At 38.3% G+C, this 144,179-nt stretch overlaps 1 protein-coding gene across 1 annotated transcript; it reads left to right on the top strand.

The window, feature by feature from the left end:
- Positions 1-25,734: 25,734 nt before the first annotated feature.
- Positions 25,735-83,560, top strand: LCA5 (lebercilin LCA5). The gene is given in 8 exon segments (XM_060114706.1): positions 25,735-26,121; positions 30,336-30,865; positions 74,001-74,138; positions 75,527-75,623; positions 76,327-76,469; positions 79,005-79,137; positions 81,271-82,009; positions 82,011-83,560. Coding segments are annotated over 8 exon segments (2,103 nt in total). The 5' UTR covers positions 25,735-25,922; the 3' UTR covers positions 82,135-83,560.
- The last annotated feature ends 60,619 nt before the right edge of the window (positions 83,561-144,179 follow it).

The raw sequence follows: 144,179 nt of genomic DNA, 5'->3' as shown, positions 1-144,179 counted from the left end.
GGGGAAAATCCAGGAGTGGCTCAGGAAACCCATGGCTGGTCAAACCCTCCATTTTGTGTACATGCAGAAATCATTCCTTTCTGAAACCAGTGCCAGCCTCCTCTCTTCAGGTCCAGCGTTTGCCTCTTCCAGCTACCAGTAGTTGCAAAGTCCAGCCTTCCCTCTTGGCCTCCTCCCTTCAGATACATGTTATTTTAAATTCTTTATCTGCATGTATAATACCTTACAGCAAGCCCATGGTCATCACTTTGTGTGTGTGTGTTTTGAGAGCCTATTTTTTTCTTATCTTTAAAATTTTTTTTTAATTTATTTTTAATTAAAAATTTTATTTAAAAAAATTTTTAATTTTATTTTTTATTGAAGTATAGTTGATTTACAATGTTGTATTAGTTTCAGGTGTGCAGCAAAGTGATTCAGTTATATGTATATATATCTCTGTTCTTTTTCAGATTCTTTTTCCTTGTAGGTTATTATAAAATATTGAGTATAGTTCCCTGTGCTATACGGTAGACGTGACATTTTCTTAATAATGATTTTTTTCCATGACAGAAGAAATCGAGATAGGAAGCTTGGGAAATGTAGAATTGTAGAAAATCCAAAATTGTCCATAATTCTTATCATTCAAAAACAAACACTATTAACATTTTAGTGTATTTTTTCTGTTTTCCTCCTACTAAGCATTTAAACATTTGTTTTTATTAAAGCAATATAAAAACTTAGAAAACCTTTTAAATTATACAAGCTTCTCTGAGACTCCTTGCCACTCCCCCCACCTCCTATGCCAAGTGTCACTTCCTGGGGATAATCATTTTCATCAGTAGTCCACTCACTGTTTGTAAGGGATTTTTGTTTGTTTGTGGTGGTTACTCCTTAACCTCAAATAATACATTTCACTTCTATTTCTTTTATTTATTTTTTTATTTAAAAATTAAAAAAATTTTTTTAATTGAAGTATCGTTGATTTACAATGTTGTGTTAGTTCCAGGTGTACAGCATCACTTGTATTTCTTCTTTTATTTTATTTTATTTTTTTCGGTACGCAGGCCTCTCACTGCCGTGGCCTCTCCCGTTGCAGAGCACAGGCTCTGGGCGCGCAGGCTCAGCGGCCATGGCTCACGGGCCCAGCCGCTCCACGGCATGCGGGATCTTCCCGGACCGGGGCACGAACCCGTGTCCCCGGCATCGGCAGGCGGACTCTCAACCACTGCGCCCCCAGGGAAGCCCGATATATTATGTTTTTAATCTTCAAAAATATTTTTAAACCATCTATGTGATGGCTCTTCTGTTATTTCCCTGGGACTTCAGGGAGCAGGGGGTTCGATGTGTATGTTCCTTCCACCACTTGGCAACACTAGGAATAACTTCCCCTGTATGGCACTGGGTGGTTTCAGCCATATTATGATAAGCCTAATATTTTACTAATTGGATTAACTTAATTTAGATCTTACTATGAGCAAGATCACATCACGTAGGATCATGTCGATGTTTCTTCAGATGCCAGGACCCAAAGCTCCCTCTTCCCTTCGTCTCTGTCTTCCACTAGTGGCTCTGCCTCCTCTCGTTTTCTCCTGTTAGATCCAGTCTCATCCTAACCGCCTCCTATGTGGTTCCCATAAATGCACCCTGCAAAAACTGAAGGGAAATTGAGGAGGAATTATGTCCCATTCCTACTTAAAACTACATTAATTTACTTTTAAGTACTTATTTAACGCCTTCCCTTATTGGGCCCTGTTCAAGGTACAAGGCATACGACAGAGGATGAAACAGTGACAAACACCCACCCTTGTGGTGCTTATATTCTAAAAGGCAGAGCCATGTTATATCCTGTAGGACTGCAGCCATCAGCTCCACACAAATTGGCAAACACTAGAAGGATAAAACGTGTAACGCTGCCAGCTCAGTAAACACATCATCGAAACTCCTGGCTGGCTTACTGATACCCCAGACTGTTCTAGTGAATTACTAGGTAGTCAGTGGATATTTAATAATGATAAAAATAATCACATTAAAAGAACAAATAAATATTATAATTCAATTCTTCAAATTTGAAAGCAACATCTATGTCCTACAACAGAGTAATGGTTAAAAACTTGTGACATATCTGTAAAATGGAAATATGCAGCTATTATAAAAAATATTTATAAAGTTTTTTTTTGTTTTTTTTTTTTTTGTAGTACGCGGGCCTCTCACTGTTGTGGCCTCTCCTGTTGAAGAGCACAGGCTCCAGACGCGCAGGCTCAGCAGCCATGGCTCACGGGCCCAGCCGCTCCGTGGCATGTGGGATCTTCCCGGACAGGGGCACGAACCCGCATCCCCCGCATCGGCAGGCGGACTCTCAACCACTGTGCCACCAGGGAAGCCTGCCACTATGCCTTTGACAAGAAGAAATAGAGTTCAAGGTTGCCAAACAGGACAAGTGGGATCTTGCTCCCTGCTGTCTGATTTCTTACCTGAGCTTTCACAGCCAGGTCCCTCGTTCTTATCTCAGGATCCAGTATGGTGAATTGCATTGTTACTGATGTTCATCCACCGCCCGGACTTGCCCTGGGTGTCCTGCTTTGTCTCTGAATTTTCAGGAAGGGCATCCTGTGCACGTCAGCTTCCCTAAACTCTAATGCTAGATTGTGACCTATCACTAGCTTCTGCCCAGGTCAGTTCACTAAAACTTCTTTCACCAAGCATAAGAACAGCCATGAATTGCAATATTTTTAAAAATTGTAGCAAAATACACATAAATATATATAAAATTTACCATTTTAAGTGTACAGTTCAGTGGCACTAAGTAAATTCAAATGTATAACCATTACCATTGTCTATTTCCAGAAGGTTTTCATCATCTTAAACAAAAATTCTGTATCCATTAGACAGTAACTCCCATTCTCTCCCTGCCCTTTTGCTGCTAGTTACCTCGGTTCCACTATCTGTCTCTCTGAGCTTGCCTATTCTGGATATTTCATATGATATTAATGTTTTCCCCAAGGCTTACTCACCTCTGGTTACACTGATCATTGAGTGCCAGATTTTTGTGGGGGTTTTTTGTTTGTTTTCTGTTCTTTTTTTCTTTTTTTTTTAATTGAAGTATAGTTGGTGTACAGTATTATATGTTACAGGTATACAATATAGTGACTTATGATATTTAAAGGTTATACTCCATTTATAGTTGTTATAAAATATTGGCTATATTCCTTGAGTTGTACAATATATCCCTATAGCTTATTTTATACCTAATCATTTGTACCTCTTAATCCCCTACCCCTATCTTGCCCCACCCCCTTTCCCTCTCCCAACTGGAAACCACTAGTTTGTTCTCTATATCTGTGAGTCTTTCCTTTTTCTTATATTCACTAGTTTATATTTTTAGATTCCACATATAAGTGATATCATACAGTTTTTGTCTTTCTCTGTCTGACTTATTTCTCTTAACATAATGCCCTCCAAGTCCATCCATGTTGCTGCAAATGGCAAAATTTCATTCTTTTTTATGGGTGAGGGGATTCCGTTGTACATACATACCATATCTTCTTTATCCATTCATTTGTTGATGAACACTTAGGTTGCTTCCTTATCTTGGCAATTGCAAATAATGGTGCTATGAACATTGGGGTGCATGTATCTTTTCAAATTAGTGTTTTTGTTTTCTTTGGATATATACCCAGGAGTGGAATTGCTGACTCATAAGGTAGTTCTGTTTTTAGTTTTTTGAGAAACCTGCATACTGTTTTCCACAGTGGCTACACCAATTTACATTCCTACCAACAGTGTACGAGGGTTCCCTTTTCTTCACATCCTCGCCAACATTTGCTGTTTTTTTAAAAATGATCAGCAAGTATTAGCAAAGTGCTAAAAACTGCCACCAGGCTGAGATTTTCTGTTTCCTTAATTCAGAAAGATTGGAAGCCAGTTATGTAATACTATACCTGTAGACCACTGATGTGATTTCATGTGCCACTAGAATTAAGAGGCCAACATTTTGGCCAGTACTACTTTGTAAATGTTTTGCAGTTTGCTCATGTTTTCCCTAGTGTTATGTAGGCTCTCCAAACTTCACTTAACCTAGTATAAGTTCCTTATATACATGTAGTGAGGAGAAACTTTAAATATCTTTTGTAATTCCTTTTCCTTTGGAATCATATTTTTGAAATTATTTTCCTATTGATTTAATTATCAAGAAAAAATTGCAGTTGCTGAGATCAAAAAGATTATTAGAATTTACCGAGGGAAAAAAGGTTAAAAAAAAAAAAGGTAAGAAAGAAAAGAGAAAGCATGTTAATTCTTCTTTAATAATTCAAGATTTCAGTGATCCAAAAGTATTGGGGAAAAAAAAATCACCTGAGTAATAAAGCATGCATCATTTGAATGGATTAAAGTTCAAATCACTGCAAAGCAGCTTATTTTTCATCCATCACCATGGATACAAAAGGACAGCTCAAGTGCAGGCATCTGACATCACAAGCATGTCCAAACAAGCCAGGGAGGAGAGCGGAGCCACAAAGGACTGGAAGAAAAGCCACGAAGGGAGGGGAGGAAGAGGCAGGGGGAGTGGGTTATTGTTAAAATGATAAATCAGAAGTTCGGTTGGGAGGATTAAATAGGTGGAGGCACGAGGCCAGCTGAGAAGCTTGGAGACCAGCGGTTGTTTACAATGACCTTTAAATACCTTCTTAGCCAGAAATAGAACCAGAGGGAGACTGAGAGGAGATACATCAGATCATTCGCTACTCAAACGGCAATTGGCAATTTCGATAGTTTCATTTGTTCTGCTTATTTTATTTTTAGACTTTAATCTTAACTAATGTTCTAAAGCTTTCACTTGCCTGGCCAGTTGTTAAGACTCCGCAGAGGCTCGGGTTTGATCCCTGGTCGGGGAAGTAAGATCCTGCATGCCGCGCGGCTCTGTCAAAACAAACAAACAAAAACCAAAAAAAACCTCAATCCCCAAAGCAGCTGAAATCTCCAAATAACAGCTGAAAAGACTCAATGGGACCCGTACCCACAGGACAATACAAAGCGGTAAATATTGAGACAACTTGCTAGGTATTAAGTTCATCTTCATGAACAGACACAGTTTTTACTATTTAAAATTTTTTATTAACTTAAAATTTTGTTTCCTATAAAGCGACAATGAGTGCGTCTTCTTCTCAGGTTGCTGCCTAACGTATGAAGACCTGGACTTGGAAACTCTGTGTTGGGAGGTGTGCTGGTCAAGGTATAACAACCGGTTCTCTGGGGAAGGTCCTGATGTGTAGCGTTTGCTGATTTCCGGGGTTTAAATATTTTCGCCATGCCTGATTTCCAGCTACTGTCCTGATGTCAGCTGGCTTACACACTTTCTGAAAATGTGAACAGTTGGTTCTTGGGAGCCAGTACCAGCGAGCTCTCGCAGGTCATGGATTGGTTTCTGTAGCAGCTCTGACACCAGCTTGCCCTGGGACTCCAGGCATCTCTCAAGACCTCAGTTTCCTCATAGGATGAAGGGGTTGGAACTGGACTTAAACTTTGGTTGTTAAAATTCTGTGTTGGTTTGCCCTGGTGATTTGAGAGAGGATTCTTGGGGGCCTGCTTCTGGGAGGGGTTTGGGAGATCCTCACATGCGCTTCCCCTTTGCACAGCTATCCTGACTCTATCATAGAGTATATATATATATTTTTCCTTTATTGAAAATTGAAGTATAGTTGATTTACAATGTCATGTTAGTTTCAGGTATACAGCACGCTGATTCAGTTATATATACATATATTCTTTTTCAGATTCTTTCCCCTGATAGATTATTATATAACATTGAGTAGAGTTCCCTGTGCTATACAGTAGGTCCTTGTTGATTATCTATTTTATGTATAGTAGTGTATATATGTAAATCCCATCCTCCTAATTTATCCACCCCCCCTTCCCTTTTGGTAACCATAAGTTTATTTTCTATGTTTGTGGGTCTCTTTCTGTTTTGTAAATAAGCTCATTTGTATTTTTTTTTTTAGATTCCACATATAAATGGTATCATATGATATTTGTCTTTGTCTGGCTTACTTCATTTAGTCTGATAATCTCTAGGTGCATCCATATTGCTGCAAATGGCATTATTTCACTCTTTTTTATGGCTGAGTACTATTCCATTGTATATATGTACCACATCTTCTTTAATCATTCATCTGTCAATGGACACTTGGGTTGTTTCCATGTCTTGGCTATTGTAAATAGTACTGCCATGAACATTGGGGTGCATGTACCTTTTCAAATTATAGTTTTCTCTGGATATATGCCCAGGAGTGGGATTGCTGGATCATATGATAACTCTATTTTTAGTTTTATAAGGAAGCTCCATACTGTTTTCCATAGTGGCTATACCAATTTACATTCCCGTCAACAGCGTAGAAGGGTTCCTTTTTCTCATAGAGTATATTTTAGATTTCTGTGTAACCTACTGTTTGAAAAGAAGCTTCTATTACTACGGGGAAAAAATCAGAAAGCCACTTGAATAGTTGATCTTAAAGACCCCCTTCCATTTATGAAAATTGACAATTCTATGAAACTAAAAATGTGAGTCAGGGCTTCCCTGGTGGCGTAGTGGTTGAGAGTCTGCCTGCCAATGCAGGGGACACGGGTTCGTGCCCCGGGCCGGGAAGATCCCACATGCCACGGAGCGGCTGGGCCCGTGAGCCATGACCGCTGAGCCTGCGTGTCCAGAGCCTGTGCTCCACAACGGGAGAGGCCACAACAGTGAGAGGCCCGCGTACCGCAAAAACAAACAAACAAACAAAAAAATGTGAGTCAAACACAAATATAATGATGTCTGTGGATTGTACTGTACTCACAATAGTACTTTCTTTTTCTTGGTTAAATCTTAAACTAAACAGTGGCTGAAAGAGTCAACTATACCTGAGTGGAGTTGTACCCATGGAATCATAGACTTTACAATGAGAAGAACTTAGAGGTGATTTCCTCCAAGGGTTTCAAATATGCCCAAGGGGTTCATCCAAGTCCCCTCAGAAGATGCTCTGTGTATGTGCACGTGTGTTTGCACAAACACGTGTGTATGCTAGACAGGTTGTGAGCCACTTGCGCCCCTCCCTCCCCATCGGCATTCCTCCTTCAACAGAGAAGCACATCTTGTGTTTTAAATATTGGCTTTCCATTCAAGATTTCCCTTGAGGAAAGCGTTCTGATGTGTGTATGGGGGAAAGAGGGAGACTGGGAACAAAGTAAAGACAAGTGATTAATGCCATTTGCTTTGTTTTAAAGAAGAATTCCTTGTCCTCTATCCCACAACCAGTAAGAGGCTGAGTCATGTCTAAAATTCAGGTCTTTAAATTTTCAGACTATTATTTCCCTTTTCAGAAGCTGACTACCTTCCTTATTACATGCCTTTGGGTAAATAGTCTAACCCTATATTGCCCAATAGGGTAGCCACAACCCACTGTTGAGTACTTGAAGTGTGGCTGGTCTGAGATGTGTTGTAACTGTAAAATAGACACTTAAGTGTCCAAGTCTTAGTAGAAAAAAATGTGAAATATCTCATTGATAATTTTAAAATATCAATTGCGTGTTGAAAATGATACTACTTTGGATATATTATGTTAAATGAGATATATTGTAAAAATTAATTCCATTGTCTAAAACTTATTTTAGCCTGAGTACTAGACAGTTTAAAATTAAACATGTGGCTCACATTATGGGTCTATGAGACAAATCTGACTTAACCTTGGGGTCAGTTTCCTCATCTATTGAAAGTGGAAAGTATCTGCCCTTTCTATTTCTCAGGATGGTTTTAAAATCAAATGAGGTAATCTTTGTGAAAGTGCTATGCAAAATGCTACACAAATCTAAGATCCTAAACCAAGGCACTGTAATGCTTGTTGGGTCAACCATTGTGTTAGTTGCTCCTTGGAAAGTTTTGTGGAGTTTTTTCTTTGTTATTGTTTATATGTTTTTGGAGGGTGGGGCAGGGCCAGGTAAAGTAATAGTGTAGGCTACAAACATAATAATGAGCACATTCACTCAGTCTTCTCTTTTATATTCTGTATGTGCACTGAGTCTGTTAACTCAGCCTCAGTACTGAGCCGTAAAAATGGTAGATGCTATACTTACATGCTGTGAGGATCTCAGCTTGAGTCATAGACCTCAGAATTCTCCTGGGAAAGAACTTTTCCAAGGGGAAAAGGGTAAAGTACAGCTACCTTGATCAAGAGCTGTCAGAGAAGGTAGTGTCTGACTACAGCACTCAAATCCATGCCAGTCCAGCTCCCTACTGTGTTTGTATGATAAGGCAAGAGAAATGAAAGCACTGTTTCACTAAATTATGTAAAACATCTGGGCATAATGAGTGTCTTAGCCAGTGTGGGCTGCTATAACAAAAATACTGTACCATAGACTGGGTGGCTTAAACAACATTAATTCATTTCTCACAGTTCTGGAAGCTAAGAAGTCAAGATCAAGATGGCAGCAGATCTGGTGTCTGGTGAGAACCCACTTCCTGGTTTGCAGGTAGCTGTCTCATTGTATCCTCACATGGCAGAGTCCTAGCTTTCTGGCCTCTTCTTATAAGGGCACTAATCCCATTTGTGAGAGATCCACCCTCATGACCTGATCACCTCCTAAAGACCCCATTTCCTAAAACCATCACATTGGGGATTAGGTTTCAACATATGAATTCTCAGGGAGACACAAACATTCAGTCTATAACGGCAAGAAACACTTAACTGGGATCCATGTAACAGAGAGTGACACATAGGGAAGGGGGCATATCACTTTCACCTCCAAAACTTGGCTCTAGAACACTAGGTCAGGATGCTGTTGGGAAAATAGAAACTGCACTAGGTTTAAATAGAGGGCATTTGGGAATTCCCTGGCAGTCCAGTGGCTGGGACTTCATGTTCTCACTGCCGAGGGCGTGGGTTCAATCCCTGGTCGGGGAACTAAGATCCCTCAAGCTGTGCTGTGTGGAAATAAATAAATAAATAAATAAATAAATAAATAAATAAATAAATGAGAGTATTTAATACAGGGAACTGGTACACAGGTGTTGAAAGGCTGAAAGATCACAAAGGATCACCAAGATAACCCAGATATTTGTAACTGCAAAAAGCAATTACCTGTATGGATTAAAGGAATAAACAAAGAGAGGTGGGGTCACTAGAACCTAGGGACTCAGAGAAAAGGCCCCACAGGTCTGGTATCTACACCCAGAGGAGAGAGCTCTAGGTATCTAGTCCTAGGAGCAGCAAAAGACATGTCAGACTAGAGCCAACTGCTTCTGCTGCTGGAGCAATACTGATAGGAACAGGGACATGAAGAAGGAATGTGTCTCTCCTCACCACCTGCCTTCTAAACTTTCCCCAGTGCTTTCTGCTATCAGAACCTGACAGTGAGCCAACTCACAAGGGAGTCTGGGAAATGCAGTTAGCCAAGTCCTAGTCCCAGCATCACATAATAGAATACAGAAAGGCAGGCTAGGAACTGAGAAACAATAGGCATGTAACTGGCACTATTCCAGTTCAACTTTGGCACTGACATAGTGGTGGTACTTAGTGAATCAGTAACAGCCACCAGTGGAAACTGCCGGGTTCTGGAGAGAAAGGGGATAGACTAACCATGATAGGGCAGTGGTCCTATTGTCTTTCCTAAGAAGGATTACCATTGAAGGTAATGATGTTTGTAAGTATGAGACACTCTCTGGAAAGTCCCATAAATTACCGGGGAAGTCTTTTGACAGTGGAGGGTCAACTGTAAATCAGAAGGGGTCAAAGGACAACAAAATTTGGCTGATCTGTATTTACAGACTGGGGCTCTTAGAATTACATGTGCTTTTCTAAAAAGAACTTTAAAAAACAGCAGACCATCTGAACCTATTTGAATAAAATTATTATCACTTTTGGGGACATCTATTGGTTTTGTCCCATATTCCTTCTTCTAGTAACAGCATTCCAGTTTTCCTTTGGAGAAGCCCCTCTCTCAGCTCTTCTGGGTGAACATAAAAATACAGGTGACTTGATCATACCCTTTCCACCTCCCCACACCAAGGAGCCACTTGGCCACAGTAATTAGTTCATGTTCAGGTACGAGCAGAGTTAATACCAGGATTTCTGCTGGACCAATCAGAAAAGAGGTGTTCTTTTTCCTATGGGGCTGCTAGATGAATAGAATGTAAGTTTGGCGCTTTGGTGGTCAAACTTGTCAGGGAGAGCCTGCCTGACATAAAACCAACACATAAAAAAGTACATGCAAGAGACAAAGAGAAAACAAAATTTTAATATCAATAACATTGAGCACTTGGATCCAACCATATTTGGAGCTGGGTTTACTTCTAGATTTTTCTATCATATAAAACAATCTATTCTTCTTTGTTTCTTACTAAGCCATTTTAAAAAATTGAGGTAAAGTTCACATACAGTGAAAAACACCTATCTTAATTATAAATTTTGATGAGTTTTGATAAAGGAAACACTCTTAACTACCTCCTCAGTCAAGATATAGTATATTCACATCACTCTTTCACTCCTTTCCAGTCTGTCCCTACCCCACCCCCATAGTCTACTGTTCTGATTTTCACCAGTTAAGATGAACTTCACCTGTTTTTTAACTGATTGTTAATGGAAATATACAGAATATATGCTATGCCCAGGGCCAGGAATAGAAGATACTCACTTGATATTGGTCAATATTGCTCCCTTGATCAATATTAGTTGATTCAGGTCCTCCTCATTTCTTGCCTATGTTACTAGCCCCTTCCTGAAGTTTTAAAGGTCTTACCTGACCTTTCTGCTTCTAGTCTCACCCTGCATGATGCCACTGGGATAATCTTTCTAAAGTGCAGATCAAATCATATCAGTCCAAAAATTCATCAGTCACTACCTATGGTGCTTGGGATTAAATACAAGCTTAAAAAAGCATTTAAACATCTCTAGCCTTTGCCTCCTATCCAACCATACACTGGAGAGAGAAGGGGCTACTCCCTCTCTCAGTGTATGCTCTACCTTTCCCCATGCCCTCCCCCATGATGTTTACTAAACGATTGGCCCTGCCTCTGGGCATATACTGCCCTGCCTGGGTATATACTGATTTATTTCTGCCTTATTTATCTTCCCATTTCTGGTTAGCTTTATGTGACATAAGCTCTAATTCAAGAGTTATTTCCTCTGGGAATCATATCTGGGCCACCAGGCTGAGTTAAGAGTCCCTTCTCCAAGTCCCTTTAGCACCTTAGGTATATCTTTATAATTGCCCTTATTACATAGATGACCTGCAATCAGAAAAACTTATCTTTCTTGTTCATTAGACAGCAGGCAGCTGGAAGACAAGGACTTCATTTTTCATCTCTGTATTCCCCAAGTACTCAATATGTATTTAATGAATGAACGAAGTTTTCTACCTCAAAAATTTCCCATTGCAGTTCTGCTATGCCATTTTCCTGTTTTCACTGGAGAAATACCTGTCTATTATGCTAGAACTCCGAAGTAGTAAAAACTTTTTTCTTTACCTAGGATATTTACTGTCAATTAAAAAGACAGTCACTGATTTTAATAGAATCTCCTGTGGATTATTTTCAGTTGAGAACAGGCAATTATCTACTAAGAAAGCTATACTAACATTCTCCCTTTCAAATCTAACGATGTGAATACAAATAGAATTACATTTTCCTTCAATGTTAGTCCTACTGCTTTGGAGACAGCATTTGATCTGTAGGTCAATTTACTTAAAGTTGTAATTGTGGAGTAACAAAATATGAAAACATGTATTAAAAACTAGCTTAAACCAGCTTTTGATTTAGTTCTTTCTATGCAAAACAAAAGCAAAAGCCCCCCAAATTCAAATAAACTCTAAGAAATTGAGAAACTATTAATGATTTACTCACCAATTATGAAAGAAAAATACTAGTAAACATCTCAATAGCTTTCTTTCTTTCTCCACTAACAAAATAATTAACTTGTAAATTTCAAGTGATCAAATAAGATTTATCCTTTAAAGAAAGTAATAGTCAAAGAGTATCAGCTTTCTGTACTGCAAAGGCAAATAATAACAAAAATCAATTAGACTAAATTTGTTTTTATAAGAGCAGACTACTTTCTGTGTCCCCAGTTTTACTGTTCTTTATACCCTACTCAAGTTTTCCTAAGCCATTCCATTTTTTTAAACATCTGGTGTATTAGATAATGTTTAAAAGTTAATATTATGTGTTGGCAACCCACTATTTACCTGGAATTTATAAATAAATTAAAAATTTTCTAGCAATATGGACACCAAAAAGTTAGATTTAGAATTTTTGAATTTTGTATTACTTATCACAAAAGGTAAAATATATAAGTATATATTCTTATATATATATTCTTGTTTTTAACAATTGTATTAAATGGACAACTGAACTTTAGCTAAGAATAATTATATGCTGGTGTACTTTCTCAGTTGTGATTATTTCTAGTATGCCCATTTTAAATTATAGTCATTGTAATTTCTGGATTGTCTACAGTTGGAAAGTCTATTTACTAGTCTATTAATTTTATGAAGCTTCTAACAAATTGTTCAAACACTTAAGTTTCCCCATATGCAAAATGGGAATAAGTCTACTGGTAAGCATTTCTAGGAAGATTTTAATTGATATCATCTGTATCATTGCCACATAGTATTAAACAAGGCAATCAGAGTCCTGCAAAAAGTTAACATTCAGTTAAATCTGGAGATATTGCAATAATAAGCCCAAAAACATTAAAAATAAAACTCCAAAGTGCTTAATAATTATTAACATAATTTTTTTCATAAACATAATCTTTAAAAATAATGTCTGGTTCCTGTTGCTTATAATTTCAAGTGGCAGAAATGTAAAGATGTAATTTTGTTGGCTTTGTTTCCCTTTTTTTTTTTGAAAAGCAGAACTCTATGTAGTATATAGTGAAATGAAGTGGCAAATGGTATAATCTTAGGAAATTCCAGCCCTATCAAAATCATATCAAAACCATGTAAAATCACATAAAAACATTTGAAATTATCTCCTATTTTGGGATAACCTTTTAAAAAATTAGTTCAATAAACTGATTCTTAACTTATGTAGGTTTATAAATTCTTTTGGTCTTTTTCCTAGGTCCAATAAATTGATAGTCACTGTTATTCCAAATATGATAGAGTGAATAAAACTGTACATTGTAAAGACCTTGAAAATGTGTTACACACAATTAGACAATGTTGTGGAGACTCCTGAACTTTTAAATTCTTTCTTGCTTGCCAGCAACTCTATTAACCTGTAGGTGAAACACATTAAAGGCCTTAAATTTGAAACCTGGAATTTAGCTGACCTTGGCTTGAATCCTGACCCCACCACTTACTACTTTAGTATCTAGTGGTAGATCCTTTAACCTTTCAGAATCTGTTTCCTCAGGTTGAACGATGAATAACAATACCAGTCTAGAACCTGAATGAAGCCAGAATATTACACTGACTAGCACATTGTTAGTGCTGAATAAATATTTCATTCTCAGCTCTCCTTGAGTGCTAGCAAACCCCAGTTTGACTATTTGGGGAGAGACTCTTTTTGTTTTTGTTTTTTAATCTAGTCACAGGATGTTTTTTGACTCTTTATAGTAACTTCCTTTAAAAGTAATCCATCAATGCGTTTACTGAGCTACATACTATTAACTTTAACGGAGTAATAACCAGTGAACTAGTTTAATGAAGAGTATTAGCAGATTTAAACAAATTAATGAAAAGCTATTTCCGTGCAGTTTCTGGTATTACTCATCTTAATTTTTTTACTAACAGATGATTACTATCTTCTCCCGATTATTGCACATAGAGACGATTGTATTTAATTATGGTATTGTTTAGGTGGGTTAATCTTTAACTTGAAGTAAAATATATTGACAGGGTAAAATGAAAGGTTTGAAACAGTGCAAGTCGAAAACAAGGCCAAGCAAGAAACGGAATTACCGTAATTCATGGTCAGAAGATTGATTAGAACGCCTTTGCCTTCAAGAATGAGATTCCCTGCAGAATGAAGGTGCTAGAGAAATTAACAAAGGCGAGAACAGCGGACTATGGTGTTAAACCATCTTGATCATCAGAAGGCTCAGAAAGGCTTGAAAGAAACTTCATCGCAGAGGACTTTCTTTTACCTTCCCTGCCTCCCGCAATTAATGCCGTTTAATATACACTGTCAATTATTTTTGAAGGGAAAATATGCCTTAAAGCAGCTCTCGATAGGTTACTGACATGCGCCACAAATGTCATTCCACCTCAAACCCTTTCCAAAACCTAACAATCACTTTTAAGCCTAATTCGGGGCGCTTTCGTGCTTCACTAAAGCCAGGTCTTCGAGGCAGGAGCATCAGTACACTTACTCCACATCCTCCTGAAAATCAGCAATTTCAGTGCTAAGACAGAGAAGCGACTAGCTATTTGTTTCTAATTTCTAATTTAAAACCAAGCGATTTCCAAAAACGATTCGAGACAATTTTCAATGCTTTCAATTACGCAGTCGCTCATTTCTACAAGTCACGTCAAGTAACCCCTCTCCTCTCCGTCCGCGCCCTTCACCTCCCACCACCCAGGGCCCTAGACCCTCTGCAGCCGCCCCTGGCTTCGCGCAGCTTAAAGGGCCGCGCGCGCTTCTACGAGCTTCGGTGCGCACGACTTCGCCACTCTCCGTAGCCTTTACAGCCAGAGCGGTCAACCAATGGCCGCCTACTCTCGTACTCATCGTCCCGCCTTCCGGTTCCACTGAAGCCAATAGAAAGAGCCCTCTAACAACAGAAGCCAATGGGAGGTCGGGGGCGGGCTTATCATTGGCTGCAGGCGTCCCGCAGTGCAGTCTGGGCCTCCCCTTCCGTTACCCCGGAGCCGAGGTCGCTGCGCCGTTGCAACCCAGGAGATGACGTCCCCGCCCCTACCTCAGCCCCGTGTTCAAACTTCCCGCACCCCAGCTCCCTGAGCGCCCGCTCCGCAGACAAGTCTGGCACCCCCGCTTTGGCGACCCGACGCCGAGGCCCCGCGGACAGAAGGCAAGTAGGCGGGCGCCGCGTCGGCGTTGAGGAGGGGCGGGAGCGGTTTGGAGGTGGGCTTTGGGGTGGGCGTGGGGATAGGGGGGACTTGAGGGTGCGAGGTGAGGCCGGGCTGTGCGGGACCCGCCGAGCAGATGGGGGCGTGCGAGTGGAGTTGTTCAAGGATTAGGGATGGAGGAGGATTGGGGGACGCGGGGAGAAGAAAAGTCCTAGGAAAACAAATCTGGAGCCCGGCGGCTGGGAGGGGGTTGGGCGGAGGGGAGGTTGACCGAAAGGTGGGGGATTGGGAAGTTAGGATGAGAACGAGTTCGGGAGGGGTTGCTTTGGGAGATCAGGAAAAGGAGGAAGGGAGCGCCTTGCAGGAGGATCTAGAGAAGGGGTTCGGAGTTATTAGAAAGCCCTAGGGGCCTGCAGACACTGAAGATGGGAAAGGAGGAACGGGGCAAGAAGGCGAAGGAGGCTGTGAGGCTCTTGGTAGCCCTGGAATTAATAAATGATAGGAAGTTAAGACTGTGATTAGAGTGGCTCTTTGGTGCAGGCTGTGAAATTTTTACACATCCTTCAGAGATGGGATGAGAGGAGGGGAGGGTTGGCCAAAAAAAAAAAAAAAAAAAAAGTGCCTTCTTGGCATCGGTGAATCGGAGTGGGTGCTCAGATACTTGGCGTTTTAAGTCGGCAGGACCACGGGGCAGTGTTTAACAGTGGTGAAGGGCACGGGTCCAGTTCACCTGAGCTTAATCCCCTCTCACTGACTTCCACCTGAGCTTAACCCCCTCTCACTGACTTCCACCTGAGCTTAACCCCCTCTCACTGACTTCCACCTGAGCTTAAACCCCTCTCATTGATTTTCACCTGAGTTTAAACCCCTCTCATTCACTTTGTGGCCTCGGACAAACCACAGCTATCAATTAGTAACAAATTGGGTATTAAGCAGGAGAGTCGTGCTGTCTGATCTCTGTGTCAAGTTTCAATAGCTTTCTCTAACTGGGGCAACAAAAATGAAAGCAGGATATATCCGTTAGGAGGCTGTTGTAGAAGTTCAAGTGAGAAAAGATGGTGGCTTGGACCAGGGCAGTCACAGTGGAGATGGTAAGAAATCATCAAATCTGGAATATATTTTGGAGATAAAACAGCCTGGTTTTACAGATGGTTTGGTTGTGGGATGTGAGAGTAAGAAGGAATCCAGGATGATCCTTAGATTTGTGAAATGGATAATTTAGTAGATGGAAACGCCATTTAATGTGATCAGAAAAAATAGGAAAGAGTGGGTAGGAGTAGAAAGGGGATAGATCATGATTCTGTACTGGCGTGTAGGGTTGAAATGATGTTTAGCTACCCAGCTGGAGTTGTCAAATAGGAAGATGAATATATGAATCCGAAAGGCAGGGTAAATGAAGTCTAGGTGAGACCACCTAAGGAGAGAGTGTAGATAAAAGACAAGAGGGCCAAATATGTGGGGCCTTGTGTACTCCAACCTTTAGAGGTCAGGAAGAGGAGGCAGATTCCACAAAGAAGACTGGGAAGAGACAGCCAAGGAGGTAATGAGAAAACCAGGAAGGCAGGTGGCTATGGAAATTAAGTAAGAAAAGAGAGTGTTGTAGGCAGGAGGGACTGGTCAGTCTTGTCCAGTCTTGTCCAATGCTGCTGTGGGGTCAGGGATGAAGAGGACAGAAAATTGGTTCTTGGATTTCACCAGGTTGAATGTCATTGTCTCTTTTGACAAAAGCTATTTCAGTGGAATGGTCGGGATGAAAACTTGACTAGTGTGGATTCAGAAAAACATTGTTGGAAAGAAAGTAGAGATGACATGCTAGATTATAAATTACTCTTCGAAAACTTTTACTGGAAAATTGGAGCGGAGAACTTGGGTTGTAGATGCAATAGGCCATGGAGTCAAGCAACAGCTTTACTAGAACCTCTTCGTTGTTCGGAATGATCCTGTAGAGAGTGCAGAATTGCGAGAGCACAGTCCTTGAGATGGAGAGGAGTGGGAAAGAAGACAGGTGAAAAGTTTAGCTCTAACAAGGAGCAGAAATGCTGCTTCGGTTTTAGTAGGGGGAGCGCCACACTATGGAATAGATGCACGTGGAGGGGGCTTTAAAGATGAGGTCGTTCTCATCGATGGTTGGTATTGAAATATTCAATAGGTCCTTCAACCAAGAGTCAGAAAACTTGTAGTCCATTTCCAGTTTTACTAACTTAGGTCTGTGACCTTAGATAAATTGTGATCTTGGGTACGTCACTTTGCTTTTCTGGGTCTTAGTTTCCTTAATCTATGCAAAGAAAGGAGTGATTTCCCAGGGTTCCTTCCAGTGCTAAATTGTTCTGTAATCTTATTAAACTATACTAGTTCATTTGTTTTTGTTTGTACTTCATAAAAAAATTATTAGTTATTATTCTAATAATTGTCTTACCTTATCTTTATCCATTTCTTCCTTTCATATTTTGGTCTAATATTTCATGCATTTTCTTTTTTCTTTAACTTTTGTTTTCCTGTTTGCTTGTTTGAACTGTTTTTCTGGCAGCCACTGACAGCCAGGCAACAGTGTTCTTACCAGGACTAAGGACTAATTTTATAAAAGAAAATTTTCACGAGTGTCTAAATTTCCATTTTCTAGGAAGGCTTAGATCTTTGGGTTGCTATATTTTCTAAGGAATGCTTGTTTGTTGTCATGAAGGTTTGTAACATAATATGGGATACATAGTTTAGAAATACCTGCCTTATTTCAGCATAGATCCTAAGTAATCAGAAGTTTGGCAAAGGTAACAAAATGTTCTTTAGCATTCCTGGGGCTATTCTTCCCTTTTTTTTTAATTTAATTTTTTATTTTATATTGGAGTATAGTTGATTTACAATGTAGTGTTAGTTTCAGGTGTACAGCAAAGTGATTCAGTCATACATATATCCATTCTTTTTCAGGTTCTTTTCCCACATAGGTTATTACAGAATATTGAGTAGAGTTCCCTGTGCTGTACACTAGGTCCTTGTGGATTATCTGTTTTATATATGATAGTGTGTGTCTGTTAATCCCAAACTCCTAATTTATCCCTCCCCCACACAGTGTTTCCCCTTTGGTAACCGTAAGTTTATTTTCTATTTTCGAAGCCTATGAGTCTGTTTCTGTTTTGTAAATAAGTTCATGTGTATCATTTTTTTAAGATTCCACATATAAATGATGTCATATGATACTTGTCTTTCTCTGTCTGACTTATTTCACTTAGTATGATAATCTCTAGGTCTATCCATGTTGCTGCAAATGGCATTATTTCCTTCTTTTTATGGCTGAGTAATATTCCATTGTATATATGTACCATATCTTCTTTATCCATTCCTCTGCTGATGGACATTTAGGTTGCTTCCATGTCCTGGCTGTTGTAAATAGTGCTTCAGTGAACATCGGGGTGCCTGTATCTTTCTGAATTACGGTTTTCTCCACATATATGTCCTGGGGGGGGTTGTTCTTGAATTTATCACTTTTAAAGTTTTCTCATGTAATTAACATGTAATATTTTCAGGGAATATATAAAGGATACGTACATAATTTATTGTGAATGTTTTTTTCTAACCGTCTCTCTTTGATGGAAGAGCCAGACGCTGCCCTAAAAGAACTCATAGTGTATTTTTGCTCATTTTAGTTTCCTCATTGTCTAAAGTGGCATCTGTGTCATCAGTAATTTTTATTGCCTGAATAGTGTATGAATTGAATAGTAGTTTCATGAATTTTGGAAAAGTGATTGCTTATATCAGGTTGTCTTGAAAGGTCGAGAATAATTGTTATAAATAATTAGCCTAAAGATGACTTGTATTTGCTGTTAAAGGTGTAGATCTGACCATATGTATTTGTCTCTTCTTCTACTTGGAGACAACATTAAAATCATATTAAAGAAAAAAGAGAATAAACCGATAACATTGTAAGAATGATAGAATACTCTCAGTAGACGAGAGATTACGACACATTTCTGAAACATGAAAGAAATGACAGGTGGAACAGATTAGAATAGAGAGAACTATGTCCCAAGATATTCAAGAGGGAAATGCAGCAAAGAAATATTCTGATATATCCAACAGAGTCCCAGAGTATCTTGGGATTTAAAAAGTCAGAAAGGAAAATTGGAAATGGGGAGGAAGAATAATTGAAAACTATAAATGGAATAATTGTGCCTCCTTTTCCACCCAAGCTCATGCACAGCGACTGTCAGTGTAATACTCTCTGCCCTTCACCCCTCACTCCCTTTCCCATCAAAAAATGCAGAAGTAATTTCTTCTGGAAATAAAAACAAGGATGACACTAAAGAAGAAGTAGAGTTGCCATGGTGGACATTTGTGTTTGGAGATAATCCCTCCTCGTTGCTAACTTTTAGGGAGTCCCCAGCATAATGGCTGATTCTTTGCTGTTCATCCCTAAGCAACGTGTGCCTGTCAGGAGGCCCTGCTCACATGTGCATGGTTTCCATTCATTCTTTCTTTTTCTTCTTTCCTAAATACCAGTGGGTGACCAAAAATTATCTTCAAAGAAATAAAATCAGCAGTGTATAAAAAAACCTCGGATGAACAAACTGAAAAACTGTAACTATGTGAAGCGAAGATAATTTCTGGATCAGAAGAGACCTTAAAACAAACAAAATGTCTATTTAGTGTTCTCAGGGGAAAGAGAATGTATTGCCTCATTAAAGCAAGAACAGAATAATTATTTTAAAAAATCAGAAGAAGAAAGAGTTCTTGGAAATTAAGATGTTTGCACAAATTAAAAAAAAAAAAGTCCTGGATGATTTAGAAGATAAATTGAGTAAATATCTTTGAAAATAGTCCAAAAAGACAAAGAGAGCAATTCTGTTATTTAACCAGTAGAAGTTTCAAAAAGAGTAAAGGAAGAGTCAATTATCAAAAAAGAAACCTAAGAACATTTCTTGTGCTTAAAGACACAAGTTTCCAGATTAAAAGGAAGAGGAGAAGAAAAGGGCAACACAATGCAAAAAGAACCACACCTACGTACATCATTGTGACATTTCAATATAGCAAGAGGGAAAATCCTAAAAGTTCCTAGGGAGTTAAAAAAAAAAAAACAAGATTACCTATGAAGAATGAGAATCAGATGAACATAACTAGAGTGTGAACTCCATAAGGGCAGGGATTTTTCGTTGTTGTTTTTCATTACTGTTGCATAGTGAGAGCTCAAGAAAAGTATATGTTGAGTAAAAGAATGATTGTCACATCTCATAAGCAGCTCTGAGGGTTTAGAAGACAGTGGAGCCGTGTCTCCAAAGTTCTGAGAGAGAGTGACTTAGAATTTGGAACCTATGAAAACTATCAAGTATGAGGCAAAATAAAGACATTCTCAGGCATGCAAAGACTCAGAACTTTTACCTCAGATAACCCTTTCTGAAGAAGTTACTTGAGGATATGGAGCAGTAAAATACAATGAAAACTAATAAAGATGATGACATGGGCCACTAGAAATGGTAGATTAACTCAGAAGTACAGTAAAAGTAATTCCAGAATGACAGTGGTGCAGCGGGTAGAAAGTAATTGGTTTACATTAGAATAGGAAATTACTGGTCTCCAAGAAAAATGTCTTTTAAGAGGAAGAATAATGGATTTCAGGCTATAGATAGAATGACTAAGAAACTGATAGATATCAGTGATGTGATAAGAAGGATGCTTTTTCCTCTCAAGAAAAAAGGACAATTAGGAATTCTAGAGAAAAAACTCTGCATAACCAACATGTAGTTGCATGTTGCAGCCATTTAAAATGAGGTGTGAGTTAAATCCTCATCTTTCATAGTCTAAAATTGCTAATTCAAGAAATAGTATAAGCACAGTACTATATATAAAATAGACTAGCAACAAGGACCTACTGTATAGCACAGGAAACTACACTAAATTTTTGTAATAACCTATAAGGGAAAAGAGTATGAAAAGGAATATATATATGTAGATACACACACATAATTGAATCACTGTGCTGTACATCTGAAACTAGCACAATATTATAAATCAACTATACTTCAATAAAAAAATAGTATAAGCAAAAAAGTGTAAGCCATTAAAATAGTTTTCCCAGGAAACAAGATTTGGATAATGGGGCAATGGATATTTCCTTTTTTTTTTTTAAGTATGTATTTATTTGGGGCAGGGGTTGGGGAGAGAGCTAGTGTTGGTGTATATGAGATGAATGGCAGGTAATGTTTTTGTGGATTCTTACCCTTTGCAAGAAAAAGTTAGGTGGGACCCCTGACTTACATGGGATAGGTCATAGGGAGCTACTGCTGCTATGTGCATATAAACAGAAATAATCTTCATCCATATCATATAATCAACTTTTAATTATACTGTTAAAACTGAAAGTCTTTGACAAAGAGTATTAATCAGAATTTACTGAGCATCTTGTATGTTTGAATTTTAATATATAATTATTGATATTTACCAAGTGCTTATTGTGTGATAGTGAATTATCCCATTTAATTGTCACAGTTCTTTAAGGAAGTTACCATTATTGTTTCCACTTTACAGATGAGAAAATTGAGATTTAGATTTAGATTGAGAAGTTAGGTGGCTTCTCCAGGTTTGCACAGCTAATAAGTGATGGAGCCACTTAATTGCTTTAATCCATCATCCTTTTTTCCTGGACAGTTTTTTAAATGTGTAAATATTTTCTGTCATGATTGCAAAGTGAAAGATTCAGACTGATTTATATATTTTTTAATATTAGTACTTGTTGCTGATTTCAGATCAGATAGCTAATTGTAACAGAGACTGAGATTGCCAGGCGCTAATCATCTACTAGGAAGTAAAACAAAGTTCTAAGTTTGTTTGCTTGATTTTAAAAAAATCTTTTTTGTTAAGGAAAATTTGAAACAATATGAAAGCAGAGGTAGAAGAGTGAAGCTGCAAGTCTCCACAGTTTTTACATAGTTTTATTAACTCATGGCCAGTCTTATTTAATCTCTCTTTTTACCTCCTTCCCCCTGGATTATTTTGAAGCAAACCCCAGACATTATTTAATTTTACCTATAAATATCTCAACATCTACCTCTGAAATATAAGGACTCTTTTAAAAAAGTAACCACAATATCATGATCTCACCTAAAGCAATAGCAATTCCTTAATGTCATTAAATATCCAGTCAATGTTTAAATTATCTTATAATTTTCTTTTATATAATTTGTTTGAATCAAGATTGAAGCAAGGCTCATAGATTCCAATTGTTTGTTTTCCTTAAGACTTTTAAAAAATATAGACACCCTCTCGCCATCTCTTCTTTTCCTGCTTGCAATTTATGCGTTGAAGAAGCCAGTTTGTCCTATAGGATTTGCCACAGTGTGGATTTTGCTAATTGCTTCCTTGTACCTCTGTCCCTGTGTTTTCTATAAATTGTCATTTCAGTTTAGAAGTTTGACCAAAATCACATTTTATTTTTCCTGTAGGAGGAGCAGATTACTTCAGAGGTATCCTTGTGTCGTATCTGGAAGGCACACAGTGTCTGATTATTTCTTTTCTGTGGTGTTAGCAGCCATTAGTGAGCACTGTCTTTCATTATTTCATTAGTGGCTACAAAGTGGCAATATTCTAATTCTGTCGTTCTGATATTCCCTTTTTAATTTATTAGCTAGAATAATTCTGTAAAGAAACAAACTTTTTGGCCAACTCAATACTTCCTCTTATCTACTGTTTTGTTATTTTAAGATACAGCTTGTAACAGTATAGGTAGGACACATGTTTGATTTTTTTCTCTTTATGTATCAATTTCAGATGAATGAGTTGGTTGCCTAGTGTCTTTCAGAGGTGACTAATTAGTTTTTTAAAATAACATATGAACTCATGAATTTAAACATATTTGATGTGTCTTAATCCTTTGCTGATATAATTCTTATTGATGATGCAGTTGTCCCACTGTTGGCTAGTTGGAGCTTCTTGGAGTGCGCTCCTGAGCCCTTCTGATGCTCCATCAGGGGTGCCTCACAGCTTTCTTGCTCTCTAGTTTGACCAGATTTCTAGATTCTTAGGTTCATCTTGTATGTTTCCTCTCTTAGATGTGGAATAAGACGTTTTACAAGGAGTTCTAGTTTCTTTTAAGGGAAATGGTATTTAGACACTGCATTTGAGTGCTGGGAATGTTTGTTGCTATTAGTTTGTTTCTTGCTTCTAGGGTTTTTCAGGGGACAGAGCTAGGAAACTGTTTTTTTTTTTTTTTAATGTAAAACCCATTATAAATTCATACTGATACTCCAAATTCACATTTTGGGCTCCAGAATTTTAAAACTCATATTGGCTTATACTTGTTTGTTTTAGAAAATTCTAATACCGAACTGAACCAGTGTAATTACTTTTTTGCTTTATCTCACAGTGCACATGTAGTAGCCTGAGAATAACAATGCCGACAATGCGATTATTGAAAGTAGTTTTTAGAAAAATTTTGTACCTTTTTTGTCAGTAACATATATCTCATTAGGGATTGTGTTTTAAAGTCATTAGAACTGGTTAATCTGTGTGGTTTTGCCATCAACTATATATATAGTTACATTTATTTCTTTCATTTTCTTTTGATTCATAGGAAATGCTTTTTAAAAATCTAATTTCTAAAAATTATTATTCCCAAAGTTGAGTCTACAAAAGTTATAGATAAAGAAGTCTAACTCCTATCCCTGTCCCTGAACTCTGCTTCCTGCTTTCCTCTACAGCTGTACTGTCCAATCAGCTAACCACCAGTGCATGTGGCTTTTAACATTTAAATTAATTAAAATTCAGCATAATTAAAAATTAGTTCTTCATTCACACTTGCCACATTTCAGGTGTTCAGTAGCTACATGTGGCTAGCTATCATACTGAACAGATTTTAGAACATTTCCATTCTTGCTGAATGTTCTGTTGGACAGCCCTGCCCTAGAGAATCCATTGTTTTTTCATTAAGTATTTGTTCTACTTTTTTTTTTTTTTTTTTTTTTTTTTTTGCGGTACGCGGGCCTCTCACTGTTGTGGCCTCTCCCGCTGCGGAGCACAGGCTCCAGACGCGCAGGCTCAGCGGCCATGGCTCACGGGCCCAGCCGCTCCACGGCATGTGGGATCCTCCCGGACCGGGGCATGAACCCGTGTCCCCTGCATCGGCAGGCGGACTCTCAACCACTGCGCCACCAGGGAAGCCCTGTTCTTCTACTTTTTAAAAATATAAAAAGTTGTGTATATAAATTTATAACCCTCCTTCCTCATTAAATGGTAGCGTGCTATACATGCTTTTCTCCCTCTTCCTTTTCTTAATATATTCTGGAGATCACTTCAAACTGCAGAGAATACACAGAGGTAATCCGCGTTCCTTTAATAGTTTCCTAGTACTGTACTTCACTGTGTGGAGGTTTACAGTGTATGCAGCCAGTTCCCCACTGATGGTCATTGTGATTGTTTTAGTCCTTTGCCACTACAAAAGTGCTACATGAATAGTAGTAGTGCTGCCTTGTGCATGTGTCATTTTCATTTATTACTAGTATATACTTTTAACACTGATTTCATCAATGGGCTTTTCATTTCTTGTAAATATTAAGAACAGTTATAAAAGTAATCCGATTCCAGTTGTTATTTTGGTATATTATGTATACCTTGGTTTGCAGTTTTTTTTTCAGTTCCTGAGTTCAGTTAAAAAGAATACTCAGTGTTTTCAGTATTTTTCAATGACTGTGTGTAGTTGAGATCATATTGTATACACCAGTTTGAATTTTTCTTTTTACTCTAATAGTATAAGCATCTTCCTCGTTAACACAAACTTTCTGTAAACATTTCTAACATTTGCGTGATACTATATGCTATATTGATTTTTTCAATACTTTCCTTAATTTTGTTAGTTATTTTGCAGTGGTTAGATTAGGTTGCTTCCTTTTTTGGTTTTGTTTTTTGTTTTTTTAATTGTACTGCATTAAACATTTGTGCATAAACTTTCCCTCTATTTTTAGGGTAATTTTCTTGGTATCCGGCAATGGAATTATCAGATCAAAGGTTAAAAGCATAATTAAAGTTTTAATATATTTTGCCAACTTTTTTCCCAGTATTTTCTTGACAGCCATTCTGGAAGCATTGAGTGTTGAGAAATCTGTAATAATTTGATAGGTTTAAAAATGGTATCTGAGGTTGAATGTTATTACGTGCCTATAGTTTGTATTGCTTGCTGTGGGTCTTAACATGTATTTTCCCATTTATCTTTGGACTTCATATTTTTCTTATGGCATGATATGAGGTATTTATTGTTAAGGGTGGTAATCATTTTTCTGTTATATTGCAAATGTTTTTTCATCAAGTGCTTTAATTTGATTAATTTTTTTACATACTTTCAGTTTTACATTTTTATGCAATTTTAGATATTTTTCTTTGGTTTTGTTAGCAGTCTTGTCCTTTACCACCATCCCCCCACACCCCACCCCACCCCCCAAAAAAGAAAGAAATTGGTGATTTGATCATAATTCACCTGTTAAAAATCAGCACTTGTGTTTATTTTAAATCTTAAGATTCAAGGGAGTCAAATGCAGTTAACATTTATTCAGAAGCAAGTATATGCCAGGTACTTTACATGTTCTCTATCTAGGCTATGACAGTTTGTCTTTTCTCCAAATACTGTAAACAACTGTGTGAAAATATAGATGAATTAAATTACAGCCTCTTTTAAAAATTATAAGCAGTATATTATTTTGCTTTTAGTATATTTCATTGTAATTAACTGTAGAAATCTATTTCATGAAATATGATGAGTTTCCTTCCCCCTTCCTTAATTGTAGGGGAAAAAGTGTATTTTCTGGTCCCTCCTGTGAATTGTGGACCACAGATAACAGAGAGAAAACAAATTGCACATACATGAATATTATCCCCAGGATCTGAAGACTCTAAAAAATGCTCTTCAGGATTGCCATGGATTTTTCTGAAGAAAAGAATCCGTGAAATTATGTGAGTAGAGGCCATTTTTCAAAGCCATGGGGGAAAGAGAAAGAAGTCCAGATACTGGTGAAGAAAGTAAGGCAGGCAGACAATATTACTCTTACTCTTCATCTGACTTTGGAGCTACACCACAGTCTTCTGGCCTGTCATCGCCGGTCCATCCCTCCTCACCTGCAAGTATTAAGGGAAAAAATCCTAAAAATCAAATTTCAGACAGCCAAGTGCATCATCAAGGTAAGCATCCTTTAAAAAAGTCCAGTAGATCTAGAATATTCATTTTGAATGCTTAAGGAAAACATGTATGAATGAAACTCTTCTATTAATATGTATATGGATATGTGCATGGAAATGGGATGATTTACATTTAGAATAGGATATATTTTTATAAATGTTGCTTATGGTACTGTGTATTATCCTTTGTTATATTCAAAGTCATACGGTATACCAAAGAAAGAACCATAACTGAGGCATCTCATTTTGTTTTCTCTTGTTCCTAAATAAATGATTATCTTGGAGTTTGTGAGGTACTGTAAAGGCAAAAAAAAAAAAAAAAAAAAAAAATCACAAAACATGTGGACCTTCCTTTATCTTCAATTTCAAAAAGTAGTGAAAAGCATTGATATAAAGTGGTTAAGGGGCATTTTTATAGATTGAGTAAAATTACTTTCCCTACTTATTACAAAAGTTCAAATTCAGCCTAGAATTGGAATTTGGGACTTGGGTCCACCAGTCTGTTTTCTGTTAAGCTGTGTTATAATGGAAACAACATAAATCATTAGAAATAATTTTTCTTATTAAAATGTTAGTAGTCTGGAACTAGTTATTATATATTTGACTAGATAATGTTCTAGAAATCTCTTCTTCATCTTAATAAATCGCTGGTCAAGAAAACCCTGATGTACTTAGTAACAAAATATGTAAGGACTATGAGTATATCATAGAAAAGTAAGCTAAGGTAAATGAGGTTTTATAATATACATTAATAAATACAGCACAATATAACAGCAGTAGCTTAGGATGGTAAGACTGCAAGGCAGGGAGTGGTAAGTTTGGGAGATGAAAAGGAAAACAGGGGCAAGACAATGAAACACCTGGAATCTTGTGTTAAGATATTGACTGTTTCTGTACAGGAGAATAGTTAGCTATTGAAAAGTTTTAATCAGGAGTTTGATTAAATTTGCCTTTACAGATTTTTACTTTGAAAAGTAACATTTGCTTTTTTAAAATCTGCAAAGAATGTATGTTCCTTTTGAAAGCAGCCCTCTCATGGATCCCTGATCTAGCTTCCCAGGGATGTTGATACTTTTAACAATTTGGGTGCATTTTCTTCTTCTGTTTGTCTGTTTGTTTGTCCTGCAAGTACAATGCTGCAGGTTTCTTAGTCTCTTCCTCCAAATCTGTCTCAGTGCAGTTTTCTTGTTTTGATTTTGTGGCTGAGAGCATGATCTGATATTAAACTTTTGCTATATAATTAAGAACAAACAGACCTTAGGTTTGAACCTTAGAAAATGACTATTTATTCCCAAGAAATCATTTACATACCTCGGGAATTACTGGCAAGAATACTTTAATTTTTCACTCATTACCCAGAAGCAGTTTAGGAGACTACCCAATTAAGGAGTCAGAACTTCTTACGCCTTATCTTATTTAAGAAGATAATTGAGAAAAAGCTATGAGAAACAGTTCTAATATCACCCAGAAAAATTTCAGTTATTGTCTTCAATCTGACTTATACTGTTTTTTGCTTTGCATTATCTTTTGAATTAAAATCTGTGGTAATTTGTCTACCTTAGATCAAACGACATAACCAGACTGATAACTTTCCTTGAACACTAAGTTAATTCCTTTTGGTTTAAGTCACAATCATCAGTGTAGACTAAATTAAGGAAAGAACAAATGTGATTTAAAAAGCATCTTTAACACTTGAATTTGTGGAATTTCATGTTTGATAACATACTCTTCCTTCCTCCTTTTAAATTTTCAGCATGCTTTATTATTTTTAAAAGTAAAATTTGTGCTCTATCAGAAGTTATATGATAATAAAATTTAATAATTAGTTTATACATCTTTGTGTATTACATATTACATACTTATTCTATTTCTTGTTTTATCAGTAATATAAACACTGAGTTTTTGGTAGATGCATAGTTTATCTTTGTTACATGTTTTTTAAATGAGTCATACCGTAATTTTAACACGGAAGGAAAAAAAGCAGTTATTTGCCCACCCTCTTTTTGGTGGTGACTTAACAAGGGGGAGATGAAGAATGATATACACAATAATAAGTCATCTTTGTTCTGACTCTTATTAGTCCTGTATTTCATCTTGATAGTTTTAAAAATGAAAGCAGTAGATGAACACTGAGAAATATTTTTGAGTTCTGGTTAAGTGTACTTTGTAGATGTACTAATAGAATATGCTAAAAATCAATGTTCAGGTTTTTAGGAGGTCAAAAGTTGGTTGTGGAAGCCCTTTCTGTCTGGCTAAATTGTTGAATAAAATATTAGTGGAAAATTTTTATCCTGATTCATATAATATCTAGGCTTTAACTTTTCAAATTAAGTTTCCATTTGTATGAAGTCTTGTTTGCTGAGCAATATAATTTTATACATAAAAATCAGAGATTTGGAATGATTAACATTTATCCTTATGTACAGTCATTTTTATGTATACAGTTTCTGTCACTCCAAGAGCTGAATACATATTCTATAATAGCATATAGATACTAAAACTCTGTTAATTCAGTATGTTAGGAAAGAAAGAGAATTGAAATGATGGGTGCTCCAATTTAAAATTGGAGCAATCTCTCCAATGGAAATATAATGCAAGTCACAAATGAAAGCCACATATGCAATTTTTTACTGCCACATTTAAAAAGAAAAGCAGGTGGAATTAATTTTAATAATATATTTTATTTATTCCAACATATCCAAAATATTATCATTTCTAAATATAGTTAATATAAAACATAGTGTGTGGAATATTTTGCATTCCTTTTTTTTTTAAACTAAGTGTTTGAAATCTGGTATGTATTTCACACTTAACGGGGTATCTCAGTTTGGACCACCCACATTTCAAGTTTCTTAGTAGGCACATGTGGCTAGTGACTACTATATTGGATAGCATAGTTTCAGAGTTACTAGTAGGTTTTCCCTCATTTCTTTTTATTACCACTTCCTTTCATATATTCAAGCATTTATAGAGCTGGAATCCCAAATCAGTTACACATTCAAAATAGCTTCTATAAAACTTCCATCTCTTTAATGAAACTTTATAGTGTTAAATTGTAAATATTACTCTTACCCTTGTTTACATAATGAAATCAGGATATCCATGGCTGGTAAAATGGGTAGGGAAACATTGGATTTTCTAGTTTTTCTTCATTTTTTTTCCCTCTGGAATGCATTTCCTTCTTGAAAAAACGCAGTCACCTTGGAGGTTAAAGTTCGTTATTCTCAAGTGAGGCAGACTTCCAGATGCCTCTTTAAAGGGCAGGTGATCAGTATATTGAGGCTTAAGTTTAATGAATTTATAGTAAAAAAAAAATAATAACATTCCAAATTTTTGTGAAATATTGTGATTAATGTGTATCAATTAACTTTAAAGATTTCACATGCTCGTGTTTTTTAGGGTGGAGTTTTTTTGTTTATCTTGTTCTTAAATTATGCCAGATGTTTTTGATTCGAACATCACACAAAAGAAAGCCTCTGAGAAAGCATTTAGAATCACACCTGTGCTGCTAAAGTGTTTTCTGTTTCCAATCACTGATACCTGGGATTAAGTTTTTGTCACTGACAGAGAATATTTGTGGAGAACTCTCTGTTTTACATGCAAACTTCTGTTAATCCTCACAACAACAAATGAGTTGTTACCTTCATTCTGTGGGTAGGGAAAATAGACCTGGAAAAGGTTTAAGTTGAATTGCTCAAGGATTTATTAAGTGGTAAACCTGAGTCCCAAATCTTCTTGCTGTCATCCTCTTTCCCCAAATAAAGATTTCTAACTAATTTTTAAAAACTCATACATTTCCACATTTTAAATAATGATCCCAAATATCTTGGCACAAACGACTTGAATATCACAGTATTTTGTACAGTATTTATTAGGCACCATGCTAGTGCTGATGGTGCCTGTGTTCAAATGCTGGCTGGCTATCTTATCTGTAAAGTTAAAAATGGTAAAATAATTCCCTATAAACTATGGGGATATTATTTGGCTGGATCAGAATATGATTCTTGAACTTTCTTAAAAGATTTCAAACCTTTCTTAATAAAACCATTATATTAAGAGCTCTAAGTAAAACCTGATATTTAATTAAATGTTGTAAAATCATTTTTTAAGGAAACAAAATAACAAAAGAATGTTGTGGATCCACTTGTGTTAGGATGAGTAAATAATACTACATCTGGTACAGCTTTCACTTTACATTATTACTGTTTCTTTTTTAGTCCCTAGGAAACCAAGCCCTAAGGGTCTACCAAACAGAAGGGGAGTCCGAGTGGGATTTCGCTCCCAGAGCCTCAGTAGGGTGCCACTTCGGAAAGATACTGATCTTGTTACAAAACGGGTTCTTTCTGCAAGACTGCTAAAAATCAATGAATTGCAGAATGAAGTAACTGAACTCCAGGTCAAGTTAGCTGAGCTGCTGAAAGAAAATAAGGCTTTGAAAAGTCTTCAGTATAGGCAGGAGAAAGCCCTGAATAAGTTTGAAGATACAGAGAATGAAATCTCACAACTTATTGCTCGTCATAACAATGAGATTACAGCGCTCAAAGAACACTTAAGAAAATCTCAAGAGAAAGAACGGGCAACTGAGAAAAAGGTGAAAGATGCAGAAGGTGAACTCTTTAGGACAAAATTTTCCTTACAGAAGCTGAAAAAGATCTCTGAAGCTAGACACCTACCTGAACGAAATGATTTAGCAAAGAAACTCGTTTCAGCAGAGTTAAAATTAGATGACACCGAGAGAAGAATTAAGGTAAAATTTCTACAGTTTCTAATTGTGCTGTTTTGTGTTATTCTTCCTTGGGCATTTAATGTGCTCTTTTAAGACTGCTTATTGCAGTTCCACATTGCTTGGAAATGAAAACTATTTTTTTGGTATTATCTTTCTGAGTAAGAGATTAGGAGAAACTTAAGATTTTATCTTTAAGAGCAAGATGTAAAAGATTGTATGCATTAATGGGCCACATGTTAATGGATATTTAATTCCATGGATCTTAGCCATTTGGGGGACATATACTATTTGATTATGTGATTGTTTCTCTAAAATTGAAAATGATACTATAAGAGCTGTAGTGTAGAAAACTTGACATTTTGGGGCCATTGTGTAAGAAATGCCACATGAATAATACTTTCTGTTTTTATTTCTTTGAACATTTGTGAAAGATATATTTTGGGACAGGGTGTGCCTCTACTTCCCCAAAAAACTGATGTGAGAGGTGGGTGGAATGACGTTGAGGTAATAGTCTGAGAATACAGCAGATCGTATAAAAGTATTTTTTTCTTATAATTAGAGAGGAAAAGAGTACTACCCCATGACTGTTATATGGAAAACTTATGTTAGATGCTACCTGTGAGATATATACACACACACACACACCGCACCACATTTCAGTGGATGTTTAATTCCATGGATCTTAGTCACTTGCGGAAAATACACTATTTGATTTGATGTGTGTGTGTGTGTGTGTGTGTGTGTGTGTGTGTGTGTGTGTATGTATCAAACAGAAGCCCTGAGTCAGGGCTTAGAATTACTTAGACTTGACAAAGTAGTTTGGAAAGCAAAGGTAGGGAAAAAGTATGAGAATAATGCCTGCTGTGAGAGCTCTCTGAGCAAGGGCAAGTCAGAACTATAAATAAACTAGCTTTCTGCAGTGTATTAATTAGATGTTTTTAGTACATGGTATGATAATAGTACTTCTTAGTCTGTATAATATGCCAGGCTCAACCTACCAATGCCATGCCCAGAGACAGTGGCTTATTAAATGGAGTGTATATCAGTGACCAGAAGAAGTGCCTAGCTTATTCTCCAAAATTAGCAATCATTAACTTCTGTTTCAGTGCACAGAAGATATCTTATTGTATAGTTTCCACCAGTGATCAACTCGAACTTCAGAACAACATATGAAAACTTTTTTTTTAAGGACCATTTACCTATGTAGTGGGGTGGGGGTAGGGTTGGAAGCAGCTAGTGTCATAAACAAATAGCTGACACTTTAATTATTTTTAAAGGGAAGTATAAAATGTGCCACATAATGGATTTTAAAATTAGGAACCAAGAGCACAGAATGCTAATTAATAAGTATGGTTGAAAACAACCCACACCTCTGTGCGTGTTTGTATAAAACTAGAGAGAACACGGAGTTGCAGTACACACACGCGCACACACACACACATATACACATACTGCAGTTCTCTCTTATAGCCAGTTATGAAGGGGGTTGATGGAGTGGTAGAGGAGGGAAGAGAAAGAAGGAAGAGAGGAAAAATGGAATAAGTCTGTGGTTTCTGAGTTGTAGATGGAGTTGAATTATGTGGCTCCCCACTTGAGAGCATGAAAATCAGTCATCTGTGACGATAAGTCTTTGAAATACTTGTTAACTGTATAGTGTCCTTAATTCTTACTTTTTTTTCTTAGTGGAGTTAAGAAATTTTAAAAAACTTTATTTTTGGTTAATTGTAGGTTGACATGAAGTTTTAACAACATTATGTAGAGAGATCGCATATACTCTTCATCCAGTTTCCCCAGTGGTAACATATAGCATACCTAGAATATAATATTGCAGTTAGGAAATTGGTAGTAATACATTGATACAACTCATCAACCTTATTCAGATTTCACCAGTTTTACCTGGACTTGTTTGTGTGTGTGTGTGTGTGTGTGTGTGTGTGTATTTAGTTCTATGCAATTTTATCACGTGTAGATTCATGTGACCATCACCGTGGTCAAGATGCAGAACAGTTCCATCACAGGGAACTTGTGTTACCAACTTACAGGCACAGTTACCTTCCTGCCTTCCCCAGCTCTCTGATCTGTGGCATCCACTGATCTGTTCACCATTTCTATAATTTCATCATTTTAAGAATGTAATATAAATACTGGAATCATACAGTATTTAACCTTTTGTGGTTGGCAGATTTCACTTTTTCCCTTGAGCTCCATCCAAGTTGTTGCATATATCTATAACTTGTTCCTTTTTTTATTCCCAAGTAGTATTCCATGGCATGGATATACAACAGAGTGTTATGGTATATCCTGTTGAAGGGCATCTGGATTGTTTGCAGTTTTTAGCTATTACCTAATAAAGCTGTTATGACCATTCATGTACAGATTTTTGAGTGAACATAAATTTTCATTTCTCTGGAATATATGCGTGAAAGTATACTTGATGGATTGTACGATAAGCACAGGTTTTGTAAGAAACCGCCTTTCTCTTCTGTAGAGCAGCAGTACCATTTTACATTTTTACCAGCGATGTATAAGTGATCCACTTTCTCCACATCCTTGCCAGCATTTGGTGTTATCACTTTTTAAAATTTTAGCCATTCTTACAGGTTTTTAGCACTATCTCTTGGCTTTAACTTGCATTATTCCTAATGGCTAATGATGTTAAACATCTTTTTATATGCTTATTTGCCATCAGAAGATCCTATTCATTTTGTTTGTTTTTTGCCTATATTTCTAATTGGATTGTTTGTGCTTTTACTGTTGATTTTTGATAGTTCTTTATATATATACTAAATGCAGGTTCTTTGTCAGATACGTGGTTTGCAAATATTTTCTCCCAGTTTGTAGCTTGTCTTTTCATCCTCTTCACAGGGTCTTTCAGAAGAAAGGTTTTAAATTTTGATGTGGTCCAGTTTATCAGATTTTTCTTCCATGGATTGTGCTTTTTAGTGTCAAGTTAAGAATTCTTTGCTATCCCTGGCACCCTTTGTAGCTCCAAAGATTTTCTACTGTATTTTTATCCAAAAGCTTTATGGTTTTATGTTTTATTTTAAAGTCCGTGATTCATTTTGAGTTAATTTTTGTGTAAGTTGTGAGGTTTAGGTCGAGGTTCTTTTTTTTTTTTTTTTTTTTCCACCTTTTAGTGCCCAGTTGCTCTAGTACCATTTGTTGAAAAGGCTGTTCTTCCTCCACTGAATCTGGCACCTTTGTCAAAAATCAGTTGGGCATATTTTTGTGGGTCTATTTCTGGATTCTTTATTCTACTGATGTATGTGCCTATCCCTCTGCCGATACCACACTCTCCTCATTACAGGCTACATAGTAAACCGTATATATATGATTATGATAGAGGGATTCATCTCATGTTATGCTTTGTCTTTAAAATTTTACCTATTTTAGCTACTCTGGGTCCTCTGCCTTTCCAAGTGAACTTTAGAATAAACTTGTCTCTGTCTACCAACACCTTCCTGAGATTTTGGTAAGAATTGCATTAAACATGGATCAATTTGTAGAGAATTGACATCCTTATTATGTTGAATCTTTCTATTCTTGAACACAGTATATTTCTCAATTTACTTAGGTCATCTTTGATTTCTTTCATCATCATTTTTTAATTTTCCGGATTCAGATCTAAACAGGTTTTGTTAGATTTATACCTAAATATTTCATCTTGTTTGGAGCAACTGTAAATAGTCTCAGTTCTTTCTGGATGAGAAGATTACTTTTGAACTTTTATTTTCAAATATCAAACTAATTTTTATTGCAAAAATCATTTTCACAAGGGGTTATGACTATTTAATGTACATAAAGGAATGGCTTAGCTTTAGAAGTTTACTCCCAAGTTTCAGGAATGTTGAGTTTATTAGCTCCAAGCCTCAAAGTTTGTTTGGGAGATGTAAACTGCTTCATTTCTGTTGTAAATTATATTGGAATCAACATTTAATATGTTATTATGAGCCTACTCTCAAATCAATCTCAAGTCAGCTGTCATATCAAACTAGCTCTCTTATGAATGGAGGAGCCTCTGCAACCCACCTGAGGGTAATTATTCTCTACTTTTTAGCTTACCTTTTCATACTTCCTAAAGTTTTCATACTTCCTAAAGTTTTCTTTTTGAAAGAAAATTATCTTTCATAATCTCAGTAATCAATCCAGAATTCGAAATATTTACTGAGTGTCTTAATTTAGTGTGAAATTTAACTTTTGTTTTCATGCCTCATTCAGTTTTTCAAATTTTATTTAACACTCAGTTAATCTTTTTTCTTCAGACTCAGTACCACTGACTTTAAGGGTAAGGGAGGAATCTAGGAGCTCAATTGTGGTGTTTCACTTTGCAAATTAACTAAAACCTGAGAAAGCCCCGAGTGTCCCTTGAAATTGCAGTAAAATCCCAGTATTGCTGTCTTTAAGTTTTGTGCTATTCTTTACTAAGGATGACTGTCTGTACAGTGATTTTTGTTTTTGCGTGGTGTAGCTTTTTATTTTAGGAATATGTCCTTAAGCTGGAGTTTGTGACAGGCAACTTCGTTTGTTTATAGATTGCCTTATCCCAGAAAGGATTTCAGGCCACAATTCTTATTCCCCTTGTGTTACATTTTCTTCCTATGGGAGGGAAAAAAAAGCACTCTTCAAGGTTACCTCTAAATAGTTGAGCTGTGAAAAACTTCCCTCGTACCCTCTGTAAGTTGGATACAAGTTTATTTTGTTATAGTTGATGGAAGTGACAGAATGCATAGTCTGAATAATTTAAGCGTACAGTGGTTTAGAAGGGGACACATGGTTAGACAAACAACCTTTTAAAATACGAGTAGGAACAATCATTCACCCACAGCAGTTGTTTTTCACCAACCTTGTGCCACGTGGTCTGCCGGATCCTGGGCCATATACCGGGAATGAAGAGCTGCTTGGTAGGGTGAAATTTGTTGAGCTCTGTACAAAGGTACAGACAGCTAAATCAGACTACATGTTTATTTCTTTATTTAGCGTTGGCTTTATACCTTCATTTAGGCTTTTACTTCAATAACTTTATTGAGTAGGGTCCTATCAAAGTAGCAGCCCCAGTTAAATATGTTTATTTTAATATTAATAGCTATATATATTAATATTTAAATAAAACTGCAACAAATTGTAAAAAAGCTGCAAAAAACTTAAAGAGCTAACATTTGCAGCAGTAAAATATTGTTAGTTATATAATGCAGCGATTCTCAAATTTTTTGGTCTGAAGACCCTTTTATACTCATAAAAATTATTGCAGATCTCCCCCACCATTACCACAGGAGCTTTTGTTTATATGGCTATACCTATTGATATTTACCATATTAGAAATTAAAATTGAGAACATTCAAAAATATTTCTTTATTTAAAATAAATAATAAACAACTCACTAAATGGTATCATGAAATCTTTTAATGAAAAATATCTATTTTCTAAACCCAAAATAAATTGCGACAAGAGTGGCATCATTTTATTGATATATATTTGCAAGTTTCTTCAGTGTCATACTTAATAGAGGACAGCTGGGTCCTCATAGCTGCTTCTGCATTCAATCTGTTGCAATATGTTGTTACGGTTGATAAATAAAAGAAAATTCAGCCTCACACAGATGTCTATAGGAGTTAGAAAATGGAGGAATATTTAAAAGCTTTTCAGATAACTGGATATTCTTTGATACTACATGAAAACTTAGTAAGTGGTGTTGTCAAAGGTTTGTTGCAATGTGGAATCTAAAACCATATCGAAGAATTTTTTGCACTCTGTCGCCTTAAAATCCATCGGTCTCCTTTGAATGAATGTTTTACCCATGAATGATTTTGTAATATCATGGATTAGTCATTTGGAAAATGTTCATTATTTGGAAAATGTTCGTTCATTGCATTAGGCACACTTTCCAAATATTGACATGTTTCGTTATATAATATCACATGTTATATAGCCTTTGGAAAGCTCCATCGTACATTCATGACAGTGAGTGAAAATAACAAATAATATTGTATTATAAAGTAGTTCTGACCTTGCAAACTCCCGAAAGTGTCTCAGAGACCTTTAGGGGTCCCTGCACCACTCTTGAGGATCACTGATTGAATATCAGTGGTTCTTTGTTAGCAACTTCATTAGCGATTCCCCCAGTTTGCAGTTTCTGTTAATGACTGCCAAACTGCACCATTGTTTACTGGGCCTGGAACTGTCCTCCAGTAGCAGCTGAAGGTAAAGGCACCGATTCTGTCCTGTCCCTCATAAGAAAGCCTTACAGCTGGGGTTGCATTCCTGATCTCAGGATGCAGTAGCAGATTAGTCAGAGATATGGTCAACAGTCTGTCATAAAGCAAATATCATGAATTGCTAACTATCATAAGAATCCTTAATCACTAAATGGGAAGTTATCTATTAAGTTTTATGAAAAGATCATAAATGTAATAGCATACACATAATTATTAAAAATACTCCAGTAAGCTGTAGGGCACACATTTAATATGTTAAAAAATCCAACTCTGTTTTAACATTAAATTGGCACAGAGTGAATTACCTTGTCAGAAAAATAAAATGAAACTGTTAATAAGGCTTTCTCTCCCTTTTTAGAAATTTCTGAGGATTTGGGGGAATGATTTGAGTAGCCTGAATATCATAGAGCTCTAAAAGGAAGCTTGAATAGACTTCTTTTTCTTTTGATAGTTTTTCTTGTAACAGATTGGCATTCAAATTCCCTTGGCCCTAGAGCTGCCCTCAAGTAGGTATTGTTTCTTGTTGATAAAAAAATAATATTGTCTTCCACTGTAAATCATTTTCAAAAGTAAGAATTGATTCAGCTTTGTCTTCCCTTACCCTTCCTAGTTTATTCAGAATGAGAATTGAGCTGTGTAGTGTTGGCCAGGTAGATTCTTTTTCCTGTTTCTTTCCTTGCCATACCTTACTCTAGTGGCTAGGTCTCTGCTCTAAATGTTTTTTTGCCCTTTCACCCTCCAGAAACCCAAATCCAGAAGGCCTACCTTTGCCTCACCTACCTGCTTTGTTTCTTAAAAAAAAAAAAAAAAAAGCTAATGAGGACAGAGTAATGGAGGTCAGAGCAGGAGCTCAGCTCGGCTTTTGCCCTGTTCTGATGTTGTGCAGCCCTCTTAATGCCCAGATTTTGTTTGCTTTGTTTGCAGAATTAAATGATTCTGAGGCCCCTCTCAGTTCTGAAATCTGAATCAGAGTCTAAATCATGTTTTTAAACCTTTCATGTGTCAAAAGTATTTTTAGCATGGTAAACCATATTTATTAAAAATATTAAGTCCTTATTAGGCTTATTATTGAAGTTGGAGAAATGAAAGATTTCTAATGTTGAAAAAAGGAACTGATTGTGAAATAAAATAGCATTCATTGAGATCCTTAATTGGCTAGATTTTATTATATTATTTACAAAATTTTTATAATTTTTGGTGGAAGAAGATTTACAATGAAATTATGAGATCTATGATTGAAGGGTAAAGTTAAAAACCATTGCAGAGAATAAATTTGATAGGGTCCTTAGAAACTACCCATTTAGGTAGAACAATTATTACAGCAAATTTGTGTTAATATTTAAAGTAAAAACCTTCTATCGAAAAAGTAATAGAAGTACTAAAAAAAGTGCCTAAAAATTCAAATAATACAGAGAGGTATACAGTGAAACATCAGTACCCCTCTATGCTATCCTTTGTAGGCCTCTTCTCAAGAAGTAATCACTGTTAAGAAATCGTCTTTACATGCAAAGTTCATACATGTATATGTATGTCCCTTTTTTTACTCTCTAACTACAAATGAAAGTGTACCATACACATTGCTTAATATGTGTTTTTTTCACTGAAAGTATATTTTGGTGTTCTTTACATATCATTGTGGATGTATATGTAATATATATGCATGTACACTCACATACACATATATTAAATCTGCCTCCTTTTTATTTTTCAGGTTTTATTGAGATATAATTGACATGTATTACTGTATACATTTAATATGTACAGCAAAATAGTTTGACTTACATATATTGTGAAATGATTATTGCAACAAGTTTAGTTAGCCTCCATCATCTCATAGATACAATAAAAAGAAAAAAAGGTTTTTTTGTTTGTTTGTTTTGCTTTTGGTAATGAGTACCCTTTGGATTTGCTCTCTTAAACAACTTTCATATATATTCTACAGCAGTGTTACCTATAGTCATCACGCTATACATGCATCATATGCCTAGTACTTACTTTGTAACTGGGAGTTTGTACCTTTTGACTGCCTTCATCCAATTCTGCCACTGCCCCCCGCCCCACCTCCACTTCTGGTAACCACAAATCCGATCTCTTTTTCTGTGAGTTTTTTTTTTTTTTTTTTTAAGATCATTTATACACACACATACACACACCCCACAACTTCTTTATCCATTGATGAATAATGGACATCAGTGGATACTAAGGTTGTTTTCATGTCTTGGGTATTATAAATATATGCCACTATGAACATGGGGTGCAGATATCGTTCTGAGTTAGTGTTTTCACTTCCTTAGGATATATTCCTAGAAATAGAATTGCTGTATCATATAGTAGCTCTATTTTTAATTTTTTGAGGATCTTCCATGCTGTTTCCCATAGTGGCTGTACCAGTTTACAGTCCTACTAACAGTGCACAGGGGTTCCCTTTTCTCCACATCCTCACTAACGTGTTGTCTCAATTTTTGATGATGGTCATTCTAACAGATGTGAGGTGATAACTCGTTGCGGTTTTGATTTGCATTTCTCTAATGACTAGTGATGTTGAGCATCTTTTCATGTACCTGTTTGCCTTTCATTTATCTTCTTTGGAAAAAAGTGTATTAATGTCTTTTGCCTGTTTATTTATTTTTATTATTTTTTTTTTGCGGTACGCGGGCCTCTCACTGTTGTGACCTCTCCCGTTGTGGAGCACACTCTTCAGTCTTCAGACACGCAGGCTCAGCGGCCATGGCTCATGGGCCTAGCCGCTCCGCGGCATGTGGGATCTTCCTGGACCGGGGCACAAACCCGTGTCCCCTGCATTGGCAGGCGGACTGTCAACCACTGTGCCACCAGGGAAGCCCCTGCCTGTTTTTTTAATTGGATTATTTGTGTTTTTTGCTATTGAGTTGAATGAGTTCTTTATATATTTTGGATATTATTCTCTTATTGCATATATTTTTTTCCCATTCCATAGGTTGTCTTTTCACTTGGTTGTTTCCTTTGCTGTGCAGAAGCTTTTTAGTTTGATGTAGTGTCACTTGTTTATTTTTTACTTTGTTGCTGTGCTTTAGGTGTCATATCCAAAGAATTATTGCCAACACCCATATCAAGGAGCTTATTTTCAATGTTTTCTTCTAGGGGTTTCATGGTTTCGGGTCTTACATTTAAGTCTTTAATCCATTTCAAGTTAATTTTGGTGAGTGCTGTAATATAGGGGTCTAGTTTCTTTCTTTTATATGTGAATATCTAGTTATCTCAGCGCCATTTGTTGGAGAGACTGTCTTTCCTCCACTGAGTATTTTTGACTCCCTTGTCAAATATTAGTTTTGACTGTGTGTGCTTGGGTTTACTTCTGGGCTGTCAATACTGTTCCATTGATCTCTTTGTTTTTATGTCACTACTGTACTGTTTTAATTACTATAGCTTTATAGTATTAGCGGGAAGTCAGGATGTGTGTGATGCCTCCTGCTTTTTGTCCTTCTTCTTGAGGATTGCTTTGGCTATTTGGGGTCTTTTGCCATTCATTATAAATTTTAGGATTTTTTTTCTGCTTCTGTAAAAAAAAATAATGCCACTGGAATCTTGATAGGCATTGCATTGAATCAGTAGATGGCTTTGGGTAAGTGTGGACAATTTTAACATATTAATTCATCCAATCCATGAACACTGGATACCTTTCCATTTACTTATATCTTCTTTGATTTCTTTATCAGTATCTTGTAGCTTTCGGGGAAGAGATGTTTCACTTCTTTGGTTAAGTTTATTCCTAAGTATTTTATTGTTTTGATGCTATTGTAAATGGGATTATTTTCTATCTTTTTCAGCTAATTTGTTAGTGTATAGAAATGCTACTGATTTTTTGTATGTTAATTTTGTATCCTGTAACTTTGCTGAATTCAGTGAATAGATCTAACGGTTTTTTGGCTGAAGTCTTTAGGATTTTCTATATATAAAATCATGTCATCAGCAAATAGAGACAGTTTTACTTCTTCCTTTCTAATTTGGATGCTTTTTTTTTTTAAAGAAGATGTTGGGGTAGGAGTTTATTAATTAATTAATTTATTTTTGCTGTTCTGGGTCTTCGTTTCTGTGCGAGGGCTATCTCTAGTTGTGGCAGGCGGGGGCCACTCTTCATCACGGTGTGCGGGCCTCTCACTATCGTGGCCTCTCTTGTTGTGGAGCACAGGCTCCAGACGCACAGGCTCAGTAGTTGTGGCTCATGGGCCTAGTTGCTCCACGGCATGTGGGATCCTCCCAGACCAGGGCTCGAACCCGTGTCCCCTGCATTAGCAGGCAGATTCTCAACCACTGTGCCACCAGGGAAGCCCTTGGATGCCTTTTATTTTTTTCTTGCCTGATTGCTCCAGCTAGGACTTGCAGTACTATATGGAATAGGAGTGGTGAGAGCGAGCATCCTTGTCTTATTCCTGATCTTAGAGAAAAAGTTTCAAGCTTTCACCATTGAGTATCATGTTAGTAGTGGGCTTGTCATACATGGCCTTTATTATGTTGAGGAATAATTCTTCTAATTTGTTAAGAGTTTTTATCAAGAAAAAATGTTGAATTTTCTCAATTCCTTTTTTTGCATCTATTGAGATGAACATATGATTTTTTCTTTCCTTCTATTAATGTGGTATATCACATTTATTGATTTGCATGTATTGAACCATCTTTGCATCCCAGCTATAAATCTCACCTAATCATGGTGAATGTTCCTTTTAATATGGGGCTGATTTTGTTCTACGTCTACTAGTATTTCACTGAGAATTTTTGCATCTGTGTTCACAAGGGATATTGATCTATAGTTTTATTTTCTGGTACTGTTCTTTTCTGTCTTTAGTATTAGGGTGATGCTGGCCTTGTAAGATGAGCTGGGGAGTGTTCCCTCTGCTTTGATTTTTTGAAAGAGTTTGTTGTTTGGCAAACTTCACTGGTGAAGCCATCTGGGTTGTGTGCTTTTCTTCATTGGAAGTTTGGTTACTGATTCAATCTCCTTACTAGTAATCGGTCTATTCAGACTTGTCTCTTCTTCAATCAGTCTTGGTAGTTTTTTGTTTTTGTTTTTGTTTTTTATAATTGGAGTATAGTTGCTGTACAGTATAAGTTACAGGTGTACAATATAGTGATTCAAAAATTTTAAAGGTTATTCTCCATTTATAGTTATTATAAAATATTGGCTATATATCCCCTACTGGATTGTAGCCTCTGGTTTTACCAGCTGCATACTCTAGGACTATTATATAAGTAAAAATCTCTCTTGTGATACTGGAAAGTGATTAGAATGTGCAAACTGATGTAGTTTTTTTTTTTTCACCATTTTAATTTAAAGGCTATTTTGTCTGATATAAGTATAGCTCTCCTTGTTTTTTTTTTATATCTTTATTGGAGTATAATTGCTTTACAGTGGTGTGTTAGTTTCTGTTTTATAACAAAGTGAATCAGTTATACATATACATATGTTTCCATATCTCTTCCCTCTTGCGTTTCCCACCCCTCTAGGTGGTCACAAAGCACCGAGCTGATCTCCCTGTGCTATGTGGCTGCTTCCCACTACCTATCTATTTTACCTTTTGTAGTGTATATATGTCCATGCCACTCTCTTACTTTGTCACAGCTTACCCTTCCCCCTCCCCATATCCTCAAGTCCATTCTCTAGTAGGTCTGTGTCTTTATTCCTGTCTTACCCCTAGGTTCTTCATAATGTTTTTTTTTTCTTAAATTCCATATAGATGTGTTAGCATACGGTATTTGTCTTTCTATTTCTGACTTACTTCACTCTGTATGACAGACTCCAGGTCCATCCACCTCACTACAAATAACTCCATGTCATTTCTTTCTACAGCTGAGTAATATTCCATTGTATATATGTGCCACATCTTCTTTATCCATTCATCCGATGATGGACACTTAGGTTGCTTCCATGTCCTGGCTATTGTAAATAGAGCTGCTATGAACATTTTGGTACACGACTCTTTTTGAATTATGGTTTTCTCAGGGTATATGCCCAGTAGTGGGATTGCTGGGTTGTATGGTAGTTCTATTTTTACTTTTTAAGGAACCTCCATACTGTTCTCCATAGTGGCTGTATCAATTTACATTCCCACCAGCAGTGCAAGAGGGTTCCCTTTTCTACACACCCTCTCCAGCATTTATTGTTTGTAGATTTTTTTGATGATGGCCATTCTGACTGGTGTGAGATGATATCTCATTGTAGTTTTGATTTGCATTTCTCTAATGATTAATGATGTTGAGCATTCTTTCATGTGTTTGTTTGCAATCTGTATATCTTCTTTGGAGAAATGTCTATTTAGGTCTTCTGCCCATTTTTGGATTGGGTTGTTTGTTTTTTTGTTATTGAGCTGCATGAGCTGCTTGTAAATTTTGGAGATTAATCCTTTGTCAGTTGCTTCATTTGCAAATATTTTCTCCCATTCTGAGGGTTGCCTTTTGGTCTTGTTTATGGTTTCCTTTGCTGTGCAAAAGCTTTTAAGTTTCATTAGGTCCCATTTGTTTATTTTTATTTCCATTTCTCTAGGAGGTGGGTCAAAAAGGATCTTGCTGTGATTTATGTCATAGAGTGTTCTGCCTATGTTTTCCTCTAAGAGTTTGATAGTTTCTGGCCTTACATTTAGGTCTTTAATCCATTTTGAGCTTATTTTTGTGTATGGTGTTAGGGAGTGTTTTAATCTTATACTTTTACATGTACCTGTCCAGTTTTCCCAGCACCACTTATTGAAGAGGCTGTCCTTTCTCCACTGTACATTCCTGCCTCCTTTATCAAAGATAAGTTGACCATATGTGCGTGGGTTTATCTCTGGGCTTTCTATCCTCTTCCATTGATCTATCTTTCTGTTTCTGTGCCAGTACCACACTGTCTTGATTACTGTAGCTTTGTAGTATAGTCTGAAGTCAGGGAGCCTGATTCCTCCGCTCTGTTTTTCATTCTCAAGATTGCTTTGGCTATTCGGAGTCTTTTCTGTTTTCATACAAATTGTGAAATTTTTTGTTCTAGTTGTGTGAAAAATGGCATTGGTAGTTTGATAGGGATTGCATTGAATCTGTAGATTGCTTTGGGTAGTAGAGTCATTTTCACAGTGTTGATTCTTCCAATCCAAGAAAGTGGTATATCTCTCCATCTATTTGTATCTTTAATTTCTTTCATCAGTGTCTTATAATTTTCTGCATACAGGTCTTTTGTCTCCTTAGGTAGGTTTATTCCTAGGTATTTTATTCTTTTTGTTGCAGTGGTAAATGGGAGTGTTTTCTTAATTTCACTTTCAGATTTTTCATCATTAGTGTATAGGAATGCAAGAGATTTCTGTGCATTAATTTTCTATCCTGCTACTTTACCAAATTCATTGATTAGCTCTAGTAGTTTTCTGGTGGCAACTTTAGGATTCTCTATGTATAGTATCATGCCATCTGCAAACAGTGACAGCTTTACTTCTTCTTTTCTGATTTGGATTCCTTTTACTTCCTTTTACTCCCTGGTTGCTGTGGCTAACACTTCCAAAACTGTTGAATAGGAGTGGTGAGAGTGGGCAACCTTGTCTTGTTCCTGATCTTAGTGGAAATGGTTTCCGTTTTTCACCATTGTGGACGATGCTGGCTGTGGGTTTGTCATATATGGCCTTTATTATGTTGAGGAAATTTCCCTCTATGCCTACTTTCTGCAGGGATTTTATCATAAATGGGTGTTGAATTTTGTCGAAAGCTTTCTCTGCATCTATTGAGATGATCATATGGTTTTTCTCTTTCAATTTGTTAATGTGGTGTATCACGTTGATTGATTTGCGTATATTGAAGAATCCTTGCATTCCTGGAATAAACCCCACTTGATCATGGTGTATGATCCTTTTAATGTGCTGTTGGATTCTGTTTGCTAGTATTTTGTTGAGGATTTTTGCATCTATGTTCATCAGTGATATTGGCCTGTAGTTTTCTTTCTTTGTGACATCCTTGTCTGGTTTTGGTATCAAGGTGATGGTGGCCTCGTAGAATGAGTTTGGGAGTGTTCCTCCCTCTTTTATATTTTGGAAGAGTTTGAGAAGGGTAGGTGTTAGCTCTTCTCTAAATGTTTGATAGAATTCGCCTGTGAAGCCATCTGGTCCTGGGCTTTTGTTTGTTGGAAGATTTTTAATCACAGTTTCAATTTTAGTGCTTGTGATTGGTCTATTCATATTTTCTATTTCTTCCTGATTCAGTCTAGGCAGGTTGTGCATTTCTAAGAATTTGTCCATTTCTTCCAGGTTGTCCATTTTATTGGCATAGAGTTGCTTGTAGTAATCTCTCATGATCTTTTGTATTTCTGCAGTGTCAGTTGTTACTTCTCCTTTTTCATCTAATTCTATTGATTTGAGTCTTCTCCCTTTTTTTCTTGATGAGTCTTGCTAATGGTTTATCAATTTTGTTTATCTTCTCAAAGAACCAGCCTTTAGTTTTATTGATCTTTGCTGTCGTTTCTTTCATTTCTTTTTCATTTATTTCTGATCTGATCTTTATGATTCCTTTCCTTCTGCTAACTTTGGGGTTTTTTTTGTTCTTCTTTCTCTAATTGCTTTAGGTGCAATGTTAGCTTGTTTATTCGAGATGTTTCCTGTTTCTTAAGGTAGGATTATATTGTTACAAACTTCCCTCTTAGAACTGCTTTTGCTGCATCCCATATGTTTTGGTTTGTCAAGTCTCCATTGTCATTTTTTTCTAGGTATTTTTTTGATTTCCTCTTTGATTTCTTCAGTGATCACTTCGTTATTAAGTAGTGTATTGTTTAGCCTCCATGTGTTTGTATTTTTTACAGATCTTTTCCTGTAATTGATGTCTAGTCTCATAGCATTGTGGTCGGAAAAGATACTTGATACAATTTCAATTTTCTTAAATTTACCAAGGCTTGATTTGTGACCCAAGATATGATCTATCCTGGAGAGTGTTCCATGAGCACTTGAGAAACATTTGTATTCTGTTGTTTTTGGATGAATTGTCCTATAAATATCAATTAAGTCCATGTTGTTTAGTGTATCATTTAAAGCTTCTGTTTCCTTATTTATTTTCATTTTGGATGATCTGTCCATTGGTGAAAATGGGGTGTTAAAGTCTCCTACTATGAATGTGTTACTGTCGATTTCCCCTTTTATGGCTGTTAGTATTTGCCTTATGTATTGAGGTGCTCCTATGTTGGGTGCGCAAATATTTACAGTTGTTACATCTTCTTGGATTAATCCTTTGATCATTATTTAGTGTCCTTCATTGTCTCTTCTAATAGTCTTTTTTTTTTTTTTTTTTTTTTTTGCGGTACGTGGGCCTCTCACTGCTGTGGCCTCTCCCATTGCGGAGCGCAGGCCCAGCGCCCATGGCTCACGGGCCCAGCCGCTCCGCGGCATGTGGGATCTTCCCCAACCGGGGCACGAACCCACGTCCCCTGCATCGGCAGGCGGACTCACAACCACTGCGCCACCAGGGAAGCCCCTAATAGTCTTTATTTTAAAGTCTATTTTTTCTGATATGAGAATTGCTATTCCACCTTTCTTTTGATTTCCTTTTTCATGGAATATCTTTCTCCATCCCCTCACTTTCAATCTGTATGTGTCTCTAGGTCTGAAGTGGGTCTCTTGTAGACAGCACATATATGGGTCTTGTTTTTGTATTCAGTCAGCCAGTCTGTGTCTTTTGGTGGGAGCATTTAATCCATTTACATTTAAGGTAATTATCGATATGTATGTTCCTATTCCCATTTTCTTAATTGTTTTGAGTTTGTTTTTGTAGGTCTTTTCCTTCTCTTGTGTTTCCTCCCTAGAGAAGTTCCTTTGGCATTTGTTGTACAGGTGATTTGGTGGTGCTGAACTCTCTTAGCTTTTGCTTGTCTGTAAAGGTTTTAATTTCTCCATCAAATCTGAATGAGATCCTTGCTGGGTAGAGTAATCTTGGTTGTAGGTTTTTCTCCTTCATCACTTTAAATACGTCTTGCCAGTCCCTTCTGGCTTGCAGAGTTTCTGCTGAAAGATCAGCTGTTAACCTTATGGGGATTCCCTTGTGTGTTATTTGTTGTTTTTCCCTTGCTGATTTTAATATGTTTTCTTTGTACTTAATTTTTGACAGTTTGATTAATATGTGTCTTGGCATGTTTCTCCTTGGATTTATCCTGTATGGGACTCTCTGTGCTTCCTGGACTTGATTAACTATTTCCTTTCTCATAGTAGGGAAGATTTTAACTATAATCTCTTCAAATATTTTCTCAGTCCCTTTCTTTTTCTCTTCTTCTTCTGGGACCCCTATAATTCGAATGTTGGTGTGTCTAATGTTGTCCCAGAGGACTCTGAGATGGTCCTCAGTTCTTTTCATTCTTTTTTCTTTATTCTGCTCTGCAGTAGTTATTTCCACTATTTTATCTTCCAGGTCACTTATCCGTTCTTCTGCCTCAGTTATTCTGCTATTGATCCCTTCTAGAGTATTTTTAATTTCATTTATTGTGTTGTTCATCATTGCTTGTTTCCTCTTTAATTCTTTTAGGTCCTTGTTAAATATTTCTTGCATTTCCTCTATTCTATTTCCAAGATTTTGGATCATCTTTACTATCCTTATTCTGAATTCTTTTTCAGGTAGACTGCCTATTTCCTCTTCATTTGTTAGGTCTGGTGGGTTATTATCTTGCTCCTTCATCTGCTCTGTGTTTTTCTGTCTTCTCATTTTGCTTATCTTACTGTGGGGGGTCTCCTTTTTGCAGGCTACAGGTTCATAGTTCCCGTTGTTTTTGGTGTCTGTCCCCAGTGGCTAAAGTTGGTTCAGTGGGTTGTGTAGGCTTCCTGGTGGAGGGGACTAGTGCCTGTGTTCTGGTGGATGAGGCTGGCTCTTGTCTTTCTGGTGGGCAGGTCCACGTCTGGTGGTGTGTTTTGGGGTGTCTGTGGCCTTATGATTTTAGGCAGCCTCTCTGTTAATGGGTGGCGTTGTGTTCCTGTCTTGCTAGTTGTTTGGCATAGGTTGTCCAGCAATGACCAGCACTTGCTGGTCATTGAGTGAAGCTGAGTGTTGGTGTTGAGATGGAGATCTCTGGGAGATTTTCGCCATTTGATATCACGGGGAGCTGGGAGGTTTCTTGTGGACCAGTGTCCTGAAGTTGGCTTTCCCACCTCAGAGGCACAGCACTGACTCCTGGCTGCAGCACCAAGAGCCTTTCATCCACATGGCTCAGAATAAAAGGGAGAGAAAATAGAAAGACAGAAAGGGGGGGGGGGAGGGAGGAAGGAAAGAAAGAGAAAGGAAGAAAGAAAGAAGGAAAGGAAGGAAGGAGATAAAATAAAATAAAGTTATTAAAATGGAAAATAAAAAATAAGTATTAAGAAAACAAAATTTTTTAAGTATAAAAAATAAAAAGGACGGACAGAACCCTAGGACAAATGGTGAAAGCAAAGCTATACAGACAAAATCTCACACAGAAGCATACACATACACACTCACAAAAAGAGGAAAAGGGTCAAAAAATAATAAATCAGGCTTCCCTGGTGGCGCAGTGGTTGAGAGTCCGCCTGCCGACGCAGGGGACGCGGGTTCATGTCCTGGTCCGGGAGGATCCCACATGCTGCGGAGCGGCTTGGCCCGTGGGCCTTGGCCGCTGGGCCTGCGTGTCTGGAGCCTGTGCTCCGCAATGGGAGAGGCCGCAGCAGTGAGAGGCTTGCGTACCGCAAAAAAAAAAAAAAAAAAAAAAAAAAAAAATCTTGCTCTCTGAGTCCACCTCCACAATTTGAGATGATTCGTTGCCTATTCAGGTATTCCACCGATGCAGGGTACATCAAGTTGATTGTGGAGATTTAATCTGCTGTTCCTGAGGCTGCTGGGAGAGATTTCCCTTTCTCTTCTTTGTTCGCACAGCTCCCGGAAAGTTGTCCCTGGATCCCGGTACCCTGTCAGTGGCGGGCTGCATAGGCTTCCAGGAGGGGAGGTGTGGATAGTGACTTGTGCTCGCACACAGCCTTCTTGGTGGCGGCAGCAGCAGCCTTAGCATCTCACATCCGTCTCTGGGGTCCACGCTGTTAGCCGTGGCTCGCGTCCGTCTCTGGAGCTCCTTTAAGCAGCGCTCTGAATCCCCTCTCCTCGCGCAGCAGGAAACAGAGGGAAGAAAAAGTCTCTTGCCTCTTTGGCAGCTCCAGACTTTTCCCCGGACTCCCTCCCGGCCAGCCGTGGCGCACTAGCCCCTTCAGGCTGTGTTCACGCCGCCAGCCCCAGTCCTCTCCCTGTGTTCCGACTGAAGCCTGAGCCTCAGCTCCCAGCCCCGCCCGCCCCAGCAGGCGAGCAGACAAGCCTCTCGGGCTGGTGAGTGCTGGTCGGCCCCGATCCTCTGTGCGGGAATCTCTCCGCTTTGCCCTCTGCACCCCTGTTGCTGTGCTCTCCTCTGCGGCTCCGAAGCTTTCCCCCTCCGCCACCCACAGTCTCCGCCCGGGAAGGGTCTCCTAGTGTGTGGAAACCTTTCCTCCTTCACGGCTCCCTCCCACTGGTGCAGGTCCCGTCTTTATCCTTTTGTCTCTGTTTATTCTTTTTTCTTTTGCCCTACCCAGGTACGTGGGGACTTTCTTGCCTTTTGGGAGTTCTGAGGTCTTCTGCCAGCGTTCAGTAGGTGTTCTGTAGGAGTTGTTCCACATGTAGATGTATTTCTGATGTATCTGTGGGGAGGAAGGTGTTCTCCACATCTTACTCTTCCGCCATCTTCCCCCTGTCCCCTGCTTTGTTGTTTTTTTTGTGTTTTTTTTTTTTTGCAGTACGCGGGCCTCTCACTGTTGTGGCCTCTCCCGTTGTTGGGCACAGGCTCCGAAAACGCAGGCTCAGCGGCCATGGCTTACGGGCCTAGCTGCTCCGCGGCATGTGGGGTCTTCCCGGACCAGGGCATGAACCCGTGTCCCCTGCATCGGCAGGCAGATTCTCAACCACTGCGCCACCAGGGAAGCCCCCTGCTTTGTTTTTGATTACTGTTTGCTTGAGATATTTTTTTCCATCCCTTTACTCTCAGTCTATGTGTGTCTTTTAAGGCTAATGACTTCTTGTAGGTGGCATATTGTTGAATTTTGTTTTTAATTTTTCAGCCATTCTGTGTCTTTTGATTGGAGAATTTAATTTGTTTATATTTAAAGTAATTATTAATAAGTTAGGACTTACTATTGCCATTTTGTTAACTGTTTTCTGGTTGTTTTGTAGATCCACTGTTCCTTGTTTCTTATCCTCCTGTCTTTTTTTTGTGTGTGTATTGATGTCTTGAGGTATCATTATGCTTTGACTTTATCATATTCTCTGAGGTAATAACTGTAGAGTTTTCTCTTGTGTTTACCACTAGGCTACATAAAATTTCTTTAAGTTATAACATTGTATTTTAAACTAGTAACAACTTGACTTCAGTAAAATTCCTAAAATTTACACTTTCACTTCTCCCTTACCTCCCATTTTAGGTTATTCATGTTACAGTTTGCATGTTTTTTATAGTGTGTAACTAATAACAGATTATTGTAGTAATGGTTATTTTTACTGAGTTTGTTTCCTTAACTTTAAACTAGAACTGTAAGTGAATTATGCACTACCATTACCATATTACAGAATCCAAATTTGACTATATATTTACCATTACCAGTGAGTTTTACAATGCTTCATTCTGTTTTTATGACATTAATTACCATCTTTTTACTTCTAGTCAAAGAACTTCTGTAGTCATTTCTTGTAAGGCAAGTCTACTGGTGATGAATTTCCTCAGTTTTTAAAAAAATTTATTTTACTGAAGTATAATTGTTTAACAATGTTGTGTTAATTTCTGCTGTACAGCAAAGTGATTCAGGTATACATATATTCCCTCAGCTTTCATTTGTTTGGGAAAGTGTTTTTCCCTCCTTCATTTCTGAAGGATAACTTCGCCAGATATTGTATCCTTGGTTGGGATTTTTTTCTTTTAATATTTCGAATATGTCATTCCATTGTCTTCCAGCCTGAATAGTTTCTGTTAAGAGATCTGCCAACAGTCTTAGTGGGGTTTCCCTTGTATGTAATGTCTCTCTTTTTTTTGTTGTTGTTGAGTTTATAAAGTTCTTTGTTTTTGACTTTTGACAATATAATTACAATGTGTCTCAGTCTAGCCTTATTAGGGTTCAGCCTATCTGGGGTCTTTGCGGCCTCTTAGATGTAGAGGTCTGTTTCTCACCACAAGCTTGGGCAGTTTTCAGCCATTATTGCTTTAATATGCTTTCTGTCCCTTTCTCATTCTCTTCTCCTTCTGGAATTTGCATAATTTGAATATTGTTTCTTTTCATTTTGTCCCATAAGTCCCATAGGCTTTCTTCACTGTTTTCATTCCCTTTTCTTTTGACTCCTATGACTGGATAATTTCAAATGCCCTAATTCCAGGTTGCTAATTTCTTCTTCTGCATGGTCGACTCTCCTTTTGAAGTTCCCTGTTGAATTCTTCAGTTCAGTTATTGTATTGTTCATCTCTAGAATTTCAGTTTGTTCATTTGTTTTTTTATGGTTTCTGTTTCTTTGATGAACTTCTTGTCCTGTTCGTGCATTGATTTCCTCATATTTTTAGTTGTCTGTGTGTTCTTGTAGTTCACTAAACTTCTTTAAGAAGATTATTCTGAATTCTTAGTCTGACAGTTCATAGATCTCCATTTCCTTAGGGTCAGTTATTAGAGCTTTAATAGTTTCCTTCAGTGGTGTCATATTTACCTGATTTTGTGTGTGTGTGTGTGTGATCCTTGATTCCTTGCATTGGTTATCTGTGCATTTGAGTAAGTGGTGCCTTCTTCCAGACTTTGCAGGTTTGCTTTGGCAGAGACAGTTCTTCACCAGTCAGCTCAATTTGGGTTTCTGGATGTTTCTGCTGGTCACATCCTTGAGCAGGCAGGGCCTGCTTTTAGGGTCTGCTTTTGACTGAGGCAACTACTTGAGTTCTGAGGTGAGGAGTGTTAGGGTGTGCCACTGGTGGAGAGCAGCTGGATAGGAGTGCTGGCTTGGTTGCCTGACCAAGTGAGGCTGTAGGATGGCCTCGCTATTGCCTGGATTCTCTGGATAGTCTTTACTAGGCAGTACAGACTGGGAGATATACTCAGCAGTGGATGGGACTATGAATTAGCATCCCTGCCCTGGTTGGGTAACAGGATGCCTGGGTGCCTCATTGTTCGGGTACCCAAATCAGGCAAGAGTGTGCACTGAATATCCTAATCAGGTGAGGCCATCAGCTTTGCTCTGCAGACAGGGAAGGCCATGGGCCGTGCTCTCTGTTCAAGTGCCACTGTCAGCAGGGCTGATGGGTGGGCTCTGCAGCCCCCCTGTGTGCTCTGGTGAGGGTCCCTGGTCAGGCGGGCTGAAGTCTGTCTTCAGCAATAAGTGGGGTTGTGAGTTAGTTTCCCAACCCGGGCTCATCAGGTAAGTACCTCCAAAGCCACTAATGCTCATTGTCATCGTGACACAAGCCAACCTGTGCCCCAGTTTCACTGGCCGAACAGGTGCTACTGACTTTGCTCTGGGGCCCACCAGTTCTGCCCACTCACCTGCTGGGTTGTGCAGCTTCTGGGTGTTCTTGTCAGCCCTTCTTCCAGATGGGGCTGGGGGCCACATTCTCTGGTGGGTGGGGCTGTGACCCAGACTTCTGCCTGGGTGGGACTGGGAGAGCCCACTTCAGGCAACTCCCTAGTTTTTTCTGAACAGGATTTCCGGTAGGGAAGCTGGGGGAGGAGCTAAGACTCAGCTCTTCTGCTGGGCGTGGGCAGACCAGGCTCCAGGGCTGGCGGATCTCCTCATTGGAAGACCCGAATTAGGCAGACTTGCACCCCACCAACTTCCCTCGTCAGACTGTGCCAGCAAATGGGCTGCAGAAGAGCAAAGCTGCTGGTTGGGTTTACTCTTTGGGCTCTGCAGGCAGGAACTCAGTCTGCCAAGATCCGAGTGCTGCTTGTTGGAAGCCCCTCCTCCCTTTCTCCATCACAATCAGATTCCCAGTGGTTGAGCCCACAGATGCTCCTGTGATCCCCATGGGGTGAAACCAGAGTAGGGGTTCCCATGAAGTGACCCCCGGTGCTGGCGGTGCTGGACGTCACCGCTGTGTTCTCTTTTGCCACTGGAGGAGCTGTAGGCACGGTGCTGTGCTGGCCCCGGGAAAGGGCCATGTGGTCAGCGATTAGCTGTTCCTCTCACCCTTGAATTCAGTCTGTCTTGGTCTGTGTGGTGCAGGAGGTGCTTCAACGTCACTCCCGTGTTCTGAGATTCTCTGAGTGATGTCTTATTCTTGCATAGTTGTTAGTTGTTTTTCTTGTAAAGCAGAGCCAAGTCAGGAACAACTTACGGCATCATCTTGGTTATGTCATTCTAAACTTCTCATTCTTTTTAAAGGTTTTGTATTATTCAATTGTATATATATATATATATATATATATATATATATAATAATATGTTGACCCTTTCCCTTATTAATGTATATATTAGTTTCTTGTTTTGGGGGTAGTCTAAATATACATGGCAGGGAACATAAGTCTTTGCCTGCATTAGTATACTAATGCAAAATTTCTGCAAGTTAAAGTCTCTGGATCAGTAAGTCATTTAAAAATCATTTTTGCTACTTGTTAATATAAGGTCCTAAAGAATGTTGCTGGATAATTGGTTTTCTTGGAGTAGTAAAGTAAATTATTCTATTTTTTTAAGGATCAAATTGGCCTTCCTTGTGATTAATATCACCTAAGATTTTAAAACATATGCATTTTTATGTAAGCATCTTTAATATGAAAACTGTTGAATTTTGTAACTTAGTTTTTAGAAATTATGGCCTTAGCATTAAAGGCCACATAACAATTATTTATCTTTTAATTATTCTGTTAATTAATACCTAACCTCTTAAGCTGTTAAATCCTAATGAAACTTGGAATTTTATGGACATACATTATATAAACCAGGTTCCAAGTCTTGTTCTATACCGGGCTAGCTTTATGATGTGCTTTACCACTTAGATTATCTGAACCTCTGTTTTCAGTCTGTAAAACCTTGCAGGTGGTGATGAACCATGTTAGAGATAAAATTCATAAAGAGTCTGGCTTAGTGCCTGGTATTTATCAGGCACTTAATATATGAATTGAAAAAGAAAAAATACACTGAAGGAAAAGTACACTATTTAAAAATAAGTACATTACAGTTAGTATCCTACAATTTGAAAGGACTATAGAAATGCTTTAGTTCATTGGTTTTCAAATTGAGCTCAGTGGACTTTAAGCGTTCTATTCCTTTTTTTTTTTTTTTTTAAGTTTTCAACTACTGATTTGGTCCATCGGTTTTTCAAATTTTAGCAGTTCTTCATAGAAAACCAGACAAAGGGTGAACTTGAACTATTCTGTGTGGTGATTGGTGAGTTAGGCTGCAGAGAGGGCTTTAGAAAGTCACTTACCCAGCAATCTGAGGCAGCCCATGAAACTCCTTCATGGGGCACTCTCTAGTCCAACTCAAGCATTTTACAGTTGAGGAGGTTATGACAGACAGATGTTATTTACCATGTTCTAGGTCACATAGAGTCGCACAGGTCATTAGGACCACATGTCTGGAACTAGAACTGCAGTCTTTTGTCTCCCATTCTGTTGCTTTATTATTTTATTATCATTTTAGTAAAAGCCCTTGGATTTTATCATGTATCTAAAAGCTGAATAATATGTTCCTCTTATAGTGCATTTGTGTTTTTTTCATAATTTTTAACGATAGCATGAATTAAGATATTAAAATTAACTTTGGCTGTTTTATCAGTATCCACATGCTGTTAAAGAAACAAATCATTTTTTCAGAATCTCTCATATATTAATTTTCTATATGCAGTTTGTTGAGTAGGTAACACCTCAGAAATCTGTTTTATTTTTGGCGCTAACTGCGGTGAATACTGTGGAGTAAAATCTAACAATGTTGGAAGACAAAAACCCAGAGTAAGCAAAGGCTTGCAAACATTTTAAAAGAAAACAGTAGAAGTTTCTTTGAGTAATTCTACCAAAACTCAACACTTGAAATGCTCAAAGGAAACATAACTTTTGGATTCTATGTTTTGCTTCTTTCTTTTCCTGCTCGAGGCAGATGAAGAAATAATAAGTGATGGGTAACTCATTTAAAAATCTCAGTCTCCAGATTTAGATGAATTATACCTCAGAGGACTGAAGAACCCTGTGAATGTGATTTCAGAATCTTTGTCAGTATTCTTTGTGGAGTTAGGAAGAGTAAGAAAGGCAAGAAAAGTAACAAAAACAAGTACCAGTGTTTTCAAAGATAGGTGGAAGTAGATGTTAGAAATTATCAATCAGTATACTTAATGCCAATCCCTACCAAATTTTTGAGAATGTTTCGGAAAATATTTCTCACTTAGGAGTATCCTCACTTTTTTCCCCATGAGGTTGGTAGATTGGTACAGTGAGGTGTACTTTATTATATTCTACTATTTACATATAGTATATGTATACATCCATATTCTAAACTATATGCTATATTCTATACTATACAATATATACTACAGATTATACTATACCACTTATATAGTATATAATATATACTACATACATCTATATTCTGTAGGTATATACTATATCTACTGGATTCTAGTAGGTATATCTTGATGTGTAGTAGATAGAATATATCTTGATATACAGTAGATACAGTAAGTCTTTCATATTTGTGATTTAGTGGAGAAATGTGGACTGGTTGAAAATAATGTTAGAAAGCATTACAGTTGGATCAGTAACTGAACCCAAAGAGTGCAAATAAATACACAGCTGTCAGCTTAGAACATTTCTAGGTGGGTGTTTGGGGTGCCATATTAGGCCCTATCCCTTTCAGCATGTTTATCAGTGTATTTGAGTGGGCTCCTTAAGGACAAGAACGAGTCTTATTTGATTTTGTATTTGCAACATTTGATACACTATCTGGCTAGAATTAGTGTCTCTTAAAGGAATGAATGGATAGACAGATCAATAAAATAAAGTGGCATTCGTGGACAGGTTCACAAATGGAAGGGACAGCTAATTTGATGGATGAGAAGACTGAGATTGAATTGACTCCTTAGGTTCAAAATCTGGCCAAAAACAAGCAAGATAAAATTTAATCAAGTTAACTGTTTAGTCCTCAATTTTTTTCCATCCATTTTATGGATACCAAATGGGGAGACCTGGCTTGAAAGTTATTCAGGTTTTTTAAAAGTCTAAGGGTTCAGTTGGGGAACCTATCATCATATAACTGTTTAAAAAGATAACTGAAAGAAAAAAGTTAATTGAGTATGGTGGTGCCCAGGCTCTCAAGGTAATTAATAATAACTTATTTTACTGGCCAGATCACATCTGATAACAGGTATCCATTTTTAGGTAACAAACTGACCTGTAGAGAGCAAGCAGAAGAACCAAGGGGTCAAAGAACTGGCATATAAGGAACAGTGGAAGAAGCATGAAATTATGGATAAGATTCAAATTAAGGGAAAATGTAACTTACTTCAGTATTTAAAGAGCTGTTGTCTGAAAGAGGAGAAACAGATATGCTTTTGGATGTTCCTGAAGGCAGTATGAACCTAATGGATATTTCTGGGAAACAGGTTTCCACTCATTTATAAACAAGAGCTTCCTAATAGTTGGAATTGTCCAATGACAATGAAATCAGTACTATTTGTATTAATGAGCTTTTCTGCCACCACAGGTATTTGTACAGAGGCTGCATGACCACCTACTAGGAATGTAAAAACTGTTCCTGTAGGGCAGGGGTTCCCCTCCCCGTTAGAAACCAGGCTGCACAGCAGGAGGTGAATGGCAGGCGAGCAAGTGAGTGAAGCTTCATCTGCAGCTCCCCATAGCTCACATTACCGCCTGAATCATCCCTACCCAGTCCGTGGAAAAATTGCCTTCCACGAAACCGGTCCCTGGTACCAGAAAGGTTGGGGACCACAGCTATAGGTTCCTTGCTTATACAAGGGTCTAAGCCTTCAGAATTGAGTTACAGTAACACTGAGCAATGAATAAAACAACTGACATTTATAGACCTGTTTTAACAAATGGAGTGTTGTTATTTAAGTATATATTGCTCTATTAATTAATAAAAAATAAGTGAAGGTAAGTTCAGTTATCCTTTGGTTTTGCTTGCAAAAATTAAATTATGTAAACTTTTATTTCTCTCTTTTAAACAGTTAGAACTCTGTGCTCTTTCCTTTTGGAAAAAAATCAGTTATTTAACTTTTTTTTTGTATTATAAAAATGTTTGTTAAAGACATTTTTAGACTTACAGTGAAGTAGGGGAAAAACAGCCATAGTCCTTCCAGCCAAAGATTTTTCTTTTTCTATTCCATATCTTTAATTTCTTAAAGCACTTTTAATTTATTTCTTATGAAATAGTTTGAACATTTAAAAAGAATAATATTTAAAACATTCATCTACCTACTTGATATTTTGCTAATTTTGCTTTAGGTCATATTTTAAAGAATAAGATGTTAAAGTTCCCCTGTACACTTTCTCCAAAACATCTCTCTTCTACTCTCCCTCCTCAGAAGTAACTATTCTGAAGTTGATATATCTTCTTCCTATTTGACTTTTTACAGTTAAATGTATTTTTAGAAATTGTCCTTTTATTTTATATAAGTAGCACATATACATTTTTAAAAACTTGAGAAAAATAAAAACATTCTTACACCCAGATATCTCAGTTTTAGCATTTTAGTGTATATCCTTTTTTTTTTTTTTCTGGCTGCGTTGGGTCTTTGTTGCTACGTGTGGGCTTTCTCTAGTTGCAGTGAGCGGGGGCTACTCTTCGTTGTGGTGCATGGGCTTCTCACTGCGGTGGCTTCTCTTGTTGCGGAGCACGAGCTTCAGTAGTTGTAGCACACGGGCTCAGTAATTGTGGCTTGCGGGATCTAGAGCACAGGCTCAGTAGTTGTGGCACACGGGCTTAATTGCTCCACGGCATGTGGGATCTTCCCGGACCAGGGCTCAAACCCGTGTCTCCTGTATTGGCAGGTGGATTCTTAACCACTGCGCCACAAGGGAAGCCCGTATATCCTTCTAGATCTTTTCTGTGTATGTGTATAATATGTATTATAGATGAAGAATTACTAACTTTTCTATTACTAGCTTGCTAAGATTTTTGTTTTCAATCACAGATAGTAGAGAATTTTGTCAAATGTTCAGATGCCCTTTTTTTTTGCGTCTATTAAAGTGATCAAGTATTTTTTTCTCATTTAATTAACATGGAAAATTACATTTATATATTTTTACTGTTACACTACTCTTACGCTTTGCTTTTTTGGGAGTAGTGCTTCTTGTGATGTAATTTTTGTACATTGCTGAATTCCTTTTGCTAATATTTGGAATTTTTGCGGCAACATGCATATGTAAGAATGGTCTATGATGTATTTTTTTCAAGCTGTCCTTATCCAGTTTTGGCATCAAGATTATAAAAGTTCTCACAGGGAATGACTTGGAGAGTTTTTTCTTCTTTCTGTTCTCTTTCACAGATTATAAAAGATAGGAAATATCTCTGTCTTAAAATTTGGTAGATTATCACTTCTGAAACCTGGATCTAGTGCTTGTTAGTTTGTTTTTGTTTTTTTTTTAATTTTTTCTATTTATTCACTTCATTTGTAGATTGATTCAGATCTTATATTTTTAGTTTTGATGATTTATATTTTTCTGGGAAATTATTCATTTTATCTCAGATTTTGTATTTGTTGGCATTAGGTTTTTCATAGTATTTATGATGTTTAAATTTCTGTCACTTCTATAGTTACATACCCCACTTCTATTCCTAATGTAGTTAATATGTACCTCTTCTTTTTCTTGATAAAGCTTGCCAAAAAAAAGTAGCATGTTTGGAAGCTGTGTTATTTATAGGTTCAGAATTGAAACTAAAACATGTTCAGGGTGGTTTTGCCTTTCTGGTGATTTTTTTTTTTAATGTTGAATAAAAATTCCTATCTCTCCCTAATAATGCTTTTTGTCTTAAAGCCTGTTTAATCTACACTACTTTTTTTTTTGCCTAATATATTTTTTCTTTTACTTTCATCTTTTTGTGTGTTAATGTTTTATCTCTGTGCTTGTACAATATTTGACTAAATTAATTTTTTAAAAGAATCCAACATAAGAATATCTCATTTGGGGCTTCCCAGGTGATGCAGTGGTTGAGAGTCCGCCTGCCAGTGCAGGGGACACGGGTTCGTGCCCCGGTCCAGGAGGATCCCACATGCCACGGAGCGGCTGGGCCCATGAGCCATGGCCGCTGGGCCTGCGCGTCTGAATATCTCGTTCCACAAAATTATTTATTTACGTTTGTTGGGATTACTGAGATTGTTAGATCTATGTGGGTTATCTTTAAAAACAAAATTATCATTTTTCTCTCTGCTGCTTTTTTTTACTTCCTGCCTCTTAACCCTTTACCCTGACTTTCCATTGATTTCAGAATGATAGATTCTACTACTATTCTTTTAGAGTTTAGCCTTGAATTTTTAAGATATGTGTACTTGAATTAAGGAAGTCTGAAGCAATTAATATCTATTTTTTTTTCAAATTCTCTCAGGACGGTAGAAAACTTTCTCCAGTCTCTTCTCATGTCATCTTCCACCTTATTATTGTCTGTCTTAATTCACCTTATTTTGATACTCCTCAATTTTTTAACCATGCTTATGAGGTTTACCATTAGTTTCTTTGCTCACCATTGTTACTTGCATATCACCATTGCTCATTACTGCACCTTTCATTCAGGGTTCATTTTCTTATCTTTTGGTCATTCTTTCAGTGAGGGCTTCTGAGTGGTAAAATTTTCTAGTTTTTGTACATAATTTATGTTCACTTTTTTTTTTTTTTTTTTTGCTGAACGCGGGCCTCTCACTGTTGTGGCCTCTCCCATCGCGGAGCATAGGCTCCAGACGCACAGGCCCAGCGGCCATGGCTCATGGGCCTAGCCGCTCCGCGGCACGTGGGGTCTTCCCAGACCAGGGCACGAACCCGAGTCCCCTGCATCGGCAGGCGGACTCTCAACCACTGCGCCGCCAGGGAAGCCCCTATGTTCTCTCTTGAATGGTAATTTTACTTGATCTTGGAGTCTAGGTTGACAGTTATTCTCACTTAGAACTTGATTTTTTTTTTCTAACTCCAGTAGCTTTTAACACTTTTTCTTTATGTATAGTGGTTTCCTGTTTTGCCTCCAAATATCTAAGGGTACACTTATTTAAATAAACTTTTTATATGGGAATAATTTTAAGGTTACAGAGAGTTGCAAATATATATGTAGTTCTAACAACACTCTCATACTCTTTACGCAGATTCACCTTTTGTTAACGTGTTACCCCATTTGTCTTATGTACACATGCCCTCTCTCTGTCATATGTGAACACAAACATACATGTACATATGTAAATTTTTTAAAAACGATTTGAGGGCAAGTTCCACACATCATGCTTTTTACCCCAAATACATTGGTTTTATTTCCTAAGAACAGGGTATGCCCTTGTATAAACATAGTATAATTATGATATAAATTTACATTTGTAAAATAATTTTCTCAAATCTCTCCACAATATAGTTTTTTCAATTGACTTAATAATGTCTTTTATGGCACTTTACTCCTTCAGTACAAGGTCCAATCTAGAGTCAGGTAGTTTGTTGGTTGTCTAGATGTCTTTAGTCTTCATTAATCTGGAACATTTCCTCATACTTTTGTTGTCTTTTTTTATGACATTCACATTTTTGAAGAATATGGTACCCCCTCCCTTTTCATTTAATAGAATGTTCTTAATTTGCAGTTCTCTGATGTGTTTTTGTTTTGTTTTGTTTTGTTTTGTTTTTTGCGGTACGCGGGCCTCTCACTGTTGTGGCCTCTCCTGTTGTAGAGCACAGGCCCCGGACGTGCAGCTGCCATGGCTCACCAGCCCAGCTGCTCTGCGGCATGTGGGATCTTCCCGGACCGGGGCATGAACCCGTGTCCCCTGCATCGGCAGGCGGACTCTCAACCACTGCGCCACCAGGGAAGCCCTCTGATGTTTTATTGTTATTAGACTGAGGTTTTTGTACTCTTGGCTAGAATACTGAATAGGTGATGTAATTTCCTTCTTAAGATATCACAGCTGGAGGTACATGATCTTCACCTATCCTTTATTGTTGATGTTAATTTTGATCACCTTACCAATGTATTGCTTGATTTGTACACCATATATACAATTACTATTTTTTCCCTTCAGTGAAACCAATAAGCAGTCTGTGGTGAGCCACTTGGAATTTATATATCTTATTCCCCATCAAAATTTAACATCCATTGATGATTCTTTCCTGATCCAGTCTTTATTGTGTTGGCTTTTCCAGCTCTATCTCTCTTTTTATATCTTCTTTTTATATTTTTCTTTCTGGAAAATTCTTAGCCTTTTTGTTTTGTTTTTTAATATTGTTTTTTGCTCCATTGTGTCACACTGTATAAAAGTTTATAAAAAATATGGATGGCCAGTAAACATAAAAATTAACTTCTGTATTAATACAAGAAATACAAATTAAAATATTATTATCCTTTTTTGCTAGTCCAGTAGATTTAAAAATTTCAATATCCAGTTATTTCAAGAATATAGTAAAATAAAGGCTAGTAGACTTCTGAAGAGAATGTAAATTGTTACAATCTTTCCAGCGGGCATTTTGGTAATGCTTTTGAAAAGCGTTAAAATCTTATAAATGTTATCAACCCAGAAACTTAATTTCTTAACATTTACCCTGAGGAAATAATAAATAAGCTTAAATTTATGTGTAATAGGATGTTCACTATAGGAAAAATTGGAAGTACTCAAATGTTGAGCAGAATGTGATTAAATAAATTTTGATAATCTATAAAATGGAATGTTATCTCATTAAAAATTTTTGTGATATTAGTGTTTATTGACATAGAAAGGCATTTATGATATTATTTACTGAGAAAAATGTATAAAAGTCTCAAATTATACACCAAAATGGTGGCAGTGATTATCACAGAGTGATAGACTGTCACTCTTTAAAATTTTCTAAATCTTTGTGATTTTATAGTATTTTAAAGTAAACACTTATTACATTTGTAGTAAAATTTTATAATTATATCAATAAAAGGCATTTTTTCATCCAGATGTTAGAAATGGTATCTTGACAACTTAAAGTTATTTAAAAGAAAATTTTTTAATTGAATAAATTTGACATGTAACACTGTATAATAAATTTAAATAAACTTAAGGTGTATAGTGTGTTACTTTGATACACTTAAATATTGTAATATGACTCATTGTAGTGATGTTTATCAGTGTTACATAATTATAGTGCAGTATTATTGTCTACATTCATTATATGATGTATTAGACCTCTATGGCTTATTTACTCCTCGTTACAAGTTTGCACCCTTAAACACCATCAGTTATCCCCCCCCAGCCCTCATCCCCTGGTAACCACCATTTTACACTCTGTTTTTACAGGTTTGACTTTTTCAGATTCCACACATAAGTGATATTGTGCAGTACTTGTCTTTCTCTGTCTCAGTTATCTTGCTTACTATATTGTGCTCAAGGTCTATCCATGTTGTCACAAATGGCAGGATATCCTCCTTTTTCATGGCTAAAAAAATTTTGTTATGTGTATATATATTCACATCTTTTTATCCATTCATCCACTGATGGACATTTGGGTTGTTTCCACATCTTGGTTATTGTGAATAATGCTGTGATAAACATTGGAGTGCATGTATTTCATGAAAATCCTGTTTTTATTTCCTTTGGGTATATACCCAGAAGTGGAATTGCTGGGTTGTATGGTAGGTCTATTTTTAAATTCTTGAGGATCCTCCCTATCATTTTCCATAGTGGTTGGACCAGTTTACATTCCCACCAACAGTGTATAAGATTTCTCTTTTCATCACATCCTTGCCAGCACCTGTTGTCTCTTGCCTTCTTGAGAGCCATTCTAACAGGTGTGAGGTGATATCTCACTGTGGTTTTGATTTGTATTTCCCTTATTGATCATCTTTCCATGTGCCTGTTGGCCATTTTGATGCCTTCTTTAGAAAAAAGTCTATTTAGTTCTTCTGCCCATTTTAAAAATTGGATTGTTTGTATTTTTGTTAGTGAGTTGACTGAGTTTTTTATATATTTTGGGTATCGACCCCTTATCCGATACATGGTTTGCCCAAATTTTCTTTCATCCTGTATGTTGTCTGTTCAATTTGTAATTTGTTCCTTTTGCTCTTGAGAAGCTTTTGAATTTAACATAGTTCCATTTGTTGATTTCTTGCTTTTGTTGTTTGCGCTTTTGAGGTCATGTGCAGAAAATCATTGCCAAGATTAATAACAGCTTCTTCTCTGCATTTTCTTCTAGGAGTTTTATGGTATCAGGTCTTTTTTTTTTTTTTTTTTTTTTGTTGTTGTTGTTGTTGTACGCGGGCCTCTCACTGCTGTGGCCTCTCCCGTTGCGGAGCACAGGCTCCGGACACACAGGCTCCGCGGCCATGGCTCGCGGGCCCAGCCGCTCCGCGGCATGTGGGATCTTCCGGGATCGGGGCACGAACCCGTGTCCCCTGCATCGGCAGGCGGACTCTCAACCACTGCGCCACCAGGGAAGCCCCAGGTCTTATTTTTAAGTCTTTAGTCCGTTTCAGTTTAATTTTTGTGAGCAGTGTAAGATAAAGGTCCAGCTTCATTGTTCTGCATGTCTTTTTTCCAGTTTTCCCAGCACCATTTGTTCAAAACACTATCCTTTCCCCATTGTGTGTTCTTGGCTCTCTTGTCAAATATTAGTTGACCGTATATGCTGGGACTTAATTCTGGGCTCTCTATTCCGTTCCATTGATCTTGGTATCTGTTTTTGTGCCAGTACCATACCGTTCTTATTACTTTGGCTTTGTAGTATAGTTTGAAATCAGGAAGTGTGATATCTCTGGCTTTCTCCTTTTTTCTCAGGATTGCTTTGCCTTTTTGGATTCTTTTGTGGTTGTACATAAATTTTAGGATTGTTTCTTCTGTTTCTGTGAAGAATGTCTTTGGTGTTTTGATGGGGGTTGCATTGAATTTTTAGATGGCTTTGGGTAGTATAGACATTTTGACAATATTAATTCTTCTAATCTATGAATATGTTATGTCTTTCCATTTGTTTGTGTGTTCTTTGGTTTCTTTCAGCAAAATCTTGTAGTTTTCATTGTACAGATCTTTCACATCCTTTGTTAAATTTTTTCCTAAGTATTTTATTGTTTTTGATGCTATTATGAATGGAATAGTTTTCTTTATTTCTTTTTCAGTTGCTTCATTTTAAGTGTAAAGGAACACAATTGACTTCTGAATATTGATTTTATATCCTACCATTTTACTGAAATCATTAATTAGATCCAACAGGGTTTTTTTTTGTTTTGTTTTGTTTTGTTTGCGGTACGTGGGACTCTCACTGTTGTGGCCTCTCCCGCTGCGGAGCACAGGCTCCGGACGCGCAGGCTCAGCGGCCATGGCTCATGGGCCTAGCCGCTCCACAGCATGTGGGGTCTTCCCGGACCGGGGCACAAACCCATGTCCCCTGCATCGGCAGGTGGACTCTCAACCACTGCACCACCAGAGAAGCCCCCAACAGTTTTTTGATTGACTCTTCGGGGTCTTCTATATAAATGATTGTATTATCAGGAGATAGTGACAGTTTTATTTCTTCTTTTTTGATTTGGAAGCCTTTTATTTCTTTGTCTTGCCTAATTGCTCTAGCTAGGACTTCCAGTACTATATTGAATAGTAGGGGTGAGAGTGTACATCCTTGTCTCTTGTTCTTGATTTAAAGGAAATGCTTTCAGTTTTTCTCCACTGAGTATATTGTTAGCTGTGGGTTTGTTGTATATGTCCTTTATTATGTTGAGATGCATTCATTCTCTCTATGCCCAATCTGTTAAGGGTTTTAATCATAAAAGGATATTGTAGTCAAATACTTTATCTGCATCTTTTGAGATGATCACATGAATTTTAGTTTTCATTTTATTGATGTGATGTATTTACATCTTTGTATTTGCATCTTTGCATCCCAGGGATAAGTCTTACTAAGCCATGGTGTATAATCCTTTTAATGTGTTCTTGAATTCAGTTTGCTAATATTTCGTTGAGAATTTTTGCATCTATATTCCTGAGGGATATTGGTCTATAGTTTTCTCTTTTTTTGTGTGGTATCTTTATCTGATTCTGGTATCAAGGTATTGCTGGCTTCTTAGAATTTCTGAGTTCAGAAGTGTTCCGTTCTCCTCAATATTTTGGAACAGTTTGAGGAGGATTGGTGTTAATTCTTTAAATGTTTGGTAGAATTCTCCAGTGAAACCATGTGGTCATGGAGCTTTCCGTGTTGGGAGGTTTTTTTGTTTGTTTTTTTTAATTTAAATTTTTAAAACTAAAGTTGATTTACAATATTATATTAGTTTCAGTTGTACAGCATAGTAATTCAGTATTTTTACAGTTTACATTCCATTAAAAGTTGTTATAAGATAATGGCTATAATTCTCTATGCTGTATAATATGTCCTTGTTGGTTGTCTATTTTACCCATGGTAGGTTATATCTCTTAATCCTGTACCCCTAATTTGCCCCTCTCCCCTTCCATTTCCCCTTTGGTAACCACTAATTTGCTTTCTAGATCTGTGAGTTTGTTTCTGTTTTGCATATACATTCATTTGTATTGTTTTTTAGATTCCACATATAAGTGGTATCATACAGTATTTGTCTTTCTCTGTCTGACTTCTTTCACTGAGCATAATATCCTCTAGGTCCATTCACATGGCTGCAGTTGGAAGAATTTCATTCTTTTTTATGACAGGAATATTCCATTATGTGTGTGCATGTATACACACATACATACATACATATATACATACCACTTCTTCTTTATTCATTCATCTGTTGATGGGCACTTGGGTTGTTTCCATGTCTTGACTGTTGTAAAAAGTGTTGCTATGAACATTGGGTGCATGTATCTTTTTAAATTAGTGTTTTAGTTTTGTTTATGGACATATACCCAGGAGTGGAATTGCTGCATCATGTGGTAGTTCTGTTTTTAGTTTTTTGAGGAAACTCCATACTGGTTTCCATAGTGGCTGCAGCAAGTTACATTCCCACCAAGGGTTCTCTTTTCTCCACATCCTTGCCAACATTTACTATTTGTATTCTTTTTGATGATAGCTATTCTGAGAAGTGTGAGGCAATATCTTATTTTGGTTTTGATTTGCATTTCTCCAGTAATTAGTGATGTTGAGCATCTCTTCATGTGCCTCTTGGCCATCTGTATGTCTTCTTTAGGAAAATGTCTGTTCAGGTATTCTGCCAATTTTTTGATCAGATTGTTTGTTTGGTTTTGGTTGTTTCATTTCTGTTGAAATGAAAAGACAACCTATGGAATGGGTTCTAAGTTTTAAACTTTTAAGTTTAATTACATCTCATTTGTTTACTCTTGCTTTTATTTCTTTTACCATAGGAGACAGATCCAAAAAAAATATTGCTAGGATTTATGTCAAAGAGGCTTCCACCTATGTTCTCTTCTAGGAGTTTTGTGGTTTCAGGTCTTACATTTAGATCTTTAATCTATTTGAGTTTATTTTTCTATATGTTGTAAGGAAATGTTTTACTCTCATTATTTTACATGTAGCTTTCCAGTTTTCCCAGCACAACTTATTGAAGAGACCGTCTTTTCTCCTTATATTCTTGCATCCTTTGTCATAGATTAATTGACCATAGGTGCATGGGTTTAGTTCTGGGCTCTCTATTCTGTTCCATTGATTTATATGTCTGTTTCTATGCCAGTACCATGCTGTTTTGATTACTGTAGCTTTGTAATATAATCTGAAATCTCGTAGGGTAATACCTCCAGCTTTGTTCTTTTTTCTCAAGATTACTTTGGCAATTTGGGATCTTTTGTGGTTCCATATGAATTTTAGGATTACTTGTTCTAGTTCTGTGAGAAATGTCATGGATTGCATTAAATCTGTAGATTGCTTTGGATAGTATAGCCATTTAACAATATTAATTATTCCAGTCCAAGAGTACGGGATATCTCTCCATTTCTTTTTTTTATCTTCAATTCGTGTTTTATAGTTTTCAGAGTGTAGGTCTTTCACCTTTTTGGTTAAGTTCATTACTAGGTATTTTATTATTTTTGATGCAATTTTAAGCAGGATTTTTTTTTACTTTCTCTTTTTGATAATTTAATATTAGTGTATAGAAACGCAATGTATTTTTGTTTATGTATCTTGTATCGTACAACTTTGCTGAATTCATTAATTCTAATAGTTCTGGGGTGGAGACTTCAGGGTTTTCTATGTAATGTATCATGTCATCTGCAAATAGTGGCAGTTTTACTTCTTCTCTTTCAATTTGGATGCCTTTTATTTCTTTTTCTTGTCTGATTGCTGTGGCTAGAACTTCCAATACTATGTTAAATAGAAGTGGTATGAGTGGGCATCCTTGTCTTGTTCCTAAATTTAGTGGAAAGGCTTTCAGCTTTTCACTATTGAGTATGCTGGCTCTGGGTTTGTCATAAATGGCCATTATTATGTTGAGAGTTTTTATCATGAATGCATGTTGAATTTTATCTAATGCTTTTCCTGTGTGTCTTTTGAGATGATTATATGATTTTTATCTTTCCTTTTGTTAATGTGGTGTTCACATTGATTTCGAATATTGAACCATCCTTGTGACCCTGGAATAAATCCAACTTGATCATGGTGTATAGTCCTTTTTACATATTGCTGGATTCAGTTTGTGAGTACTTTGCCTGAGGATTTTTGCATCTATATTCATCAAAGATATTGGTCTGTAACTTTCTTTTATTGTAGTGTCTTGTTTTGGTTTTGGCATCAGGGTAATGGTGGCCTTGTAGAATAAATATGGCATTGTTATCTCCTCTTCAGTTTTTTGGAATGGTTTGAGAAGGATAGGTATAAGTTCTTTAAATGCTTGGTAGAATTTCCCCGTAAAGCCATCTGGTCCTGGACTTTTGTTTGCTGGGTTTTTTTTTTTTATTACAAAAAAACTGCTTGACTCAGTCTTGGCAGGCTGTATGTTTCTAGAAGTTTCCTCCATTTCCTCTAGATTGTCCAGTTGTTTGCATATAACTGTTCATAGTGTTCTCTTACGATTTTTTGTATCTCTATGGTATTGGTTGTTATTTATCATTTTTCATTTCTTATTTTGTTCTTTTGGGTCCTCTCCCTTTTCTTCTTGGTGAGCCTGGCTAAACATTTATCAATTTTGTTTATCTTTTAAAAAAAGCAGCTCTTGGTTTCATTGATCTTTTTCTACATTTTTTAAATCTTTATTTCCTCTGATTTTTATTATTTCCTTCTCCTGCTGACTTTGGGCTTTGCTCTTTTTCTAATTCTTTAAGGTGGTAGGTTAGGTTATTTGAGATTTTTCTTGCTCTTGAGGAAGTCCTGTATTGCTATGAACTTCCCTCTTAGAATTGCTTTTGCTGCATCTCATAGATTTTGGAAAGTTGTGTTTTCATTTTCATTTGTCTTGAGGTATTTTCTTATTTCCTTTTTTTTTTTTTTTTTTTTTTTTTTGAGGTATGCGGGCCTCTCATGGTTGGGGCCTCTCCCGCTGCGGAGCACAGGCTCCGGACACGCAGGCTCAGCGGCCATGGCTCACAGGCCTAGCCGCTCCGCGGCATGTGGGATCTTCCTGGACCAGGGCACGAACCTGTGTCCCCTGCATCAGCAGGCAGACTCTCAACCACTGCGCCACCAGGGAAGCCCTATTTCCTCTTTGATTTCATCAGTGACCATTGTTTTTTTAGTAATATGTTGTTTAATCTCCACGTTTGTTCTTTATCCACTTTTCTTTCTGTAGTTGATTTTCTAGTTTTATATTGCTGTGGTTGGAAAAGATGCTTGAAATAATTTCTGTCCTCTTAAATTTGTTAAGGCTTGTTTTGTGACTTTGTATGTGATCTGTACTGGAGAATGCTCCATGTGTGCTTGATATGAATGTGTATTCTGCTTTTTTTGCATGTAGTCTCATGTAGATATCAATTAAGTCTAACTGGTCTGTTGTGTCATTTAAGGCCTCTGTGCCTTATTGATTTTCTGTCTTGATGATCTGTCCTTTGATGTCAGTGGAGTGTTAACATCTCATACTATTGTATTGTTGTCAATTTCTCCCTTTATGTCTGTATTTGCATTATATGTTTAGGTGCTTTTGTATTGGGTGTGTTTATGTTAACAAGTGTAATACCCTCTTGTATTGATCCCTTTATCATTGTATAAGGCCTTTTTTGTCTTTCATTGTAGTCTTTATTTTAAAGTCTGATATGATTTTGTCTGATATGAGTATTGCTACCCACACTTTGTCATTTTTGTTTACATGAAACATCTTTTTCCATCCTCTGACACTGTGTGTGTCTTCACCTCTGAAGTGAGTCTCTTGTAGGCAGCATATTCAAGAGTCTTTTTTTTTTTTTTAATCCAGTCAGCCACCTTATTCTTTTGATCAGAGCATTTAGTCCATTGACATTTAAAGTAATTATTAATAGGTACATACTTATTGCCACTTTATTGTTTTCCAGTTGTGGTTACCATGGGGTTCATATATGTTGACTCATAATTATATCTACTTGTTTTAAACTGGTAATCATTTAAATTCAAACACATTCTAAAAGAACCTACATTTTTTACCTTCGTAACCCACATTTTGTGTATTTGATATCATATTCTACATCTTCTTGATTATCGCTTAACTGTTTATTTTAGTTATAGTTGCTTTTATACTTTTTTTGTCTTTTAATCTACATACTGGCTTATTTAAGTGATCTTCAATCCTTACTGTGTATTTGACTTTCCTACTAGGATTTTCGCTTTCCTACAGATTCTTACCTCTTTTCCATTTAGAGAAGACCCTTCAACATTTCTTTTAGGGTAGGTTTAGTATGCTGAATTCTTTTAGTTTTTGCTTGTCTGAGAATTTCTTTATCTCTCCTACTCTTTTTTTTTTGCGGTACGTGGGCCTCTCACTGTTGTGGCCTCTCCCATTGCGGAGCACAGGCTCCGGACGCGCAGGCTCAGCGGCCGGCCATGGCTCACGGGCCCAGCCGCTCTGCAGCATGTAGGATCTTCCCGGACCGGGGCACAAACCCGTGTCCCATGCATCCACAGGCGGACGCTCAACCACTGCGCCACCAGGGAAGCCCTATCTCTCCTATTCTAAATGATAATCTTGCTGGGCAGAGTATCATAGGTTTCAGGATTTTCCCTTTCAGGATTTTGAATATATCATACCTATCCCTTTTGGCCTGCAAAGTTTCTGCAGAGAAATCAGCTGATAGCCTCATGGGGATTCCTTTATATATGACGCTTTGTTTTTCTCTTGCTGCCTTTAGAATTCTCTTTAACTTTTGCCATTTTAATTGTATGTCTTGGTGTGGGTCTGTTTGGGTTCATCTTGTTTGGAACCCTCTCTGCTTCCTGTATCTGGTTATCTGTTTCCTGCTTCAGGTTTGGGAAGTTTTCAACCATAATTTCTTCAAATCCGTTTTTGATCCCCTTCTCTCTCTCCTTCTGGAACCCATATAATGCAAATGTTGGAACACTAATGTTATTGGAGAGATCTCTTAGATTGCTTTCACTTTATAAAATGTGTTTTTCTCTCTGCTGTTCTGATTTGGTGATTTCCATGATTATATCTTCCAGGTCAATTATGCATTTTTCCATATTACTTAACCTGCTATTCATTCCTTTTAGTGTGTTTTTTATTTCAGCTGTTGAGTTCTTCATTTCTGATTGGGTGTTTTTTTTTATGTTTCTAATTCCTTGTTAAAATGTTCAGTGTTTAGATCAATTCTTTTACCTAATTCAGTTAAGCTTTTTATTACCAGTGTTTTGAATTACTTACCTGTTGTTTATTTCCATTTCATTATTTTTTCAGGTTTTTTTTTCTTGCTCTTTGAATTGAGAATAGTTCCTCTGCCTTTTAATTTTACTTTTCTCTGCTTCTATGAACTAAGGTGAAGCAGTGACCTTTTGTGGTCTTGAAGGGGTGTTCTTATTTGGGAGTGTCCCTGTGCAGACTGCACATGCCCAGTGCCTTTGGTGGGAGGGCTGGATTTGATGTGGATGCCAGTCACATCTTTCCTGATGTGCTGGTGTGAGACAGGACTTTCTCTATGTTCAGTGGCTGTCACCTCTCTGTCAGGGGTGGGGTCTGATCCCAAGTTGCTGAAACAGAAGCCCTTTGTGTCAGGCTCAAGCTGCCTCAGTTCCCTTTACGTGTGTGTTTTTCTCTCTCCCAGCACCAAGACCTTTGCCCCAGAGTAGGGAGTGCTGAAGCAAGTGGGGCCTTTCACATACAGAGGTTCAACGCACTGCTTGTATAGGTGTCTGTGGCTCCTTCAGATGCAACCCATGGTAGAGTCTTTTCCCTGGTCGTGGCTGTCCCACATCCAGTGCCACACTGTGGCACAAACTGAGTAGAGCCAAAGCATTCACTGGTGCACGGTGAGGTGGCCGTGGGAAACCCAGCAACTACCCAGACCTCTCCTCAGAGGCAAGACCCCTTTTCCCCTCACAGCCGGTTGCTGTTCCCAGCTTCCACTGTGCTCCACAGGGGAGGGGAGCCTGAATGGTTTCTCTGTGTTTATGGGGTAGGGAGGTGTTGAGGTGTGGTACAGTGTGGTACAGTGGGGCCCAGAGTGGCACGGTTGTGGGCAATCTGGCAGCTGCTAGAGCAGACCTCTCTTCACCCTGCTTCAGAGGCAGGCCAGTGCTCACACCTCATGAATAGAGTCCAGGCTTCTCCAGCCTTTCTATCTGTCCAAGCAGTCCAGGAGGCTTGTCTCCTCCACATAGGACCCCAGGACTGGGACACCCAGTCTGTGGCTTGACCCACTCACTCCCCGGGGTGGGTATCCACCTTTGCAATTTCTTATTTCCTCTGAGTTCCCTCCCAGGAGCACAGGTCCCTACCTGATCGCTTTTCTTCCTTTCCTGTGTGATTACCTTTTCCTTACAGCCTTGGTTGTTCAGTCCTTTTTCCAGTTTCCAGTTAGTTTTCAGTGAGAATTGTTCCACCTGTAGGTGTATTTTTGATGTGTTCATGGGGGGAGGTGAGCACCACGTCCCCTTACCTCCACCACCTTGATCTTTTCTTTTCCGTGTTGGGAGTTTTTTGATTACTGATTGAATCTCATTACTCATTAGTCTGTTCAGATTTTCTGTTTCTTTCTGATTCAGTCTTGGTAGGTTGTGTGTTTCTAAAAATGTATCCATTTCTTCTAGGTTACGTAGCTTTTTGGCATATAATCTTTCATACTAGTTGCTTATGATTCAGTGCATTTCTGTAGTTCAGCTGTAATGTCTCCTCTTTCACTTCTAATTCTCTCTTTTCTCCTTAGTCCAAGTAAAGGTTTGTCAATTTTGTTTATCTTTTCAAAGAACCAGCTCTTAGTTTCATTGATCCTTTCTATTGTTTTTCTGGTCTCTATTTCATTTATTTCCACTCTGACCTTTATTATTTCCTTCCTTCTAACTTTGGGCTTAACTTGTTCGAGTTCTTGAAGTGTAAAGTTAGGTTGTTTATTTGAGATCTTTCTAATTTCTTAATATATGCATTAATGCTCTAAACTTCCAGCTTTTACTGCATCCCACAAGATTTGGTATGTTGTATTTCCATTTTCATTTGTTTTGAGGTAATTTTTAAATTTCCCTTTTGATTTCTGTTTTGACCTAATGGTTGTTTAGAAGTGTGTTGTTTAATTTCCACATATTTATAAATCTTTTCACTTTCTTATTGTTGATTTCTGTTTTCATACCATTGTGGTCAGAAAAGATAGTTGGTATGATTTTATTCTTCTTAAATTTGCTAAGATTTGTGGTCAGTATGATCAATCTTGGAGACTGTTCCATGTGCACTTGCAAAGAATGCGTATTCTGCTGCTGTTGGATGTAGTGTTCTGTATATGTCTGTTAGTCCATTTATTTTAAAGTGTGGTTCCAACATTTCCTTGCTGATTTTCTATCTGAACAGTCTTTCCATTGCTAATAGTGTGGTATTGAAGTCCCCTACTGTTATTGTATTGTTGTCGATTTCTCCCTTAAGATCTATCAGTATTTGCTTAATATGTTTTGGTGCTTGGGTGTTGGGAGTGTATGTGGTTTTTTGAAAAATATTTATTTATTTATTTATTTATTATTTTTGCTGTGCTGGGTCTTAGTTGCAGCATGTGCAATCTTTTACTTGGGGCATAAGGACTTCTTAGTTGTGGCATGCAAACTCTTGGTTGTGACATGTGGACTTCTTAGTTGTGGCATGCACGCGGGACCTAGTTCTCTGACCAGGGATCAAACCAGGGCCCCCTGCATTGGGAGCACAGAGTCTTACCCACTGGATCACCAGGGAAGTCTCAGGAGTGTATGTGTTATGATTGTTGTCTTCTTTATGTGTTGACCACTTTATCATTAGATAATGACCTTCTTTGTCTTTTGTTACCCTTTTTGCCTTGAAGTCTATTTTATCTGACTATGCCCACCTTCTTCTGGTTTCTGTGTGCTTAAAATAGCATCTTCCATCCTTTCCCTTTGATCCTGTGTGCCTTTAGAGCTGAAATAAGTAAAAACTGGGATGATGATCTCTGCACCTTGAATAGTGCTTTGTAATTTTACACAGCTGCCTCAGTTTCTATTTGCCCAAACAATGATTCCCAAAAGCCAGTGCTTCTCATCACATCCTTTGGCTGTCTCTTGCTCCCAACTTAAATGACTATCCATGTGCTCTTGATGCAACTGCTTAAGAATTTATCTACAAATCATTGTGGAAAACAAAGAGAGGAATAATAGGCGAAGTATCTTACTAAATTGTTGGTAAATCTATGTTCCATTTTATTGTATGTTTATGAACACTAAGCCCAACCTGATTTGTATGTCTTGTTTAGTACCACTAAAAATGTCATTTTGACACTAAGTGCAGTATTTTACTGTTGAATTATTTTTTAAGTACTATTTTTTAATGTATTTATACACATATCATAGGAACTATCAAGAAACCTTGAGCTAAGTACTAACAGTTTCCAGCGACAGTTGCTTGCTGAAAGGAAAAGGGCATATGAGGCTAATGATGAAAATAAAGTTCTTCAAAAGGAGCTACAACAACTATATCACAAATTAAAGGTAAGCATTTTATTTTAAATGGCATCATTTCTCCCTATGTTATATATTAGATGAAGACTCTATTTTAAAACATTGTTATCATTTATATTTGGAACTTTGGTACAATATCATTTACAAAATTCTAATATTTCCTTTGGCACTTATGAAGAAAATATTTGTTAATATAATCACTATAACCAAAAATGAGACATTAGATACACTAATAGGAATGATATAACTGAAAAAAGTTATAAAATCCTGCAAGAAAGTTATGGGAACTAGAGTTTTTCTGTGTTGCATGGTTGAATAATTCAGTGTTCTTCCTCAGATAACCCCATGGTTGATTATTTTTAAAGATGTTCCAAATAATGCCCTTCCTTTTCACAGTGTTTAGAGGAAGCATTAGAATTAATTAATTCTGTTAAAGTAGGTGTTCTTAATTCTATCCAGAGGTCATTGATGTGTTGAAATTTTGTGCAACATTAAGTGTTTATGCATTATCTTGCATAGAATTTTCATTTTGTTAATCAAATTCTCAGAGAAAGCCATAGCTGCAAAATGGTGAAGAACACTTGTGTTGTAAAAAATGGTCTAGGGCTTCCCTGGTGGCGCAGTGGTTGAGAGTCCGCCTGCCGGTGCAGGGGACGCGGGTTCGTGCCCCGGTCCGGGAGGATCCCACATGCTGTGGAGCGGCTGGGCCCATGAGCCATGGCCGCTGAGCCTGTGCATCCGGAGCCTGTGCTCCGCAACGGGAGAGGCCACAACAGTGAGAGGCCCGTGTACCGCAAAAAAAAAAAAAAAAAAAAAAAAAAAGGGTCTAATTTTTAACTCACCATTAATTTGGAACCCACATTTGAGAGGTGCTAATTAAATTCTTTGTCTGTGTGGCTAAGCCTGGAAGTCAGTTGAAGACATTACTATATCATGTAGGAGTGGGTAGAAAATGAATTTTGCCTTATTCTGATTTTCATGACTGCTAGTGCATATTGGACTTCCAATGGAGAATCATTGCTCTACCATAACCTAAATGTCCTAAAGACATTCCTTTCTATAGTTGGTAGTTACAAAGGGAAGCTGAACTTAGGTATATTCCAACTTGGTAAGGAAAATACCAGTTGAAAAGATGAGGATTTTTGTTTTATTTTAAACTGAGACTCTACATTCTTTTTTTTTTTTTTTTTTGTGGTATGCGGGCCTCTCCCTGTTGTGGCCTCTCCTGTTGTGGAGCACAGGCTCCGGACGCGCAGGCTCAGCAGCCATGGCTTACGGGCCCAGCCACTCCGCGGCATGTGGGACCCTCCTGGACTGGGGCACGAACTCGTGTCCCCTGCATCGGCAGGCAGACCCTCAACCACTGTGCCACCAGGGAAGCCCCTCTACATTCTTAATTGTGTTGGGTTTGTTTTCAGGAAAAGGAGAGAGAACTGGACATAAAAAACATATATTCTAATCGTCTGCCAAAGTCTTCTCCAAAGAAAGAAAAAGAAATTACATCAAGAAAAAATGGTATAGTAGTTATTATTGTTGAAAAACATTGTAGTTATTAATAATAAAATAATTCTGAAGTAGAAGGAAGATGAAGGGAAAGAACTTTATTGAAATAAATTTCCTTATAGGTACTTTTCAGAAATCCTTTCACTTTCTCAGTTTTTTCCCTTGAGGTCATTACAGTTATGTTTTACATAATTAAAATTGTTTTTCTTATTATAACTTATTTTTCTAAACTTTTATGAAAAAATATAAGCATACCCTAAACAGGAGATTATAGTATGATAAACCTTTATTTATGTATCACCACCTTTAACAGTTATACATTTTACTAATTTTATTTCACCTATTTTTTCTACTTTTTTTCTAGAGTATTTTAAAGCAAATCCCAGCTGTCATTTCATTTCACTCATATAAATACTTTGCTATTTTTATGCATATTCTTACTTTTTTAAAAAACAAAAGTGTAATTTCCTTCTTCTCTGGCTTGCAAAAAGTTAAAAACATAAACTTTGTAAAAGTTTAATAGATTTATCCCTCAGAGTTGTCCTCAAATGACAAAATTGCCAGTAAATCCTAGAAATAAAAACAGTAATAGTAGTCATGGAGCTGAGAAACGTGCATTTTCTCATTTAGAGGGTGAAGATATACCAGTTGAATTCCATATATCTTAGCACTGTTCAATATGATTGGAAAAATTCTTTTATAATTTTCATGGTAGCTGCATGCCAGAGTGATTTTACAAACCAGTGTACAAAAGAAGTACAAACCAGTGAAGACTTCGAGCTGGAGGAATATCCTATAACACCACAAACAGTTACGTGTTATGAAAACAAATGGAAAGAACCTGAACGTCTTTCTTTGGTGAGTTTAGCAATATGATTAAGTACTAAACTCTAGGTTTGAAGTTATTCCTAAATGCACAACATCAAACATTTAAAAATTTCAGCAGTGAAGCTAGTGCCATAGCTGTATAAATGTGCAGCTAGCCTTTTACAGGGAAAGAGGTAACATCTGTGCATTTTATTAAACTCCTTTGCGTTAACACTGTATCTTTCAGATGCTTCAGAAATGTCAATTGTACTTTCTAGGTTGGAGGAAGAAGAAAAGAAAATTTTCTAAGTTTCTTACCTTTTATGTCTCTTACCAGATAGTCTCTAAAAATCCTTCTGGCTTTTATGTTTAATAGCAAGTTATAGTAGCTTTCAAATGATTTGTTAGAATTTGACTACATTTAATTTTTTTGGCCTCCTATGTAAGAGAATTTTATAGTTTAGCTGAATGTCGAGCAAAGTAATTGCAGTGGAATCTGACTTTATCCCATTCAAATTAGAGTGGAATTCAGGAGGTCTGTGTTGCATCTTCATTTAAAAGGACTCATATTGAGTACTGGAAGGTCCTTTTCTCTAATAGGGTTTTATCTTTAGTGTTTACAGTTGAAACTCTAAAGAAAACAATATACGAGGGATCCTGCATATTTCATATAATGCTATATTTTTGATACTACTTGTAAGTGTCCCAGGGATCCTGAGATCACTTCCTGTGTGTGGACTGAATTGATTTCTGTGTGTACTCTAGTTTTTTTTTTTTTTCCTTTATTTTGTTTTTGTTTTACAATTTAGATAAGTTAGCTGTATCTGCTAAGTGTGATTCCTCCTATATTTACAAATCCTTGAGACTAGATTTTTTTTTTTGAAAAGGCAAAGTGTGGAATAGCAAAGTAATTCTTAACTTTAGAAGGGTTAAAAAATTTGCCCTTTATAAGATTCAGCAGAAGCAGCAGCAGCAACCTGATATAGTGAAAGAGGATATAGCCCTGGAGTTAGCACTGCGTTTTAATTAAATTACAGTTCTAACATTTTAGTGACTTGTGTGACTTGTTGGAGCCTCAGTTTCCTAATCTATAAAACAAGGGTGGGTTACCCTTCAGGTTTGTAGTAATAGCTAATCATGAAGTTTATAAAGCTCTTAAGACTAATCCTGTCACTTTAAGGGGTCCCAGCAAATGGGAGCTCTGTTAGTAAAAGTATAGGCTGTTGCTATTGGAAAGAGACCCAGAATACAGTGGCTCAAGCAAGAGATAAGATTCTTTCTCTTGTAATAAACTGAAGGTCAGTGGGTAGTCCCCAGGATAGGTAGACACCTTTGTTCCATGGTAGCCATTCTCTATCTTATTGTTTTTCGATCAAAAAGTATGCATCTGCATCTGTGTGGTTGCAATTGTCTTATCATACCTGGGAGAAGGAGGAATGAGGAAGTGGAGGGCAAGCAGCTTTTGTTTTTATAAATGTGATCAGAAGTTGCATACATACTTCCACTCACATTCCATTGGTCCTGTCTAGCTGCAGGGGAGGCTAGCAAATGTGGTCTCCAGTTAGGCAGCCCTGTGCTCTGGTAAAACTTAAGGGATTCTGTAACAAAAAGGAAGAAGGGGAAAACGGATACTAGGAGACAATTCTCTACAAATCCACTAGTAATAAATTTTACTTTTATTAAGAAAAATTACACACACACGTGAAAGGGACCATAAGAAACAATAAATTTTAAGTTTACATTTTTATTTGATTTAAATATTATAAGATTTATTAGTTGGAGACCTTGGGCATAGTATAAACTTGAAAGATTCTATGCCATTGTCACTGCCGGTGTTACAGCTCAACACCATATCACTTGGCCTTTAATAGTTGATGAATAGCCTATATTGGTTAACTGAATTCATCAGATTTTGTTGTGAAATATGCAAAGTAAGGATACCTCTCTTTTTTTTTAATAAACATTTATTTATTTTTGGCTGTGTTGGGTCTTCGTGGCTGCGTGTGGGCTTTCTCTAGTTGCAGAGAGCGGGGGCTACTCTTTGTTGCAGTCGCAGGCTTCTCATTGCAGTGTCTTCTCTTGTGTGGAGCACGGGCTCTAGGAGCGTGGGCTTCAGTAGTTGTGGCTCGTGGGCTCTAGAGTGCAGGCTCAGTCGCTGTGGTGCACAGGACTAGTTGCTCCGCGGCATGTGAGATCCTCCCAGACCAGGGCTCAAACCCGTGTCCCCTGCATTGGCTGGTGGATTCTTAACCACTGTGCCACCAAGGAAGCCCAGTAAGGATACTTCCTGATACTTGTCTCTTCAGAATTTTATGTAGGGTATTGGTTTTGCTTCCATTATATTAGTTCTGATATGTTTTCCAAATGCCTCTTTAAAAATTTTAACTAAAGTAAGAAATAATCTTGTGTGCTTTGGAAAATCTTTCAAAGGTGGTAACTTGTAGCTTGCTGCTTTAGAAATGGAAAATTTGCTTTAACTTCTAACAGTTGGGATTGTGCTTAATGGGAGATAAATCTATGATATTTAAATTGCTTTTCCCCCCTTTTCCTGCATGTGAACTTGCATTTAAAAAAAATGTATAATAGGATCTGGAATCTCAAGAGAGAGATGATCATAAAGAAGCAGGGATTCTAAACCCAGTTGTGGAAAGAGAAGACAAATTTGTTAAAGATCAAGGACTCCATGCTGTGAAACAGGAGGCTGAGAAGCTGGAGGATGGTAAGAAAGAGTTTAAGCAAGTAATAAGTCAGCATCCCTTGGAAAAGAAAGGGTTAATATCCCCTGAACAGTGAATTGGTTATACAGAACAAGAAAAGGTTGATACAGTGGTGGGGGGAGTCTATCAAGCAGTCACAAATATTTTTTTTTTCTTTTTTTCTTTTTTTTTTTTTTCTTTTTGCGGTATGCGGGCCTCTCACTGTTGTGGCCTCTCCCGTTGCGGAGCACAGGCTCCGGATGTGCAGGCCCAGCGGCCATGGCTCACGGGCCCAGCCGCTCCGCGGCATATGGGATCCTCCTAGACCGGGGCACGAACCCGTATCCCCTGCATCGGCAGGCGGACTCTTAACCACTGCGCCACCAGGGAGGCCCAGTCACAAATATTTGAATGAAGTTACTAAGGAAAGAAAAAGAATGAAGACTGTAAGTCAGTTTCTATTTGGGATTAGGGGATAGAAACAAGTTACCTTCAGAAAATTCAGATGAAGTAGAAATCAGTTGAAAGGGGAAAAAAATTCTTTGTGTATTAACTAAAGCTTGATGAAGAGATAGCTGAAAGACAACCCTGTTTATTGGCGTGACCTTGAGACTGTCTAGTCTGTAGACCAGCCCAAACATTAAAATCAGTGAATTGTGAGGCCTTGAATATATTCCTATAATTTTTCTTTGGTTTTAATATATAAATCTTTAATATAGTCAACCATTAATGTGGAATTTTAGTGAACCAATTCACATAGTTTCAGATACTGGAAATCAAGTTCAGGAATAAATTCATTTCCATTTGGATAAAATGTCTTAAAGGTATAAGCGAGAAGGATCCCAGACTCTAATCCTTTGCATGTATTTTATTAATTATGTATTAGCTGCTTACAGAGAAATACTGTTTTTCCCTTAAAGTTAACAAAAAATCATGACCTAATTGTTGCTTAGAGTATGTACACTTTTGTGTGTGTATTTAAAACAATCTAACAGTTGAAATAGAAGCCACATTTATATCACTGTTGGCTAAACCACAAAGGAAGACACTTGCACATGTTCAACTATAGAGTAGAAAATAGGTATTATGGTCATCTCTGTCTAGGAACCAGGAAAAGGAATAAAGTAACAGAAGACTATCACTTCTTTGTCATTTTTGACTGATGTTTTTTTTTTTCCTGGAGTCTGTGTGGAATGATCTGATTATCAGTGAGAATATGTGCCATTTACTAAAGTTACCAAATGTGTAGTGTTCTTACATGTTTAATATTTTTAGCTTTTTCATTTAGAAATCCTTTCAAAGTTATAGTAAAGTGGCAATAACAGCCAGAGAACCACTTAAGAGTAAGTTGTATACTTCATGGCCATATCCCATATCCTAAAATACTTTCATATGTATTTTTCCAAAATAAGGACATTCTCTTTTATCATTCCAGTATAGTTTAACTTCAGGAAATTTAACTTTGATACAACACATTTCTCCAATCTGCCATCCACAGTACAGTTTTGTCAGTTGACACAGTATTGTCCTTTATAGCATTTTCTTCCCTTTAGGATGTGATCATGAATTGCATTTAGTTCTCATATCTTTTCAGTATCCTTTCATCTAAAACAGCTTCTCAGCCTTTTAAAAATATTTTGTGAGATTAACATTTTTCATGAACACCGACCCATTTTTTAAATAAAATGTTTCTTGTTTGGGGTTTATCTGAAGTTTTCTGTTAATAAAATTCAGGTTATTGCATCTTCTGTCAGAACACTACATAAGTGATGTTGTATCCTCTTCTCAGGGTATGACATCCAAAGGTTCAATTTATTTTTAAATTTAAAGTCTTTGCTCCACCCATCCCACCATCCTCCATTCAGTGTACAGCACACTATTAGGTATAAAAAGTAGGCAGAGAACCTTCTTCCTCACCCCTAACTTGAAGAACAAAATTTTTTCTATAATTGTGAATCTTAAATATATATTAAGTAGATATTATTTTTTGAAACCCTGAATATCAAGTATAAAAATGAAATTTATGGTGTCCACCCTCACTGTACTACTGATCATACACAAATTAGATAAAGCTATTGTTTTGTAAAAGATGAGAGTTTTTTCTTATTTGAAAATACTACTATAAAATCCCATTTTTAAAATGTGATTTTATACAGAGCGGGAAAGAGAAGAACTTGCTAAAAAGCAAAAGGAAAAGACATCTTTGTTGGAGAGAGAAGAAAAGCCAGTGTTGGAAACTGGAAGATACCAAATGGAAATGTGCCAAATTCAGAATACTGATAAGTTGGAAGAAGAGGAAGAAGAAAGGCTAAAGAGAGAAATGCTACTTGCTAAACTGAATGAAATCAGCAGAGAATCCCAAGGTCCTCGGAATCTAAAATATCCTTCTCTGCCATTGCTTCCTGATTTGGAACCAAAACTGCACTCCCCAGAGAGAAACCCCAAAACACACACATTCTTTGAATCCCCAGAGAGATTATTTAATGGGCATCATTTGCCAGACATCAGTCTTTTCAGTACAAAAGGAGATGGTCAGAATCCGGGCAGTATCAGAAAACCATCCTCTCCAGATGAGCTTGCATTTGGTAGCTATGTGCCTTCATTTGCGAAAACATTAGGGAAGTCCAATCCAGTTAGCCAAAGAAGTAGCCTTTTGGATTTCCAAAGAAACAATATAGAGAAATTTAGTAAAGACAGTGTCGATTTAATTCCAAGAAAAGAGAAAAAAGCTAATCTGATGGAACAGCTATTTGGTGCCAGTGGCAGCAGCAGCATTTCCTCAGAAAACAGGGACCCAAATTCTCTGGCTGCGACCAGTAGAGACTCTGTCCCGCTAAATGTTCTCCCTGGGGATAAAAGCAGCAGGGGTAGGGAATATGTTGGTGATGATGATGACTTTCCTCAGCGAAGGAAAAAGTTTTAATCCAAATAGACACCAATTAGAACATGCAAACAATAAACCAGCAGTAAAAGCAGCTGATTCCGTAGAAGATGAAATTGAAGAAGTAGTACTGAGATGACTGACTAGAGTATATATTTTTTCCAATTGTAAATGTTAAAATGTCTTAATACAGTATTATAAACAGACTTTTAAATAAATATTAAGACGTCCTTAGTAAGCAATAGTTTTTAAAGTATAAATAACAGCGGAAATAAAAAGTATATCATATCACACCACGTAGCTAGTTTGCCAAGAATGAAGCATGCTCTTTTGACTGAAACCGAAAATAGAGATGCATCTTACTTTCTTTTTACAAATAGGTTTTACCTCTGAATCAGCTCAGTGGGGAGTTTTACTCCATTGGTGTACGTATTCATTTTCTATTTTATCCCTATTTATTTATTTATTTTTGGCCCTATCCTCTCTGAGCTAAATACAGTCTTCCTGCTGATTGTCGAATGGAAGAGTGAGAGGCTCTGTTGGGAAGTGTGGCAAGGCTGAGGTACTCTTCAGTGGAACAGTGACAACATGGGGACTTCCCATTCCTCTGGAAGTAACCACAGTTCAATGCTACTCATTTCCCAATTACAGAGTCTCGTTAAATCACTTACCTACAACTGTGCTAATACATTAGGTTGAATTCAGAAGATGTTTGTTTGGGTGGACAGTTCCCTGTCATGGCTCCCAGAGGCTTGGGTGCAGTGTAATCAGTAATTCGTTTTCTTGATCTCCTACGCTTTTTATATCTCAGTGACTAGACGTGAGAGTTCATACCAAATACACGGAATAGAAGAAATTTCATCCGAAAATAGCAAGATTTTCAACTCAATTATGTTTCCAGAGTAACGTAACTAGGAAACTTTCATACATACTTTGAAGATTTGAACTTACTGTCAAACCAGAGACAACGGTAGTGTGATACTCTTGGACTTACAGGGCTCCTTCTAAAGCAACCTTGGCTAAAATTGTTTTAGAGGTGGGGCTCCGGCCTTGCTGAGTAGGGTGGTTGATTTTCTGTTGAAAAGTGTTTGGTCTTCTGCTATTTATAGCTCACTTCAGCTGCAAAGGAGTTGATGACCTTGGCTTAGCTGGGCACGATTGGTCTTTAAGAAACAGTAATACACCACCAACCAAGGAGAAAACACAGTTCAGATGAAGAGTGGTGGAAATAGTGCATCAGGGGAAGAATAAATAAATGTTGATTGGCACTTATTCTAAAGTGAGCTGTTGTTTTCAAGAATTTACTTCATATTTGCTCATAGTATGATTCCTCATGCCAAGCGTAAATACTGATGAGGGGACTAGAGTTCCTGTTTTATCTTGAGTTCTTATAAATGCTTATTATTGAATATAATTTCATAATTCTTTGACAAGACTGACCTGGTTAGGTCTCTAATTAAAAGATGTTACCACCTAGCATCTTCTAAATTGTGTTCCTGTTATTTACTGGGAACTGAATCTCTCAAAAGTGCTAAACTATATTAAAAAATTTTTAATAAAGAGTTTTCTATGACTGATATACATAAGCATTTAGTATATTATAAATCATTCTAATATATGTAAACCACAATATTATTGCAGTGCAGTTCTTGATAAAATATTCTTATGTAATGTTAATTTTGTTCATAGCTGCTAATTTTTCAGCCAAAAGTATTCTAAATTTTAGGGTTTTTTTTGTTCTAAAGGCTTTTGTAAAAAGGCCTTTAGTAAAGTTTTATATTCAGGTCATTTTACTTAGTCTCTTGCTTTTTTCTACCTGATGTTTTCTAGTCTTTTTAACCAGATGCAATAAGGCAGAATTATTAAATTAAACCTAAAATTTAATTATAGACTTAGAAGCATTATGGTATTAAGCATTAAAATTGGAGATTGTACAGAACAAGTTTTTCTTTATGAACAAACCTTAGTGAATAACTTTTTTTTTTCTAAATGTCAAGTTTATTTGCACTCGGAACTCTTATTAATACAAATTTAAAACACACTATGACTCTTTGTTTGAATGATACCTTCCTTAGGTCACTAGGGAAATATATAGTGGAAATAGGACCTGCAGGGTTTTTATTTCATTATTCACCTTTTTAAATTTTCCTGTTCAGTATTTTTAGTTGAAGTAGATGAATCTGCCCTAAGTTGGATTAGACAGTGTGCTTAGTCTTATCAGATAATTATAGTCTTAATGAATTCTTTCACCCTAAACAGCTGTCATAATGGCATATATTGCTTATAATATTAAAAGGCGGGGGTAAGGAGGACTAGATTGAATCATAAAATAAACACTTCAGGGCTGACGCACTGGTTTTCTGATCCTCACCCCCAGCTCACTTTCAGACACACTAAAACTTCTGCTGTCCCTGGCTGGGTGTTAACTTGGGTAGAGCCTTCAAGTCGGCCTGGTGAAAAGGGGATGGGAAATTTGTATTACAGTGACAGTGTGGATTTTTTAGGATTAAAGAAGTTACCATAAATTGTCAAGAAAGGATCTGCTTTTAAAGCTTTTTCCTTTCTACGCAATAAATGCCCCTTTCACATTAAAGTCCCCTTTCGTATCACTTGAAAGTGTTTTTTTGTTCTATTTTTGAGCAAAGAGCATGTCATGTATTCATTCACTGACTGCTCGTTTGAGTGCGCCCTGGGGGGTGCGCGGCCCGGTATGAGGTGCCAGGAGAGTGAGGCGCTGCCTCTTGCCTCAGTGTGGACACGGAGCAGGGCCAGCCGGGCTGCTTCCCTGCCCTTCCATCCACTCCCTGGGCGTCCTTGGGCTACTTAGCAATTACTAGTCTTTTATAATGCTTCCTAGGGTGGCTATGAGGAGTAAAGTAAATACTTAGGTTAATGTTTGGCAGAGTGCCTGATACATTATAAGCACTCAGTAAACATCAGCTGTTGCTATCACAGTTGTTATGAGTTTCCTTTAGGGACTACTTGGAAAAAAAATAGAGCATAGGTATGTATACAAAATACATTGACAGTATACTTTGAGTAAGATACAAGCAAAAAGAGCTTCTAAACCTCCAACTTAACATAAAATATCTGTACTAAATCTATTGTGCCTCTTAGGTCTGCACTTAGAATGTCCCTTTATTTGGCACTTACTATGTATGATTGATGAGCTGGTTTCCTAATCTACAAAAGAGTAAATAGAACAGCTAAGTTTTGGGAAGCTTTTCTGAAGACAGTTTTAGACTAGACATAAGGAGAGGTAGAGAGTTCGCCTCATAGCAAAAAGACGGTGAAATCCAGAAAACACCGGACTTTGACTGCATCATGTGACAATTTGTAGCCCAGCTCCCTCCCCCTCCATGTCTGTGTGTGTCCTTGGATATGTTCAAAGCCTCTCCGTACCGCCCCTCCCCTCTACGAGGTGGGGCTAATGATAGTACCTACCTCGTGGTAGTTGCATACAGTAAATGAGTTCATACATGAAAAAACTTAGAACCATTTGATGCTCAGAGTGTTGATGTTTTGGAAAGGTAATGGAGAAAGGGGGGAATGAAGTGGTATTGTTGAATTCTATACATGGCGGTGGGTGTTTTTATGTATGGGCTTTTTTTCACGTAGTCCTCACAAAGCTTTTTCTAAAGAAGGCGCTTACTATTGCTCCCATTTTACAGTTGAGACCAACAGGTTGTACTATATGCTAGATTACACAGGTAGCAGGCTGCATTCAATAGTCTCAATTTAAGAAGTCCAAAGAAATAAAAATATTTTAGGAAGAGTTTTTTTTTTTTTTTTTTTTTTTTTTTTTTTTTTGCGGTATGCGGGCCTCTCACTGTTGTGGCCTCCCCCGTTGCGGAGCACAGGCTCCGGACGCGCAGGCTCCGGACGCGCAGGCTCAGCGGCCATGGCTCACGGGCCCAGCCGCTCCGCGGCATATGGGATCCTCCCAGACCGGGGCACGAACCCGTATCCCCTGCATCGGCAGGCGGACTCTCAACCACTTGCACCACCAGGGAGGCCCTAGGAAGAGTTTTGCAGTAGTACTCTTTAAGAGGTAAGTGACAGAACCCCAAATAAGACTAGCTTGAGCAGAACAAGGAGATTAATTTGGGCTTGAATCTGGAAAGCTCAAGAGAATGTGGTTTGCTCTGGAGGTTAACACAGTAGTGCTTACTCTGTCCGCCTCTTACCGTATCATTTGCTGGGTGTCATTTCCAGGTAACTTCTACATTTGCTGACAGGATTGCAATTGGCAACCCCAAGCCCTAGCATCCCTTCAGCTGGCACCCACCTCAAAAAGAGAAAATCTTTCCCGTAGTTCTGGCAGAGGTCTGCTTGGCTAGTTTACGTTACGTGCTCGCCTGTAGGGCTGGTGGCACCGTGCATGGGAGGCGTGGACTCCCTACTCTTAGCCCTCTTCATGGAATGATTGGTATTTCTGTGGAGTGGGGGAGGCATTTTTCCCTGATGAAGACACTTTGGGCATAAAAAAGAAAATTGTATTTACTGTATTTCCCAATTAATTAAAAAAATTAATGGCTCTTAACAGAAAAAAACATTGAAAGGCTCTTAATGGAATAAGCATTAGCTGCTTACTCCATACGCCTTATTCCTAGGAACAGGCCATTTCTGTGATAAGATAGGATTTCACCATGGGCATTTCACTACACTTTTCTACGTTCACAGAAAAGGCTTAGAGATCCAGTTACATATTTTCCCATACTAAATGCTATATCTGTGAAATCTATATCTGTATATAAATGAAGACACTCTGTCTCAATCCAGCACAAAACAAAAATTAGAAATAGGTAGCCAGGGTAGGGTAGAAAGAACACAGGCTTTGGGGTTGGGAGTTTGTCACTTGCTAATGACAACCTTGGTCAAATAATTTGACTTAAGGTTCCTCGGATGGGGAGTAGGGCAGATCATATCTTACAAGGGTTATTGTGAGGATTAATAAAAGGATATTTTCTTGAGAGAAGAGAATAAGTAAAACAGTGTGGCATGTCAGCATAGGGAGAGCATCACCTCGTCAGTATTTTCCGTATCAACGCCCCAAACTTTTGTTTAACAACAGATGCTTGTTAAGATGGAATTTTAAAAACTAAACGTGCTATTTTACCCTATAATCTGCCATCTTTGAAGTGGCTCTTGTCTTTACAGAGCCACGCCGAGGTTACAGTCTTCCACAGAAGGCACTTTGCTGCTTCTGGGAACAAGCCGCCTGTGGGAGAAGCAATTTTACACACATAGTTTTGCTTCACTAGCCGTTTCCATGGAGGAGGAATAGATGGAAATCCGGAGCCCACATTGTGTTCTGAAGACAGGGCATTGAAATTCAGGGTGAAGCCTCCCTGCCACAGAGCGAGGATCGCCCTGAATAGCATGGCCAAAAGCAGCTGCCTTGCCTCTCTCTCTCTAACTGACCTAAATATCAAATTTCAGAATTCCTGTCCCAGTGGATATTGATCCTGGCTAGGCATACTTTTCATAAAATCTCTATATAACAGGACATCATAGATTTCAGATCTTTTTTTTTTTATCCTGATGAAAAGAACCCAAGAGTTACCCTACCTAGGCAATCGTGGATACTGAAAATTTCTGGGTTCACCTGGGAACAAAGGTTTATTGAAGTCCTTCTGTCCTTCTATAAGAACTTACCCCCAAATCTTAAATTTCGCTTCAATATTTGCTTCTAATTTCAATGATATCTGTACTATTTACTCTCCTAAGCACTTACAAAGGAGCTCCTTGACTTAATCAGCACATATCTGTTCTTTATTTAAAATATTTTCAGTAAAAACTAGAATCAGTAGAACCAAAGAACAGAGACCAGGAACATCTGTCATGTTATCACCTCAAACATGATCACTGGGGTCCAGAATCAATGGCACGCACAACTCTGAAGTCGAGCTTTATCATAAATACGCACTCCTTGGTTCTAAGCACGAAATAATGGCATTCCTCTGAACAATAACCGCAGTTTTTCTCTTGAAGAACAGATTCAGCATCATTTAGACACATTTGCTTTAAACTTGAGGCCGTAGTTCTCAAAGTGTGTCCCCAAACCCACCCAGAGCTGCAGCAGTGTCCCCTGAGGAACTTGTTCGAAATGCTCGTTCTCAGGCTCCACTCCAGACCTCTGGAATTAGAAAGTCCAGGGGTGGGTCAGTCTGTATTTGAAGAGGCCCTCCAGGGGATTGCACTGCAGCTGAAGTTTGAGAACTACTGCTCTAAGCTAACAATAGGAGGTGGTGGTGAGGGGAAACGTTCCTACACAGATAGAAGTGGCTGCCTGCCAGTTTTTGCAAATTCGAATCTGCACTGGGGGCTTGGGGTTACAGTGTGCAGGTGCTGGATCTGGACTCACCTTTGCCCCTCACACTGCGTGCCACCTAGACTAGAAATAAGCCACTTCTTTATTCTAACTGTTAGCTCTCTGTGGCTAATATATCAGAAGATTTGAACCAGTCAGGAAAGAGAAACGCCTTTGGAACAACCAGCACCAAAAAGATTGGTTAGTTCATATGTCATTCCTCCATCACAGCCTATAACCCCCAAGCTTCCAGAAAAACTTTCCAAACATCCTCCAGCACTCCCTGAAGGAAAACTAATCAATGTGGTTTAAATTTGACATTACACCTAAAAGTTCAGCTTTCTCAAAGTTTGAGGTGTGTGTGTGTGTGTGTGTGTGTGTGTGTGTGTGTGTGTGTGTGTGTGTGTGTGTGTGTGTGTGTGTGTGTGTGTGTGTGTGTGTGTGTGTGTGTGTGTGTGTGTGTGTGTGTGTGTGTGTGTGTGTGTGTGTGTACTTAATGATCCAGGCAAGTAGCTTTCTGTGCCTGAGGTTTAAGAAATATTAAAATTATCTAAAAGAAATTAGCCTATATACAGGGAATATGTTAAATAAAAGAAAAATTAGAACTAAGTATTCAGATTTCTCATGTCCACTCCTTAGCATTGCTGAAGACATGTATATAAACAAGAATGCCTATATACATCCAGGGGAAGTTTTTATTTCTAGACAAAGTAGGCCATGTTTTCACAAGTTTGGATTTTGTTTGCTCTACAAAGTCTCCATCTGTCTTTCTCTGGCTTCCTTGATTTATGCATTTATTACCCAAAAATACCCTACCTCATCTCGGACAGACCTGTTTCTGTGTAATCTGTTATAAACATATATAGATATAAAGAGAGAAAGATAGGGCCAAATATCAGACCATGTAAAATAACCGTGGTGATTATGGGGAGTTTGGACTGGTGGTTGAAGGACGTAGCGGTGATGAAATTAGCTCTGTTTCCAAATGTGTGCTCAAGAGAAACATGTTTCTCCAGGGCTTAGTTCCCTTAAAATGCATCACCACTAGAAAGTGTACATTTAGATAGTGCCTTGAAATGTAGTGGGGTTTCAAGTTTGAGAATATCAATAAAGCTATGATTATTTCAATGTAATTTTGACCCTGGAACTAGCAATCTCTTAGAGTAATAATATATTGGTTTTGACACCCCTAAAGTTATGCAGTCATACTTTACCAATTTCATTGCTACTCTGCTTCTTGATAAACATGTTCCAGAGTAAAAAGTTCTCTTCATAGTCAAGAAAATTCTTCCCTTCTGCCCTTTTACCAATAGTTCTCATTTTCAGCTGTGGCTTAATTTCTGTTTCTGTTTTTAAGTGTCTTTTTGGCTAACTGCGAAGTTTGATGGAGACCAGCAGAGTAATTAAATCTGTGTATATTGTCAGCTGGGTCTTTCCTTAGCTGCTGAGAGGTTGCTAGGATACTCTCTTAAAGGTACAATTCTCTTGATTAACTGCAAAACCCAGATTGCCCAAGTAAAATTTTTATTAATTCATAAAAATACAGGTCAGGATTACATTTAAATTTATAGCAAGATGAGCACTATATATCTCTGGACGCTTTTAGCTTTACAGAAATGTGTGCAGGTACACTTATAAAGAATGTGTTTTTAAACAATTTGGTGGATGAGAATTAGTCACTTTTTTTGAGGGAGAGTATTCCTTTGTGTTGCACAACATATATGGATTTGGAGCTGAATTCTGAATTTTAAATCACCACTAGGAGATACATCTCCATTGTGTCTATAGTACTGCAAAAATCCTATTGTGATTATTATGATTATTATTTACTGGTCTTTTCAATTCCAGAATTTCATAAAGTTGCCATCATTGTCTTTGGTTGATTTAATGAAATAAAATCAAGAAACTTAGAAAAATAACTTCATCTGTAATAGTTTGATGTGATATGGACAGTTTCAGAGGTTAAGTTCTAGCAAATGGGTTACCTAGCTGGCATTTCTTCTAACAATTGTTTTATGGCTAATAAGTCTGAAAATAACTGTGCCTAAATCTACTCACTGCCTATCATCCAGTTGTCCACTTCTTCATTCATTTAACAAGAGTTTATGGAGATTCTATGATACAAAATGGAACTTAATAGAAGTCAAAAGAGGATTTTTGATGACATAAGAGTTTCATTGTGGAGCAATAACTTCTATACTAATGTGGAAAATGGATTAAACTGTTTAGGAATTGCACATCAGAAATAATGAGAGAGGGCTTCCCTGGTGGCGCAGTGGTTGAGAGTCCGCCTGCCGATGCAGGGGACATGGGTTCGTGCCCCGATCCCGGAAGATCCCACATGCCGCGGAGCGGCTGGGCCCGCGAGCCATGGCCGCGGAGCCTGTGTGTCCGGAGCCTGTGCTCCGCAACGGGAGAGGCCACAGCAGTGAGAGGCCCGCATACAGCAAAAAAAAAAAAAAAGAAAGAAATAATGAGAGAATGACATCACCAAGATGGTGACATAGGTCATACCTGATTTGACTCCCTTTCACAAGAAGAACAACTAACAACTATGCAAGAATAAGACATCACTCAGAGAATCTCAGAACACGGGAGTGACGTTGAAGCACCTCCTGCACCACACAGACCAAGACAGACTGAATTCAAGGGTGAGAGGAACAGCTAATCGCTGACCACATGGCCCTTTCCCGGGGCCAGCACAGCACCGTGCCTACAGCTCCTCCAGTGGCAAAAGAGAACACAGCGGTGACGTCCAGCACCGCCAGCACCGGGGGTCACTTCATGGGAACCCCTACTCTGGTTTCACCCCATGGGGATCACAGGAGCATCTGTGGGCTCAACCACTGGGAATCTGATTGTGATGGAGAAAGGGAGGAGGGGCTTCCAACAAGCAGCACTCGGATCTTGGCAGACTGAGTTCCTGCCTGCAGAGCCCAAAGAGTAAACCCAACCAGCAGCTTTGCTCTTCTGCAGCCCATTTGCTGGCACAGTCTGACGAGGGAAGTTGGTGGGGTGCAAGTCTGCCTAATTCGGGTCTTCCAATGAGGAGATCCGCCAGCCCTGGAGCCTGGTCTGCCCACGCCCAGCAGAAGAGCTGAGTCTTAGCTCCTCCCCCAGCTTCCCTACCGGAAATCCTGTTCAGAAAAAACTAGGGAGTTGCCTGAACTGGGCTCTCCCAGTCCCACCCAGGCAGAAGTCTGGGTCACAGCCCCACCCACCAGAGAGTGTGGTCTTTACCTACTCCTATCTTACGGGAAGGGCTGACAAGAACATCTGAAAGCTGCACAACCCAGCAACTCTTGAGCTGACAGGCAGGTGAGTGGGCAGAACCGGTGGCCCCCAGAGCAAAGTCCGTAGCACCTGTTCGGCCAGTGAAACTGGGGTGCAGGCTGACTTGAGTCAAGACCACAAAGAACATTAGTGGCCTTAGAGATACTTAGCTGATGAGCCTGGGTAGGGAAGCTAATTCCAGCAGGAGAAGAGAATGAGAAAGGGCCAGAAAGTATATCTAAAGCAATAATGGCTGAACACTTCCCAAGCTTGTGGTGAGAAACAGACCTCTGCATCCAAGAGGCCCAAAGGATCCAAATAGGTTGAACCCTAATACGCTATACTGAGACACATTATAGCTAAATTGTCAAAAGTCAAAGACAATTTTAAAAGCAGCAAAAGTGAGAAGTTACATATAAGGGAAACCCCGTAAGACAATGAGCAGATTTCTTAACAGATCAACAGAGTGAAAAGACAACCTATGGAAAGGGAAAAAATATTTGCAAACCATATATCTGATAAGAGGTTACTATCTAAAATATATAAAGAACTCATACAACTCAATAGCAAAATTCAAATAATGCAATTTAAAAATGGGCAAAAGACTTGAATAGACATTTTTCCAGGGAAGATATACATAAGGCAAACAGGTACATGAAGATGCTCAACCTCACTAGTCATTAGGGAAATACAAATCAACAGTACTACAATAGGAGATCACCTCACACCTGTTAGAATGGCTACCATCAAGAAGACAAGAGATGACAAATGCGGGCGAAGGTGTGGAGAAAAGGGAACCCTTGTGAACTGTTGGTGGGATTGCCAACTGGTACAGCCACTGTAGAAAACAGTATGGAAGGTCCTCAAAAAATAGAAAATAGAACTACCCTATGACCTGGTAATTCCACTTCTGGGACTAGATCCCAAGAAAATGAGAACAGACTCAAAAAGATATCTGTACCCCCGTGTAATAGCAGCATCATTTACAATAGCCAAGACATGGAAACAACCTAAGTGTCCATTGATGGATGAATGGACAAAGAAGTTGTGAGATATAACTATAGGTATATCTATAGTTATATATTTATATAGATATATCTGTAGCTGTATCTGTAGATATACAGATATAATAAAACAGGCATAAAAAAGCAAGGAAATCCTGCCATTTTCAACAACATGGATGGACCTCAAGGGCATTGTGCTAGGTGAAATTAAGTGAAATAAGTCAGTGAAAGACAAATACTATATGATCTCATTTATATGCAGAATCTAATAACGAACAAACAAACAAACTCATAGAAAAAAATGATGTATGCGGTTACCAAAGAAGGCAGGGTGAAGCGGGGTGGGGGATTGGAGGAAGGTGGTCAAAAGCACAAACTTCCAGTTACAAGAAACATAAGTATGAGGGATATAACCTACAACATGATGACTGCAGCTATCACTGCTTTACATTATATACGACAGTTCTCAGAAGATTAAATCCTAACCGTTCTCATCACAAGGAAAAAAATTTCCTTTTTTTGCTTTTTCTTCTTATTGAACTATATCAGATGATGGATGTTACCTAAACCTATTGTGGTCATCATGTCACAATGCATGTAAGTCAATCCATCATGCTGTACACCTTAAACTTATACAGTGTTGTATATCAATTATATCAATAAAACTGGAAAAATAGAAATAACAAGAGAGCGTCAATAGGACTACACTATGGATGAATTGTAGAGTTATTTTTTAAGAGAGAATTGACAGCACTTGGTAATCCATTAGATACAGGAGCGGGGGAGAGAGGAGAGGCCCCAAGTCACTGAGGAGGTGATAGTGACACAGACTGAAATGGGGACTGAAAAGAGCAGGTGTGTGACGGAGGAGGTGGGGTGGGTGACTGCAGTTTAAGTATGTTGAGTTTGTTGTCCATATGGACATGTCCGGCAAACTGAAGGAAGAGCCACACCAGAAACACTGATCTGGGACTGAATCACACATGTCTGGAATTCGTAGCCATGGGTCTGCACAGGGTTACGAAATATGTAAAAGATGCAAATGCAAACGTCAGCAATAGCAGAGATGATCGTGTCAGTTTCCCTAAAGATCAGTTCTCACTTTTAATTCTGAGTTTCATAAATACATGAACTGTACAGATAATGAAGTTGCTGGACCTTTCTCCTTTCTTTCGCCCTTCAAATCCTTCAAAGTAAGAAATGTATCTTTTAAAAAAAAATAGGAGAGGCTATCAGTTTTTAAACATTTCTGTGAAGATGAATTCTCTGATTCTCAAAAGGCTTTGGTCCATCCTCCTTTGTCTCTGCTAAACTTTCCGAGGGATTAAGGACATTTAATTGTTTCTCTAGTGCCACAGAAGAAACAAGTTCACTGAGGAAATCAAAAATACGGATAGGAAAAAAAATTAAACGGGGTGTGTGTGTGTGTCTATTTTTGGACTTTGTATCTTGTTCTAATGATCTGCCTTTTCTTACATCAGTACCACAGATCTCACTGTTGCAGCTTCTTTTTTTAAGTTAAACATTTTGCCTAGGTAATGCATTCCATGGTTCAAAAATTAAAATAATATGAAAAGGTTTATAGTAAATTCTGGTTCCTTTCCTTGTCCCTAATCTAACCAGTTACACATGCACACAGATAACCACGAGAATCCTTCCAAAACTTATGCAAATACAAGCAATATGAATTCTTATTCTTACCCTTTTGTAAATAAAACGTAGCATATTTTACATACTACTGTGTATCTTGAATTATTTTTCACTTAATATATTTCTTGGTGATTGTGATGGTTAAATTTATGTGTCAACTTGGCTAGCTGTAGTACCCAGTTGTTCAATCAAACATTAATCTAGAGGACAACACCATAAGAGGTTGGAGGCAGATACTAAAGTGATGCCTACAAGTCAAGGAACACCAAGGATTGCCTGCAACCAGTAGAAGCTAGGAGAAAGACATGGAGCAGGTCCTTCCTAGGGTCTTCAGAGGGAATGTGGCCCTGCCAATACCTTGATTTCAGACTTCTTATGTCCAGAACAGTAAGAGGATAAATTTCTGTTGTTTTAAAGCGACCCGGTTTGTGTTGATTTGTTACAGCAGCCCTGAGAAACTAGTACAATGATCTTTTTACATTATTACATAGAAAGCATCCTTACTTTTAAAAAACAGCTTCACGGTACTCCATTGTGATGAATAACCAGAGTTAATTTACTGGTCCTCTATTGATGGGCATTTGTATCGTTCCAGTCTTTGCTATTACAAACAATGCTTCATTGAATGACTTTGTACGTCAGTTTTATGTATATCTAAGTATATCTTCATTTGGACAAAGTCCCAGAAGTGGAATTGATGGGCCAGAAGATATATAATTTGTTATTTTGATGGATACTACAGTATTAACCCTCCATGGTTTTAACCAGTTTACACACTCAGCAATGTAAGTGCCTGTTTTGCCTTTCTGAAGATCTCTCAATATGGTTTTCATTTGCATTTCCCTTAGTAAGTGTGGGATTGTGTTTAAGAGCCATTTACATTTCTGAACTGACTGTTCATAATCTTTCCATTTTTCTATTAGGTTATTACTCTTTATTTCTAGGATTTATTTACATATTAGGAAGATTAGCTCTTTACCCGTGATATGCCTTGGAAACTTTTCCCCCAGGTTATCCCTTGTCTTTTGATTTGCTTATGTGTTTTTTTCTTTTCACCATGCATGATTCATTTTTATGTAAAATTTATCAGTCATTTGTTTTGAATCATGGAGTTGTAACAGAATCCTCTGTTTTCATCTAACAATTTTTTAGTCTCATTTTCGAAAGAATTTATATCAATACTTGTATATACTGTGAGGCAGGGTTTCAACATAGTTTTTTTTTCAAAATGGCTATCCAGTTGTCTTGACACTATTTGTTAAAAGTTCGTCTTTGAACTTTGATTTGAAATTCTACCTTTATCATATACTAAATTATTTTATGTATTTGAATGTATTTCTGGTATTTCTGTTCTGTTCCTTTGGTTGTCTGTCTATTCATTTGCCAATATTACATTGTTTTAACTTTTGAAACTATAAAATATATTTTAATATCTAGTGGTACTAGACCCTCCACCCCATTACTCACCTCATGTTTTTCAGTTTTGCTTGATATATACTGCTTTTTGCCTTAAAAACTTTAGAATCATTTTTGTCTAGTTTTTTTAACTTTTTGGTATTTTTATTAAAACTGTGTTAAATTGATGCTTTTAATATTTGGCTGACTTATCTAAGAATATAGTATGTGTTTCCATTTGTTCAATTTTTTTTTTGTATCTTTCAGTATGTTTTAAAGTTTTGTTGTTACTGTTTTTGTAAAGGTCTCACACATTTCTTGTTAAGTTCATTCCTAGGTTTTTAATCTTTTTGCTGCTATTGTAAATAGCTACTTTACTTTCATATCATATATTTTATCTGATTACTATTTGTATATGTCAAAGCTACTCTTTGAGTTTTACAGGTTTGTGATCATGTTGATTACGGTAGTTTTATCTGTTTTCATTCCACATGTGTCTAATTTCTTTTCCTTGGTTGATTGCACTGGCTTCTTCCTCCAGCACAGTTTTATATAATAGTCAGGACAGTGGTCATACTCGTTTTGCACATAATTTTTGGTAGGAATGCTTCTATTGTTTTCCCTTTAAGCATGATGCTGACTTTTGGGCTGAAATAGATTTACCATGTTAAGCAAATTATCATATTTTCCCATTTTACTTGAGTATTTGTAATCAAGAATGATTGTTCACTTGTTTTCCAAATGCTTTTTTGGTAACAATAGATAGGATTATATGATTGGTCTAATAATGTGGTGAACGATATTAGTAGACTGTGTTTCTAATTCTCCTTGTAGGTTCTGCAATTTTTGCTTTATAAAATTTGCAGCAGCATTATTTGGTGCATGAAAGATAATCTTAAGTATACACTCACTGTGGATTGTGCCCATTAGGTTTAAAAAAGTCCTTTTTTGTGTGTATTGTTTACTGCTTTTTGGTATGAATTCCACCTTTTTTGATATTAAGGTCCTGACCCTATTTTTATTTTGGGAAGTGTTTGCTTAGTATTTATTTTGAACCTTTCTAGATGGTTTTGTTTTAGATATGCCTCTTGTATAAAGCATAGAGTTGGGGATTATTTTGTGATCTAATCTGAACATCTTTCTTTCAATGTATAAACTAAATTTACATTTACTGATATTCAGATGATCTTTTTTCCACTGTATTATTTTATGTACTCTATTTTAGCAGTTTTTAAAATGTCTTTCAGTATGTGGCTTGTTTTCTTTGTACATGTATATGCCTCTGTGTGTGTGTGTTTTCTTTTTCTGATATTAAGAAAGGTTTATGAGTTTTTTTCCCTACTACCTAATACCCTTACTTAGTCTTCTACTACTTTGGACAATATCTATTAATTTCCTACCCTGCAGTGTTAAAAAAATTAGCATATTTCTTCCCCCTGTCCCCTTTTCTCTAACAACAAATTTTAGCTGATAATATCTTCTTTTTGTATTGTTAAATATTACTATATTTCTGATTCTTGGGTCATCAGCTTTAAATGATATCTTTTAACTCTAAACGATTACAGATGAAGAAATTAATGTTCTTACAATAGCTCCTATTTCTTTCTCCCTTCCTTTCCCAAGTTTAATAATTTCCATAATATCAGGACATAAAACATTTACACTCTGTTCTGATACCCTATTCTGCATTTGCTTTAGTCTTAATTCTATAGGTAAATATACTCAGTGCTCATAGGCAGCAGTCCTTTCATGGTGATATTCTCAGTCCTCTTGCAGTTACCTGAAGTTCATTTCACCACAGTGGGGTTCTTATTGCCATCTGCCTGGTGAATTGCGTTCCAGATACCATCCCAAGGGTGAGCTTTCTAGGACCATGCTTGACCTACCTTGTGTTCTTGGGAAAGGGAAAAGCAAGCCTGAGACAAGCGCTTGTGTACAAGTAGTTTATTTGGGAAGTGATACCAGGATCAGGAGAGAGAGACCAGGGAGAGTGAAACAGGGAAAAGAGGGACGTTTAAGGTGTCTATGTGTTATTGAGTTGATGATCATTATGTGAAAGTGGTCCTTGATCCCATAGGGACATTCTGGGGACTGTACTGAAAGTGTCGTAGAATTGTCTCCCCAAAGGACAAAAGGAAGAACTATTTCTCCACTGACTCCCATCCCCATTGGTTGAGGCCTTAACTTCCCCACACGTCCTGGTTGAGAATACATGAGTACTGAGTATGACCCACCCTTGAGGGGCACGGTTATCTGCAAAAAACAGGCTGAAACCTGTGTGGAAGTATTTGTCTCAGATACAGATGGAATCAGAGGTGAAACCAAGAAGGATGTAAGGTGCACAGGTGGCATGTGATGTAATTTATTTCAACTTTCTGAAACTGTGATTTGAATTGTCTCTTTGACCAGAAGTTTAGGATTACTCAATATTTTAAATTCATTTAAAATTTTATTTTACTGTTGCTTGTATTTTTAATCTTCAGTTTTATTTTTACAGTCAGAGAATATAGCAGGAAGAACTGTCCCTTTTTGAATTTTATTGAGTTTCTATCTGGGGCTAGTATATGATCAAATTTTGTAAATTTTTCCATAAATATATGAAAAGAAAACATATCTTCTCTGTTAATAGAGCACAAATTTTGATGTATTCATATTCTTATTATTTGTTCAAATTCTCTATCTCCTGTCGTAGTCTTTGTCCTTCTGTTCAGTTAAGGATTGAAACAGAGTGTTTTAAGTATCCCTTATAGATGTGGTTTTGTCAATTTCTTCTTATATATTGCTTTAATATATTTTCATTAAAGTTAATGGCCCCCATTTTGGAGGTTTGGAGGGTGTAATTACCCACAGCTCTCTCCTTTCTAGTTTATAAACTAATTGGTAAAGATACTCAGAAATCAGATTGGGATAAAATATTAGCTTCATTGCATACTAAGCTGAATTGGAAGATTTAGCTTGGATTTCTAGCCAAAATAGACCTTCCTCTACTCACTGAATTCATTTAGTCATTAACGGAGTAGCCAGGACAGAAAAGGCAGTAGCCCAGAATTTCTATATAGTTGGGGTGGTTCTATATAGTGAGGTTGGCAGAGCACGCCAGGGAGCAGATCCTGAAGCCATGTCTGCAGAGCAAGCACACTGTTTCACTCTTCATTCTAGTGGCTTCAGTGAGGAGGGGCTGGATTTCTCCAAAGCCACTCGCCAATGGAATCATTCTATGTTCCAGGGAGATTTCCATGTGGAACTCACTGTGCTTTTAGGTAGGTGGCTCTAAGAAAGTGTGCCAAGAGTGGAGTCCATGAGTACACATGATCCTTTTCTGATTTCACTGATCAAATGAGGCATCCCTTGGAAGGGACATAGGAGAGCAAAGGGGAAAGCACTTCTGAAGGCTTGGGCCTTAACACTTCTGAGAGGTGGGGAGCTCCTATTTCAGAGAGGGAGACAATGGCATCTCTCCCCTTTGTCATCACTGTGTAATTTTTAGCAACATTAAGATCCCCTTTTTTTCTCCAGTTAATTTTTTTTTACCTTGAGTTTTATTTGGGTGTTGATACCAAGACCTCCTACTTCTTTTTGGTTTGCATTTCTCATGATATCTTTGTCTATCCCTTGATTTATTTTATGCTTTCTATATGATTTTGGTTTTGATAGATTGCTTATAAAGAACATATATTTGGATTTCTTTAAAAGCCAGTGTAAGTGTTTTTGCTTTTTACACTTACAGGTGTTAATACTGGGTTTTATTTTATGTTTGTCATCTAATGCTAGAATTTCTTGATATTTTTTCTCTATTAGGTTTTCTTTCTTTCTCTCTCTTTATTTAAAAGCTATTAATCCAAATACTTTTCTGTTACTTAAGCATTAAATATGTATGTATGTATGTATTTCCTAAATTCTCCTATCAGCATCAAGAACAAATCCAAATCTGTTGACCCCCCTCAGTGTAGAATATAAAAATTAACATACTTTCTTCATTCCTCCTTTCCTACTTCTTAGTTTTTTGTTCAAATATTAGAGGATTTTACATTTATAGTTATTATTAGCATTTTACTTTCTTTCCTTTCAAGACTTTTGCTTAATATGCATTTTAAGTTTAGTAGCCACATTAACAATTAGTTCAACATTCACTATTTTATTGGTTTTACTGCTTGCTGACTTTTCTTCTATATCCTGTCTTTGCTTTTTAAATCATGATTTTGTGTGTGTGTGTGTGTCTCAAGTATTTCCTTAGTAAGTTACTACAAAGTACTAATCTACTTTAAGAATAGTTATTAAGCCGCATAGCACAGGGAGATCAGCTCGGTTCTTTGTGACTGCCTGGAGGGGTGGGATAGGGAGGGTGGGAGGGAGACACAAAAGGGATGGGATATGGGAACATATGTATATGTATAACTGATTAAATTTGTAAAAAAAAAAAAAAAAAAAAAAAGAATAGTTATTAAGACTATATTTTTTACCTCAAATTGAAGTAAACTAGCATTTCCCAAATAATGACTGTCACCCTGAATGACTTTGGGAAATACAAGGGTAAACAAAATTAAGCATGCTCTTTATTGCAAGCTTCTCTGAGTCTGTACCAGGCAATTACATATTATGAATCTTTAAGTGGAGTGTGCCTCATTTCCTAAATTTGATACCACTCCAATTCTCTTGCTATTTAATATTATAGAGAACTGTTACTCTAATTCAAATGTCCTCCCTTAGTAACTTCTTTGTTTTCCTAGATTTTCTTTCCTTATTACTGAAATAAAAATGTCAATGGGCCATGTTTACTGAAGGCCTCTCCTATTTTTCCTGGTACCCTGCATATCAGAACAAGTTTAGCATAAGACAGAAACCACTGGAGAGATCTTAAACAGAAAGGATTTAACACTGGGAATGAAGTGCTTATGAAAACAGAAGAACTGGAGGAGTGGGCTCTAGACTGAGCTCCTACAGCTGACTTCCAGAACACTGCCTGACTCATCCCCCAGGGCACCCCTTCCTCGCCACAGGCAGGGCCCCCCGACTTCAAGAACGCGTTATCCTTGCTGCAATTCAGGGAATTAAAAGCCGTTATTGGGAAGCAACATCACCACAATTGCTGGACATTGGAGCCTGGAGTCTAGTTCCCGCTGCCCCTACAGCATCTAGAGGGTATATATAGGGTTCTCTACAGTCTTGGCTGCCAGCAGAAAAAAAAAGTGCCCCAAACTGAAAGAAGATAGCCTTCACCTCATTGCATCCAGAACCCTAGGTACGTACAAATCTGGGGAATGTCATTTTTCGCTTTCCAGTTTTCGGAGGTCAGGAAAATGATGGTTTCCTGATTGGTAGAATCTTAGACTACTGGGATGAGCCAGTTTAATGGAAGCCAGTGCCTCGAGTGATTGACCCTGTAACGGGTAAGACTTCAGAAACAGTCCTCGGGATTTATTTGCTTTCTCTTCATCGGCAGACTCGGAAAGCAATTCTGTCGGCCGTGCATATTCTGAACCACGGCTCATTTAGGTAAAGGGTCCACTGACTCCTGCCTGCTCTTCTTTCCTCACCCTGTCTCACTGCACTTCAAAACCGTCCCCCAAACTATTCCTGCTCTTCCAGTCACCAAAGCGATGCTCCAATCCAGTAAAATGGAAATAAAATGTGCGATAATTGTCCCATTATCCACAAGAAACATCCTGAATGACTCTATAATTGAACAGCTACAGTGTTCTGGCAGAAGGTTTCCATCCATACAGGCCACAATCCTCTGTCTAACCGATGTAGCGCCCATACCCTGTCACCTAGTCCCCCTGGCCCAACACAGGGCAGAATCCTAGTACCTGGGCCAGTTTTCCTGAACAGCCGAAAGACCTGTAGTGTGTTCCTGAACATCTTATACAAGAAAATTAAAGGTGCACATTTACTCACTGCTTTTCATCATCCCTAAAAGCCACAAGAAAATGCTGTCCTTTCCAGCCTCAAATTCTTACCAAGGCAGTGAACACTTAAAGATACTGTCTCCAGAAAGATCTTAAAGAAGAGAGACCAAGGGGGAATCACTTTTGATCTCATCCTATCGGTGTCAGTTCTTTTATCACATGGCCTCATGGACACGTGGCACAGGAGGGAAGGAGGGTGGGTCAATGACATAAAGCAAAGAGAACTGCTCACAGGGTGGGGCCAAGTGTCCTCAGCCAGCAGAGTGTCCTCAGGCCCAATCATTTCATTTCACCCTTGGTTTCCTAGCAGCGAGGTGGGGATAATAGTCCTTGCCCTCCTAACTTCTGGAGTTGTTGTGCATGCCATGTCCAAGTATGACAACCACACAGAACAGCATGATAATAATAATTCACAGGACAAGGAGGAACTGGTCTGTGACAGGGAGAAGACCCAGTAGTTATGGAGTCAGTACGAACCTAACAGCACCCTTCTCAGGGCCATGGGCTCTGACCTCATACGGAGTTTAGTGCCTAAGATAGAAAGTACTATTTCTGTTCAATGCCCAAGGCACTGAAGGCAGACAGCTTCGGCCCCTCGGTTGTACCTAGGCTGTTTCTGTGTTTCCCAGGCTAGAAGCTTGCTTGCTCACCCCGCCAGAGGCCCCCGTGAGCAGCAACTCCATCAAGAGCCATTTTCCCCAAAGTGGGGCCTTGGTTCCAGAAAAGAATTCCAAAAATGCCGGAAGAAGGCTGCCCACATCCCACTCCACACTGAGATGGGCAGTCAGACCCAGGGAGCTCTGTGATCCTGGGCCCTCCAGCCACTGTGCCGGGCTGTGGTGGTGACAAACCCTTAGAAGTACCTCTTTGGCACCTACTTTAAAATAGCCTCTTATCTGAAAAGGAGAAGTCATAGGAGGGGGGATTGTGTGTAACCTCCTGCCCTGGAGATTTAAAGAAATCTACAGTTTCCAGGATTTGTCTTTTCCAAGAGCCGTTTGGAAGGGAAACCTAAATGAACACTTAAAACCCCTTTTAACTTCTAGCCTGTGAAGTTCAAATGCATCCTAGGAGGCTTGTGAGTAGACGTAGTGCTATACGTGAGCCGGCATGTCCTGTCAGCTCTTGCACACCTGCCTGTCTGACGAGGCACCTTTTAGCTTGGCTTGTAGTTTGAGGAACCTGCTTGAATGACTCTAATTGCCGTAATTCTCAGATTCCTTTAGACGAATGGGTCACGTCTAATTAAGGTGGTACTCACTCTACTAACCACAGCCATCTCTGTGGAAATGTGTCCCTTCAACTGGACTGTCCCAAAAGGTAGGGGAAAGCTTTGCTGTGGCTGATGGATCATCTTAGCAGATTTTTAACTTCCCTTCATCTTGAACCTAATATATCTTCAGGTGTTTTAATAATCTAATCAATAAGTAGAAAAAAGGATCTTGGGAAATTAAATGCTCATGAGATTTCCTTCCATCTTTGCTATTATAATAGTTGACCTGGGACATCCCTGGTGGCGCAGTGGTTAAGAATCTGCCTGCCAATGCAGGGGACACAGGTTCAAGCCCTGGTCAGGGAAGATCCCACATGCCGCGGAGCAACTAAGCCCGTGCACCACAGCTACTGAGCCCGTGTGCTGCAACTACTGAAGCCCATGTGCCTAGAGCCCGTGCTCCGCAACAAGAGAAGCCACCGCAATGAGAAGCCCGCACACCGCAACAAAGAGCAGCCCCCGCTTGCTGCAACTAGAGAAAGCCCGCGCACAGCAACGAAGACCCAATGCAGCCAAAATTAAATAATTAACTAATTAAAAATAAATAGTTGACCTGCCGACCTTACAAGGTCAATGTGAGGCTCAGGTGAAGTCTTATATTTGGAGGTGCCAGGTAAGCCGTCTCACCTGTTACAGGTGTGTGTGCCAAGTGCCAACCTTACCATGATATTTATTGTCTGACAAAACTGGACCTGAATGCCGAAGGAAAATCTTAAAAATATAAACAATTCTCTATATGTGTAGTTTTGGCAACAGAAGAAATATTTTAAACTTCATTCTCAGCCATCTCATTATGACAATAATAACCTGCTTCAGCAAGTTATATTTGGGATTAACATCTTCTGTACTTATGGACTTTTTATGCCTCTAAGGCAGATATTAATCTCCAAGGCTTCTCCCGCTACTAATCAATAGTAACAATATAAAATTTTGCCCAATAGTTCTTGTAACATTATCAAGTCATTTGTGGCTATTTCTCTGTGTATCATGCAAGATGGATAGAAGAAAAAAATGTAAGATTAAACCACAAAATTAGATGGACAGATACATGTCCATAAATGTTTCATATCACTTCTTTTTATTTCCATGTGTTTCAGCCAGACCGCACTGTCTGTCCTCTTGGAATTCAGCTGATTTGGCTGTCTTCCCGATATTCGGGTTTTCTGAGTTGGCCCAGGGCAAAAAGCTGACAAGGCTTCCTTGAAACTCTATCCTACACATTTTTCCTTACACGTAACACACTTTCCCAAGACACGTACCTGGATTCCCTTTAGAAACCATCACCTTTTCCCTTTCCAGGAACTTTCCACCAGGGTGGTGACAACAGTTCTCAGCACGAAGAAGCAACTAGGGCTGAAGAATGGTCTTTCTGCTCCAACAGTCCCGAAGTGGGGTGGGCAGCTACCTAGGGTACTTACGATGAGGGCTGGCCTGCATTCTTTTTATAATTTTGAATCCATTTTTGGATTTACAATTGAGTAACATGTTGGCAGATTAACTGCTGAATTAAACCTGGATATGGGATGTACCTCACGTGGATTTCCTTTAGAGGGCACTATTGATTCTCTGGAACCATGGAAACCTTCATGTTTCCTTGGTAAAGTTGGCCAATTTTGAAATCATATTGGGTTTCAAATCTACTCACATAGGAGAATATTAGTATGATACTCATTACCAAGTATATACTTTCAAGAGATTGTCCATGTACAGAATAATTCAGAAGCTAAACCAGAAAGCTGGTTGTTAGGAGATGTCATCAATATAACACATATAGTTCTATATTTGGAAACTTCAACTGGTTTATTTGTTTTTGAAAATCCTCTGAATGGGAATTTCCTTTTATAAGGTGATGCAAAACTTAAAACAATTCAATCTTTTATTTAGAAAGACAAATTAGCACCTCTTTAGAAACAAATGTCTCATTCTAGAAATGGATAATTATTAACATATTTTTGGAAGAAACCATATTTTTGGTATTTTCATTTAGACATTTATTAAAGTCCAGAGATATTCTACTCAGATTTGTTCTTCAAATTTCTCATGTTTCACAGCCTTTGCCAATTCATAGATTTTTTTTTTTTTTTTTGCGGTACGCGGGCCTCTCACTGTTGTGGCCTCTCCCATTGCGGAGCACAGGCTCCGGACGTGCAGGCTCAGCGGCCATGGCTCACAGGCCCAGCCGCTCCACGGCATGTGGGATCTTCCCAGCCTGGGGCACGAACCTGTGTCCCCTGCATCGGCAGGCGGACTCCCAAACACTGCTCTACCAGGGAAGCCCCTCATAGAATTTTGATAAAGCCCACAGGAGAGAAATTTTCTTTTTTTTCATTCTATGAAGTTAGCAAATACAGAAGTTTGGAAGCTAGCTCACTGCTAGCTTCCAAATTAGTCTTTATCTAATTTCAAAATAATGGGAAACCCAAAATATTTCAAAGCTCAGAAACATAATTTTTCAGATACAAATACATTCATGCCACCGTCTACCAGAGTTCATTTAACTTTCATATCATAAGATACTGTTTCAACACATGGGTCTTGTATAGCAATTTTTTACTAAATTACCAATATTCTGGGATAGTAGTGGGTAGTAATTCCACAAGGGTTCTATAAATAAACAAATTAACAAAAAGGTCATGTATGTAATAAAAATAAGAGAAAAAACGATGGGTTTTCATAATTTAAATATAAATTCATCAGGCCAGCCTTTATGCTTCTTTACAGGATGGTCCTAGTCCGTCTTCCTAGCCTCAGCTTCCTCTATCAGTAACCGAAGCTCCCAGAAAATGGCACTACCCACTATTACCTGGACACTCACGCCTTCTCATATTCCTTCCTTTACTCAACCAGTGTCTTCCCCTTGGAATGCATTTTCCTCCCCAGCTGCCACCCCACACGCAATAAAAGTCCCATCCATCCTTTGAGTGGCATTTTGAATACCCCTAATTCAACTGAGCCCACTTCAGAAGTGATCTACCCATCCTGTGAATTTTGCTGGCTCGTGAGGTAGAATTTCCATGTGGAATTTTATCAATTTTTTGTATTTAAGTGCTTAGGTGGTCATTGCATCACTTTTTTTAATTGCAAATTTTTTAGGGTTCATTTCGGGATCTGTAACAAGCCAAGCATCCAGCATGTAGTAAGGGCTCACTACGTATTGTTTCAAATGAATTGGATTAAACTGAGACACTATTACCATTTGTCTGAGGGACGCTGAAGGCAGCACTTTGGTACAGTGTTGGAAAAGAGGATGAGGATAAATGCAAAAGACACTAAAGTGAAAGGTCTTACCAACTTACTGAATGTCGCAAGCAAGCACTCTGTCACTCTTACCCTCTTGCACTTATCTAGTACGATATGTATTCCCTTATTAGAATGAAGCTCTGTATGGGCAGGAACTTTGTTTAGGTCATCACTATAGCTACAGCACTTAGAAGAGTTCAAAAGATATCGTAGGTGCTCAATAATATTTGATGAGTGAATGAATGAATAAGGATGCAAAGGTGACAGTAAATTGTCTAGCTAAAAGGAGAGCAGCAGCATTAACAGATTAAGAAACGGGGGAGAAGGAATATGTTTGGAGAAAAGGCGATGATTTCAGTTTAGTTAGAATGCAGAGATGGACATCCAAGCAAAAGACACTGAGGAAGCCCTGAAAACTGACATTGGAATTTGAGAAACAGTTCAGACTCAGATGAGTAGAACTGGAGCTTAGGACAGAGATGTGATTGTCGAAGCCATAAGATTAGATGGTGTTGTGAAGGGAAGAATGCAGGAGATCTGCTCTGGCTTTTTCACTGGGAAGCACCCTGCTCAGGGGCAGGGCTAAGAACCCAAGCATGAGTGAGAACTGGTCATAGAAGTAATGAGGAAACCAAGAATATTCTATGTTCTTTTCTTGACTAACCTCTCGACTATATTTGACATTATTGAATTTCCCTTCCCACTTGGTTTCACCATTTTTTACTGGTCCTACCTTCCTATCCCATATTATATGCTGTATATTTTTATTTCCTCAATATCTTTTGAATTTGTTCTACCTCCTTAACAGCCCCCCCCACCATAGTTGTAGTTCAGAAACATCATCATTTTTATCCAAATTCTTTAGCATCCTCCTGACTTGTCCTCCAGCTTCTGGGCCTGCCTATTTTGTCCTCCACTGGAATGATCTTTGTAAAATATGAATTGGATCAGGCCACTAAATGGCTCAGAATTCTTCAGCAGCTGCCCACGATCTATGTCACATTGTCCAAACCCTTGACCGACCTGGCTTCTACCTTCTTGAACAACTTTATCTCCCTCCTGCCCCACAGACTCTGCCATCCTCCACACCATACCAGGCCACTTGTAGTTTCCTGATTGCACCATGCTTCTCTCTGTGCCTTTGACATTTTCCAATCAACAGACTCCTAGCTTTTTAAAAACAGTCCAAGAATGGCCTTTTTAGAAGCTTCTCCTATTCCTAGTAGATTTAGATGTTTCCTCCACTCTGGCTCTCACCTGTTGTTTCATTGGCTGTCCTTCCACTGCCTTTATAGCCTCTTTGAGGACAAGGACCAGATTCTTTTAATGTTTGCATTCTCAGCATCTACCCCAGTGTCTAGCACATGGCAGGTGAACAATAAATATTGATCAAATAAAGGGATAGAAAGGAGGAGAGAGTTTCAAGGAGGAGGATGTGGTGATCAGAGAAGCTGGAACTGCCCTGACGTTTGGATTAGTTACAGAGAAATGATTCCGAGAGAACAGATTCAGCGGAGAGGTTGAGGCAGAAGCAAGATTATTGACCTGGGGCAACGGATACAGACCGTGCTTTCAGTAACTGTGATAGGGAAGCTAAGGTAGCTTGGTGGAGTAGCAGGTTTGGGGAAGCTTTGATTTTTTAGTTTTAATTTAATTTTAATTTTTGTTTGGTTTTGGATGAAGAAGAATCAGCATAAGCGAGTGACCCAATAAAAAGGGAGCTGATGCCAATTCAAGAAAAAGGATAAATTAACAGGAGAATGTTCCATAGGAAAAGGAGGAAGAGATGGACTCAAAGGCACATGGTGGAGTGACCTTTGTGATGAGCTATCCAATATCTAGTACCCCTGTGGTAACTTCCCTGAACTTCAAGTACAGTAAGTCCCCTACATACGAACGAGTTCCATTCCAAGAGTGCGTTTGTAAGTCCAATTTATTCTTAAGTCCAACAAAGTTAGCCTAGGTACCCAACTCACACAATTGACTATATAGTACTGTACTGTAATAGGTGTATAATACTTTTCACACAAATAAGACATAAAAAACAAACACAAAAATAAAGAAACATTTTTAACCTTACAATACAGTACCTTGAAAAGCACAGTAGTCCAGTACAACAGCTGGCACACAGGGGCTGGCGTCGAGTGAAGAGGCAAGAAGAGTTACTGACTGGAGGAGGGAGAGGAGGTGGGAGATGGTAGAGCTGAAGGATCGTCAGCAACAGGAGACGGAGGGCAAGCTGCAATTTCACTCACACCTGACGCTGACGGCACAGGTTCTGGTCCCTTGCTGGATTCAATTCTATCTGCCCTCTTGAAAAAGTGCTCCAGTGATGTCTGGGTAGTAGCTCTTTTCTTCTCTTCATAGATGACACGGTAGCACTGGATTGCATTCTGAACGGCTGCTGCAACCCTCATGTACCGTTCTACGTTCGGGTCCTGTGCCTCAAAAACTAACGGTGCCTCCTCAAATACAGAAAATCCCCTTGCCATTTCCTGCAACGTGAATCTCTTCAGTTCTTCAGTTACTTCTTCTTCCTCTTGTCTCTCTTCGTCCTTTCTCTGGGCCTCCAATTCCATCAGGTCTTCATTAGTAAGCCCCTCGTGTTGCACAGCAAGGAGCTCCATGAAGTCATCCTCTTGCAGATCGATACAAAAGCACAACCACTTGTAGAGGATGCACGCACATGACAATATATGCCAGGCATGGGAACTAACTTACGTGATTGGACATGCGAACGCACGTTCACATCTTTGAAAGTTCACAATTTGAAGGTTTATAGGTAGGGGACTTATGTACCTCTTTCCAAGTCCAATGCTTCCAGCTGAGTAACTCCACAGAGCACTATTCCCATTGCATTTTACGTGGATAGCATAGAACAGTTCCAGAAGAGAAATCCATAGGGATCAGGCCTCCTGAAACTGTATAATTGGACAATGCTGCCTGGGTACCCCAAACCCTATATGCAATGGGGGAATTTGACTCCACCCTGTTTCTAGAAATAGAGTATGGGGTTCAAGCCTAAAATAGCATGAACTTATCACCCGACTGATTTAGGGAAGGCGTTTCATCTCATTTAGACCAGTGAGATAAGAGAGGAGTTTCCTTTAGACTTTTGAAAAAGAAGCTGCTTTGCTCTTCTGAGTGAAGTTCTGGAAGCAACTCTCTTTCTCTGCTGAATGTGCAAGATGAAGCATGAGGTGCTGGAGCTTCTGCAGCCATCTCATGACCCCGAGGGGCCCTCACCTTAACCGGAAGTTGCTGTCAGTAGTCTGTCCTCTCTCTGGACCTCCACTTACATAAACCTGTAATTCCTCTTTATTGTTTTAAGCCAGTAACCAGTACAAATGGAACTGTGATAACCTCAGAAAAAGAATATGTATCCTACTTCCTCTCAGACCAGATAGGGTGAAGATGCAGAGAAATGTGAAGATTTTTGGTTTTTTTTTTTTTTTTTTTTTTTTTTGCGGTATGCGGGCCTCTCACTGTTGTGGCCTCCCCCGTTGCGGAGCACAGGCTCCGGACGCGCAGGCTCCGGACGCGCAGGCTCAGCGGCCATGGCTCACGGGCCCAGCTGCTCCGCGGCATATGGGATCCTCCCAGACCGGGGCACGAACCCGTATCCCCTGCATCGGCAGGCGGACTCTCAACCACTTGCGCCACCAGGGAGGCCCAAGATTTTTGGGTTTTTTTGCTAACATCTATGTGTGTGTTTTCTACGTGCCAGACAATATATTTAACAGTTTATGCTCTTTCTTTGACATAGCCTCACCATGGTCCTGTGAGAATTATTATCCCCATTTTATATAAGTAAACTGAGTCTGTAAGAAATTTAGTGGTGGGCTGGGTCCCTTGGCAGAAAGGAGCAGAATTCACAGCTGAGGGGCATGCAGTCCAGGCCTGAGAGGTCCAGGCCTGAGAGGCTGCCGTAGCTGCCCTTAGCCATCAGGCTAGATCTCTGCGATTTTCTCAGGAAACAGGCAGCATGCAGGGATGGAAAGCAGTGCCTGAGGGGCGTGGAAAAAGAATGGAGCCTATTTGAGATATTTGAAAGAACTGCTGAGCAAGAGAGAGGCTCTGGATATGTGTGTATAACTGACTCACTTTGCTGTACAGCAGAAATTAACACAACACTGTAAATCAACTATACTTCAATAAAATAAAAGTTTTTTTAAAAGAGAGAAGCTCTGGAAATATCAAATCTGTGTTCCACAGATAACCTTGAACAGCATAATGAGGAAAAACTGGAAATTGCCCCTTGACCGTGCATCAAACTTATCTTCATATCAAAAGTATTGAACGGAGAAGACGTGAAGGTCACCAGGTCACATTCAACCCCCTCACTTTGGACGTGTGGGACCAGAGCTCCATGGGGACGCTGCAGACTCAGGGTAAAGACAAAAGTCTGTGAAACTCACAGCTGACTAATTCTCCCAGGAACTTGGTTCCCCCATCCAAGATTTTTCTGGAGACCACATTTCAAATAAATGGGCCAGACATGGGTGGCATTTACAGGGGAAACTAGGCAGGGGTCCAACCCATTACTCTGTTTATAGGGTCTTGCTTGTCAGTGGCATGGAAGCGCTGATTGATACCAGGAACTCTGCGTTTTTTTGTTTTTTTTTACTACATTTCCTTTCTTTCGGGAAAATACCCTCTCTTTAGTTTTGTCTCCACTTTTTGCTTTCATATTCTTTTCCCTGTGCCTGGTGGTGGGAAAAGCGCAAGACGCTTTTACTGTGCCCGGTGGTAGGAAATTCAGGGCTGCATTCCTCCCCAGCTGCTGCCTGTGCCATCTCGTCGGGGATGCTTGCTGGCTTACCCCAGAGCTGTAGGATGTGAATAGAGGGGGGCGTCCAGTGAAATACTGTACCATCAAGTCCTGTGTGGAAAGCAGATTTGGGATTTCAGAGACTTCTAGTCTTTGCCCTTAAAAATGATTTTCAGAGATGGCTAAAGATAGAGATGGTTTACTTATCAATATAGGAAGTACAAAAAACTGAAAAAGAGGTAACACATTGCTGGACAGAATCAAGATTTGAAATGAGTTTGACAGACTTGGATATAGAATAAAACGAATAAGATATGGCTTAGTAAGGATGAATAGAAAGGCTGGAAGCTGAATTGCAGCTTGTTATAGCTGTATAGATCCTGCTTTGGAGTCAAAGAATTAATAGAATGAATTCAAATTGGGGAACATGGCCCTTAACAGTCGCTCGTATAGAAAATCTCTGGAAAAGTTTTCGTTGACTTCAAGTTGATACAAACCGTGGCCTTTACTGGTTAGAGATCAAAGGAGCAAACAAGGTCCACTGGATTTGGGCTGGCTTGAGCGCACTTGAACATGGGGGTCTGTTCTGGACGACCCATCTTAAGAGGGATGCCAACAATTCCATGACCTCCAGAAAAATGAATCAGGGCCATAGGAGGAGTTGGGAAATCACAAAGAATGATTAAATAAATTAGGGATGTTATACTGAAGAAAAGAAGATTTAGGAAGAAGGAGTAGCAGTCTTTAAATAGCTGAAGATCAGTGATGTATAAGGAATTGGATTTATTCCACACATCTCCCGAGGGCAGAGAGGGCGGCAGCTAGTGGAACCCACAGGGAGGCAGGCAGGAATTCCATTTAAGAGAGAACACCTGAATATTTGGATCAGTCTGTAAATGGAATGAGTTATCTGGTGAATTAATGAGAAATGGAATTAAATGATCTCCAAGTCCCTTCAACTCGAAGATTTATGGATTTATGATCGTTCAAATCATGTCAAGTTCATGCACAGAGACCACTACTAACCTGGTGTAAATAGACTTTCAGGGTTTTCCATGCATATTTACACATATTATTTATTCATAGTCTGCATATTTTTTCTGAATAAAATAAGGACTCTTCTGTGTATACTGATTATGATCTGATATTTTCTCTTAACATATAGTAAACATGCATTATTACATGGTGTGGATGCTACCTAACCATGCAACTAGCCCCCTATTTTGGGACACTTACATTGTATCCAATTTTTAAATGATTACAGATAATCATACAATAAACCTTTATACTACCTTCTCTTCAGCAAAAAGGGACTCCTCTTTAAGGAAAAAAGGTTTCATGACTATATCAAACAAACCAAAAATCAAACCAAATAAATGAGCTAACTCTTGACATTTTGAAAGCATCTAATTTTCCTTATAATTTTACTTAGCCTGGAAACATTTTGAGGCAGGAATTCTGGCTCTTAAATGTTCTGTGCAGCAGGGAACACACCAATCATTTCGTAAGGTCTTATTTTTTTTCCATTTATAAAATTGTCCCCTTCATGTTAAAATTGCCTCAGGGTTCAAGTACACAATATAAAACATTTAATTAAAATATATAAAGCAGAACACTAGAATGGTAGCATAATCAATGTTAATGACAATATGAAAATATAATAGTGACTTTTGAAAACGTCAGAGAAAACCCTAGGTTAGTTTTAAAATATAGGATATGAAGTATTTCAAATTACAGTTCCACATAATAAGTTAGAGTACCACACATGACCACATTAGATACAAATTGCGTTATTTTAAAATAATGCTGTTTACTTTCCCTATTTATATTATGTCACAATTCTGAGATAAGTGCACCCTAAGCAAAACACTTAAATCAAGAGGGTTTTTGGCCCCAAGATCAAAAAGCAGATGTGGATAGGTATGAGCACATTTGAAAGAGTTTCCCTTGGCAAATAATGATCGTTTTTGTCAATTCAAGTCCTCTCATTTTTGTGCTCTGTGATTTGGTTAGACAAGTGCTTGTGGAAAACATTTTATTTGCAAATAAAGCCCTTTAGCATTTATAATGCAGCCCTAAGCCCAAAGCTGAGACAAACCTGCTTTTTCCAAATAATTTTTAAAAAATGTTTAAGGCAGGCAATGCTCATAGAAATCTCTATAGATGATTAAGCAAGCCTGAAGATGAGCTATGATTCAAGACGGTGACATCTCCAGGAGGAAAAAGCTCCCCATTATCTGAGAAGGCTTTCTCTGGGCTAAGCACTCAATGAAGGAAACAAGTTGACCAAGAAAGAAATCGTAAGTAAAACAAAAAGCCACCTGGGAGAGCTCTAAAGGGAACTGTCCTAAGGCTTTGAGGCAGCCTGATCTAAATCACATAGTTACTTTCTTTGGGGTAATTTTTTTTTTAAAGAAATCTCATTGTTTGAGAATATATGGCCCCAGAATAAGTCTTCTGGGGCCATATATTCTCCATCCCTAGCAGAGAGGTGCGATCTCTATGTTACCATGGAAATCAGACTTTTAGTCCTTGGCCTCGGAGGTAATTTCTACTTGTTGTAATTTCCCAAGTTAGTAGAAGTCATCCTTGCAGATAACATTCTCCAGGGACCTGGCACCACGAGATCTACCCAGTGCCCTCCATGGAGTTTGTCAAGCTGAGGATGAAGACACGCCACTTACTCTGCTCTCATTTCTTGCAGCCCAGTCACTATGACTGTAGCCTGACTTGACAGCAGCTGAGAAGAGGTCGTTCGGGACACTGATTGTTTTGAATGTTAAAAGATTTAGGGAAAGGAAGAAGGGAGGGACAGAAATGTGAGGGAGAAGAAAAAAGGAGCAAAAGTGTGTTACCTCAGTGCGTAGTAAAGAATTAACTGCACCCGAAAGGGAGGTCTGGCTTTTTCCCTTGGTCCCTGGGAGGTAACCTCTGAACCCTTGGAATGTCGTGTCTGATCAGAGTGTCTGAGGGCCATGGGCCACACCAATACTCCAACAATGTGATTAAGGGTGGAGGCTTTGGGTCATGTGGCACCAGCTAGACGTCCAGAGGGGCTGGATACTGAGGTCAGCAATATGGGTGGTCATTCAGGTCTATGTAACTGAGCTCCCATAAAAACTCTGGACACCAAGGCTTAGGTAAGCTTTGCTGGTTGGCAATAATTTGTGCTCATTGTCTCACATTGTTCCTGGAAATGTTAATGCTTTCCACACTCCAGTTGGAAGTTCTTGAGTTTAGAACTCTCCTGGACCCTTCCCCATGCATCTCTTCCATTGGCTTACTTTCATCTGTACTGTTTTACTGTAATACGTCATAACCATGGTTTAACATGTATAACAACTTTCAGTGAGTTTTGTGCGTCTTGCTAGCAAAATATTGAAACTGAAGTTGGCCTTGGGGCCCCCCAAACTTGAACTCGTCTGCATGAGGGTGGTCTTGTGGACTGTTCCCTAGCTCTGCACTCAGCAGCCACCCAGTTGCCCCCATTGTCCCTCATAATGACCGGCCTATGAGTTGTTATAGTCTCCTCTGCCACATCCCCTCTTTGGCCCCCATCTCACTGCTCTATAACTCAGCATGTCCACTGCTATATAAGATCACCCACCAAAATATTGCTCCTTAACCTTTCACTATTCCCCCTCCAGGAGGAATCATCTGTCCCAGCCTGGCTGCCCCACCTCTGGTTTCCCTCCTACCTGAATATACTGTCTTTACTCAGGCGGCTTCCCTTGCCCTGAGTGTCCCTTTCCCCTCATCTCATCCAAATCCTACTTGTATGAACATTTAAAAAGAGAGGAGGAAAAACTACAATGTCTTGGAAAACTCATTTGAAATCAAGGTTAATCATATACTCGTAGGATCCAAGGAGAGATAATATTCTATAGCAGAAGGTAATGGAATATAAACAATACTGGGTATTGCCAGAATCCAAGCTACAAAAGTCTTATGTCTATTTCTCAGAGTGAGCATAATTTGCTGATATTTTATTCTACCAAGGATCCTCATTACCCCAATGATGAGTGTTGTGATTAGTCCTCTGTGCTCACACCAGTGTTTTCCTCACACCTGGACAACCGGATGGTCATAGTAGATCGTTTGGGACTTCACCTGCTCCAGGTTAATTATGTTTCTAGATTTGAGGTCTCTTTGATTGAAACATTATTTGTGTCACTCCCAATTTTCTGAATGTATTCCTTTCTTTTCTTTGTATAGATAAAAGGAATAAAATAAAAATACAGAGTTACACAGTTGTAACCCAATAACACTGAAACATAGAGACATACAAACTACTTAGAACCATCACACCTTTTGAGTTTCTGACAAGACCATCATGATATTTCTTTGATCACCTACATAACATGCACAGCCATATCTCTAGAGGCTCAGGTGGGACTAGGTGACAACAGAGATTGGTCATTTATAGTCCAGAGGATACACCCTTGCTCAAAGCTGCACACTACTGCAAACTATCCAATAATGGTTTTATTGTATGATTTACATTATAAATACAAGAGTAGAGTTACTAAATGGATAATCATTCAAAGGTCCTTTTGAAACAATTCCATGTCAGGATTGCTTTCAGTTATGTAATAAATGATCTTGTACCATTTCTGTACTTGTTTGTTCACGAACAAAGCATCTTTATCATATTCTTAAAAAATCTTTTTCACCTCTGTGGGGAAATAAAGTTCTTAAAATGTCATGTCCTGACTTTAGTGGGATGTTCACAGATTTTTCCTGCTGCCCTTTCATCTCAATATAGACAGAGGGGTGAGACACCTAAAAGGAGCAAGTTACTTGGCCTTGGACCACCTGGGAGTTCTGATGGGTAGCCCTGTCCTTGTGTTTAGGAAAACCCCAGTTCTTCAGCTCTACGGAGGAAGCTTTAACACAGCGTACCCACCTCTTTTCATTTCAGAGCTGCTCCAAACTTCACGTGTCCTTAGGCAACTGTCAGGTTTCTCAGATAATGTATGAACAGCTGTCAGGTTTTTGCTGAGCTCACCACTGCCTCAAACACAGTTCAACTCATCCTCTCTCTCAAGGGGGCTCTTTCTAGCATATTTCTTCCTCCATCATCATCAGCTGGCCTCTTCATTCCCCTGCCCCTGCCTAGCCTCTTCCACACCTCTGACACCCAGAATAACGCTTTTCCTTGCCTCACCTCCCCAAACTTGCAGTCCTTCAAAGCAAGCCCCAATAACCTCCTCCATCAGGAATGCCCCTCTGTGAAAACGCCTTCTAATTTTAGTTTCTCACCTCTCTGACCTCCAAAGTACTCATATTCATACACTCATAAAATGTTTAGTTGTAAGGAACTTGGGAGGCTTTTCAATTCAGCCTCCCTCCAAATGCAGGAATTCATCTTGGCCTGTGTCTGAATTGGGAGGAAAGCACACTGCTCTCGCAGCCACCCAGTGTGCCTTTGGGCAGCTGTCTTGTTAGGAGTTCTCCCTTACACCGAGGAATTGTCTGCTACCTGCAGCCTTGGTTTGTCCTCTATAGCAAAATCAAATACAATGAAGTCACAATTCACGGAGTATTTTCATTTTAAAGTAAGCAGACGATACTATATATGAAATAGATAACTAATAAGGACCTACTGTGTAGCACAGGGAACTCTACTCAATACTCTACAATGGCTTATACAGAAAAGAATCTAAAGAAGAGTGGATGTATGCATATGTATAACTGATTCACTTTGCTGTACACCTGAAACTAACACAACATTGTAAATCAACTATACTCCCCCAATAAAAATTTTAAAAAATAAAGTAAGCAGATGAGGTCAATATTACCCTTGAAAATCCCAATCATCTCCCAGATATTATAGTAAATATGGTTTTGTATACATAGTACCATCTTTGAGAAAAATCCGTCATGGCCAGTTTTCCCTCCATTTTTGGAACAGATTTCTATTTCTTTGGCTGAACAGTGGTGGTAGTTGTTGACAAGCAATTACAGGCCATTTATATATAAAACACCTGTTTTTTAATACTACCATCACATTAATATAGAGGGAGTCTCACAAGAACATCTGAGACTAGTCGAGATGATGTTGGTATACATTCCCTGCAGGACACACCTCTTCCCTGTCATGCATGATGGGCTTCACATATTTAATGGCAACTCTCCCCAATTATCTGTGTTGCTTTTGTCACTTTGATGATCCTGCTGCCTCCTGATGCTCCTCAGTGCTTTTGTTCTTTTAGCAGACAACTCTGATGTTGATGTTGCGAACTTCCTGGGTTTTCTGAGAAAGAGCATAGCTCCAGGTTTAGAAATTTTTAGTTTGGGTGAGAGTGGGACAGCCAAGCAGAGACTGTCCAGGAGGCAGACAGGCAGGTAAAGTATTAGAGCTAAAATTCATGCAAGAGATCAGAAATGAAAACCTGTACATTTGGAACCACTCTCAGGACGGTGACCGTCTTGGCTTCCCAATTAGATTATATACTTTCTGGGGGCAGGACTGCTCCATATATTTCTCTAAAGCCTCACATCATGATAGCAGCTCAGCAAGAACTAAACAAATATTTGCTCAGTTACAAGTCAATCCAAGTTCTAGGGAGCCCAGAATACAAAAACAAGTAATTTAGAAAAGAAAAAAAAGGGGGGGGGGTATTGTTGAACATGTTACACTTTTATGAACAATAGAATCTCTTTCCTCTCCAACCCACCTCTAGACAGGCACGCAGGCCCACACACACACACTGCCCACATGGCCCTTGAAAGCTGGTCTGTGCAGAATCCCTCGGGTGTGGGAAGGGGGAAGGGTAAGTGGGGATCTCCGCTTCACCTCTACCAAAGAAGCCCTGTGTTTAACCTACTGTTCACACTGAGCCTCCTGGCAAGAATTCCTTTAACAAAAGCATTTGCAAGAGGTAGTATCTGGAAGAAGAAGGAGAAGGAGAAGGAGAAGACAAGCAAAAACTATGAGATTTCAGCACCACCAGACCAGCTTTGCAACAAATGCTAATGGAACTTCCCTAGGTAGCAAAAAAAGGCCACAACTAGAAACAAGAAAATTATGAATGGAAAAGTTCACCAGTAAAGGGAAACTTACAGTAAAGGTAGAAAATCATCCACACAAAAATATATCAAAACCAGCAATCATGAGAAGAGGAGAGAACAAATGCAGGATATTGGAAATGCATTTGAAATTAAAAGACCAGCAACTTAGAACAATCTTGTTTATATGTAGACTGCTATATCAAAACCTCATGGTAACTGCAAACCTAAAATCTACAATAGATACACACACACACACACACACACACACACAAGAATAAGGAATCCAAAGACAACAGTAAAGTTAGTCATCAAATCACAAGAGAGCAGAAAAGTACTAGAGCTCAATAATGAATTTGGTAAAGTTGCAGGAAACAAAATTAATACACAGAAATCCCTTTCATTTCTGTACACTAAAAATGAAAGATCAGAAGGAGAAATTTAAAAAATGATCCCATTTAACATCACACTAAAAAGAATAAAATACCTAGGCATAAACCTACCTAAGGAGGCAAAAAAACCTGTACTCTGAAAAACTATAAGATGCTGATGAAAGAAATAGAAGATAACACAAACAGATGGAAAGATATACCATGTTCTTAGATTGGAAGAATCAATAGGCAGGCTACAGATTCAAATTACCAATGACATTTTTCACAGAACTAGAACAAAAAAAAATTTAAATTTGTATGGAGACACAAAAGACTCTGAATAGCAAAAGCGATCTTGAGAAAGAAAAATGGAGCTGGAGGAATCAGCCTTACTGACTTCAGACTATACTACAAAGCTACAGTAATCAAAACATTATGGTACTGACACAAAAACAGCAATACAGACAAATGGAAAAGAATAGAAAGCCCAGATATAAATCCATGCACCTATAGTCAATTAATCTATGACAAAGGAGGCAAGAATATACAATGGAAAAAAGACAGTCTCTTCAATAAATAGGGCTGGGAAAACTGGACAGCTACATGTAAAAGAATGAAATTAGAACATTCTCTAACAGCATACAAAAAAATAAACTCAAAATGGATTAAAGACCTAAATATAAGACCAGCTACTATAAAACTCTTAGAGGAAAATATAGGCAGAACACTCTTCGACATAAATCGCATAATATTGTTTTCAATCCGTCTCCTAGAAAAAAACAAAAATAAACAACTGGGACCTAATTAAACTCAAAAGCTTTTGCACAGCAAAGGAAACCTTAAATGAAACAAAAAACAACCCATAGAATGGAAGAAAATATTTGCAAACAAAGCGACCAACAAGGGATTAATCTCCAAAATTTACAAACAGCTCATGCAGCTCAATATAAAAAAAAACAAATAACCCAATCAAAAAATGAGCAGAACACCTAGAGGGGCAGAGTCAAGGTGGCGTACTAGGAGGATGCAGAATTCGTGTCTCCTCACAACCACCTACCAGGCCCCAGAGGGGGACCACAGACAACTAAGGGGATGGGAGGAACCCCCAGCAAATGGGTAGGATGTGGGGCATGGGGGGAGTGAAGTGGGAGGAGAAGTGGAGGAGGGACAGGACTGGCACCCCTGAGGGGCAGCTGGGGGAGGGGAAAAGGTGGAAACTGGGGAACCATTGGGAGGGCAGATGATCACAGGGGAGAATGGCCAGGTTTCCCCTACCCACTTAGGCCTCCAGGAACCCGCTGAGATTCTAGACCTGATCCTCTGCCCACCTAGGCCCCCTCCAGCCACGTGGGTCCTGAGGGAGTGGGACAGAGGGAAGGGGGAGCAAAAGTAAAGGCTGGGCCTCTGGAACAGGCACCCCTGAGGGGTGGCTGGGGGAGGGGAGGAGTTCCTACACCCAATGGGACCCACCCATGGTTAGGGGTCCAGCAGTGATGGGGGAGACCATGGGGGAGATGGGGGAGGGGCACAGAGGAATGGAAGGGAATGTGGCCAGTGCTTTCCCTGTCCACTTAGGCACCAAGGAGCCTGTTGGGCTCCCGGGCCTAATACTCTGCCCTCCAAGCCTCCCTCCTGCAGCACAGAACGCAAGCCCCGCCCCTACAGCCCCACCCAGGGCCCCACCTCTACACTGGGAGACCCTTTCCAACGAGCTGGGCCTAAACCCCATCCACACACCCTCACTCAGGGACTTAGCTCCAAACTCCTGAACTCCACACTCCAGAGAACCTCCTTTTGACATGTTGCCTCTCCCCTTCCACTCAGGTCCTAAGCAGAGGCCCTGCCCCACGCTTGAACATCGCCCCGCCAATGCCTCGCCCCACACTCAAACATCAGCCCCCCCACCTAGGTTCCACCCCAATCTAAACTCTGCCCCTGCCTAAGTTCCACCCCTGCCTAAACTCCGTCCCCATAACCAAGGCTTTTTTTTTTTTTTCTTTTCTCCACTTTTAGATTGGGGTTCTGTTTTAACTTGTCAATTCAGTGTTGTTGATTCTTTCATATTTTTATTTTTTCTAATATATCTTTTATTTTTCTAATTTTATTTTATTCTGTATACTTTGTTATTGTTCTCTCCTTTTGGCTTGTACCACCCTTTTCTTTTTTTTTTTCCTTTTTTCTGTTGTGGTTTTATTTTACCTTGTTGCAGTTGTCTCAATTACAGTTTTATTTTTCCTAATATAATTTTTATCTTTCTAATTCTATTTTGTTTTTTATTCTTTGATATTGTACAGCTCCTTTTTTCTTTCTTTCTTCCTTTTTTTTTTTAACCACGGCACAAAGCTTGCAGGATCTTGGCTCCCAGGCCAGAGGTCAGGCTGAGCTCCTGTGGTGGGAGCTCCAAGTCCAAAGTGCTGGACTAACAGAGAACCTCAGACCCCAGGGAATATCAATTGGAGTGAGGCCTCCCAGAGGTCTTCATTTCAACACCAAGACCCAGCTCTATCCAACTGCCTGCAAACTCCAGTACTGGATATCTCAGGTCAAACAACCAGTGAGACATGAATAAAGCACCGCACATCAAAAAAAAAAAAAAAAATGAAACAACAAAAAAATATGTTACAGATGAAGGAGCAAGGTAAAAACCAACAAGAGCAAATAAATGAAGATAAAATAGGCAAGCTACCTGAAAAAGAATTCAGAGTAATGATAGTAAAGATGACCCAAAATCTTGGGAAAAGAATGGAGAAAATACAAGAAACATTTAACAAGGATCTAGAAGAACTAAAGAGCAAACAAACAGTGATGAACAACACAATTACTGAAATTAAAAATATTCTAGAAGGAATCAATAAAAGAATAACTGAGGCAGAAGAACGGATAAGTGAGCTGGAAGATAAAATAGTGGAAATAACTGCTAGGGAGCAGAATAAAGAAAAAAGAATTTAGGACAGTCTCAGAGACCTCTGGGACAACATTAAATGCACCAACATTCAAATTAGAGTGGTCCCAGCAGAAGAGAAAAAGAAAGGGTCTGAGAAAATATTTGAAGAGATTATAGTCGAAAACTTCCCTAACATGGGAAAGGAAATAGTCAATCAAGTCCAGGAAGCACAGAAAGTACCATACAGGATGAACCCAAAGAGAAACATGCCAAGAAACATATGAATCAAATTATCAAAAAATAAATACAAAGAAAAAAATATTAAAAGCAGCAAGGGAAAAGCAAAAATTAACATACAAGGGAATCCCCATAAGGTTAACAGCTGATGTTTCAGCAGAAACTCTTCAAGACAGAGGGGAGTGGCAGGACAAATTTAAAGTGTTGAAGGGAAAAACCTACAACCAAGATTACTCTACCCAGCAAGGATCTCATTCAGATTCAATGGAGAAATTAAAACCTTTACAGATAAGCAAAAGTTAAGAGAATTCAGCACCAACAAACCAGCTCTACAACAAATGCTAAGGGAACTTCTCTAGGCAGGAAACACAAGAGAAAGAAAAGACCTACAAAAACAAACCCAAAACAACTAAGAACATGGTAATAGGAACATACACATCGATAATTATCTTAAGTGTAAATAGATTAAATACTCCAACCAAAAGACAAAGACTGGCTGAATAATACAAAAACAAGACCCTTATATATGCTGTCTACAAAAGACCCACTTCAGGGCTTCCCTGGTGGCGCAGTGGTTGAGAGTCCGCCTGCCGATGCAGGGGACACAGGTTCGTGCCCCAGTCCGGGAAGATCCCACATGCCGCGGAGCGGCTGGGCCCGTGAGCCATGGCTGCTGAGCCTGCACGTCTGGAGCCTGTGCTCCACAACGGGAGAGGCCACAACAGTGAGAGGCCCGCGTACCGCAAAAAAAAAAAAAAAGAAACCACTTCAGACCTAGGGACACATACAGACTGAAAGTGAGGGGATGGAGAAAGATATTCCATGAAAAAGGAAATCAAAAGAAAGCTGGAGTAGCAATTCTCATATCAGACAAAATAGACTTTAAAATAAAGACTACTAGAAGAGACAAAGAAGGACACTACATACTAATCAAGGGATCAATCCAAGAAGAAGATATAACAATTGTAAATATTTATGCACCCAACACAGGAGCCCCACAATACATAAGGCAAATGGTAACAGCCATAAAAGGGGAAATTGACAGTAACACAATAATAGTAGGGGACTTTAACACCCCACTTTCACCAATGGACAGATCATCCAAAATGAAAATAAATAAGGAAACACAAGCTTTAAATGACACATTAACAAGATGGACTTAATTGATATTTATAGGCTATTCCATACAAAAACAACAGAATACACTTTCTTCTCAAGTGCTCATGGAACACTCTCCAGGATAGGCCATATCTTGGGTCACATATCAAGCCTTGGTAAATTTAACAAAATTGAAATTGTATCAAGTATCATTTCTGACCCAAAGCTATGAGACTAGATATCAATTACAGGAAAAAACTGTAAAAAATACAAACACATGGAGGTTAAACAATACGCTACCAAATAAGTAAGAGATCAGTGAAGAAATCAAAGAGGAAGTCGAAACATACCTAGAAACAAATGACAATGAAAACATGACGGCACAAAACCTATGGGATGCAGCAAAAGAGGTTCTCAGAGGGAAGTTTATAGCAATACAATCCTACCAGAAACAAGAAAAATCTCAAGTAAAAAACCTAACCTTACACCTAAAGCAATTAGAGAAAGAAGAATAAAAGAAACCTAAGGTTAGCAGAAGGAAAGAAATCATAAAGATTAGATCAGAAATAAATGAAAAAAATGAAGGAAATGATAGCAAAGATCAATAAAACTAAAAGCTGGTTCTTTGAGAAGATAAACAAAACTGATAAACCATTAGCCAGACTCATCAAGAAAAAAAGGGAGAAGACTCAAATCAATAGGATTAGGAATGAAAAAGGAGAAGTAACAACTGACACTGCAGAAATACAAAGGATCATGAGAGATTACTATAAGCAACTGTATGCCAATAAAATGGACAACCTGGAAGAAATGGACAAATTCTTAGAAAAGCACTACCTTCCGAGACTGAACCAGGAAGAGATAGAAAATATAAACTGATCAATCACAGGCACTGGAATTGCAACTGTGATTAAAAATCTTCCAACAAACAAAAGCCCAGGACCAGATGGCTTCACAGGCGAATTCTATCAAACATTTAGAGAAGAGCTAACACCTATCCTTCTCAAACTCTTCCAAAATATAGCAGAGGGAGGAGCACTCCCAAACTCATTCTACGAGGCCACCATCACCCTGATACCAAAACCAGACAAAGATGTCACAAAAAAAGAAAACTACAGGCCAATATCACTGATGAACATAGATGCAAAAATTGTCAACAAAATACTAGCAAACAGAATCCAACAGCACATTAAAAGGATCATACACCATGATCAAGTGGGGTTTATCCCAGGAATGCAAGGATTCTTCAATATACAAAAACCAATCAATGTGATTCACCATATTAACAAACTGAAGGATTAAAAATCATATAATAATCTCAATAGATGCAGAAAAAGCTTCTGACAAAATTCAACACCCATTTATGATAAAAACTCTCCAGAAAGTAGGCATAGAGGGAACTTTCCTCAACATAATAAAGGGCATATATGACAACCCCACAGCCAACATCATTGTCAATGGTGAAAAACTGAACCCACTTCCTCTAAATCAGGAACAAGACAAGATTGCCCACTCTCACCACTATTATTCAACATAGTTTTGGAAGTTTTAGCCACAGCAATCAGAGAAGAAAAAGAAATTAAAGGAATCCAAATTGGAAAAGAAGAAGTAAAGCTGTCACTGTTTGCAGATGACATGATAATATACATAGAGAATCCTAAAGATGCTACCAGAAAACTACTAGAGCTAATCAATGAATTTGGTAGAGTAGCAGGATACAAAATTAATGCACAGAAATCTCTTCTATTCTTATACACTAATGATGAAAAATCTGAAAGAGAAATTAAGGAAACACTCCCATTTACCACTGCAACAAAAAGAATAAAATACCTAGGAATAAACCAACATAAGGAGCCAAAGACCTGTATGCAGAAAATTGTAAGACACGGATGAAAGAAATTAAAGATGACACAAACAGATGGAGAGATATAGAATGTTCTTGGACTGGAAGAATCAACATTGTGAAAATGACTATACTACCCAAAGCAATCTACAGTTTCAATGCAATCCCTATCAAACTACCAATGGCATTTTTAACAGAAGTAGAACAAAAAATTTCACTATTTGTATAGAAACACAAAAACACCGAATAGCCAAAGTAAGCTTGAGAAAGAAAAAGGGAGCGGGAGGAATCAGGCTAATTATATTTTGTAAAATGTGAGATGAATGGGGCTCTCCCTTCCACTCTGTTTGTATACCTTTGGATGAATCACTTATTCCTCAAATGATACAGAGTTCAGATTGAGAAAAATCTTACTTACATAAATAAGTAAATGAAATAGAAAGAGTCTAATTATAGCAATGTCACTCAATTCCTTGAATTCCATTTGGGTTGGATGCCAAAAACACATAATAATTTATAATACAAAATTATTTTAATGTTTTTATGTATGGGGCATCTTCTACTTATCCTTCTACATCTATGTCATCCTCTTCAACCCTACTTTCTGTCCAGAGGCTGACCTGTACAGACCACACCAATGTACTTTCTTTCCTTCTTCTTCCAGTCAGATTTGGCCAATGAAGATCTTTTGGCAGGAGGTGATAGGAAGAGAAGAGATGGATATTTGTTGTCCTAGCTCCTTCCCTGCAAAGGTCTCTCTCCTTTCAAGGTGACCCTCTCTACGTTGCCTGTTTCCTTCTGGGTTCTGGTCAACTCTCCCTCCTCCTACCCCTTCTGGCCCAAAGATGGTAACAACTTTCCTGTTACTATCCCTAGGGTATTGCACTGTTTGGGGAGTTTCCCTACATCCTGCTTACATTGATCAATAGTCCATGTATTAAATCTTCCTGGAATTATTCTAATGTGCATATGCCATACTTTCCTTGCCATGTGACCATGGGTGGTTGCCATGACTCATTCAGTCTATCACTGGACAACACAGTTATGTTCTTCTTTAAGTCTGTTGAAAGAAAAGAATTATATACCACTTAACTAGCAAAAGGAATTGTTAGACCTGAACCATCCAGTAGAGTAGCCACTAGTCACATTTGGCTTGATTCAATTAAATACAATTTAAAATGTAATTCCTTGGTCACATAAACCATATTTCAAGTGCTCAATATTCGAATGTGGCTAATTGCTACAGCATTGGACAGTGCAGCTACAAAGCATCTCTATCACTGCAGAAAGCAGTGTCCTAGACAACTGGGGAATGGTGACTATGACATTAAAAATCTATACTGGGACATTTGCAGTGTTTAGAAAAATTCACTTATGAAACGAAAAATTATTTTTCTTATATTTATTGACCTATAAAATCATTCAATTCAAAAACCATTTTCAAAAAGAAAATTTTTCTAAAGAATAATAAATAAAATTATATATCAACACAGATCAAGAAATTCTGGGCATAGAACCTGATGTCAAATTGGATGAGACTTTGGGAGTCTTTGGAGGAGTTGATTATGGTTTACATGTGGAAGTGATGTAAACTTTTGTGGCCCGAGGGCAGAATGTGGTAGATTTGTCTGCAACTAGAGCCAATAACAATTAATCTCATCCCTGTACGCCTGTGCCACTTCTCTGACCAAGAAGGTAGGTCTATTTCCCCGTAGCTTGGATCTGAACTGGACTTGTGATTCATTTTGACAAACTGAATGCAGCAGAAATGATAGTTTGGGATTTCTGAGCCCAGGACTTCAGAGGTTGTATAGCTTCTGTTTTCAATCATGGGGGAAATCAGAGGACATCTAAAGAATCCTTGTAAAGAGAGGCATGTGGAAAAAAAGAGGCTCTGGAGTAGAAAAGCCTATTAGGAAGGAGAGAGGGAGGGGGAAAGTGAGAGAGAGAAAGAGAAAGAGAGAGAGAGAGAGAGAGAGACCCAGCCAACCCCCAGCCATTTCAGGCAATAGCTAAGAAACCAAACACGTGAGGAAGGCTATCAGGGATTCTCCAATCAACACCACAAACTGCAGAAATAAACTTTCCCTTCTGAGTACTATTGGAATTCTTGAACAACAGAATTGTGAGTATTAAACAGTTATTTTAAGTCAATAAGTATTGGAGTGGTTTGTTATGCAGGACTGCTCAGTTTCTATTTTTTGCATTTATTTGGCATGTACTTAATTATCATTTCCCATGTGTTATGGACTGAATGTTTGCATCTCCCCCCCCAAATTCATGTGTTGAAGCCCTAAACCCCCAGTGTGACTGTATTTGGAGATGGGGCCTCTAAGGAAGTAATTAAGGTTAAATGAGGTCATATGGGTGGGCCTTTATCCAATAGCATTAGTGTCCTTATAAGAAGAGACACCACATGAGCACAGAAGAAAGGCCATGTGAGGATGCAGTGAGGAGGTGCAATCTGCAATCCTGGAAGAGAGCTCTCACCAGGAAGCAAATCAGCCAGCACCTTGATCTTGGACGTCCCAGCCTTCAGTATGGCAAGACATAAATTTCTGTTGTTTAAGCCACCCAGTCTATGGTACTTTGTTATGGCAGCCCAAGCAGACTAAGATACCATGTTTGTTTTATCAGGAAAGCTCTGCATGCTGTCTTCGATGGGTGATGAGTGTTAGTTATGTCAGTCTGAAGAGGGTCAGTAAAAGAGAGAATGGACTGTCTTTCAGATCTAACCCACGTTTCAGATCTAAAGTGAGAGCTCTCTTCCCTGCACACGCCTGTCAGAAGTTGGAAGTACAAAGTGGAGGCCTACCAAACCCATTCCAGGTGAGTTTCATTCAACTACTGGTAATAATATTGGGGTACAAAATATTAAAATATCTAAGACACCATCGAGTATTTTGCCAGACAAACTAAAAGCCTTTCAGTTTCTCAGTTTTGGGTAAATATACCTTCATGCTATATCAAGACTTAACCAACTGATGGTTAGTTACACCTGCTATACTCTCTTTAGAGGCATCTTGTTTGTGGAGCTGGGTTTGGACCAAACCTGGTAAAAACAACCTCATGAAACTGGAGACTATAAGAATTTTTCTGTTGCTCATGAACAAAGACCTATTTTATGCCAATTTCAATATTCTAGGTTGACTTAAAGGACCTTACAAAGGCATGACAGATGGCTTTAAAGACAGACAGTTGAGAATTATTACATATGGACTGCTTAGGAACTTCATTTCCTGGATGAAGATTATTAAGTTTATGATTACACACTTGACAGTATTAAAATATCAACATCTGAGTGGAAGGAACTAATCCTTATTAAATAAAGATGATTTTCTAAAGTTCAGGGTATTACATACTAGATTGCATTTTGAGAATATTTTGTCATACACCCGTACCTAAATAGATGTTTTACTTTAAAGAGTGCAGTTAACTCTTCTGGGAATTAACAGCAAAGAGAAGGTATTTAGTCCCTAGTAATTGTAGAGTTTATAAAAAGTGAATAAAATGATTGCTGTTAAGTGCATTATCTACAGCACAGCAATGTTAAGTACATAAATAAATGGAATGAGTGAAGAGTGACAGGAGGAGATTTGGGCCTATATTAAAAAAAACCAAAGATTTCTATTATATTATAATCTTTAGAAATTTTTCTTTTTTTTTTTTCTTTTTGCGGTATGCGGGCCTCTCACTGTCGTGGCTTCTCCCGTTGCGGAGCACAGGCTCCGGATGCGCAGGCCCAGCGGCCATGGCTCACGGGCCCAGCCGCTCCGCGGCATATGGGATCCTCCCAGATCGGGGCACGAACCCGTATCCCCTGCATCGGCAGGCGGACTCTCAACCACTGCACCACCAGGGAGGCCCTAATCTTTAGAAATTTGATGCAAGTAAACATGGACATTTTTTTTTTTTTTTTTTTTTTTTTTTTTTTTTTTTTTTTTTTTGCTGTACGTGGGCCTCTCACTGTTGTGGCCTCCCCCGTTGCGGAGCACAGGCTCCGGACGCACAGGCCCAGCGGCCATGGCCCACGGGCCCAGCCGCTCCGCGGCATATGGGATCCTCCCAGACCGGGGCACGAACCCGTATCCCCTGCATCGGCAGGCGGACTCCTAACCACTGCGCCACCAGGGAGGCCCCAAACATGGACATTTTTATCCTTCCTCGAAATCATGCAAAATATGCAACTGAGACACAGACCAAGACACAGGTTAATAACATGAATCACCAAAGTTCATTCTCGCTGTGGAGAATCGTAAAAATGCAGACAGGACACACTTCTTAGCTGACTATAAATTCCCAGCATGTTTTTCACAGTTAAATATTCTAATTCTGTGATAAATAGATAAAAACCTTTGATGAAAAAAATCATTTCATAAATTCGTCACCTGCATGAAATAAGGCATCGAGATCCTCATTTCTTACTGATGTTTTTTTTCCTGTCACAATATTTTATCTGGTTTTTAAATTACTTTCTTTTCTCTATAAACAAGCTTCCTACTTTTAAAAAACATTATTTATTTATTTGGTTGTACCGGGTCTTAATTGTGGCTCACGGGCTCCTTAGTTGTGGCAGGCAAACTCTTAGTTGTGGCATGCATGTGGGATTTAGTTCCTTGACCAGGGACCGAACCAGTTCCCTTGCATTGGGAGCACGGAGTCTTATCCACTGCACCACCAAGGAAGTCCCCGTTATATTTTATATGTTAAGTAGTCCCTTTGGTTGGATGAGAGGTTTTTCTGCCCTGGGAGAATGCAGTATGGTTAGATTCAAGAAAAAAGAAGACGAGGTTTGTTCTTCTTTGGTGAAGTGGGAGAAAGAGGATAGTGGCGGAGGAGGAGATGGGTGTCCGTAGGCAGATGGGTTTAGGACAGAATTTGTATGAAGGGTGAGGATCTGGATCCTTAGGGCTTTTAGGGCCAGTGTCGTGTATGCTAATGTCCACATACATTTATATGAAAAGCACTGCCTTTCATTGTCTTACATTTGGTAATCAAGCCCTTTAATTGGTTTATCTGTAATGCATTAATACGTATTGCCATAGCCTGAAGTGTTGATGTGCTCATTTCTGCCCAGGAAGCCAAGAGTATTTCACGTGATTCTTATTGTTGTGACTTTCAATAGGATAAGAATTAAAATTTACACATTTTACTCCATCTCTCTGTGCTTTCCTACATGCTTAAATGCTTCCATATTTATTGAATCCAGGTGTCTTATTTCTCAGTAATTACCAGAACTCACCCGATTTAATGATGCCAATCTGTTAGTTTCAAGAATTTTATTTTTAAAATCCTCTTTTCCCTGTGAATATTGTGTGTCTGTGGCTTTCTTAATCCAAAAATGGTTTCAGAAATTTTATAATCTTAAGAGATATCACTTAAAAGGGTTTACTGAGTTTTTTTCTTGTGCTATAACAGAGCTTAATTACAAAGAATGGTGTTTACAGATTAATATTTGGGGCAAATTCTAAAATGCTTTTCTAGCAATGATCTCCACACTTTCCTCATGAGTACAAAGCAATCTGCTTCTGTTTTTCTGTAACTAGAAGTGGATAGTACAGTGATAAAACTCCTTATTCAAAACAACATTGCAGCTCCATTTTAAAAACATTTTTGCTTAAATAATTAACATTTTGCTTATCCATTAAGAAGCCACGTGAGAAAGGAAAAAAAAATGTTTTCCCAGATGGTTCTTTTTGCATTAATATTACTAACCCAGACATCAAACACAAACAGTAAGGTGTTGAAATGTATAATTTGAGCCAAAATATCAAAGCCTTGAATGTTTAAGGGCTTTGCAATTTTAAGAGGAGAGCTGCATATGCACGTGAAGTCAGCCTGGCTACAACTCTCACCTCTTTCGTGTTTCCCTTTTCTCTATAGTCTTTGTGTGAACAGTTTCCTTCTTGTGGAAATGGAGGAATGATTACAACCATTACCTAACTTGGGAAAGACATAGACATATTTACCTGTTGTAAAGGAAAAAAACCAAAACCCAACCTGGAATCAGTTGTTTTTGTTTGCCTGGTATCCATTTATGTTTTTCTAGTAAAATAACCCATACTGGGGGGAAGAACCACAACTTTCCCAATCTTATCCAAGTGAGAGTAATAGCTCCAGGGCTGGGCCTATGATCTAGGTTGGCCAATAAGAGATTCAAATTCTTCAGCCACTGTGCTTGGTTCAGGAAAGGCACATGTTCCAAATTAGTCCAATGAAATAAATCTGGGACTTTTATAGAACAGCTGAGAAAAGAAAAAAGTTATCTTTACCAGGAACTGCTGGAATTACTACATGGTGATAACATCCAAAAGGAAAGCTGAGCTGAGGGAGATGGGGAGGGGGAAGGGGAGGGGTAAGCGGGGAAAGACCTGGTTTGGGATATTTTAATTACATGAACCAAAAATTCATTCTTCGCTTAAGGCAGTATGAGTTGGGTTTTTCTGTCACTTACACCTGGATGAGTTCTAACACGAAATCTATCCAGCTATGATCATGTTCAGAATGGGGCAGTTTACAATGCGGTATCACCTCATACTGGTCAGCATGGCCATCATCAAAAAGTCTACAAATAATCAATGCTGGAGAGGGTGTGGACAAAAGGGAACCCTCCTACAGTGTTGGTGGGAATGTAAATTGGTACAGCCACTATGGAGAACAGTATGGAGGTTCCTTAAAAAAACTACAAATAGAGCTACCATATGATCCTGCAATCCCACTCCTGGGCATATATCTGAAGAAAACCATAATTCGAAAGGATACATGCACCCTAATGTTTATTGCATCACTATTCATAATAGCCAGGACACAGAAGCAACCTAAATTTGTCCATTGACAGAGGAATGGATAAATAAGATGTGGTACCTATATACAATGGAATATTACTCAGCTACAGAAAAGAATGAAATAATGCCATTTGCAGCAACATGGATGGATCTAGAGATTATCATACTAAGTGGAGTAAGCCAGAGAAAGACAAATACCATATGATATTGTTTATATGTGGAATCTTTTTAAAATGATACAAATGAAGTTAATACAAAACAGAAATATACCCACAGACATTGAAAACAAACTTATGATTACCAAAGGGGAAAGCAGGGGAGGGATAAATTAGGAGTTTGGGACTGACATATACACCCTACTGTATATAAAATAGATAACCAACAAGGACCTACTATATAACACAGGAAACTATACTCAATATTTTGTAACAATGTATAAGCAAAAGAATCTGAAAAAAATAGATATATATGTATGTATAACTGAATCACTTTGCTGGCCACCCAAAATTAACACAACATTATAAATTAACTATACTTCAATTAAAAAAATCAAAAAGGGGCAGTTTACCAGACGTGAGGACCTTCTATGTGTCATGTCCCCAGGACATGCAGGGATCAATAATGTAGGGCCAAAGCAATTATACTCCAATAAAGATGTTAAAATAAAAAATAATAAGGTAGGGCCTCTCTGTACAAGGATGCTGCTCTGAAGCACTGGAAATTTTTTCCAACTTCCCAGTGACAGTTATGGAATCTCTGTTTTTTTCTTAGTAAGATGTCCTTTTATAAAGATTTATGCAAGTAAGGGGAAAAGGCAGGGGGAGAGAATCCTGACTGTGTATTGTTACCATAAGGTAAACATATTTCTTAACTCCTAGAGAAATAGCTAGCACTTAAAAAAACGTCTTTTTGGACATGAGGAGGAAGGGGCATTATTATCTAAATGATAGCCTTAGGTAGCGATCCTTGAAGGGGACCAAAGACTGTTGATAGAACTACCCAGCTGAAGGTGTAGTTACGTATTCATTCTGATGAAATATCAGATGATCAGTAAACTATTAGATTACACTGCTAGGCACTCAACTAAACATACATTTTACATATATCATTTATTGTGGAAGGGGCAAATATTTTAGATTGTTACTGGCTTATACATGAAGAGTTTTATCTGCTTAAGATTTCTCTTTACTATTTCAGTCAGATCCCTGGGTCTACCAAACATCCACACACCCCATAGCAGTGGAAAAGAATGATGCCTCATACTCTATTTAATAGAAATTTTATATTTTAAAGTTCCTCCAAATGACTGTAGACTCATGACTCAAACCTTTTCAAAGAGCAGATTATCCATTCTTTCTTTGGAAGAAAGGGAGCCGCAGAGATTTCCATTCATGAAGAGTCCTCAATGGGCCCAATAAATGCATGTACACAGAAGTATTCATAGTACAGGGAGGTGAGAAAATAACATCATTTAGAGAATAATACTGAGTGGATCTTCTCATTACTCTAAGTCAGAAGTTAAGGCCCTTGTCCATCTATAAGAGGACACCCCAACTCTGGACATCCCCCACCCCTTCACTCCCTGGTAGGAAGTCGGGTGGACAGGGCAGTCCACTGTTTGCAGTCTCACTGTCCCTGTTCTGTGCAGAGCTCCCTGGGGAGCAGTGAGGGATGCATCTTCCTCTGTAGACTCAGCCATGCGTGTCCCACAAGAGACAGGGCCTGGACTTCAAGGACTTTATGAAATCAGCTCTGCTGAATCACACCCTCAGCCATTTCTACATAGGACACACACACAGTACTGGGTTACTGGTCCAAAGAGGTTCTAGTATAGGCTATGCACTGAATTCAGAGTTAGTGTTCCGCTCAGCTGATTAAAGCCCTGGCTTTGAAACAGGGTCACCAGTGCAAACTCTCCCGGCTTATGGCGAACGGTACCTCAGGACTTAATGTCCCCTCCTGGCCATCTGGCCGCCACTGGGGCTTTTGAGTCCCATCGGGCCACTTTGACAACTCTGACCCTGAAAGCAGAAGAACCAGTTGGACATGGACAGGCTATGAGACCCCATCTACCTACAGAGCCAAAGCCTGGGGCTCAACCCCACAGACACATGGCCATCTCCTCCCTCAACACCTGGGTGGCTATTTCCTTTACATTTATATCACACAAAGGACTATTTGGGAATTTCCCTGCCCCCCCCCCAAGGAAGCCAGCTCCAAAGGTAAGCTGCCATTTTCATCATTAGAGAAAACTGCCAATGCTTTTTAAGTAGCCTGTTTCCAGTTATAAAGAAAATAGTACACCATAGGTATTGTACATTTTAAACAGAATCAGGCAGAGTCAAATACCTTTAATATTGAAACTATGATGAATGCAGGTTTTGAATGACGAAGCACCCTCAACAATTCCTGAGATCATCACTCTATAAGCACAGAAATACCAATGAACAGAGCAATCCCAATTAATAGAAGCCTGACTACGAGATCATTTGTTCTATTTACGATGCAGTCACATGCACGCTGCAGGATCTTAAGAATTTTATAAAGTCGTCCTAACCTTTGTCCTCTGGAAAGATTAATAATATTAAGTTAAAAGAACGCCACTGTCATGACCACCACAGCGTAAACCTGACATTCCCCACCATCATCAATGTTGTCTCACATAATATCTGAACTCCCCACCTCTTTCACTGTGGGCATTGGGAGGGCATTAAAGTAGAAAAGAACAACTTGGGGAACATACAAGCGTGGAATCGGGATTTATGAGCCAAGTTCAGGAAGAGTGATTTTGGCTGGAGCCGTGGTTTCCACGGGGCTTTGTTCAGGTGTCTCAGACTCTCTGGTCTGCCCACAAGCAGAAGGGGAATGGGCATCACATAGGTGAGCTGTGATCTTCTCAGGCACCACTGTTGCTATGTGCTAGCTTGGCACTTTCTTTTTTAGTTATAGATACATATATCAGCATCACCTACTAGGGAGCTATCAACTTAAGGTCTGTTTTTTTAAGATGACCTTGAAGATGTTTCTTTTTATATAGAAGGATCTCTAATGATGAGTTAAGACATATGGGTTTTGGAACCAGACTGATGGATTCCAAACCCTGTCCTGCCACTTACCTGCTCTATGACCTTGGGTAAGTTGTATAACCTCTCATGCCTTAGTTTTCTCATCAGGACAATGAAGTCAATAATAGAATGTCCTTCAGAAGCTTGCTTTGAGGAGTAAATGCATTAATACAGGTGTTGGCAAACTTTTTCTATGAAGAACCAGATGATAAATAGGTTAGGTTTCGTAGGACATACAGTCTCTGTTGCAACAAATCAAATATGCTGTTGAAGAGTGAATGCAGCCAGAGACAACAGGTACATGATTTGGCGTGACTGTGTTCCAATAAAACTTTATTTATAACAACGGGCAGTGGGCTGAATTTGGCTTTCAGGACATAGTTTGCCAGCCTCTGGGATACTGGTGCACCCATACTCTGGCCCATTGTAAGAACTCAATAAATACTGGCTTTTTAATCATGATGATCATCATATATACCCTCACTTATTCCACAAATGATTATAGACTAATATTCTATGCTAATTTTACAGTGTAGCTCTTAGAGTGTTGCATGGGCTTTGCTGTCAAATCTAAGCATTTCCTAAACTCAGGATCTCAAATCTTCCACTAAAGTCCCTCTACTGGCCGAGGACAGTGAACTCCCATCCCATGGTTCTGGGAGCGGCAATAGCTCTAAAAGCAAAACATGTCTAACAAGTGTCATATTTAGTCTTAAAAATTCACATGACTTTTGTATTTTATTTCATAGTATATTTATGTTTCTTTCAACACAAAGAAAACTGGTGATTTAAGTCATTCATCACTGGGTAGGACTGACTACAATTTCCAAGCGTCTTCCAGTTTTGCATGACACATACAATTTATACCAGTTTGAAAAACATGGCCTATGATGACAGGAATTTAAAATTGGAAGTAGGTAATCTCCTTAAGGATTAAGAGCCTTAGCATTCTATGTGGCTGTTAGATCTTTCTCAAACACAAAGAGAGGGAATAAAGTTAGAGCACATGGACATTGAAGAGCCCACTGACAACTGCAGGGAACTCCAGTCCTTGCCTCCCATATGGCAGGTGACAACGTGCATTTCTTGGCCCCTGAAGCTCTGGCCTCATGGCTCAATACTGATGACACCCAGGAAATCAACATGTGCCCATCAGGCCATGACTGATAGAAATGGCCTGGGGTTGACCTAAGAAAGTCCTGAAAAGTAAAATAACAACCAGAATAATTTGTGTGAAAGAGAGATCACTGTTAAGTTGAGCCATGTCAAATTTTCGAGATTCGTTCATTTTGAAGTGTAAAAATGTCAGTCTCTATGGTTCAACCTAATATTTCCCTGAAGTTTATTAACTAATAGTGTGCATAGCACTGGGTTTTAGGTGAAATACCACCACTGTAAATCATAATAAGAATAGCACCATCAGGCTCATTAAAAAGTACATCTGGAATGAAGACTGTGCAAAAAGAAAGTAAATTTTGTGGATGATGCTGAAAATGATAGGACATTTTACTTCTGGTGGCCTAAGGGGTTGCACTGTGATCATGGTTCATAGTCAGAATTCTTTCAGACAATTTGGAGCAATGATCCTGTGGGTTCTTGTTGATCCAGCAGGTGTTAAGAAAATAAAACATTAGGACCAGTTATGCATGAAATGCCAAGAATAAGCCTTGGGCATTGCATGAAAGCACTTGGAAAGATGAAGTCTCCTGTGCTTTTCAAGGCCATAAGCAAAGTGCATTTATTCAACCATTTTACCATCGCAAGATGGAGAGAAAGCAGAGGTTATTTTACTCCTCCTCTGCTTTCATCAGTTCGCAGACAATACAGTCATCCCTTGGTATCGAGGAGGGATTGGTTCCAGCACCCTTGTGGATACCAAAATCCATTAACGGTCAAGTCCTGTATATAAAACGGCATAGTGTTTGCATAGAACCTATATACATCCTCCAGTATACTTTAAATAATCTATAGATTACTTATAATACCTAATACAATGTAAATCTATGTAAATTGTTTCCTGTACACGGCAAATTCAAGTTTTGCCTGTTGGAACTTTTGGAATTCTTTTTCCCAAATATTTTTGATCCTTGGTCAGTTGGTTGAATCTGCAATGCAGAACTCATGGATATGGAAGGGTGACTAAAATGAAGCCATATGATAAATTTCTCTTAAGATGACCATTTCCCTAAGTAAGCAGCTAGCTGAGTGCCCATGACAGGTTTTTTCAGACTCATATTTAAACCGCGATGGATTCCTTCCTAATACACATTTAAATCCCAGTCTTTATCTCAAATCTTCACTCTTATACAGGAGTGGAAACACACAGAGACAGAGAAAGTAACCAAATTCAGTAACATGCATGACACAGGAAGAGCACAATGTATGTTATGTGCTTTCAACTCTGCAAGTTAGTGTAGCACTTTTGTCATGAATCAGCACTACCTGCTTCTTTAGATTTAAATTCCCAGATCTGGATCTGGATTGGGTGGAGGGGAAAGAAAATGGCAGCTCAGAAGGACATATTTGGGCAATCAAGGAGGAAAGCAGAATGTGCTCCTAAGCACATGGGAGGGTTTCTATGTTCAGTTTAGCACAACTTAAGTAGTCTTGGATTTCGGACCTGCTGCCTTCATTCTGTCTTGGATTTTGACTTGGAGCATCAACTGAGTAGGCAGAGAGGAAACCCAAACCAAACCAAACAACAACCAAACCAACAACCAAACCTAGTTCAGAAGACTATATGAACAACTAATAAACAAAGGGTTTCCTTATGGAAATGTAACTGTTAAGTTCACAGAGAGCCTGGCCTCCCACTATGTCAGAAACTTGATCCAAATGGAAAACATTTTCTAATTAAAAGTTTTAAACATACACAGAAATTGAGGGAACAGTAAAGAAACTACTTAGATTCAACACTTTAAAAAAATTTTCCATCCTTGCTTTATCTACCCCTTTTACTGTTGTTGAAGTATTTTAAAGCAAATCACAGCCCCATATCATTTTACTCCCATGTATACTTCAGCGTGTATCTCTTAAAAATTAAGGATATTTCCTTCATGATGACGACGTCACTTGGGCAAAGTTTTAAATGACAATTTATCACTTAAAAATAGAACTCGTATTTACGGTTCGTTTATACTCTGTTATATTGCAAAAATGCCTATGAGAAAGACAGATGAAACTAAAAGGAAAATGAGGTTAAGATAGCAAAATGAAGTCAGGAATAAAAGTAGTGAACAAGGTATATGGAACGTCCGATCCTAACCCTCAACCCAGTTCCTATGTCTTATAGGGGTCAAAGCAGGAGGAAAACCCTGGCAGTCACCAGAGGCAGTGCCCATAACGGGGAAACAGCACCATTCCTCTGGAGAACATAGCTTTTCCTGTCTCTAAGGTCTGTGAGGAATTTCTCTTGGATATCTTCGTGAAGAAGGCAGCGTGAGATTTATCGGACAATATACTTTACAAAATCCCCACAATAAATACAGAAGAGGTTCTGTGTTCCTTCTGTGCCCTCGTTGCAAACTAAGGCATAACACCCAAGTCCAGGTGAGAAAAGTCATCCCACAAAGACCCAGAGCAGTGTGTCATGTCCGCCTGGTGGCCGCTATCCCAAGGTACAACCCATTCATGTCAAATAATTTTTTTATCTCCCTCTGACTCCCATCGATCCAATACCCCACAATAACAATATGGCCTTCATTTAAAAAACTTGAATCCAGCTGTTATTACTCTTTTTTTTTTTTTTTTTTGCGGTATGCGGGCCTCTCACTGTTGTGGCCTCCCCCGTTGCGGAGCACAGGCTCCGGACGCGCAGGCTCCGGACGCGCAGGCTCCGCGGCCATGGCTCACGGGCCCAGCCGCTCCGCGGCATATGGGATCCTCCCAGACCGGGGCACGAACCCGTATCCCCTGCATCGGCAGGCGGACTCTCAACCACTTGCGCCACCAGGGAGGCCCCCAGCTGTTATTACTCTTAAGTGCTGTTATCCAGAGCAAGCTATGTGACGCCACATGTGTCTTCACACACATTCATCATTGTGAATTTGGCCCAGTCCCTGGATTTCTCCCCCCTGTTGTTCAGGAGGGTTGCAAATGCCAAAAGCAATCAATCTGCAAAGCAAATCGATGTGTACAGCCATCAGGGGGAAGGGCTGGCCCTGCAGCTATCTGCTTTTTTTTTTTTTTAAAGAGCTGCTGAGCTCGTATTTGGATCTGATGACCAGAAAACCATTGCACTCAAGGAGCTGTCTCGCTCCAGCTTAAAAAAAAAAAAAAAAAAAAAAAAAATGCTCTCACTCAAGGTTAGATTCACAGAGTTTCCAGGCTGCAGGACCAGCAGTTCTGACCCTGGTGTCCGGCGGCTCTGGCATCCTCAGCTCCCTCTCACCTGCAGCCAAGGCTGCATTGATCCTCCGTAAGCACTCTGGCTCCCAACATTCTGTTACTTACCATCAATATCTCTACGGAGGGTGCAGAATGCAATTTCTTTGTGTCCTTAGTGTGTGTGACATGGCTCATCGTACTTTTAAAGATTTCCTCCTGGCTTCTGCTAACAGCCTTTGCTTGCTTCCTGCAGTTCTGTGCAACACACGGCTAAATAAACCTGTTTGATGTTGCCCGCTCTCAGGAATCCAACCAGGAAACATACTGAAATCAGATATTTTGATGAGCTGACATCAAGGAACAATGAGTAAAAACGATCTCAATAAATAGAAAGAAATTCTGAATGCACAAATAGTTTCTTGTCAAACTAAAAAAAGAAAGGAAAGAAAACGATAAAAATATTTGGGGAAATTTGAACCTACCTACAGTGGCAAAATACGCCCTTATTTTCCTGGGTATAACATTTCTATTTTAAAACTGTAGCAACAGATCCAAGCAACAAATATCTTTGAAAATTCCATTTCACGGAAGCATCATTGTATGCATTTATGCTTTTTTCTCCTACTAAAAATCACTGCAAACAGCATGAAAAATGTCGACTCAGGAAACAGAATAAAAGTAATGGATGGTCTTAAAAAAGCAGAGGGGTAAACATGTTTGTGAAATACTATGCTCAAATGACTAACGTTAATATTTAGGTAAAATTATTCCCTATAGGCAAGAAAATAAGCAAGATGCTTACAGAATAACATATAAAATAATAGTAGCAGGGGAAATAAAGTTAGAAAAGTCAGTAATACTTCTAGAATCATTTTAGGAAGTTGGCAGAGGGAATATCTAATGGTAGAATAAAATTTTTTAATAGTGCCCAGGAACTAAAAGATGAAATCTGTTTATTTTTCCAGTACATCAAAAAGAATTGTTAGGTGTTTTGTTGGTGCTGGCCTAAAATATTCAGATTATTATTTCCATTTCCTGTGTCATTTTGCAGAATTCTTAATTGTTATTCTTTTACACTCTCTCCCACATATACCCGTCCAAACTTATTTTTAGATTTCTATTTATGATTAACAGTATTTTAAGTTTCCTAAATGCAGTCCTTTCTTTGGAGTCTTTATCGTTAGAAAGTCTACTTGAATTCCACTTTCCTTTTCCCTTCAGACATTTGTTCTCCTAAATTCCAGAACAGCAGGCATCTCACTTGTGCCTCACCATTACTGCATTTTAATTAAAGGCCCCTGGTTAGTACTGTTTTCAGAACCCAGGCAGTTACACCACCATATAATCAAGGAATTCACAATAGAATTTTTTAAGAATGTGAGGCTAACCCGCAGACACTTGCTGGAAGAGGTGAAGTTCAAGCTATTAAAGAACAGGAGGGACATAGGTGTGGAAAACAGAGAAGGTTGTTCCAAACAGAAAGAATGATATGTAAACCACCCAGCAGCAGAGAGGAAACTTGGGTACTAGAGGCAGGCCTGGCAGAGAGAGGAGTAGAAACAATTCTTCTTTGCTTATGATGGATGATTATAAAAAGCATACGGCTGACAAAGTCCAGTGCAAGCTCTGGAAGGTGTTGGATTCGACACGCCCTCTTTAGTTCCACTGGGGGAAAGCAGGGCCATCCACCCACTGAATGGTCCCAAAAGCACACCAGAAGAAACAGGCCCCCAAGATCAGGACACACAAGGAGCCCCTCTGGGGAATCTCTGGGCATCATTACATTGTTTGCTAATGAAATGTTCCACTCTGCTTTACATGTAATATTGCATTGACTACCCAACTCTTCCAATGCACAGAGCCCTTCTGGAACTCATCAGCATCTTCATCTACCATCTCTGACTCTTTCATCCTAATTAAGGGCTTGCAATTTTTAATTGCCTAAATCTCTCTGGGGAAGTCTCGATACACAAATCACAGATGGGCTGGTTTGTGGTGGGACAAAATTGCTATGTTTTCTTTTTAGTTTGAAATTCTCTTCTAAATACCTATAAGAACCTATGCTTGGGTTCATTCGTTACATAAAGTAGTAGCATATTACAGGAGGGGAGATTCTTAATGACCCAATCCGCCTGTAGACTCACCATAGGTACGGGATGCCAAGCTTTACAATCAGCCTCCAAGATTGGAACACTTAAAAATTAAGCCCCAAATCCTTCATATTCTTTTCCCCCCAGTTTATTGAGATATAATTGACATAAAACATTGTGTAAATTTAAAGTGTAAATTTAAATGATGTCACTCCTGGGTATATATCCAGAGAAAACTCTAATTTGAAAAGATACATGCACCTCAATGTTCACAGCAGCAATATTTACAATAGCTGAGATATGAAAGCAACCTAAATGTCCATCGACAGATGAATGGATAAAGAACACGTGGTATATATATACAATGTTATATTACCCATTCATAAAAAGGAATGAAATAATAACATTTGCAGCAACATGGATGGACCTAGAGATTATCATACTAAGTGAAGTAAGCCAAAGACAAATATTATATGGTATTGCTTATATGTGGAATCTTAAAAAATGGTACAAAAGAACTTATTATCAAACAGAAATAGACTCACAGACAGAAGACAAAATTATGGTTACCAAAGGGGAAGGGGGGAGGGATAAATTAGGGGTTTGGAATTAACAAATACACATTACTATATATAAAATAGACAATCAACAAGGGGTTACTGTATAGCACAGGGAACTATTCTCTATATCTTGTAATAACCTATAATGAAAAAGAATCTGAAAAAGAATATATATATATTTAACTGAGCCACTTTGCTGCACACCTGAAACTAACACATCACTGTAAATCAACTCTGCTTCAATAAAAATTTTTAAACAGTATATAATGTAATGATTTGATACACATATGTATTGCAAAATGTTTACAATAAGGTTAGTTAACACATAATTTATCTTACACAATTACCATTTTATTGTTGTTGTTGTTATGGTGAGAAGGTTAAAGCTCTACTCTCACAGCAACTTTCAAACACACAAGACAGTTTGTTACCTATAGTCACCATGCTGTATATTAGATTTCCCAAACTTATTCATCTTAAAACTGAAAGTTCGTACCCTTTGACCAACATCTCTCTATTCCCCCCACTGCCCCTCAGGCCCTGGCAACTACCAATCTACTCTCTGTTTCTATGAGACTGATGTTTTTAGATTCCACATATAAGTGAGATCATACAGTATTTGTCTTTGTCTGACTTCTTTCACATAGCATAGTGCTCTCAAGTTCCATCCATGTTGTTGCAGAATGGCAGAATTTTTTTCTTTTTTATGAATAATATTTCATTTATTTATATATGTGAATACATTTTGTACATATCTCACATTTTATATATGTATCTTATATTTTCTTTATCCATTCATCTGTTGAGGGACACTTACGTTGTTTCCATGTCCCAGCTATTGGGAATAATGCTGCTATGAACATGAGGGTGCAGGTATCTCTCTGAGATAGTGATTTCATTTTCTTCCAGTATACACCTATAATTGGAATTGCTGAATCATATGGTAGTTCTATTTTTAATTTTTTTTGAGGAAACTCCATACTGTTTTCCATAGTGACTGAACCAATTTGCATTCCCAACAACAGTGCACCAAAGTTCCCTTTTCTTCACATCCTCCCCAGGATTTTTTATTTCTTGTCTTTTTGATAACAGCCATTCTAACAGGTGTGAGGTGATATATCATGGTTTTGAGTTGCATTTCCCTAATTATGAGTGATGTTGAGAACTTTTTCATAAGCTTGTTGACCATTTTTTATGCCTTCTTTGGAAAAATGTTTATTTTTTAAAATGTCCGTTTTTTAATTATTTTTATTTTTATTTTTTTGCTACTGTTATGAGTTCCTTATATATTTTTGATATTAACCCCTTATCAGATATGTGGTTTTCAAATATTTTCTTCTATTCTGCATATTGCCTTTTCATATTATTGATTATTTCTTTTGCTGTGTAGAAATCTGTAGTTTGATAGCCTCACTTGTTGATTTTTTCTTTTGTTGCTTCTGCTTTTGGTGCCATATTAAAAAAAATCATTGCAGTGACTGATGTCAAGGAGCTTTTTCCCTATGTTTTCTTCTAGGAGTTTTGTGGGTTTTAGGTCTTACAATTAAGTACTTAATCCATTTTGAGTTAATTTTTGTGAGTAATGTTAAGATTGGGAACCAATTTCAATCCTTACATGTGTATATCCTGTTTTCCAAACACCATTATTTTTTTTTGGCTGTGCCATGTGGCATGTGGAACCTTAGTTCCCCAGCCAGGGATTGAAACTGCACCCCCTGCAGTGGAAGCTCAGAGTCCTAACCACTGGACCACCAGGGAATTTCCCCAAATACTATTTTTGTAGAGACTATCCTTTCCCCATTGGGTATTCTTGGCCCTCTTGTCAAACATTAGGTGACCAGGTATTTGTGGATTTATTTCTGGGCTCTCTCTTCTGTTCCATTAGTCTATGTATCTGGTTTTATGTCAGCACCATACTGTTTTGATTACTACACCTTTGTAATATAGTTTGTAATCAGGAAGTGTGAAGCCTCTGGCTTTGTTCTTTCTTAAGATTGCTCTGGCTATTTGAGACCTTCTGTTGTTCCATACAAATTTTACGATTTTTTTATATTTCTGTGAAAAATGTCATTGGAATTTGGATAGGGATTGCATTGAATCTATAGATGGTTTGGGGTAGTATGAATATTTTAGCACTATTAACTCATGATTCATGAACATGGCATATCTTTCCATTTATTTGTGTGTTCAATTTTTTTCATCAATGTGTAATAGTGTATATATATTTCATTTCCTTGGTTAAATTTATTCCTAAGTATTTTATTCTTTTTCATGCTATTGTAAATGGGATCGTTTTATTTCTTTTTCAAATAGTTCATTGTTAGTGTACAGAAACACAACTAATTTTTGTATGTTGATTTTGTATCCTGAAACTTTATCAAATTCATTTATTAGGTCTAATGGTTTTTCCATGGAGTCTTTAGGATTTTCTATGTACAAGATCATGTCATCAGCAAACAGATAATTTTACTTTTTCCTTTTTGATTTAGATGGAAATTCTTTATTTCTTTTTCTTTCTTTTATTTCCTTTTCTTGCCTTATTACTCTGGCTAGGACTTCCAGTACTATGTTGAATTGTAGTGAGAGTGGGAACCTCTGTCTTGTTCCTAACCATAGAGGGAAAGTTTTCAAACTTTCACCATTGAATATGATGTTAGCTGTATGGCTATATATGGCCTTTATTATGTTGAGGTATGGTGTTCCTATATCCAATTTGTTGAGCATTTTATCATGAAGGATGTTGAATTGTTGTCAAATGCCTTTTCTGCATCTAGTGAGATGATCATATGATTTTTATCTTTTATTTTGTTAATGTGATATATCATGTTTATTGATTCACACATATTAAACTATTCTTGCATCCCAGAGATAAATCTCACTTGATCATGGTGTATGATCATTTAAATGTACTGTTGAATTTGGTTGCTAATATTTTTGTTGAGAATTTTCACCTCTATATTCATCAGGGATATTGGCCTGTAGTTTTCTTTTTTTTTTTTTTTAACTTTTTATTTTATATTGGAGTAGTACAGTTGATTAACAATGTTGTGTTAGTTTCAGGGGTATAATGAAGTGATTCAGTTACACAT

The sequence above is a fragment of the Mesoplodon densirostris genome, chromosome 12, assembly GCF_025265405.1.
Source record: "Mesoplodon densirostris isolate mMesDen1 chromosome 12, mMesDen1 primary haplotype, whole genome shotgun sequence".
Classification (NCBI taxonomy): Eukaryota; Metazoa; Chordata; class Mammalia; order Artiodactyla; family Ziphiidae; genus Mesoplodon; species Mesoplodon densirostris.
This window is presented reverse-complemented; position numbering and strand designations above follow the sequence as displayed.